Raw genomic sequence first — 123,371 nt, 5'->3', positions numbered from 1 at the left:
TATTAGTTGTAGTAGAATATATAATGTGTGTTTTATAGAAACAAACAACTCTTTTTAAATAGAATAGGAACCCCAGGGAGATTCCGATTCAGAGGTTATCTAGACTTGATTCATTGAGAGCTTTTGCATTGCAGAATTAACTGGACAGTATGGCAAATAATCCGGTTCAGGAACTGTGAGACATAGTAGGCAGAGAGTAGTAGTAGTAGTAGTAGTAGTAGTAGTAGTAGTAGTAGTAGTAGTAGCAGCCGCCGCAGTACTAGCAGTATAAGGAGGGGGTGGAGGCCAATGTTAGTTGCCAATGTTTCCATATAAGCAGTGACATAAGCTGTCAGGAGTTACCTCCCTGTAATTTATGGATGTTTTTTTATATGTCCTTGCGACTGGTGTTGTGATAAGTGTCTCCAGTTGCTGACACGCCATCTGCCACATCCCGAGGCTGCTAAACTAGAACGCTGATTATCTAACATTTACATTCCTACATTCCTCTTTAACGCTATCCAACTCACGAAAACGACACGACAGTGCTGAAGAATCGTCTCAACTCTTTCGGGTCAGGATTCAGAGGTCAGTTTCTTGGGTTTTGAGCTAATGGGATTCTTTTAAAACAATTTTTTTATCAGCGTTCTCAGGGTACACGGCTGTCGGATGCTGGTAGTCATTGTCGGCTTTGTACCCCGTACGACAATGAGTTACATAAACCCAGATAATGCTGTATTTAATGTTTAGACAAAGAGGGGCGATTAAACATGATTATCCTACCTCATGCAAGAATGTCCATTTCTGGTTGGTTCACGTCACCTTGAACAAATTACCATATATGCCCGGTGCACGGCCGTACACCGCCCAAGCGTGGTATAAATCTTTGCGAGGAATGATAAATCATTTATACCCCGCCCCATGGAAAAAAACATGCATCCACAGCAGTCAGTGAACTGTGAACCATTGGTTCGGATCAACTAGTCAGTACCATGTTAGTAAAATGTTGTAAACCGGAAATATTCTGCGCCTAGAAAATTTTGCGTCAGCGTACCCCCACCCAGTTCTGCGACGTATTATTTTTGCGAGAGTAGTAGGCTTTGCAAAAACATTTTTTCCAGGGGCTGAGAAAACAACATCGTAACGCTTCGTGTGAACAAACAAATATGATTGAATTTCAGTTTATTTTGATGTTATATTTACATAATGAGAGATTTAAACATTCGGTAAAATAAATTCGTTGTAGCATTATGATTCAGGGTATACGGGCTTTTATGCGTCCCTCCTCAGATTCTTTAAAACCTAACACGGGACGCAGAAAACCCTGCATACCCCTCATCACAATGCTTCAACTTAAATTGTGACACGATTGGTATAAAAGGGAGGTAATTTTGGCATTCGTTACTTTGTCCAATGACTCCATCGAGACAACATGGATACATGTAATGTAGTGAGTGAGTGAGTTTAGTTTTACGCCGCACTCAGGAATATTCCAGCTATATGGCGGCGGTTTGTAAATAATCGAGTCTGGACCAGACAATCCAGTGATCAGCAGCATGATCATCGATCTGCGCAATTGGGAACCGATGACATATTTCAACCAAGTCAGCGAGCCTGACCACCCGATCCCGTTAGTCGCCTCTTACGACAAGCATGGGTTACTGAAAGCACATTCTAATCCGGACTTTCACAGATACAAGAAATGTAGATGAAGATGACTTATTTACTTCATGCCTATATCCAGGCACTTAAAAGGGAGCAACAGCAGACACAGGGAAGAAAGAGAAAACGTATATGAGGTTGAAAGTGGTGGGTGAGACCATGGATGACTGGACAATATCAAACAACTTGTTAACAGCGAGCTTAGACCTGAAGACCCAGCCTAATTCACCAACAATCTCAGACTACCTACATATCTATTTGATGAGATACTGGAGAGGATAACTCCCAACATAGAGAGGCAACACACCAGGACTGAACACCAGGACTGAAACTTGCCATTACCCTGAGAAATCTGGCCACTGGTGATTAATACCCCTCATTGTCAATTACAGATGTAGTAAATCCTCTGTCTGCCTTCTTATCCCAGAAGTATGCAGAGCCATTGTCCAGGCCTGCAAAGATGAGGCTTTCAATATTCCTGTAACACCGGCGGCATGGAAAGCAAAGGACAGATGGAACGTCCCACATGCAATTGGGGAAACAGGCAGTCTGTAACATAATTACAGGGTTATTTGAACTTATTTCTCCATTCCAATGTTGGTCCTGGTTTATGCGAAATACCAGTTCATCTGGATAGAATTGGGGGGTATAGGTCACAAGTCTAATGCACAAATATTCAACGCCTCTGAGTTATTTGAATGTTTAGAGGATGGAAGCGTAGACGTCCCACCACCAGAACCTTTGGTAAATGATGAACAAGAGGAACACCAAGGTAAAGACATACCTTACTTCATTCTGGGTGATGATGCTTTCCCGCCCAAGAAATATTTCATGAAGCCATATTCATGGAGAGGGTTAAACAGAGAAGAATACACAATATCTAGAGGGAGATGAATGGTTGAAAACGCCTTCGGTATCATGGCTATGAGATTCAGATATCTGCTTGACATTACAGCAGAACTGATTAGAGAGTGGAGAGAGAGAGGAGACTGAGAGAGAGAGAGAGAGAGAGAGAGAGAGAGAGAGAGAGAGAGAGAGAGAGAGAGAGAGAGCCACAACAACAAGAGAGAGAGAGAGACCTGACCAATACAGAGAGCCACATCAGAGAGACTTGAACACGACTCCCATTTACTAACATTAAGCCCGGTGAACCAATCTTCTGTTTGCTTTGCTAAGAATAATGGCCATTGATCCTTGACCTGACCAATACAGAATTGTCACATCATTCCAGACTTGAGTACGACTCCAATTTATTGACACTGTATTGACGCATTTCTCGTGTGACCATTTATTTGCCTTCTCACATGTCAGCTTCCCCAATGTTTGACACATAAACTGCATAATATTCAGGCTTCGTTTACAAATGGCTGTCCGTGTCAGAATAGAATTTGACTCTGCACATTGATATTTGTTTTATGTTTCGTCAGTTCGTTCGTCCGTTTTACACCGCAATCAGCACGTTTCCAGAGACAATGACGGCTGCCTGTAAATAATTTGGACCAGACAGTCCAGTGATTGACATATATGAGCATAATCTACGCAAATGGGATACAATGACATGTGTCAGCCAAGTAAGCGAGTCTGACCACCCGATCCCGTTACGCCTCTTACGACAAGCATGGGTTACTGGTCTTCACGGGTATTTGATTTATCCGTGCGCAACATGGGGTCATGAACTGAGGTTACGACTGCCACTTGGTGTTCATGACGCTGTTGCAGTGTAGTGGACATGAGTCTGATGACCCTCTCCTCATCTCGATGAGTTTGAGAACAATTCATTTTCTTCCAAGCTGTTTGTTTCTTTTTGTCACTATCAAACAATCAATTCATATTCACTATTAACACAATATCTTTGACGCTTGTTTATTTCCGATTATTTGATTAATATTTGACGTCAAAAAATACTGTCATAACGGGTAAGATTCGACATTCAAAATTCAAACACCCTACTCGTTATTTCCACCAGTACCAACAAGCTAACTATTTTAAGGCCAATTTCTGAACTTCTGAACAATTAATTCCATAAAACCAAACGGGCGATCCAATGCGACTTTTGTAGAAGCATAAAGTGTGTAATTGTATACCATTATCTATTCAATATGGGCGTAGGCGACCGACTTTGTGTCAAGGAACATCTGTATTGTCTGTCTAAACACTAACTTCACTCCTAAATACAGGTTTGAACAATGACCTCGCCAACTTCCTTGAAGTTCATCAACAAAGTCCGAGTGCTGGACCCGGCGAGCAACTTGCTGGACGAGCTATATACAAGGGCAGATAACCCCGACACGCCCCCAGACATGAGGGCAACGGTTGGCAAAGCGCTGGAATTGGCGGAGACCCGGGAAGAATACAGGCGAAAGATGACGTATCCCGATACGCCAGGTGCCCGGATGATCTGCGAGAAGACCTACGCCACGCCGTGGAAACAGCTCTACCAAGACGGCAAGATCGGGACACAGTACAGTGCACGTTGGATGAGCGGTATTGGAGAAGGTAGCTCAATATATACTCAAATATTGAAAATTGGGGGAATCCATGACTTTTTTAGTTAAGTATTTAATAGTTCATGTTAAGACCCATATAATACTTAGATACGGAATATTGGGGAAGAATAAATGTTTTATTGAACCCGTAGCAATGTACAGGTACATCATTATCGATTTGTAATTGATAGGGTTGTTAGGCGATGACCACTATTCAAATATGGGGGAGAAGGGGTTAACCCAGCGGATAATGCGTTCGTTCGTCACCCTAAGAAAAACATACTGGCGCATCGTAGTTCATATACGGTCCATATAATACTTAAATATTGAATATTGGGGTTGTCCTTAACGTTTTGGTTGAGTATATATGGAAGAATGAATGCTGCACTGAGCAATGTATACTCTCCCAAAAAAAAGAAACGCATCATGAAAATAGCAATTTCATGTAGCAATGAATTAAAACGTGATTCATTTTCAAAAGGTTTTGCTCTGTTTATGAGTCCTATGGTGTTTATGTTCTGAAACATCACAACAAAGCGCACCATCCGTAAAATACCCGTCTTTAACAGCATGATTGTCAATTTCGGCGTGTAGTGTCACAGAATACACAATTCACATGCAATGCACGTGAAAGTTGGGGATCAGATAGTCTCAATGATGGGTATAAAAGGTTGATCGCTGTCTGTCGATTATTCACTGTATTTGAAATATTGTTGACGAACGCAAAATGCCACGTCTAAGTGAAGCCAACCGTCGCCATTGGTTTGCTTGAAGCTGGCCAGTCTCAACGTGCAGTAGCCCGACGCATGAATGTTCACCAAAGCACCATTTCACGGCTCTTGGAGAGATAACGCCGGCAGAATGCGGTAGCAGATGCCCCTCGTAGTGGGCGACCTCGAGCGACCACTGCGGCGCAGGAACGCTACATTCGGGTACATCACCTGCGTCATCGAACAGCTACGGCGACCAGTACCGCTCGACAAATACCCGTATTGGGGAGGCTTTCTGCACAGACCGTCAGAAACAGGTTGAGAGAGGCTGGTTTACGTGCCAGAAGACCTTATTTTGGCCCTGTGCTTCGACAACAACATCGTCGACATCGAGTTCAATGGTGCACCAACGTTCAGGCCTGGAACCTACCGAATTGGCGTAGAATCTTGTTCAGTGATGAATCACGATTTCTATTGGAACGACGCGATGGAAGAATATGGGTGTACAGACGTCGACGTGAACGTTTCGCCGACGATTGCGTTCCCCAGGTGGGCAGATTCGGCCGGGAAAGTGTTATGGTGTGGGGAGCACTCACCTGCCGTAGGAGAAGTGATCTGGTGATGATCCAGGGCAACATGACAGCTCAACGGTACTGTGACGAAATCCTACGCCAACACCTCCTTCCAATCATTGATCGCCAGAGGGAGTTGTTTCAACAGGACAATGCCAGGCATGTGACAATGTGACAGCACGTCACACTAGAGACTTCCTCCAGAACCACAACATCAATGTGCTCCCCTAGCCTTCAAGATCACCGGACTTAAACCCGATCGAACATCTGTGGGATGCCCTGGACAGACGGGTGCGACGCCGTAACCCTCAGCCCCAGACACTTCAGCAACTCGCACAGGCACTACAGGTAGAGTGGGCTGCGATTGGGCAACACGAGATTCTGACACTTGTTCGTTCGATGCCGAGGCGATGCCGTGCAGTTCTGGATGCCCACGGTGGTCACACGAGGCATTGACTTCAGCGCCACCACACGTCTCCATGTGACACTCAAACTGACTTTCCTCGAGTTGGTGCCAAAAACGGATAAGTCTGCATTCCCAGTGTACAATTTCGCTATATTTCATTGACTCGTAAAGCCTACAAGATGTTTAAAAATAAACATAAAAATACAGTTGAAATACCTATATGCGTTTCTTTTTTGGTAGAGTATATATCATATCGATGTGTAATTGATATGGATGTTAGACCAGACTACTTTTCAGATATGAGGGGGAAAGGGTTGCCTAATGGTTAATGCGTTCGTTCGTCACATGTGAATCGAATATCTCGTGTCCCCCGCTGTGAAATGACTGGAACATAGATGACAATCACTCAGCTACTGTGGTTATTGTATAGGGTTATCACTGTTTGAGTCAATCTGAATGAAGTTTGTTAAGATAAATCACTTGTGTTAAACTGGCGTAATTCCGGACGAGAGTGAGTGAGTTTAGTTTCACGCCGCTTTTAGCAATATTCCAGCAATATCGAGGAGGGGGACACCAGGAAAGGGCTTCACACATTGTACCCATGTGGGGAATCGAACCCGGATCGTCGGCGTGACGACAATAACGTGTACGCCCACCATGATCATTGATGCATTGTTTGGCACCTGCGCCTCCACAGAGCCAATCAAACGTCGGAAGAAGTCTTGTGGAATGGCATTCCATATCTATGGAAGCACCGGGCGGGGTTCCTGTGGCCAACGTCTCAATCTCCTCTCCATTTCGTCCCAGACGTATTTGATAAGGGACAGATCGGCCATCAGCGCGGTGCAAGAGGGTCTGCTCACGTGATCTCCACCGCAGATATAGTCTGCATCATTGCAGCCGTAGACTTTGGTGATATAACGTCCAAATCTGTCGTCTGGCTGGACGTCTAGCAGCCAGACGCCGGCGAATGGTCCTTGGCGATATCCTGTTGATACCAGAACTGTTGGGGCTCTCAGTGTGGCTGGTTGGAATCTTTGGCGCAGATGGGTGGGTTGAATCTAACGATCGTTGCTTGGCGTGGTTAAATGTCGACGGCCACTTCGGGACGGCTTGCAAAGACGGTGTTTTGTTGATAACGTCTCCACAGGTGGCATATGGTGTTCTTGTGCACGTTAATCTGCTGTCATACGTTGCGCTGGGGTGTTCCGGTTTCAAGCATTCCAATGGATCGCCATCTTTCATTTTCAGTGAAATGCAAGAAGATTCTTCCAAATTGTGTTTTTCGGACCCGTCGACGTCTAAACAATGATTTGGGAAATAATGATTCGAGGTTTAGAGCCACACTTTTTAAAGGGCACGTTTTATGCCTTTTTTCCACGGACGTCTTGAAAGCACGAAAAATGCATGCAAAACAAAAACTACAGGCGTGGCCCTGTTTGGGTAATAGATTAAGTGCATTACAAAGAATATTAAAATGCGGTATATTTTTTTTCTCATTTATATAAACAAATGTGTTGATCACACTGACTTTTGCCTTTGAGTATAGTAATAGGGAAAGCGACCTTAAACCCCAGTTTACCGCTCGTCAGCTCTAACAAATTTTGGTTTCCTTTAAAGGGCAGATACTTCAGTTCCTGATCCGGATGCAAAAAGCTAAACAAGTTCTGGAGATCGGGATGTTTACAGGATATGTTGCTATGTCGATGGCGGAAGCACTTCCGGAAGATGGCGCCGTTGTCACGTGCGAGTGCGAACCGTATCTCGTTGAAACTGCCAGAAAGTGGTTCGACGAGACGCCATTCGGGAAGAGGATTGACATCCGTCAAGGTTAGATGGAAGTCACGGTGGTCTTCGCTTGCACATTTGTAAAGGGGTCGTATGTGTTTTCACCAGTTTTAATTTGTATTCAAATGCCGCAAACGGAGTAATTAGAAATAGTGTCTGTGATGTCACATTCACTGTGATAAGTGCGTCCAAGGGATTGAAAACGTACTTGCATGATTGTGTGTATCGTGGCCTAAGGTTAAAGTGAGGGAGTGAAAATGGTTTTACGCCGCTTTTAGCAATGTACCAACAATATCACGGCGGGGGACTCCAGAAATGAGCTTCACACATTATACCCATGTTGGGAATCGAATCTGGGTCTTCGGCGTGACGAGCGAACGCTTTAACCATCAGGCTACCCCGCCGCCCCAATGAGGTTAAAGAGTGGTTTGGCATCGTTTTTTAACTGTAGTCATGATGAAATTTCAGATTTAATTGGAAAGACATTTAGATTTGGAACTTTTTTGTTTAAACTCTACTCAGTATTCACAAAAGAAAAGACAAAAAGTAGTTCTTTAAAGTCGAATAACGCGCCTATCAGTGCTATATTCTCATCTTTGCGTTTCAGTCAGTGTGGTAAGCGAGACATTTGCCCATTTATACAGAGCGATGTTAGCGCTGAGATGACCATTACTTCAATACTCTAATATGGACTTAACCCAAGGCGACTAACGGGATCGGATGGTCAGGCTCGCTGACTTGGTTGACACTTGTCATCGTATCCCAACTGCGAAGATCGATGGTGATGGTGTTGATCACTGAGTTGTCTGGTCCAGACTCGATTATTTACAGACCGCCGCCATATAGCTGGAATACAGCTGAGTGCGGCGTTAAACAACAAAAAAAGCAAAAATTATCATTGTTAATATACTTAATATAGTCGTAGCGCTAACAAGTTCAAGTGGGCCCTGGGTCCAGTTTCCCGAATCGATCGTAGCGCTAAGGTGTTCGTTACTCTCATTCTTAAACATAGACTTACGATCAACGTAGCGCTAAGATCGTTTTGTGGAACTGCGCCTTGCGTTTGGGCAGAATTCCCTACCCATATACACGGTTTTCGGTGACAGATATATTGTCAAACCACGTACTCACATGTGACAACACAGTCACAACCCCGTCCCTGTCTTTGGTTCCTAAACACATCATCATCCACTCCGTAGGTCCGGCGCTGGACTCCCTGGACCAGCTTGCCGCGGAGGGTCAGACATTCGACGTTGTGTATCTTGACGCCGACGAGCCGAACTACACGGCGTACTTCAAGGTAAGATCTCATACCTCGATGTCTCGGGATTGGGTGGTCAGGCTCGCTGACTTTGTTGACACAAGTCATTGTATCCCAATTGCGTAGATCGATGCTTGTGCTGATGATCGCTGGATTGTCTGGTCCAGCCTCGATTATTTACAGACCGCCGCCATATTGCTGAGTGCGGCGTTAAACAACAAACCACAACCTCGATGTCATCCCGGAATGAATTCCCAGTTACATTTGGCGCTCAACAATGCTGGGTGTGGGAAGTGGCTAAATGGCTCGGGGGTAAGGGTCGGTGACTTGGTTCCTCACACTATTGATCACTTGCTGTCATCGTGCCAAACGATGTGGATCGCTGCTTACAATATTGATCACTTGCTGTCATCGTGCCAAACGATGTGGATCGCTGCTTACACTATTGATCACTGGCTGTCATCGTACCAAACAATGTGGATCGCTGCTTACAATATTGATCACTGGCTGTCATCGGCCAAACGATGTGGATCGCTGCTTACACTATTGATCACTGGCTGTCATCGTGTCAAACGATGTGGATCGCTGCTAAAGCTATTGATCAGTGGCTGACATCGTGTCAAACGATGTTGATCGCTGCTTACTCTATTGATCACTTGCTGTCATCGTGTCAAACGATGTGGATCGCTGCTTACAATATTGATCACTGGCTGTCATCGTGCCAAATGATGTGGATCGCTGCTTACACTATTGATCACTGGCTGTCATCGTGCCAAACGATGTGGATCGCTGCTTACAATATTGATCACTGGCTGTCATCGTGCCAAACGATGTGGATCGCTGCTTACACTATTGATCACTGGCTGTCATCGTGTCAAACGATGTGGATCGCTGCTTACAATATTGATCACTGGCTGTCATCGTGTCAAACGATGTGGATCTCTGCTTACAATATTGATCACTGGCTGTCATCGTGTCAAACGATGTGGATCTCTGCTTACAATATTGATCACTGGCTGCATCGTCAAACGTGATCGCTGCTACAATTGATCACTGGCTGTCATCGTGCCAAACGATGTGGATCGCTGCTTACACTATTGATCACTTGCTGTCATCGTGTGTCTCTGCAAACGATGTGGATCTCTGCTTACACTATTGATCACTGGCTGTCATCGTGCCAAACGATGTGGATCTCTGCTTACAATATTGATCACTGGCTGTCATCGTGCCAAACGATGTGGATCGCTGCTTACAATATTGATCACTTGCTGTCATCGTGCCAAACGATGTGGATCGCTGCTTACAATATTGATCACTTGCTGTCATCGTGCCAAACGAGGTGGATCGCTGCTTACAATATTGATCACTGCATTTACAAGCCACAGTTATATGTGTGCCATATTTCTGAGTGTGCGTCCATAGTATGGTGATGTACCTTCAGTTGTTGGCAATATATAGCCTGTCTTTATATTGTATTGTCTTCTGTAAACAAAATGTTTTAGGGCTACATACTAGTTTTATATTCATATCTGTGATATTCTAGTTGATTTTACTGTCCTTCACTGACAGTTTTTCCCCCCCCCAAAAAGTACCTATATTCATTCGGAAATTATTTACTTGTTTTTAGTTACGATAATCTTAACTCACTCACTCACTCACTCACTCACTGTCCTTTGTTGACAGCTTTTTTACAATCTAATTGCGTTTGTGGTTAATTTATAACTTTTAAGTCACAATATAGCTGGAATGCTGCCGATGTGACTATAAATCTTAATTCACCCACACTCTGAGTGTGCAAACAACTAACAGAAACTATAGACTTCTACCTTCAGGTGAGATCTCATAAATTGATCTCAGATGTTTAGAGCACGATGGAGCATTATTTCAGGTGTGTGGCGACCTTCGACAGTGGCATAAAACAACATACACTCACTATTCTATTTCGTCGCCTTTTAGAAACTGCTTGACCTTGGCCTTCTGGCTGAGGGTGGGACGTTGATGGTGGACAACAGCTTGTTTCACGGCTTTCCGTACACTCAGCCCGGCTCGACGGTGGATCTGTTCAACAAGGCGGTGATGGACGACGACCGGGTGGAACAGGTAGGAGGAAACGTTTTGTTTTTGTTTCTTCTTTTGTTTATAAGGATGGGCTGGGAAAACTGGCACTGAGGGTTGTAATGGGTTTTGCTGGGTATTCATGCTTAACTGCGGCATGCTATCTCAGAGAGCTAGCACTATAAAACCACCTTAAGGCAACTGTGAATTGGGTGGGGTTTGCAATAGGTTTTGCTAGGAGCTTTAGGGTTATAGTAGGCTAGGTAGTATGTCTCACAGTCCCTGAACCGCATTATTTTCCCATCTGCTTATAGTGAAACGGCTAAAATCAGGTATCCATTGAAAACGTGCATTTAATGTTAAAAGCGCAAAAGTTGGTCGTTATTTTCAGAAATATTTCTGAAATAATTTCAGATATGGAGGCACATATTTCTATGTTCGTGTGCGCTTGTGCAGTAAACAAAAATGTCGCACTGTTTTCGCGCAGCTGCTTGTGCCGCTGTCACTTGATCCAGAACAATATCTTCTCGATTACCAAATAACAGCTCTATTTTCACAGCAGAATCTAACGCCATATTAACAACTCTTAAATATATAAATAAACACCATAAATATAAACAATACATAATCTTTATAGACTCCCTTTCTTGCCTTCAGGCTAATAAAAATCTCTCTAGTAAACATCCACTCTCAATTGAAATTGTTGAATTATATAACCATGCTGCTACTGGCCAATACCACATCGTCTTCTGTTGGTTACACAGCCGCATTGGTATTTCTGGTAACACAATGGCCGATCTTGCTGCTAAGGCAGCACTCAACAAATCTGTGACACCACTTCGTATTCCATACTCTCATTATAAAGCTATCATCAGATCTTTCATCCGGGATCTGATGCAGAAGAAGTGGGACACCCAAGTAGGTATCAATAAATTACATCAAATTAAACCAACTATCGGTTACGCCTACTTGGATTGTCAGTCCAGATTTGAAGAGGTCATTATGCGACGATGTCGCATTGGCCATACAAGATATACTCATGAATACTTATTAAGAGGTGAGGATCCTCCGTTTTGTATCCCTTGTGATGAAAGAATCACGGCCAAGCATATCCTGCTTGACTGTTGATTTTTCCATCACAAGGGATAAGTATTTCAATGAAAAACTTAAGGATCTGTTTACTACTGTTAATTTTCAATTAATTATTGGTGTATTAAGAAATATTGACTTAATTGATAAATTCTGATTAATATGTTTAGTAGATAGATGTATTTTAATGATTCGTAGTTTATATGAGTAACTTATATTGTTAGTGGCTGTATCCTCAAAGGGTTAAAGTATTGTATATTTATTGCCCTCCGGAGAACGTACGTAAGTCCCGAAACATTCAAAGAAAATTTAAGTCTACTAGATGTTTAAATGATGTTATTTTGTCATTTTAATTTTGGCTAAATTTGAATACAATCACCAGCTGCTGAAGAGTCGATATCAATCCAGCTAGGGTCCATGCAGATAGCAAAAGTACTGTAAGTCACCTAGACTTCAGTTGCTGGTGATCTATACCCGGTGTTTACATTGTACTGTTGTCTATAATGACTTGTTTTTTTTATGATAGCATGCTAGTTTTATATTAAGAGCTGTGACAATCTAGTATTTTTACTGTCCTTCGCTGACAGGTTTTAACGTCCTAAATTTATTGATCTGAATATTGATATAAACTGTCCTCGTCACGCTATGGCTTCAGTACTGCCGATGTGACGCTGAATATTAGTCACTCGTATGTTTTCAATGTTTCCTCTCAAATAGATAGCTAGGGTTACAAAACAATAATTTCTGGTGTTTACAGCAGGAAAAGTAAAATGGTTAAGTTACATTAATCATCCCAGAATATAAATGCTCCTTCCATCCAAAATGGCAGATAGCAGACAGCTTTTAAACATGGAGCTCCATGACAAAGATAAGTATGGTATTTTTCATCTGCTCAGTACTGACTGAAAATTCACACTATTTGGCAAATGAACAGGACAATTTTAATAAGTTCAAGTCTTTGGATATTTTTAACAATAAAATTTTAAAATTAGACTGAATTACATTATTTGTCTCTCGCAAGGACAGTCATTATTTTATTCCACTGAACATGCTCTAAACCGCAATTATTTGTTTAATATTTTTAAATTTACATTATTGCAGTTCAGTGCCAAAAATTCGATTTTTCAACTAAAATATTTTTCGTTTTTCCTTTAGAAATTACCATTGATTAAGTTGTGAGGTATTGGTTTTCAAGATGGTTGATGATAATACACTAAGTTTATGTTAAAAAAATATTTTATGAGAAATTGAAAACTCATGGCGACACATTAATCGTCTTCGCTTACAGGCCCCGTGGCAGTTAGACTACAAATGACAAGTTACGATATTGAATTGCACTTGATGTTCAAGGCCATAATGAAATGTATCCATGAGCGTCAATAGTGCAATAACCCACTTTTTAAGATGCATGTCAAAACACCTATTACTTGCCCTGTTTCCTTTCGTTTGGGCGACTCCATTTCAGGGTGTAGGGGTGGCAGGTCGACATTATTTTGAGTTGGTATTTCACGGCGCTTCGGCAATGTTAAAGCCATCAGCAGCGAACATTGAATCATTCCTTTAAAGATAAAACAAAAATGAGAACATTTTCCCAATAAACTTTTATTTCACAAAGAAGAAACACTATCATAAATACAGCATTTCAACACAAGATTTGCAGCTATTGTACCTTTTATAATGACATGTTGCATGTTCTACACTCAAAACATATCTGTCATTACTATACAGTTGAATTAAACTAGAAATGATGTATTTTTTGTTATAAAAAGTACCAATATCCGAATATACACCCGTCTAGTCTATATCATGTAAACTAAGACCCACATGACGTCTTGCACTTGGACCAATTGATAAATCAATCACCATATTTCTATGTAGCTTGGAGAGGATTTCACCCACGTTTTACAGAATAAAATGAATTACATTTTAAATGCACGAAATTTAATATAATAAATCTAAAATTCTCTTAGTTCAAACTACACCAGAAATAGTGACATATTACTAATTCTAACCACACAAATATCTGCATCAAATCCTTCAGTGAAATAGCTTCTACAGGCAAACGCTCCCCCCCAAAAAAAATATATAATCTATATTGAAACTAAAACCTTACCGAAACCTGTCGGCATTCATCTCAAAACAATGAGAGTACATGACTGGTCATGTATTAAGTCACGTCACTGAACTGAAAGTGATATTTTTCATAAGTTTATGTATCTGCACATCTGTGTACAAGCTTGTCACTCTAGATATAACCATATTACATCCGCTTCAAAACCCATATTTGACAAATGAAATGACCATAAAACAGAAACAGCTGATGATAGTTATCCGAATGTAGTCACAATTGCTGACCACTATCCATTGATAACCAAAGGAAACAGTCACTACTGCTTACATGAGCGTTGGTTGTGTCCAACAAGTTGGCACTTGCCACATTTCTTATCACACACCCTTCTTTTTGACCTTGTCAGGTATTCAAGTCTGTTTTGTTTAAGCATTATCTGTTTAAAAGCTTCTCTACCCCTGTGTGAGGTAGAACGAAAGTACCACTTGGTAGCATAGTCATTCAGTTTGTGTCAAAACCTTGCTGAGAGAAAGTAATAAGATTACCATGGAGTTTGATCATTTCAGGAACATGAAAAGCTAAGATATGCATGTACGGAGTAACATCCTTACTTTGATACACATACGAAAACGTTCTGACACAGTTCCTGCATTTGTCACCTAATACTTGATATTCACTTGCGTGAAATGATTCTTTTGAGAGAAGCTGAGATATTTGTGACAACTCGGACCACAAAAACGTAATATCATATATCTTAGGGTGATCCTGTATGAATTCTGACACCTTCAGACTTTCAGAAATCTTTCTATGCTCTGGTCCAGTAAAGTCCCTGAAAGTAAACCTTCTAGTTTCTTTATCATTTCTGAAACGAAATTCAATCCCTAAAGTTTGTACAAAATTCTCGAACTTAAAGACATTTCCACACTTTGACCTGTCATATTTTCCATTGCACCTTTGAATGTTGTCCCTCGTTCTAAGCTCAGTGATGAGATGTTTCACCAGCTGGTCAGATACTCGAAGATATAAATGTAGCAAATCTGGTACTACTCTGGTTAAGGCAATAAAACTGAATAGAGGTGGATGAAGACAGTTGAAATTCTTATTTTTTTTGTTAGACATTGTTGAAATTTCCTCTACTGTCCTGGCGCCTTTCTGAACATCAACAAGTGACCACTCTCTACTCATATCATGTCTGTCAAAGTTAGGACATTTGCACCAAACACAGCTGTAAGTGCAGGAACATGAAGCAAGACCACACACCATGTTTAGAAACTTTAAGTCTCCACCTAGGAAATATGTAACATGAACCAGGGTACCTCCAATGTTCAAAGTGTTTAATGCCTTTGCTTCTGTGACTATATCTTCTAGGGCTTTTCTGATATTATCATAAGTTTCATTACCTGTAAACATGGCTAACAAATAGTTTCCTCTGACTGAAGTACATAGGTCTTCATCCAATATAGTAAAACCAAAATGTATTACCTTTTTTCTCCTGCCTAGTTCAGTGCCATCACCCGTGAGTTTAACATTGACAGATTGCTTCGAAAGTATAGCCTGACCCTTCCCCGATGCAACAATGTTAGATACACAGTTAGTAAGTCGATCTCGCAGAGATTGCTGAACACCAACAGTATCATTTGGTGTGTCCCTGATCTTTACATCAACATTGATTTCCTTAGCTCTTTTGACAACTGAATGTAACCGTGGCATGTCTGGTACAACCATTGATAATTCATGATAAGCTTTGTTCGATATGTTTTCAGAATCCTTAACATACAATAGTGCATCTAAATCCGTGACAGAGCCATTCTCTTCTTTAACGTCTGAAACTGAATTCTTATCCAGAGATAAACGTAACTGTTTGCCATCTTCCTGTCTAACGTCTACAGAGACTGCTTCCATGTTGTACCTCCCAACAAATGCCAAAGACTTCCTACAGTCACCCAATAACATCTTTTTTCTTTCATGTATCTGAGATCTAGACAAACATGTATTAGGTTCTAAAACCCTCAAAGGTCTGACTGATTTACTGTTTTGATTTTGCAATAACATGCAATATAATTTTGAATCTTTTTACGCAACACATTTTTTGAGTCTGGAGTTTCTTTGCCTGGTGAACAACTGAACGGTATCTTTTGAACATAATCGTCCTCAATTTTCTTTCCTGTAACAACTGCTTCTGCATAGCCGGACGATATGCCTCAGAGACATCAACTGTCAAAATATACTTTTCAACTTTCCAGTCTTCAAATAATTGCCTATACTGTATGCCCCCCTTTCTTTTGGTTTTATCATGCTTTGAAATGAGTTTTTTCAAATAACTTATAAATTTGGGTAAACATTTGTCTAAAATGACATGCTGAAAGTCAATGTTGTTATTTTGACATACAGTCGACAAGACTGCCTGGCATATATTTGGCTTAAATGTGTTAACTTTGGTTTGTTTTCTAAACTCTTCATACAATCTTGATTTTGTGATGCTGACAGATATTTCAAAATCACCAGACATACCTAGATGAAAAGGGGATAACAGAATAAGTATCGAAGTGAGCAGAAGGTTAAACAATATCATCATAATTGAAACAAAAGCAAAAGCTGAAAGTCAGCTGTCAGAACAGAGGACATCACATCTTAGTGCCTTAGGGTAACCCTGAGAAGGTTGAGATCGAACCTGTTTCCCTTTTCTCGAACAAATTTGATTTTGAACATGAAACCTCTATGACTAAGTCTCTTTCTCATGTCTAGAGTATATTCCTCTCGTGGCTTTCTTTCGTAGTACCTGAAAATGATGGTCTCGCGGTTAATGTATACAAAGTCTCCAGTCTGGTTTATTATCCTGACCCACCATTCATCACCGAACAAAATATCCGGACTGTGTACATCAAGGAACTTAAACTCTGCTCCTGGGGTGGACCCATTCCATGACCTAACCTCTCTTGACAGATCTAGAATGTCCCTAGCTATCTCAGGCGAAGATATTGGGATCTTTATAGTAACCAGAGAGTCTACCCCTCTCCAACAATGCAGCTGATCTCTTAAAGATGATAACAGCTGAAATTTGAAGATGTCATTTGGACAAGAACTAGACAGACATGACCTTGTCACGATACTACTATCACTGACCCATTGGTCATATTCCTTGGCCCACCCTACATAATGTACCAGGCTTTGCTGTACCCCATCTACCACCCTAGTTTCCAACACTTCCACGTCAAACAACTGCTGGTCATTCCAACTGGGCGATCTAGTCCGTAGCTGTGCGCTGAACGTTTGTCCAGGAGGTCTGTAATCTGGCCTATGTCCACTGCTACTGCAGCTGCTGCGTAAAGTAGGTGGCATCCTGTCTAAACATAAGAAACTCTATGAATAAAAGAGCACTATCAATAACACTATCAATTATATTATCTATTTATATGAAGAGACAACTCATCTAAACTTGAGTTTCTTAACTATAGCTTTATTGTTAGCTGATCAGGGTGAGGGTTGTTGGGAGTGGGGGACGTAGGTGGTTGTTTGGTTGGGGTTGGATAAGAAATAAGACTTTGCTTTTTTCAGTCATGCAGATGTTTATGTCACTTATGGATTTGGGGTTGCATTTTCTATGATATGCGTTTTGAGCAATTGTGCGGTAGAATACTAAAACTGTGTCAACATACCTTGACCAATATGGTTTGTAAATTGTAAAATTGATAATGGTCCAACCCGTAATATACACCCCAAGGGCAATGCATTAAACCCCCTATATATGGCCATGTTGATAAAATCTTGCAGAAATATTACAATTTATTAAAGCTGAAGACAGTTGGATCATAATAAACAATCCTATCAGAAGGTAATCAACATATAATTTATTTAGTGCTTTTATACACAGTACACCTTTGACTGAGCTTCCTCTCAGTGTTCTAACTTATCCAATCCAAAGGTAATTTTCAATTCTAGCATTAAAAGTGTTCAAGCTCTCGAGTGAAAATCGTACATATATTTGAAAGAATTTTATCAAATTAATACAAACCCACCAATATGAAAAGCCTAATGTGAAGGGTGGTTCAAATAAAGTTCAGCTATCAATGGTAGTGCTACTGAAATGATGAACGAAATATGATTATTGCATTATTACAAGAATAAATAATAACAAGTTGACATTATAATCAAATAGAACTGACCATCTTTAGATCACAGTGGAGAACCCTGTCATGAAAGGTATGTAAATTATATCTTAAAATATAGATAGACTGATTTAATTCAAAACTATCAAAATCAGAGGTTAATTAAACATTAATCAAAAACACATAGCAATCTGTAGGGCGGAAAGTTTTAATTTCAGGCGCCCAGAAGCAAAACACTAGCCCGAGTTTAAACTAAACTTTAGACTACAATGTACAAGCAAGTTGAAAGTCTGTTAAAAGACAGGTTATCCTAATAATTATTCAGAAATTCACATTGCTGTTGGTCAAAAATAGAAAACTCTACTAATGTTTGGTTATAGTCAGGAATTCCTTACAGGCCCCCAGGGCTAGCAGTCTCCGAATTTCATTAGCCCTAGATAATTTTGACTACCCTCAGGGCTACGGTCTAGCATATTAATTTCTAGCCCTGAAACTATTCAATGAACACACTTTAGAGTTTTCTGTATAAGTTCAACTTTTTCAATCACAAATAACTTTCAAATTTAATTTTTGGCATTAATTCTATTCAAAATTTCAAAGGGATAATTATGTATATTTCAAGTAAATATATTCAATAAGAATATACCAATTTGAAGAGTCGTTTTTTCAATACAATAAAGTACAAAAGTATTTTGATACTATTTATTATTATGATAATAGAATCTTCTGAAAACAAAAATAAAATATAATATCATGAATGTATCTTGATGGAAATTATTATGTTTTGATTACTTTAGTAAATTTGCTATTGATGAAAACATACCACTTGTAGCAAAAACTGTACAGTACGACGCTGCACTAGTCAGACTTCAACAAGACAGCAAGCTGAAACAAACAGTATAACTCAATCTGTCTTCTGCAGAGTATACAAGCCTAACAGTTTATAAATCATAATTTGGAAGGGCCCATTCAAGAATGTCATTTGAATTCGAAAATAATATTTTAGGTATATTGTTGAGCTTTTTGAAGAATGTAAATAAAATCATTTAGAGTAATCTCCCTTTGCATCACCCCTTCTAGTAAAATAGACGAGTCCCACGTTTTGAGAGATAATTACTTGCTTATATTTGTGATTCATATTATTGTAAACATGTTTAAAAGTTCATATTTGTATTCTAGACCTTTTATTTAACAACAATTCAATAACTTTATACTCTTAACGTACCTTTTAGTGTCGTTCTTGTCGACAGAACGTCGAGTCGCTGTTGACGTGTGGCGTGCTTGGGATAACGTCATAGAAAGGGGCTTGAGAAAGCTTCAATGTGATTAGCAAAATTCGTATTACGACGCCAATAATTGACCAATCAAACAGTGTCTTATATATTACGGTCGGAAACGATGTCTGAAACGTGAATCAAGTGTAACCAGACAACCACGACATACTGTGGTATTTTAAGAGCGCTTCGAAGTGAGCAGTCGAGGCGTCGTAGCCTATCACACATCACAATTGCACCAAAGCTATTTACGACACCAATGTTAGTTTGTTTTATCCAGTGTAACTAAATAACACACCAAAACGTTATTTTAAATCAGTTTTCAGTGTAACCAGTAACCAAATATATTTTGCAAGTTTTAAATAGAGAGGATAATATGAGATTCGTGAAAGTAGGTCACGCTTCCAATATGGCCAATGAAACATGTGATTTGGTTTGGAAGTACCCATTCACAGCTGGGTGAACTGGGACACATAGTCACAGTACTTCGTCCAAGTTTACTGCACATTGCTGTACCCGCTACTAGGTGTTTGCACGTATTCATGTGACCACCTACTGGTCATATACCGACGGATTCGTGGGTTCCTTTAAGTGCACAGGGTTGCATAGGCGGATCCGGGGTGGGGGTGGGGTGGGTGGGTGTATATGCAGGGGGTGCGCAAACTTTTGTGCTGAAAGTTTGTTAAATGACCATAGAAACTCGGGTGAAAATGAAGTGTGCACCTCTCCTTTTCTCAATAGTGTCCACACCCAAACCCCCAACCCCCACCATCCCCTTTGTCAAAAAGCTGTATCCGCCCCTGGGTTGTGTACTCTACACTAGGGGTTGTGATAACACTGAAAGAGTCTGCACGCCAAGTTGACTCCAAGGTTTTTACACCCGGTCACAGGCGGGCTCGATCCCGGCACCTCAAGCTCGCTGGGTCACTAGCCTGGCGCCTTAGCCAACTCGCAAAATATATTGTTATGCAAAACCGTGTGTTTGCTTAAGATAAATAAACAAATTATTAAAAAACGTTAACTACAAATCACTGAGCGTCGCTCCTAGACTAACGCTTAGTCTCTGATTATATATACTTTGATAGTAACAAACAAACCCATTTAATTTGAAAAGGAGCCCCAGTGAGACGAGAGACTTGCAGAGAGGGCGAGGCAGTAAGGGAAATAATTAGGCTACGTCACTCCATGTGGCCTGCCAAACAGTTTCTTGGTTTTGTAGCATAAGACTCGTGCCTGTGGGCTTCGCTAAGTGATAAACGATTGTGTCTTGCATCACTTCTGGCTTTTATGTTGATGAGTGAGTGAGTGAGTTTAGTTTTACGCAGCACTCGGCTATATTCCAGCTATATGGCGGCTGATTGTAAATAATCGACTCTGGACCAGACGATCCAGTGATAAACAGCATGAACCTCGATCTACTCAATTGGGATACGATGACATGTGTCACCGAGCCTGACCACCCGATCCCCGTTAATCGCCGTACTATCTCATTTTCAGATTCTGTTGCCTATCTTCGACGGCGTATCATTAATCAGGAGGAAGGGGGAATAATTCATGTACGAAGAAAACTCATTCGTCACCACTCGCCCCTTTCCGTAACCTCCACTGTCCCAGAATAGCACGAGTTGGCCACGAATTAGGGACACGAGTCGCTATTCGGCTTGTCCCGGAATAACACGAGTTGGTCACGAATGAAGAATACTGTGCCTGCCTGTTCGTGAAGTACCCCGCCTTATATGTTATGTTTAGTCTCTGTGTTGTAAAGCTAATTTGGTAAATAAATGACTATAAACCGCATTCACTGTTTGATGTATTATGGCGAGTTGCCTCCCTTAGGCGTTCCAGAAACCGGTGATACTCGGTCACTGTGACGTGGCGACATGGATCACTTCGGACTGACACCCCGTGTAGTAGATGACGTCGTGTACAGGGGAGGTGCAATAGTAGTAGTAGTAGCAGTAGTAGTAGTAGTAGTAGTAGTAGTAGTAGTAGTAGTAGTAGTAGGGTAGAGAAGAAGTAGTGGAAAACTGCAGGACTTGTATATTATCATATTATCATTATCATATCAGTTGAAACTGGTAGATACATTAATGTAATGTAAATGAAAGGCATTGCCTTTTTTGTAAATTAAACGGTATCTTCGTTATTGAAGATGAATGGCATGTGTTTTATATCTGTGATGCATATTCCCATATCAGAAATAAGTACATATCAAAATATTTTAGTAAATGTCCATCAATTATTAATTCTATATCTATATTACAGAGTAAAAATGTTAATATCATCAAGGATGTATGTCTATTTTTATACTTTGTTGACAAGAAACAAATCTAAATGAAATACATATGTGCTCTAATTAACCATCAATTTATGTATATGTATTTTGGGCCGGAGGCCTGTTACTGAAATAAAATTTTATTCTGTTCTGTTCTATATTATCATACTTGCATTTGCATAAGTAGTAAAGTCACAGATGGCGTTATTATGTATCAAGAGACGAGGTTGACATCGTAACCTGTTGTTATAACGTATTGAACTACTGAACAACAATTGTTCGCTGAACAATGGCGTGTATTTATTTTCTATCATCTCCAGTTGTATTTCATTATGATTAGTTGAAATGCGCTGTTATTGTCAGTAAATAGAGTATGTCATGTAGAAACCAATTATTTTCTTCTGGGGAAGATTATCCTAGATGATGTGCCATTCTGTCCACAGTCTCTGAATACGTACAGGTAGGTTCCGAGTCTGTGTATACAGAAAATCAGGTAAATCATAATTCTCTGTAAACATACAGATAGGACGAGTATCTGTACACGAACAGGTACGTCCCGAGTCTATGCATATTTGTTTGTTTCTTTGTTAACTCCGCGCGTTATTATTTAGGTAGGAGGTAGGATTACAACCACAGTGAATACATGTTTCATATTTCATTATGCTAGCTCTAGGGTCATTGATGAGGGGCGGTGGTGTAGCCTAGTGGTTACAGCATTAGCGTGTCACGCCGAAAACCGGGTTCGATTCCCCACATGGGTATGATGTGTGAAGCCCGTTTCTGGTGTCCCCCGCCGTGATGTTGCTGGAATATTGCTAAAAGCGGCGTAAAACCAAACTGAGTCAGTCAGTCAGTCAGTCAGTCAGTCATATGACGGTGGTCATTAAATAATCGAGTCTGGACCAGACAATCCAGTGATCAATCATGAGCATCAATCTACTCAATGTGGATACGATGTACGATGGATATGTACAGGGTAAAGACAGAGAGAATGTTGGCCTCAATGCAATAACGTTTACAAAAAATAGGCCAAGGCTGAGTATCCGGGGCAAGAATGATCACCACACAATTTGCTGGTCTTCTTATTACTTGAGTAACAATGTGAGATGAGCGGTAAGAGTAAGCTCCCTTTATATACGTAAAGCAAGAGTGAGTGAGTGAGTGAGGTTTTACGCCGCTTTAGCAATATTCGAGCAATAACACGACGGGGGACACCAGAAATTGTACCCATTAGGGCTAGACGGGTCCAAATTTTCTACCCGAGTACCCAACCCCTTAATACCCTACCCTACCCGTTATGTTAATTCCTGACATCAAATTTGTACGAAATGGTAATATGTTCAGATCGGAGGCTTAATATTTTTTCAATATCTTAACCATGTATTATATTCAAAAGAAGTGACGTGTACATTATGTCTAAATCTTCCAAGATAATACAACCTTTTAATCATGAAAGAATACCATATTAAATTGCTTAATCTATTAGTCACATGATCATAACGGGTCCGGGTATTGAGACGGGTATCCGGGTTCAAAGCATTACCCACCCGTCCCGGACATCCGGGGTTACCCGTCCCAGGCCTAGTACCCATGTGGGGGATCGAACACAGGTCCTCGGCGTGACGAGCAATGCTTTAACCACTAGGCTACCCCACCGCCCCCATGAGGAAGAGAATCGAGAATATTTTCCAACTCCATGGGTCAGAATGGAGTGGAAAGGACTCTGCCTAAAATTATATAGCACACCCCTAACCCTACCGTACAATGGTATACACTCTTGCATTATTACATGACAATGCCACAAAGACATTACGTACTGGTAGACCCTGAGTGTCTGTATAGTACAGATACATCCTGAGTGTCTGTATACGTACAGATACGTCCTGAGTGTCTGTGTACGTACAGATAAGACCTGAGTGTCTGTATACGTACATTTACGTCCTGAGTGTCTGTATACGTACATATACGTCCCGAGTGTCTGTATACGTACATATACGTTCTGAGTCCCTGTGTACGTATAGATACGTTCCGAGTGTCTGTATACGTACAAATACGTCCTGAGTGTCTGTATACGTACAGTTACGTCCCGAGTGTCTGTATACGTACATATACGTCCTGAGTCTCTGTGTACGTATAGATACGTTCCGAGTGTCTGTATACGTACAGATACGTCCTGAGTGTCTGTATACGTACAGATATGTCCTGAGTTTCTGTATACGTACAGATACGCTCTGAGTGTATGTATACGTACAGATACGTCCTGAATGTCTGTATACGTACAGATGCGTTCTGAGTCACTGTATACGTACATATGTGTCCTGAGCGTCTGTATACGTACATATACGTCTTGAGTCACTGTATACGTACAGATAGGTTCTGAGTGCCCGTATACATACAAATAAGTCGTGAAACCTTGGTACACTTGACCCTGAGTCTCTGTGTACATGCAGGTAAGTGCCGAGTAAAGTTTAGTTTTACGCCGCTTTTACCACGTCTTTGGCGTGACGAGCGAACGTTCTATCCATTAGGCTCCCCACCGCCCCAAGTGCCGCTTAGAGTATTGTGTCTCTGTACACTCACAGGAACGTTACGAATCTTTGTGTCCTTGCAGATAAGTATAATTATGCCTCTCATGTGTTTATTAATGATGTAAGAACAATTGTAACAAGTGCAATCCTACTTTGTGGACTTTGTGTCAGAATATTAAAAAATCTCTTGTTTAAGCTGACACGCTAAAGTATGTCGACCGATGAAATATCAGAAGTGCGGAACAAGGCGATGTTCATGGACCCGGCGGTCGAGATTCTGCGTGAGCTCCGCACACGGTCAGAGCAGGTTGACACGCCACCGGAAGTGAAGGAAGCTATTGATAAAGTGTTGACAACAATGATTATGCGTGTCAGCTACTGTCGGAAGATGACGATGCTTGACTCTGCAAGTACCCGGATGATCAGCGAGAAGACCTTCGCCATGCCCTGGTCGCAACTTTTCAAAGAGGGGAAAGTCTTCACAGAGTTTACTCCCTTTTATCAAAGCGGATCCGGTCAAGGTAAATAACCTATACCAAAGACCGTACATAGTCTCTGCCAATACATATATTAAATTGTGTTAAGCCCATTTCTGGTGTCCCCCGCCGTGATATTGCTGGAATATTGCTAAAATCGGCGTAAAACTAAACTCACTCACTCACATATATTAAATGGTAGATAAAAATAGGTTTCCGCAACCTAGGATCACTCCTGACGTGAGTTGAACAAGATTTGTTTTGCTTGGTGGGTTGTAACAAAACTAGTTGTAATGACTGTTTGTTGTAGAGTAGGCTGTAAGAGAAAGTTTCGTAACAAACTTGTTTTACCATGGTTGCAAGGTGGGTGTTGGGTTGACACTAGAATAGTTGTAACAATGTTGATTGGAACTAGAATGGATGGAAGAAAGTGGATAGAAACTAAAATGGTTGGAACAAAGCGGGTTGAAACTAAATGGTTGGAACAAAGTATGTTAAAATGAAAAAGGTTGGAACAAAGTGGGTTGAAACTCGAACGGTTGGAACAAAGTGGGTTGAAACTAAAATGGTTGGAACAAAGTATGTTAAAATGAAAAAGGTTGGAACAAAGTGGGTTGAAACTCGAACGGTTGGAACAAAGTGGGTTGAAACTCGAACGGTTGGAACAAAGTGGGTTGAAACTCGAATGGTTGGAACAAAGTGGGTTGAAACTAAATGGTTGGAACAAAGTGGGTTGAAACTAAATGGTTGGAACAAAGTGGGTTGAAAGGAAAAAGGTTGGAACAAAGTTGGTTGAAACTCGAACGGTTGGAACAAATTGGGTTGAAACTACAAATTGGGTTGAAACTAAAATGGATGGAACAAAGTGGGTTTGAATGAAAATGGTGGGAACAAAGTGGGTTGAACTAAACTGGTTGGAACAAAGTTGGTTGAAACGAAAATGATGGGAGCTAAGTGGGTGAAACTAGAATGGCTGAAATAAGATAAGCAGAATCAAGAAGAGTTTTAACAAGGTGTGTTTCTGCAAGATATGATGTAAAGAGGCTTGTTTGGCTATGGGTTGATCATAATAAGTCAGAACAATAAGGGTTGTAACAAGGTGGGTTAAATCCGCATTGCACAATGTTGAAAATATATCAACTCATGCGAGAGGAATGCCCAAAGTGATACAGATAACGAACTTTCGAAGTTTGGCGAAACACGCGAACACGGGCTAAACGGGGCGAAAGTGGCTTCGAACCAATGATCATGTTTCATGTGTGCCCAAGGGAGGCAACTGTGCACAGCGCTCTATTTGCAGCGGTTTATACGACTGGGCCATATGTGCCCGTGTGCTCTACAATGATATATTGATAAGTGTAGATATAGAGGATGCTAAACGAGCTTCCATGTAATACCATTTTATTAAAAACGAGTTAATGATTTCGCTTTCGCTCTTTGATACTAAATCTTTCACGAGTTTAATAAAACGGTATTTTACGGAAGCGAATTTGGTATTGTGTTTATTACTCTCCAACATAAATTGAGAGACACTGCCTACTTAGGAGATAATCCTATTGTGTTTACATTTTGGAAGTGACTATGTTTCATTTAGCAGTGTTCAACCAACTATAATCACTTCCAAAATGTAAACACAATAGGGTTATCTCCATTCTACCATGACATGCACCATGAATAAAACGCGTTTTAAATATGCACTCATTACCCTTGCGTAGTGTTTTGACACTACGCGCAGTGAATTGGCTCTCAGAAGGGGTTATTGAATTTTTTTTAGTAACAGCCAATCAAAAACGAACATACTTAAATGTAATGGTAGAATGTGTGATCACTCTCAGCTTTCCGCGAACCAAGAAGGGTCTAATACCATTGTGACAGAGGTATTAACATTGTAAACTCTGTCATAACTGTAAAACATTATGACGTCATACGTCTAACGGTATTACACAAGTGTAATATTGGCGTAACAATATTACACTGCAATATCTTCCACTAGCGAGTAATAAAGTGAAGTTATTAGATTGATGTGGCTTTGGCCGTGATGTCGTCATCTTTCATAATTAGGTTTGACGTAGAGACTGTCAACGTTTGTTTAGATGTGTAATTGGCATGAAATATACAACCTCTCACGGTCACTTCAAACTAAATATTACAAAGATTGATTTGTAAGGGAATATTTGAACTGACTCCAATGAAGTGTATTGTGTTATAGGGCAATTTCTTCAGTTTTTGATCCGCATGCAGAAAGCTACAAGAGTTCTGGAGATCGGGATGTTTACAGGCTACGTTACTATGGCAATGGCGGAAGCACTTCCGGAAGATGGTGTTGTTGTAACATGTGAATTCGAGCCTTATTTGGTAGCGATGGCGAAGGAAACATTTAGAACATTGCCATCTGGAGAGAAAATTGACATTAGACAAGGTACGATATTTTCACAACTTTGCCCTGTATCTTATAATCTCGAGCTCCTTACTACATTGATTTTGCCAATTTCGAAATAATGCCAGTGAAATAATGTCAATTTCTCCATGCTGTTAAAGGGCGTGGGTAGCCTAGTGCATAAAGCATTCGCTCGTCACGCTGAAGCCCCGGGTTTAATTCCCCATATGGGTACATTGTGTGAAACCCATTTCTGGTGTCCCTCGCCGTGATATTGCTGGAATATTGCGGAAAGCGGTGTTAAACTAAACACACTCACTCGTGCTGTTACAGCGTTTCTATGAACAGACTTTCCCACATCCACCAATGAACAATATGTACGAAAGAATTTAAACACACCAAACATCTGTCAGTGACTTATGAAACATAAGCTGGAATGAAACTGCTGACAAAATGAGCCTGCAAACACTATTCTTTTAACTTTTTTAAGGTCATCATAAAAATGAATGATCAGATCCTTGCGATAAATCACTTTTTGTCATATTCATTGTCACTGCAATTCACATTAATGGTGAAGTGATTCATTATAGGGTTGCTTAACAAATTCCGGGTCTATAGGCTGTGATCGATGTCACTCTGCAGTGCCTTGAGGAATGTATCTTCTCAGCTCTCCCCTTCTGTTTCAATGTCAGACTCACTCACTCACTGTCTACCCGTGAAAATCCGGTTTAGAAATGATCTTGAGCAACCAATGCAGTGACTACTGGGAATGGGAGGTCTGACTCACTGACTTGGTTGACACTTGTCATCGTTTCCCAGTTGCGTAGATCGATGCTCATGTTGTCAATCACTTGATTGTCTGGACCATACTCGATTATTGACCGACGGCCATCATGCAGCTGGAATATAGCCGAGTGTGGTGTTAAACAACAATTATAGCTAAAACACATGGAATTATCATGAAAAGGCCCTCCCATTATCAGAAATTTGCGGGCCGCTGCAAATGATATTGGACCGCTCAACCTTAACGACGGGCCACTATCAGTTCTGTTGTCAAGTGACGTCATAGTGGGTGCGTCGGTTCATTCGACATTGGCTTTAGACTGGCGGATATTCTGGGGCAAACATGTCAAAGCAACCCGAATTCCCGCTTTAAATAGCGGTAATATTGGCTTTCTTTCTGGTGCTGGACCAAAACCGAACACTGACAACTGACGTGTTGACATAGTTTGACATGTTTGTCAAAGGCCAAGGTCGAATATCGTCACGTTCTGTTGTGACGTCACTTGAATTGTTCGATGACGTTATTGCATTCGGTCAGTCAACCCCGTCAGAAGTTGGTTTTGAGTAAACTTACAGTCAAATTCCTTCATTGTTTCCTTTTTCTTTTCAACACAAATTCCATGTATTTTAGCAATAATAACGGTAATGCTATTTTTGAGGGCATGATCATTTGCAGAAGCCCTAGGTCTTTTTCAACTGCCCTCCTTCGTCGGGCAGTTAACAGAAGACCTCGGGCTTCTGCAAATGATAATGCCCTCAAAAATAGCATTACCCTTATAGCAAACAAAGACAGACCGACACTCACTGACCCTAGCTCACACATTCTGTTTCATCAGCTGACAGGTTCAATCATTCACTGACAATTTTCCAACACTTTATGACTGACGGACACATCATTCTCTGTCCAGGTCCAGCTCTGGACACCCTGGACACCCTGGCTGAGGAAGGACAGCAGTTCCACCTTGTCTACCTGGATGCTGATAAAGGAGGCTACCTTGGCTACTTCAAGGTCAGTGATGGTGTGAGTGAGTGAGTGAGTGAGTGAGTATTTGTTTATGCCGCTTTTAGCAATATTCCAACAATATCACGGCAGGAGACACCAGAAATGGGAGTCACACATTTCTCCCTTGTGGGGTATCGAACCGGGGTTTTCGGCGTGGCGAGTAGACTCTTTTACCATTATCCTACCCCACTACCCCAGGTGGTGGTGTGCTGGAGGCAATACATGCCCTATGTTCACTTACACTTTAAGTAAACATCAGTGAACAAGACTACAAGTACAGTATAGATATACACAGTTCACATGTATCAAGTTAATCCGAGTACCATTAAAAAGAGACAACAGAAGTGTGAGATCTGACTGATACCTTCTATTGACAGCGTCACAAACATGCATGTATTGATTTATGGGTCGGGTACAAGTATGATACCAGGTATGTTGTTGACGTAATAAAAACGATTGGAGAGTGAGTGAGTGAGTTTATTATGTTTACGCCCCACTCAGCAATATTTCAGCTATATGGTGGCAGTCTGTAAATAATCGAGTCTGGGCCAGACAATCCAGTGATCAACAGCATGAGCATCGATCTGCGCAATTGGGAACCGGTGACATGTGTCAACCAAGTCAGCGAGCCTGACCACCCGATCCCGTTAGTCGCCTCTTACGACAAGCATGGGTTCGTGAAGATCAATTCTAACCCGGACCTTCACGGGTGCCATAGGAAGGTGTTCAGGCTCGCTGACTTGGTTGACACATGTCACCGGTTCCCAATTGCGCAGATCGATGCTCATGCTCATGCTATATTTCTTTGGCAGAAGCTTCTGGACAGTGAACTACTCGCTCCCGACGCGACGCTGGTTGTGGACAACTCCTTAGCGCACGGAGCTGCATACACCAACCCTGACACGGTGATGGACCAGTTTAATCAAGCCGTCAAGGAGGATGAGAGGGTGGAGCAGGTGAGACAAGCTTAGCGACACTTTACCATAACACGATTCGAATCAAAATACGATATTAAGATTCAGTGTGAAAGAAAACCCAGTCAGAAACAGGTTTTGAGTAAACTTACAGTCAAATTCCTTCATTGTTGGTTTTCTTTTAATTGAAATTCCATGTATTTTAGCAGTGACCAAACGACCAATGTAATTTGAGGGCATTATCTCATAATGCATAAACCCTCGGTCTTATTAGTCAGTGAAATCTTTACAATGGAACGTATGTTGTCCATACGGCGTACATGTTCACTTGTGTCTTCGGGGCTTTGGGACTCCAGGAAGCCTAGTGGTTATAGCGTCATGGCTTTAAAGTCACGCCGAATCATGTTATACATATCTGCAATAACAACCTGGATAGGAAAATCTGGAAAATGAAGCTAACCATTTCTGGTCGATGATTGCTGTTGGTAATTGAAGGAATATTCAATTGCGGAGTTTCAACCAATTCCCAACACTAGTGTCCATACGGCGTATATGTGTTCATTTTCGGTAGGAACATGAAATGTGAGATACGAGTTTATTAAGGCATTATTTGGTCATCTTGTACTGTTACACTACATACTCAGTGGGCGAGTGAATGATTTTAATACGTATTTACGAATATTCCAGGAATATCAAACTAGGAGACACCACAAATGGGTTCCATACATATATTCATTACGGAGGGATTGCGCAGATATTAACAGATTGAACTTCCATTTGTAACATCAGAGAGTGCAGCTCACATGTTTCAATAATGAATCATTTTGTACCTCCATTAACCGTTACTTGTCATGTGCTGCACGTACATCATCTTCAATCTTTCATTTTTTGCTGTTTCTGAAGGTAGTCCATTTTAGAAGTTTAATAAAAGCATTGAATCCGTCAGGCATATAACATGTTCTTCACATTGTCCACACACTGCAAATCTGTGTGTGTCTCTGTGTGTAGCCTATATATACTTTCCTTGTATTAGTCCGACTCCAGTTTTCCATTTCTTTCCAGATCATGTTGCCTCTGTTGGATGGCGTTTCGCTGATCAGAAGGAAAGGGGAATAAATGTTCATTTTGTAACTAGAACCAGGGAGACTATATAACGTTGTAGATTATCCCTGCTAGAACTGAGTTAGAGTGAATACGACTAAATACGCCTGCTTTAGCATTCATTATTCAAGAGCGAGGGAAGGGGCGTGGTCATGGGGCGTCAGCAGAAACGCATTATTCAAGAGTAAATATTTTGTGTCTCAGACAAGAAGTCGAGCATGAGCAGGGGCCTTCCTAGTGATATATATTACGACATGGTGACCCGTCTAATTAGGAGGAAGGGCAGTTACTCTATGGGTTTCTCAGGTTAGAAAGCAAGGGGGTAACTCCATGGGTTTCTCAGATCAGAAGGCAGGGGGAGTAACACTATGGGTTTCTCACATAAAAAGGCAAGGGCAGTAACTCAGACCAGTAGGCAAGGACAGTAACTCTATAGGTGCTCAGATCAGAAGGCAAGGGGAGTAACTCTATGGGTTTCTCATATCATAAGACAAGGGCAGTAACTCTAGTAGTATGGGTTTCTCAGATCAGATGGCAAGGGAAGTAACTCTATGGGTTTCTCAGAACAGAAGACAAGGGGAGTAACTCGATGGATGTCATTGTTTTGACATATTTTTGTCTGTTTACAAGTCTAATGCAGTCATAAACTAGAGGTTACGTTTGTGCGTCCAGTCAATAACTGTACACTGGTGACTGTATTTTGTCCGGCAGGTTACGAAATTGATGGAATAAATATTTACCCTAATGACTAGAGTTTTCATTTTACTGTTTGTTGGTGAAGGGTAGAAAGACACATGATTTGCTACACCAAATAATGAGCCACAATATGACAACTATGATCCTGCGAACATCCTGGTAGGCCAAAGGACCAGATTTGTCGTTTGAGGCAACTTCTACAACGGAATCAGTTGATCAGACTCGCAGACTTCACTGATGCATGTTGTCATATCCCAAATGCAATGCCCACGATGTCAGTCACTGAATTGTCTGGTCCATATTTGATTATTTGTAGATGGCCGTCATATAGCTACAATATTGTTGAATATTAAACAAGTAATCAAACAAACAGACAGGTCTACAAACATGTGCATTTATCGATGACAGTTTGTGAATGTCTCAAAATATTTTCATGAAACCGACAAAACATTTCCATAATCATAAGAAAATCCCTACTAATTTGAGAGCTTGTTTGCTGGCCTCCAAAGAAGAAATGAGTGAGTGAGTATGGTTCTACACCGCTATTTATCAATATTCCAGCAATATCACGAAGAAGACACCAGAAATGGGCTTCACATATTGTTGGACATGGATCTTTCTCATGAAGAGGGAACGCTTTAACCACTAAGCTACCCCACTGCCCCAGCGAAAAAGAACAGAAACACAAAAATCAGCTTTATCTTCAAAGCTTTCCATTTTATTGTACACATATAATTACACTGAACACAGTTAGTATAAAGAGGTTTCACTAAACAGACAGTTCAACAAGTTAAAATAATTTTCAGAATAATGGTATTTAAACAAATTTGGCCTTCGATGCTGTTTCTTCCAAGAAGCCCAAGCCATCATGAAATTGATGTTCAAAACATCTGCTTAAACATATTTTGGTCACTGTTTAATCACTTTTTTTGCTTATATCACAGACTTGATTAGATTTTAATGAGGTTATGCACAGCAAAGGGCATTGCTAAAGCAAGAAAACATAATTCTGATAGTTCTACTTCTTTAAACTGAGACCAAATAATCAGTAACATTTGTGCAGGATTGTCTCACCAGTAAATGGTTAATGCAAATATTAGTGCTTTGGATAAATACAGTAAATATTTATTAAATAAACATGGCAATCAGTAATCAATAAATTATTGATAATAAATGTAACGTCCCTCCAAAATAATAATACAACAGATTTTGAATAAAATAATTAATACAATGAATGCTCATACATAAGATTACACGCCCCTCAATCCTATAGCAGGTCCAAGGCTTCTTTCACAAAGTCATCTTAATATCACTAGAATGATCGTAACCAATGTTAAAGTATGGGAATTACAATCACCTTAGCATTAACACTGGATTGCCTCAGTCACATTTAACTATGTATATAACAAACTCAGCGATAACAAACTGACAGATATAACAAATTGTTTTAATGGTCCTGTATACGTTAGTCAAAATGTGTCTATATGGTATAACCATGGTATACTGTAATTATATTTTATTATGTAATTGTATATACAAAAATATAAGACATGATTAATATGGAATGATTTAGGAGACAGTGTGTGGAAAAAAATGTTTTTCACAATAAATGTGTGTTCTTTTTCGCAGTGCATATGATGATTGTGCATGTTTTCAGATGTGTTAAATGCTGAGTGCAAGGTGTTGCAGAACATGCATAGTAATTAGATGTAGCAGATGTAGAATTTGATTAGGCCTTTCGGGGGTTTATCATGGTTGCTTAATTTATTCCACAATCACAGGGCCATTTGTTAAAACAAGAACATTATAAAACATGATTTTTCACAAAGTCATCCCCAAGAAGTATGTCTTTCAGAATTTTTTTTTAAAGAAGATAAAAACTGAAATAAACTTTTAAATGTACCTCCCTTTCTGTTAGTGTTTGAATCTTTGAATTTGTTTCATCCTGAAAATATATTGATTTAACAGGACAAATCAAACTTTTTAAAAAATATTTCCATTAAATAATATTTTAAAAGTTTCGCAAAATGGGACCCATTATAGTAGGCCATTCACAAATGCCTTTTCACATTTTGATTGGTTGTGCAGAGAACCTTTGGTATAACAGACAGGAACTGACCAGTTTAAACTTCATATATGGATACTGAATAGAGATGTAATGATATGGTGAGATTGAGATGTGTATCCCGATACCATGTGGGAGATGATTTGTATGCTGATACAGCATTAAGTATATATATTAAAAGCTGATAGGCTTTTTCAACAGGTAAATAACAACCCTGATTTATTTTTGTTTTGAAACTGATGATTGGATATTGTTTGGAATAATATTTTTAGGTCTTTGAATGGCATTTAGAAGTGATACACATAAGGAAGAGAGTTTTGCGGATGTCAACATCTTTATTGTGTTGTTTTCCTCATGATAAAGAAGTTGACATCCATGAAACTCTCTTCCTTGAGGAAGGAGTATGTATATACTTTGAAATGTTGTGTTTCTCACAGTAAAGAAGTTGACATCCATAAAATCTCTTCCTTGGAAATACTTTTGGCTGTAGAGCACTGTGAATGCTGTGATAGCCAGCCTGGAAATACAAGAGAATCTGCTCTATTGAAATATTTGTTGTTATTATTCACTATTTATTATGCCACTATTAGTTTGTAACTTCTTTGAGGGGCATTTTAGAAGTTGGGAAGTACAATATAGAACAAACTTTATGGATAACAACTTCTTTTTATTCGAGGAAGCATGTATGATATAGATTCTTGTACCGTTGTCAAGCATGTTGCTTGATTATGCTTGACAACAGTAAAGAATCTGACTATCAATATTTTGTTTAGAAGTTGTTGTCCATAAAGTTTGTTCCATATTATTAGTTTGTAATTTAACATATCATGGGTATCACAATACAGAAATCTTAAATCATTGTACTTTAACAAGGGATTTGTATCGGTATACAAATCTGTATCACTGTATCGCTACACCCCTAATATTCAGGTACACACATAAACAAACATGACAACATCCTGTACAAACTTGATTGAATCTGACTAAATACACAAGCCTGGTATATATCTATACCTATATATACAGTACACATAAAACTGCACAGAAGTATCACAATTGCTCTATAGGGATTATACAACAGGAAGAAGAGACAGAACAAAAGCATCCCAATTTGTCACAGCCAATGAAATGAGCATATAGGACAACAGCCAGTCAAAAGCCACTGGTTAATACTGGAAGGCAAAGTATGGTATATATATATATACAGTAGAAGAATATACAGTCTGGGAAATGATGGTTACTGACTTGATACTTCACAGACTTCATGTCTATATGTTGACAATGATGCAGCGACAGAATGCATTTCATGTACATAATGTCAAACATTGTAAGCTGACCACTTTTTTCATATTACTAAGTCAATCTGTCACATGAAAAAAGCCCTAGGTGTTTGACTTATGAGTAGAATGTGAGAACTCCTTGAAAATGGTGTTTTTTATTTGAGCTATTAATGAACTGCACTGGAGTTGAGTTAAATTTATTTAACATTTGAATCCCTAGATATTGGTGTTTTCATTTACATATAAGGTATTTCAAGTACATCAGTAAATTTATGATGGTTGTGTTTTTTATCACTGTATCAAATGCTGAAGCAGTTGTATATGTAATATCCTTTCCATTGAAATGGCCCCAGTTTCGACATATCTATAGTCCGTTAAAATGAATTCACAATCCCAATTTCGATTGTTTGCATTTATGTTCTAAAATTAAAAAGTTGTTTAACAAACTATCATTAAAATTTTGAACAGTTCACTATTTGTTAACGAGGGAGGAGTGCAGAAAAGGGACACAGGGCTGTCTGAAAATATTGATTCATTAACAATGGACCTTTCTCGCAGGTGTCCCTTTCTCTGCAAACAAATGTATTGAAAATCCAACATAGTTTGTTAAACAACTTCATAAATTCTGCAAAACCTCACAGAGTAGGTATATCTGAATGATGCATTTCATTGAGTATTATATTCATTAGTTTCCGAAAGTTAGATTGCAATTCATCGGTCCGCTTTTGAACCAAACGGACTATAGGTAATATGTCATGAACCAAGCTAAAGAAAACACAGGTCTGTCTGAAAATATAACAATGGCCAGGTGTAATGTATTCAAATCCAACATATCCTTCATGAAAGTAGATATATCTGAAAATGTATTATTGAAATTCAGTGCTTAAACTGACCCATTTCCGTCTGTCCTTACAACATGGGCAAGAAACGCTAAAGATATCAGTCCTAGATTCTTGTAAATTGTTATAGGCAAGTAGTACCATATATTACCGTCTTTAAGCCGAATTTTGAGGACCAAAAAATATGTCTGTAGAAGGGGGTCGTCTTATCTATGAGATACAATTTCACGGAAATATTTTTTAGCTCGCCCGTGCCCTGCCAGGACGATGTTACAGGTTACCGGTACATCTGCCAGGATGTTTGCCACGATTACAGCGTTTATGTTGTGAATGATGAATAAAATACATATTAACCTGTACGTTTTCATTATTTCAACATGTTATTACATATTAGTCATTATGACATTTATCGTACAATCAGCTGTGCACACGTTTCCGGCGATCAAGTTCAAACATGCACAATAATATAGCGGGATGAATTCTGGCGCAGTCATCAGTAAAATATAATACAGAATATTATTATTTAACCCACAGAAATATGTCCTACCATTGTGTAATTTTAATTACAGTTTTTGCTCTATAAATTATAAAGATTACAGTGTGTATTTGAGCCGGAAATAGCAATTAGCTGTGCACACGTTTCCCGCCGATCAAGTTCAAACATGCACAGCAACATAGTGGGATGAATTCTGGCGCAGTCATCAGTAAAATATAATACAGAATACTATTATTTAACCCACAGAAATATATCCTAGCATTGTGTAATTTTAATTACAGTTTTTGCTCTATAAATTATAAAGATTACCGTGTGTATTTGAGCCGGAAATAGCAATCAGCTTGTGCACACGTTTCCCGGCGATCAAGTTCAAACATGCACAATAATATAGCAGGATGAATTCTGGCGCAGTCATCAGTAAAATATAATACAGAATACTATTAATTAACCCAAAGAAATATATCCTAGCATTGTGTAATTTTAATTACAGTTTTTGCATATCTAATGAAGAATTGTTCTGTTTTCAGAGACTTAGAAATGTCCTACTTTCCTAATACAGCAGTATTTGCAATGTGTATAGAATTGTAGAATGTTCTAAGACATTGTTACCTTTAACACCAAACATTACTTCAAAAATGGAAGTAATCGTTCTCTTCGTTAAAGATTCTGAAAGATACGTGTTGCACGCTTTTACCAAAAAGTAGTTTGGGAAATATGTTTTTGCAACCACATAAACCTACAGGCACTGGTGTAATCCCAAAACTAAATGTCCTTCCAAAATCAAGCAAGTCTTCTCTTTTAGAGAAATCTTACAAAGTTGAAAGGACATGCAACAGAAATACTATTTTCCTCTCTTCCCTCAAAATTTGACAACATTACCAGCAATATCCAGGAAACTGCATTAAACTGTTACCATATCAACCATATAAACCATAAAAGGAATGTAAACTTATCTGATCTCCAAACCCTTGAAGCCTTCTCTTTGTCAAGAGAAGACTGACAAGAGCCATCTGAGGTACTGCTATAAACAGGAGAAACCTCTCCAGGAAACTAGTTTCCACACGAAAGCAAACCTACTGAACTGAATATTTGATCTCCAAACCCTTGTAGCCTTCTCTTTGTCAAGAGAAGACTGACAAGAGCCATCTGAGGTAGTGCCATGCACAGGAGAAACCTCTCCAGGAAACTAGTTTCCACATGAAAGCAAACCTACTGAACTGAATATTTGATCTCTAAATCCTTGTAGCCTTCTCTTTGTCAAGAGAAGACTGACAAGAGCCATCTGAGGTAGTGCTATACACAGGAGATGCCTCTCCAGGAAACTAGTTTCTACATGGAACTCAAATCTACTGAAAGAAATTGTTCTCCAGATGCTTTGCCTTCTCTTTGTCAAGAGAAGACTGACAAGAGCCATCTGAGGTAGTGCCATACATAGGAGATACCTCTCCAGGAAACTAGTTTCTACAAAGTAACCATGAACACAGATCCTGTAGGTTTAATCAGGTTGCTATTATATACCATGTTGTAAAGGCTATCTGTTGGTTAGAATTAAACAAGTCTGCTGGTTTATCATGGGAAATACTGAAAACAAAAGCAGAATTGTGACAGCCATAATATGTTGTAAACACAACATACAACAATGGTGGTTTCTTTCACTGACAAAAACATATTTCCTAACTACAATTCTGTATCATATTGTTTGCCTATGGAATCAGACCTAAGAAACACTGACCTCTTTAGCTCGAAAGACCCTTCATGCTGTGTACACAACTTCCTACACTATAAACAAACCCTCCTGAAGTTGTAGGGAAAGCATTATTATATACAGTCTCCATCAATTTCAAACATAAACATCAGAGAAAAACTGGTGGAAATACATGAAATAGTTTTAATTTTACTCCATAGTTGTTTGATAAATATTACTATTCAGTCATACCAACATTTGCTTTCCATTACACATTTTGTTATATTTTCAGATAGAGTGAATAAATTGCGCCTTGAACACTATTCTCTAAGGTTTGCAACTTGCAAAATGTTAGAGAAAAGTTCAAGCGATGCAGGTTTTGACAGTTTCCACTTTAGTGAAACCCTAAGCATGATTAGGTTGCTGCAGACCGAGGATCATAATCAATGTGGACCATTGATCAGCAGATCCTGTCTCCCAGGGGTCATAATTCTGCACAGAGAGTTGAACCACCTGCGATAACACTCCCTGACAGAAAGCACTCAATGATTAATGAGAGAGTGTTATTTTCAGCTCAGACAGCTTCTTTCCACCACAGCTATCAATAAAAGACAGAATGGTTGATCAATGTACAGGAGACAAGCGCTAATGTCTGTGAGACAGACGTTCCAGTGCTGCAGGAGACAGTCTAAGACGGAAAGAGTGTCTTGCCAATGGATAAACAAATATGTAAAATATTTGTAAGATGTTTTTTTCAGGTCCCCATTTAACAAAGCCGTCACAGCACTGCGATTGTTGTAAGCCTGTGTCAAACTATGTGAGTTACTAAAAGTCATAGCATTACCACTGTCATAGGTCTGCGTTAAACTATAGGATTTACGACAGTCATAGTGTACACATTACCACATGGAGTTGCGACAGTCGTAGCCTTACCACTGTCGTAAGTGTTTAACTATTGGAGTTACAACAGTCGTACATTGCCATTGTCGTAAGACTGTGTTAAACTATTGGAGTTACGACAGTCGTACATTGCCATTGTCGTAAGACTGTGTTAAACTATTGGAGTTACAACAGTCGTACTTTGCCTTTGTCGTAAGACTGTGTTAAACTATTGGAGTTACGACAGTCGTAGCCTTACCACTGTCGTAAGTGTTTAACTATTGGAGTTACGACAGTCGTACCATTGCCATTATCGTAAGACTGAGTTAAACTATGGGAGTTACGACAGTCGTAGCCTTACCACTGTCATAAGTGTTTAACTATTGGAGTTACGACAGTCGTACCATTGCCATTATCGTAAGACTGAGTTAAACTATGGGAGTTACGACAGTCGTAGCCTTACCACTGTCATAAGTGTTTAACTATTGGAGTTACGACAGTCGTACCATTGCCATTGTCGTAAGACTGTGTTAAACAATGGGAGTTTCAACAGGCGCAGTTATACACTTTGTAAAATGGGGCCCAGGTCCTTATTCTGTGAATATTTTTACTTTTTACACTTTTTAAAAAAATACTCTTATTACGATTAATGCTCCACAGAACATTACAAAAACTAATGCCAATGATAAACATTAGTTGGTGGTGGCTAAGGTCAGTGATGGGCAGAGGTCGACGACCTCAACATCTGATGGTCAAGCAATGATGATGGCTTTACAAGATGATGTCAGACAGAGTCTCTACTCCACGGCTTGGGAGAATCGTACAGTTTTAACATGCGTTCCAAAGCTGTCTTGTCCATGCGAGCAGACATCCATGCTTCGTGTTGTGTCGCCGTACGTATTTCCAAATGCATATCTTCTCTCTGCAAAGGAAATATTAATACCATGATATTCTAATAAGTTATATAAGTGTTTAGTTCAAATTATTTGCAGTATCTGCAAGTTTTAGGACCTTTCTATAGATATACACATGAGCTATAATTACAAACATCCTGATTCAGAATCCAGTTCCGAAAATGATTATCAACGGGACCCAAACTTGTCAGCTTGTATGAATGTACTGTATGAGCATTAGGGCTGGGACGGGTACTCGGGTACTCGAATCCGGGTCGGGTACAGCCGGAATCGAGTACCCGGAAAGAGAGAGAACTCTGTAATGACAAGGGCAGATAATAACTTGTCTTTTTCATCATAACGTAACACATTTACATGGAGGTTATTATTAACGACTGTAATTTATCTGCGCATGTGCAGTGAGTAGTCAAGTTACAGTAACAGTAGGAACGAAAAGTTTATTTTAACGAGCAATGTAAGTAATGGTGTTACTCTTTATATTGGTTAAACAGACGTAAATTATACAGCTTGAGATCATTTTAATGTCTTATTGACACCCTTATAAGTTTTCTATAATTGAATATTCAGAAAGTTGACAGAAGCGCTGTATTCCTTACATTTCCGGGTACTCGATTCCGATTCGGGTAAGTACATGCGGGTACTCGATTCCATTGTTTCCTACCGTCCCAGCCCTAATGAGCATCATGCATTAATTGAACGATTTAACCCAGGCACTCTGCTGCAATGTCAGAGGAAAAGCATTGCACCAGGAAAAGCAGGGCACCCAAATGTTGAAAATCAGAAGTCTGATCATCCTTGCTAATATCATCCATGAAAAGGTTGGATACTCCAGATAACGGACCCCGGGAACACAAGCATTTCATACTTTATGGGAGAGTTGTGATTTAGTTGTTTTTAAAACATTTCTGTCCTGAAATGAAAACTTTATTAAAACAAAACAATTTCGGTTCCTCCTTCATAGATAAACATTATATGTCTTAAGGCAGTGACCAAAACAATAGCATGTCTCAAAATTCAACACCATGTCTCTTCAAGAATAATCAGTGTTTTGACAATAAGACGATGACAGACTGTTTCTGTGATGAGGTAACTACTCACGAGGGACATAGCCGGTGTACTTGGGGATCATGCCGTCCTGGAGATATAGGCGCCGACTGAAGTTAGATGGGGCACTCTGTGATGCCCGCGGACCTGCTGGGGGTCTGTGATGACAAACATAGCATATTATGAAATCACTCAACACATACCTCATATATATAGTACATATCACACTGGACATAACACATATATATCACATAGTACTAGGGCTGCACAATATAACCGGTTTACCAGTATTTACCGGTTCAGACATGAAAACGATACGTATTGCGATACACTGATCGAAAACCGGTATTTTGACATGCATTCGGAAAACTTTGTAACGTTCGGAAACCTTCGTCTATTTCGTTTTTCACTCTGAAGTCATGTTGTAAAATGATAATGGTGATGGTGATGATTGATGATGATTTTGGTGATGGTGTGGCGATGATGAACTGATGAAGATGTTGATGATTGTGGCAAATGTGGAAATGCTGGTGGGATTGATCGTGGTGAAAATTATATTTAACTGGATTGTTAAGTTCGGTTTGAAGTTGTGTTCTGAATTTTAAGCGTTTCTCAATGTTTTGCATCTGAATGTTTCAATATTTACTTATTAATGACCAGTGATCTCTGATATAGCCTGACCAGGTCAAGCTGCTGTCTAAAATCTCAGGGCGTTTTTTTTGAGAGTGGAGAAACAAGTTACCACTAGTAACCACTGTGTTGATGTTAAATTGTTCTTTTCCTTGTTTCATTTGTGCCAAATACATGTATTATTTACATTTTCATTTTCTCATGATCAAAAGTTTTGATTAAGGCTTAATCAAGCATAGTGATTTTGTCGTGTTTTTGCTTTATACATCAGTCATTAACTCAATTATAAGTAGTCTTTTGTTAAAAAAACTTCTTGCAATATATTGCAATACATATCGCAATATATGCTTTGGTATCGCAATATATCTGCAATATGAAATTTCTCTGCAATACCCACCCCTACATAGTACATACCATATTCATTGTAATGAGAGCTCTGAGCACTTTGGGAAATTGACAGAAATTGACAAATAATAAATTATTATCAAATTATCCAAACACTGATTGATTGATTATTTGTTTGTTTAATACTGCACTCATTATAATTCCAGCAATATGGCGACTATAAATAAATGAGTCTGGACCAGACAATCCAGTGATCATATTCAAACCACACATAGTCAATGTTTTCAGAACCTGGATGGCAGTAAACATACTCGGTTCAAATATCAAAGAATATAAACTTTGTCAACAGTAGCTACACGGGTGTTAAAGACCTCAGCTCACTCACTCACTCAGCACTATATTGAGGTCAGTAGGTCAAGGTCAACGACCTACCTGTTCACGGTTATCTTGTAGTTGGGATCTGACTGGAGTTCTTTATGACGCTGGGTTTCTTGTACAAATGCATTGAATCCAATCTTGGAGCTCTCATGGTACCGACATCCAAGTCCAAGCTCTGTGGGTCTGATTCGTGGCACGTAACCCTGGTAACCTGGCATCGGTGCCTCGGTCAGACTCCGCTTGTCCTCTGTAAGGTGAACAGGATTTAGTCAGAAGTCCATAAATATCTAAGACAGGAATATCTGCTACAACTAGTTCTACACCTACCTCCGCAACTACCACTACGACTGAACTACTGCAGCGACTTAGATGCTGATAAGTTTAGGTACCATGTATCAGGAACCCCTGACTGCACATGTGGGTATCAATTTGAGAATACAACTAATTTTTTCTTTACCGGCCACAAATACGACAATATCCGAAAGACTATGTACTTTAACATACATGGGTACGACCTGAAGTCAATACTTCATGGCCATAGTTCAGTCAGCAGTTCCACAAACATTGACATCATTCAATCAGTTCATGACTTTATTGTCAAAAGCAAAAGATTTTGAGCATTTTTAAACTTATGTAGAAAGGATAACTGCATACATGTACTTATGTCTTTCCTCAAACAACACTGACTTCAAAATACTCACTGTATATATTCCATTTGTACAATTGTACATTATGTGTAGCACTATATACTACTACTACTACTACTACTACTACTACTACTACTACTACTACTACTACTACTACTACTACTACTACTACTACTTCTAGTCTCTGATATAAACATATTTAACCAAAAACAAGACCAAAAAACCAACAATTCTTAATTATTTTAAAACATTATATTCAAAGGAGCCAATCGACTTTATCAATTTTGCAGAAATCCTGCCACATATTAGATATTTGCATGGGCAGTATTGGATGAAATTGTTTCTATACTACTACTACTACTACTACTACTACTACTACTACTACTACTACTACTACTACTACTACTCTAGTCTCTGAAATAAACATATTTGACCAAAACCAAGACCAAAAACCAACAATTCTTAATTATTTTAAAACATTATATTTAAAGGAGCCAATCGACTTTATAAATTTTGCAGAAATCCTGCCACATATTAGATACTTGCATGGGCAGCATTAATTTGATATAATTGTTTCTACTACTACTACTACTACTGCTACTATTACTACATCCAAATGGCTGTACCTAGTAACATCGGCTGTGTTGGGTGTGTATCCCTGTATAGGTTGAGCTTGTCACGGACTGTGGGGTCATGGGAGATGGCAGTTAGACGAGGGTAGCTCCGTATTTGTCTCTGGAGGTCTCTCATTTTAAAGTCGTGATTCTTCGTGTTGCTCATAAAGGTGTCGATACACACATCACAGTCATCCTTGTAGGTGCCACCAAACTTGAAGGGCATTCTTGGTATGTAGCCTAGAATAGGAACACCATTGCTATAGCAGTTAATATATTATTATTATTATTATTATAGGATATTTATATAGCACATATCCACGCACTAATGCATGCTCAAGGCGCTGGTATTTTTTCCCTCGATCATTGGATGTCAAATCAACTGCACATCAGATTAGTAATCTCAACTCCCTGGGGAGTATACAACTCTTGCTGCCACTAGGCGCACCGAGTTATTGTGACTTTCTCATCCTAACGAGGTATATATACACCATTGATACACATAGGGCTGTAATGATGCATCGAACTATCGATGGATTGCAATTGTTGAGTCTCCGATAGCAATTAATCGATGGCACAAATGAAAACTATCAATAGTGTGTGTAACTATCGATAGTTTAGTAATTGACTTCCATTGATAAATGTGCAAAGCAAAAAACAGGAAGTACTAGATTTGTTCACTTTGATTTAGAGGTATCCGTCCCTGTTACCTCTTAAACAGTATATATACTTCAAAGAACACACTGGCTTCAAAAGCTGACTGACATGGGCTACAGCCTGAAGCTGACGTTAAACTCCAAATCATCTCACTACAATAGCAGACCTGCACATAATGTATATGTGTATAGGAAGTATAGCTCCCCTGAAATGCACATAATGAGTCTACCTCACCTGTATATGTGTATAGGGAGTATAGCTCCCCTGATATGCACATAATGAGTCTACCTCACCTGTATATGTGTATAGGGAGTATAGCTCCCCTGATATGCACATGAGTCTACCTCACCTGTATATGTGTATAGGGAGTATAGCTCCCCTGAAATGCACATGAGTCTACCTCACCTGTATATGTGTATAGGGAGTATAGCTCCCCTGAAATGCACATAATGAGTCTACCTCACCTGTATATGTGTATAGGGAGTATAGCTCCCCTGAAATGCACATGAGTCTACCCTCACCTGTATATATATATAGGAGTATAGCTCCCTGAAATGCACATAATGAGTCTACCTCACCTGTATATGTATAGGGAGTATAGCTCCCCTGAAATGCACATAATGAGTCTACCTCACCTGTATATGTGTATAGGGAGTATAGCTCCCCTGAAATGCACATAATGAGTCTACCTCACCTGTATATGTATAGGGAGTATAGCTCCCTGAAATGCACATGTATATGAGTCTACCTCACCTGTATATGTGTATATAGGGAGTATAGCTCCCTGAAATGCACATAATGAGTCTACCTCACCTGTATATATGTATAGGGAGTATGGCTCCCTGAAATGCACATAATGAGTCTACCTCACCTGTATGTGTATAGGAAGTATAGCTCCCTGAAATGCACATAATGAGTCTACCTCACCTGTATATGTATATAGGAGTATAGCTCCTGAAATGCACACATGAGTCCTGAAATGCACATAATGAGTCTACCTCACCTGTATGTGTATAGGAATTATAGCTCCCCTGATATGCACATAATGAGTCTACCTCACCTGTATATGTGTATAGGGAGTATAGCTCCCCTGAAATGCACATAATGAGTCTACCTCACCTGTATATATGTATAGGGAGTATAGCTCCCCTGAAATGCACATAATGAGTCTACCTCACCTGTATATGTGTATAGGGAGTATAGCTCCTCTGATATGTATACACAGAGTATATCCCAATTGTATAACAAGTATAGAGCCCCTCTCCAATAGCTCACCTGGATTTGTGTTGCAAGTATAACTCACCTGTAAAGTGAATGTAGTTCTCCTGTATATAGCTCACTTACATAGCAAGTATCACTCTCTCATCAACTGAGTATATATCACCAGTATGGAAGAATGTCACTTGTACATAGTGTGTATGGCTCATCTGTGCAGCTCACCTGTCAAGTTTGTATAGCTCACCTGTATAGCCAGGAACCATGTTCTTGGTGTACTTGTTGTCCCCTGTGGCGTCGGGCAGCTCATTCTTCAAGGTCTCCTGGGGGAAAGGGCCCATGATTGTGGCGGAGCGTCGGAACTCATGGTCCTGTGAAACAACACACACTCTCTTTTAATCATGCAACACAACACTGTTATATATGTTCTGTAGTTTTTCGGTAAAATATCCATGAAATGCTGTCATTATCAAGTGGCTTCAGTCATTTAATTACCATAATTAGAACAGGTGAGTTTTCCCCCTATGACATGCATGATTGAAAAAGATGAAACTCTATATCTGTCAAGTTTATTTGTGGCAGAACCCTATGATACCAAAGTTGTTTCACAACAACTCCATGACACAAGAAATACTGTAGGAACAAAATGAGGGTTTGGAAAATCATTTCTTCTGTCTGCTTCTAAACAGTGAGTGTACAATGTGTGAAGCCCATTTCTGGTGTCCCCCCACTGTGATATTGCTGGAATATTGCTAAAAGCGGCGTAAATCACTCACTCACTCAACAGTGAAGGCTGAATAACACTAATTCAATATGTGAGTATCTGAGTTATGGTATAATTTTGCCTTAGAAAATTCTCAGCAATATAGTGATCAAAAGAAATCAATATGTCCTTTATACAAACTTCGCAAACCCTTCCCTTTGAATCCTGAAGTAATACCTAGATGTTATAGTTTGTTGAACATATTAGCCTTCTTCCATTGCCTTTGACTCCTCAACATACACACCCTGACACCCTTTGGCCCACAATACAACAAGCTCCACCCCTGGACTGTAACACCCCTACCCCAAATTGCATACACACCTCACCCCCAAAGACTGAAAAATAAATTCACACACCCTCCCCTTTGACACTGAATAGGACTGTATACACCCCCACCCCTACACTGAATAAACACTACAGACCCACACTGAATGTACACACCACCCCTCAGGTTCTGAATTTTCAATCTCACTGGGGCTCCTTTTCAAGTAAAATGTGTTTATTAAATCATATATAATCAGAGACTAAGCGTTCGTCTAAGGGCACCCCCTGTAACAGAGCACACACCTCACAGACTCTTGTACACACAGAAACCGTGGAACCTGCCTGACTGGTTACACCAGCTAATGGTCGGTTAATGTGGATAAATACAGTAAAGAGCTGTAGCTGCACTGTGAAAACAGCCTGACTGACACATCAATATGTCATACCAATATTTGATCATGTGACAATCAGTAGCTATGTGACAAGGGACTGAGAAGTGTTCGAGAGTGACAGCCCCAACGACTTCGGTAAATAATGTGAAAACATACCCTAAGCATGTGAACTCTTGTACTGAATATGTTTTTATGCCACTTTAAATCAATAACCTAACCAGGGGCGGTGGGGTAGCCTAGTGGTTAAAGCGTTCACTCGTCATGCCGAAGACCCGGGTTCGATTCCCCACATGGGTACAATGTGTGAAGCCCATTTCTGGTGTCCCCCGCCATGATATTATTGGAATATTGCTAAAAGTGGCGTAAAACCAAACTCACTCACTCACTCAATAACCTAACCTGCCACAGTGCGAGACTGTGCCTCACACAGTGACCTATTTCAGATTTAAAGATCATATTTATTGAGTATTTAAAAAACTTCAAGCATACTTATCCAGCCTCATGTAAGAATGTCGAGTTTTGATTGGTTCACGTGACTCTGATAAAATACCATGTACACCCGTCACGATCCGCGAGCAGGGAGTACAAAAGTCATATTATCCCGCCACGCCTCGGTGACCACGCGGAGTGAGAAAAGCGTGCATCGCCAAGCCTTTAGTAACGTGCGCTGCATTGAGGTCAATCGATCAGCTGTTGTCAACATGGCAGCAAGGAAACGTTTTGCCACAACAACTGAGAATGAAATTGATGCGAATTGTTTTCTTTTGATTTAGTAAAAACATTCGGCTAGATAAATGCGTTATCACATCGTGTCTCGGGAAATATAGGGTTTTATCAGTCCCTCGTAAGGTTGTATTCCCGCGCCTCCGGCTCAGGGAATACAACCTTATGAGGGACTGATAAAACCCCGTGTATTTCCCTCGACACGATGTGATAACTTATATTGTACACACTGGACTTAATAGGAATTGAGTTTTCACATAAATATTTGCGTAATTTATGCGAATACGCAGCTTATCTGTACCTCTGATGTTTGAAAGAATAATACAAATATGACTTACTAATGTCTTAGAGCACACCTTCATTTCCTTTGGTAAAAGATACAAAACATATTTGGGGTTTATTTGAGATTTGGATCCAAAATTTGAAATAGAAAAGCTACCAAAAGAAAATAATTCATACAAGATAACATAAATAAAAACATAAAGCGGCATTGGTCTGGTCTGATCAATATATAAAAAATTGCTCGATATGAAAAAGTAAGGCAAGAATTGTTTCACAATACCAACTGTTTCACCCCCATCCCCGCCTTCCTTGCTACAACTTGACTGTTCCCCTATCACCTCCACAGATAACTAGTGTTGGGAATTGAATAAAATCTCATAATTGATGATTGGTTTATTACAACCGATCAATCATCAAAAATAATTGATTAGTAAAAGTAATAGTCCGCTTATATGGCGCACATATCCAGGCACGTTACCTGCTCATGGCGCTACGTTCATTACTATTACACCTGACCCAAGCTATCCAACCCCACTCCCCATGGCTAACCCTCAACTGTCCTCCCCTCCTCCCTTTACCCAACTATTTCAGTGCATTCTAAGGAGGATCAAATAGCCCACCCTAGCTATCCATCCCCTCTCCCCTTGGCTACCCCTGAACTGTCCCCCAACCTCCCCTCCCCAGCTACTTCAGTACAGTCTATGGAGAATCAATACCCCCACCATAGCTATCCACCCCTCTCCCCCCTCAACTTTCCTCTCCACCCTAGCTATTTCCGTACAGTCTATGGAAGATCAATACCCCCACCCTAGCTATCCACCCTCTCACTACCCCTTATGGTGTCCCCAACCTCCCCACCCAGCTATTTCAGTACAGTCTATGGAGGATTAATACCCCACCCTAGCTATCCACCCCCTCTCCCCCTCACTTCCCTCAACTGTCCTCCCCCACCTCCCAGCTATTTCCAGAACAGTCCATGGAGGATCAATACCCCCACCCTAGCTATCCACCCCCTCCCCCTCACTTCCCCTCAACTGTCCTCCCCACCTCCCCAGCTATTTCAGAACAGTCTATGGAGGATCAATACCCCTACCCTAGCAATCCACCCCTCTCCTCCCTCCGTTCCCCTCAACTGTCCTCCCCACCTCTCCAGCTATTTCAGAACAGTCCATGGAGGATCAATACCCCCACCTCTAGCTATCCACCCCCACTCCTCCCTCACTTCTCAGCCTCAACTGTCCTCCCCACCTCCCAGCTATTTCCCAGAACAGTCTATGGAGGATCAATACCCTACCCTAGCAATCCAACCCCTCTCCTCCCTTACTTCCCTCAACTGTCCTCCCCACCTCCCAGCTATTTCCAGAACAGTCCATGGAGGATCAATACCCCCACCCTAGCTATCCACCCCCTCTCTCCTCCCTCACTTCCCTCAACTGTCCTCCCCACCTCCCCAGCTATTTCAGAACAGTCTATGGAGGATCAACACCCCCACCCTAGCTATCCACCCTCTCTCCTCACTTCCCTCAACTGTCCTCCCCACCTCTCCAGCTATTTCAGAACAGTCCATGGAGGATCAATACCCCCACCCTAGCTATCCAACCCTCTCCTCCCTCACTTCCCTCAACTGTCCTCCCCACCTCCCCAGCTATTTCAGAACAGTCCATGGAGGGATCAATACCCCCACCCTAGCTATCCACCCCTCTCCTCCCTTACTTCCCTCAACTGTCCTCCCCACCTCCCCAGCTATTTCAGTACAGTCTATGGAGGATCAATACCCCCACCCTAGCTATCCACCCCTCTCTTCCCTCAACTGTCCTCCCCACCTCCCCAGCTATTTCAGTACAGTCCATGGAGGATCAATACCCCTACCCTAGCAATCCAACCCCTCTCCTCCCTCACTTCCCCTCAACTGTCCTCCCCACCTCCCCAGCTATTTCAGAACAGTCCAAGGAGGATCAATACCCCTCACCCTAGCTATCCACCCCTCTCCTCCCTCACTTCCCTCAACTGTCCTCCCCACCTCCCCAGCTATTTCAGAACAGTCTATGGAGGATCAATACCCCTACCCTAGCAATCCAACCCCTCTCCTCCCTCACTTCCCCTCAACTGTCCTCCCCACCTCCCCAGCTATTTCAGAACAGTCCATGGAGGATCAATACCCCTACTCTAGCTATCCACCCCTCTCCTCCCTCACTTCCCTCAACTGTCCTCCCCTCACCCCCCAGCTCTTTCAGAACAGTCCATGGAGGATCAATACCCCCACCCTAGCTATCCACCCTCTCCTCCCTCACTTCCCCTCAACTGTCCTCCCCACCTCCCCAGCTATTTCAGAACAGTCCATGGAGGATCAATACCCCCACCCCAGCTATCCACCCACCCTCTCCCCTCAACTGTCCTCCCCACCGCAGCTACGTCAGTACAGTCTATTGCGGATCAATATCAGACCCTCTGAAAGCCTACTGACTGCTTGAGGAGATTTCAAGGTGATAATGGCCACTGACTATTCTCTAAGCCAGTTAGATGATACTTCCAACACACAGTGGAGTCATGGTTCCTTTGTAATTCTTTCTTGTAATACAGAGCAAAGATATCCCATTTCAGAATGGTAATTTCACAGTTCGTAGTTTTACCCGATCGACAAACTGTTAAGAAACTTTGATGTCTGAATACCAAGGAATGATTTGGTTACTGGGTATATTCTGAAAGTCTATTTGTGAGTTTAGTTTTACGATCTTAGGGAAGCCAAAGGGATGCAAAAGGGAAGCTAATGGCAACGTTTAAAATTCCCGCCTGCCCGACCATCCGGAAGGGTCTATTTTCATCTCGGACGGTCAAATTTCAAAAGTAGCCTGGTAGATGTTTTTACCCCTAACAGTAAATATTTCATAATATGAGACAGGTTCTCTTGTCGTCAGTTTGGGGTGTTTAAGGTATTATGATAAAATTATGTTAAACTATTTACGATTGGACAGTTCATTTTACAATAACCAATCACAACACATGTACTTTCAGTTTACCTAAACTCGGTGCATAATTAGTGCTATGTTGTTCATTGCGATGCCTACAAACAGTAAAGTATTCAGAAACCTGATTTTGTTTGTTTGTTTTTCATTGTTGAAAACTGGACAGGCATGTTTGTATCAGGATTGGTAAGTTTTTAAAGTTACCAGTCCGGCTATCTGGCTTGGAATTTTAGGAGTTTTAAACACTGCTAATGGGATGCCAAAGGATGCCAAAAGAAAGCTAAAGAGAAGCTAAAGGGATGCAAAAGCAATGCCAAAGGGAAGACAAACGGAAACTAAAGGGATGACAAAGGAATGTCAAAGGGATGCCAAAGGGAAGCTAAAGGGATGCCAAAGGAATGCCAAAGGGAAGCCAAAGGGAAGCTAAAGGGATGCCAAAGGGAAGCTACAGGAAAGCTAAAGGGATGCCAAAGGGAAGCTAAAGGAAAGCTAAAGGATGCCAAAGGGAAGCTAAAGGAAAGCTAAAGGGATGCCAAAGGGAAGCTAAAGGAAAGCTAAAGGATGCCAAAGGGAAGCTAAAGGAATGCTAAAGGGATGCCAAAGGAATGCCAAAGGGAAGCTAAAGGGATGCCAAAGGGAAGCTAAAGGAAAGCTAAAGGATGCCAAAGGGAAGCTAAAGGAAAGCTAAAGGGATGCCAAAGGGAAGCTAAAGGGATGCCAAAGGGAAGCTAAAGGGATGCCAAAGGAAGCTAAAGGGAAGCCAAAGGGATGCCAAAGGGATGCCAAAGGGAAGCTAAAGGAAAGCTAAAGGGATGCCAAAGGAAAGCTAAAGGGATGCCAAAGGGAAGCTAAAGGGATGCCAAAGGGAAGCTAAAGGGATGCCAAAGGAATGCCAAAGGGATGCCAAAGGGAAGCTAAAGGAAAGCTAAAGGGATGCCAAAGGGAAGCTAAAGGAAAGCTAAAGGGATGCCAAAGGGAAGCTAAAGGAAAGCTAAAGGATGCCAAAGGGAAGCTAAAGGAAAGCTAAAGGGATGCCAAAGGGAAGCTAAAGGGATGCCAAAGGGAAGCTAAAGCAATGCTAAAGGGACAAATTTTCACACAAAGAACTGCAGTACTTTATATGACTGGGCCACCCCCATGAAAAGAATTGAAAGTATAAGTTTAATCCAATAGACTCTAGTATAGTACAACTTAAAGTGTATGTAATGAAATACAAAGAAGTTATGACTGTATACTGTTAAAAAGCTATGAGACCAGGTTACGGATATGATCATTACTGACACCAGATCTTGCCCTCCAGTACAACGGTGACACAGTAATTCAGTCTCCAGTGTTGCCACAAACACCAACAGTTAAAGCCGACAACATATATTGACTACGCCGTGCCGACAACCCACACTACCGACAATACCCCAATCATTGACAACTCTCAATAGCAAGAGAGACCATTCTACCCCATACAAAACCCACTGCTATCAAATTCAGAGTCACACGCCCTCTTTATGATTAAGTGTACCTTTTCAACAGAGGAATTGGGTATTGAATTATGATTGACTGATAGAGGCATATTGAGTCGGTCTTTGGGCCTTGATCGTGAGAGTGGACGTTAATAGGTGTATGTTGCTTGTGATTGTACGTAGCTGATTTACTGTTATTGATTGGCATACAGATGTCCGGTCCTGGTTAACAAGTGTACCCCTTGTATTGACAAAGTATGTCCCAAGTATATAACAGTAAAACCTCTAGGGGCCCTGGGGGTACTTATTTTCCAATAGAACATATATTTTCAAGTAGTTGAAACAAAATATCCCACCCCATTGTAAATCTGTCAATGAAGCTTACATAAGTTTTAAGCCAACATTGATTGTTTACATTCTTGATTCCCTAAACCAAAGGCTGATCTTATGATAAGAACCTTATGTACAAAAGCAAAGACTAACTTGAAGATAGCCCACCCACAATACTGTGAAATAAAGTAATACCATCACTTGTTGTTCAAGCTCGTTACAGTGTATTGCTGTCTACAGTACGACCCCTATAAGGTGACCCCCACAAATCAATGCTAATTAATCTCAGCCTGTCTATAAACTGACTGAGTTTGGTTTAAAACCTGGAACTCCAATCCAGCAATATCAGTATGGGGGACACCAGAAATGGGCTTCACTCATGCCCATGTGGGTTCGATTCAAACCTGGGTCTTTGGTGTGGCGAATTTCCATTTAACCACTAGGTACATACAGAAATCTGGAATGAAGCCTATCACCAGCACAAAACCTGGATCCCCATCCACAAATCATTCGTAGCACTATGCCATTTGTAAACCCATGATGAGTTATGATAGGTCATAAAGTTTGAGGGGCATTGGGGTGGCCCAGTGGTTAAAGCATTCGCGCATCATACTGAAGACCCGAGTTCGATTCCCCACATTGGTACAAAGTGTGAAGCCCATTTCTGGTGTCCCCACCAAGATATTGCTGGAATATTGCAAAAAGCATAAAACCATACTCACTCATAATGTTACGAAAGCTTTGTGAATCGGGACACTGTTTGCTATCTGTTATTGTCTTCTACAATGTATTGTCATGACAATAACCCATGCACCCTGCCTGTCTTGGTGGCCTGTAGGACGGCTGCTATTCCTGTATATACTGCTATTGTAGTAGTACTACTCACAAGACTTGTCAAACTAAATCTCGTCTCTTAACCCACCACCCCTGAAACTGTCCCCTGATATTTTATTACACTTTCAAGCACTTGATAAATATCATAACAAATAATAATGATATTATTGTTTATCATAGGTTTCATGTCTTCATTTTCTTTGACAGATTGTTAAGAAAATGTTTTCAAAAGTGTTTTAGTATCAGTCATGTCATTCAAATGGCTTTATCTCTTCATACTTCGGGGTGGTGGGGTAGCCTAATGGTAAAGACCCAGGTTCGATTCCCCACATGAGAACAATGTGTGAATCCCATTTCTGGTGTCCCCCATCGTGATATTGCTGGAATATTGCTAAAAGCAGCATAAGACCTACTCACTCACTCACTCAGCCAAAGGGGGGGCCAAACAGACTATGCTGGACAATAAAATCAAATTTACTTTCATAGATTTTGACCTGTCTCAGTGGATTTACAAATGAGTACTGAGAAACTAGAATTTTTATTGACAGTCCTGAAGATATAGATACGACATTCTTACTGAAGAATAAATATACAATCAGCATGACAGTTGTGTTTTTATTTATTGACTGACGTTGGCGAAATGAATAGACTTGACAGGTAATTTGATATCAGTTTTTTCAATACTTATACTATAGAGACTGTGATAATGACTCACAAATCAATACTTCATGTTTGACAGTGGTGTTATTCAGCACTTGAATTGGCCACTTGTCAGTGTACATGCTAGGAACAAAATAGGACGTAATAACACATGCCGCAATACTTTGTAAATGATATGATGTGTGTTTTCCAATTCAGTGTTTGTTTAAAATACCAGTAACAAAGGACACAGAGGTTGTTTTTTCTTACTCACTAATAATATGTCCTTAATGTTTCCTACTTTTGTGAAATACACAAGAACAGAAATATAATTTTGAAAAACCACAGAAATATAATGAAAAAAATTAGATTTGAGCTCACAATTGCATAGATAAGGAATGCAACTGCACTCCCTCGCTCAGTCACTCACTCACACATTTATTCACTCACTCCAGACATTATACCACCTCATACAGAGTATAGGTTTCTCCAAAGCTGATCAGAATATAGACAGCAGAGTTTTGTAATCATCAGCGGGACAATGTCTCATGACAAGTTTGCTCACTGATACATATATAAGCAAACATAAACATTTTACAGAACATTCAACACAGATGAAGAAGTCAATCTAAAAGTAATTATAGCAATGTACCGAACTTGTGGCTTTCAACAGCCATCATGACTTACATCACTTTGGATATCTTCACACATGTCAAATACAGCTGACACTCACTCACTAACTCTCACTCCCTAACTCTCACTATCATACTTACCGATTTGAGCAGATCATGGGTGTCATTACCATAGGTCTGACCCACTCGGTACTTGATCTGAGGTACGTAACCACGGTAACTGCAAAGGAAATATATTTTTAATTACATTTAATCATAATATTTCACTACAAATTATACGTTTTTCATAAAAATAATATTTTCCTGAAATACTTTAATCAACATTTTTTTCTGAAACATTTTGTAAAAGGCACCCGTACATCAGTTTCCAATGGAGGTGTTTCACATTAAGCATGAATATCTATAGGTACATTTTGACATTTATTATAAAACCTAAGTAGTGAGTGAGTTTAGTTTTATGCCGCTTTTGGCAATATTCCAGCAACATCACGGCAGGCCCGACACCAGAAATGGGCTTCACACAATGTACCCATTAGAGGTCCGCCGAATGGCGCAAGGTCTTTAACCACTAGGACGTTAAAATATGGTCACTGCCCCCTGGCGCTCCATTAAGTACAACAAGGACAAGTCGGCTCCAGTGGTATAATGTGACTTGAATTCATGCTTCACTAGGAATGGTATCTCATGGTAGCACTATAAAACCAGCTTCAGTCTGGGCTAGCACCTCTTACAGTATGCAAAAACACAGGCAAAAATAGAAGAAAATAATTGCAAAATGTACCCAATCGAATGCTCTCATACTCTATGTTCACGATTTTTTTCATTATTTTAACAACAGTTAATCTTCATATTCATTCATTTATCATCTTACCTACATTGATTTTGTACATTGATTTGTACATGATATGGTGGGGGGGCACTTACTTTGCACGTAAATTTTAGGGGGTGGGGGTGGGTTGTGTCATTCACATGATATGTTGAAACATGATATGTTGTGATTCCATGTTTTCTACATGTTTTATGATACAACCAAAATTTCCCTTGGGATAATAAAGTATTATTTACCTTATCTTATCCTACCAGAGAATATTGCTACATTACGTGCAACAAAACAGAATCACTGTACTGTTATTTCAACTAACTCAGCAACTGTTGAAGCAGAAACAATGTCAGAGTTAAGCACTGTCTTGCAGTAAGTTAACCGTTGCTAGGTGTCCCAAGTCAATCCAGTGTTGTGAACCCCACGGCATTAAGTGCCGACCCAGGTGGTCCTATTGTAACCCCTGGCTTACACTGGACTTAATCTGGCTTACCTCACAGTGCATACATCACATCATGTTCACTAAATGGAGGGATTATTTCTTATTGTAAAGCTGCATAAGAGCAAATGTGCACAAAATAACAAACCAGTTTCTCTATGCCATTTTAAATGAATACATTCATATTTAGTGGAAGTTGGATATTTATTGAGTTTAAGCATAAGAAATATTGAAAATAGAATGGTAAGGTGTTTGCTTTTACTGTACAAGAAAAAACATGGACAGGCTATGCAAAGAAAATAATCAGTAATTTTCCAATCATATCAGAGAAGATTTGTTTAAGGTATCATGGTTATTAGTAAAATCTTCTCATGAATAATGCATACATATTATTTCCAGTTTTAAAATATTGTAAAATATATTAGATGATTATTAATTAATGGTTCCCCAAATACATGTTTTTTTTCCATCACTCCCTCCAGTCCCTTCACCCCCAGCTAAATCTCTATAATAATGACCAGCAGCTGTAATATTCAACTTCATAACTTTTTTATTTAACCAAAGTAGAACTGTATTATTTATTCAATTCAGTCACAGATATTTCTAGACCAGATTATGTTTAAACCTAATATAATTCTTATTTCGATCGACTTTAACACACGATTCACTTTAATTTTTTCTCGAAATATAATTGAATGCCCAAAGAATTCCGTTGGTATAAACATCTAGCGCCAATCACACACAGATGAAAGGCATTTAAACCCCAATTGTCACGTCCATACAACGGTATTCATTTCTATAACACCTTGCACAAAACAGTTCTCACGTTCATTGGCCACTTACCCAGGCACTTGAGTCCCTTCCTTCAACTGGGCGAACGCTCGCCTCTGTTCAACAGTGGGGCCCCCACCAAAAGCTACAGTTGTCATCTTGAAACAGAAAGGTTTCCTCGGTCTTACTCCAAAATGATGTTCGCTTGACACGTAACGGAGCGTTTTAGTGAGCTTCAGTTGCTCTTAGCACATTTACCGTTGCCCGTAACGCGATTTACCGTTGCTATGGGTTAAAATACTCAGCCAATCAGCGAGTGGATACAGCGGGCACCTGTCAGTCGAAACCGGAAGTCAGTTACGAATCTTGTTATAGTTTGTTTCTGAAATGTGATATTGAACGAAATTACTTAAATTATCATCAACTAAAGAAAAGAAACATAACAAAGGTCGTTGAGGAAATGTGCGTCCTAAATAAATATTTTATGCTTTAATTATATAAATATTGATTCTATACAAGCAGGTAAACCCTAAGACGACAAAATGTACATCCTATTTGTAGTGATGTCCAGCTAAATACTGAACTAACTATACCAGTCACACTTTGCTACGGATCACCAAATTTCGCGACTTTACTTAAACGTAGATTTATAATTTGAAATTGTATCCATTTAAACCTGGATAAATAATGATATGGTAACACATCATTAGGAAAACAGCCACTTTAAGCTAACCATTTGCACTTGATACATGCATGTGTAACCATAAAAATGGTTTTCATGCCACCAATCAACCATTTTGCAAATCATGGCACGGGTCATTGACAAGTACACAACACCTGTCAATAGCAGGTATGGGATCCACAAGATGCAGTGACATACTGAAAACTTGGAGGCATGCTTACAATAGGCTTAGATATTTAAATCAAATTTGACCCCACATAATAGTTTTCTGTTAATCAATGATTTGATCCTAAGCAAAGTGTGAATAGTATATATACTGCGATAGAATTCGAACTCAGTGCAATATGAGTGAGTGAGTGAGTGAGTGAGTGAGAAATCTACACTTGTACTGAATGGAAAAATCGGATCCAGTTTGTGAGGAAATTATCATCATTCCGCCTTTTCGTGCATTTTCAAATTTTGATATGGTTCCCTTTCGGTTTATCTCTTTCCATTGTTATAATTATTCAATTAGTTGAGCTATTTCTACCGATATTACCTTTGTTCAAGTAGAACTATATATTTTTTTTATTGATGTGTTATTCAGGAATGATCTCTTCGGAGATGGCATCGATTATATAGTCTGTTGTTAACGCCGCACATGGCAGTATTCCTGTTGCATGGAGGCGTTCTGTTATTAATTGTGTCTTGCTCAGACAATCCTGTTATTAATAACATGAACATCAATCTCCGCTACTGGGATACGGTGACATGCATCAACCGAGCCAAACGAACCTTTCCCGATAGTCTCATCAAAAGCTTGGGTTACTGAATATCAATTTTATCACTGATGTTCACAAGTCTTTATCAATCATTAAATAAAGAAGCCTATTGAAACGAATAAGGTACCTTACTGCATTATCTTAGATGAAATTTAAACAGGTTCTATTCAAACGAAACGTATATAGCCATAGAGGGTGTTATCACTTACATGACTCATAATGAAATGATAATATTATGTATATTTCTCGCACTTCCTTTTCCAATTGTTATGCTTTGTGCTTTGCAAAATAATTAAAATATAAAGTTGTGAACCATATTAGTTAATTTTGCATGCCGCAATATATGAGTTTATACTTTTTTAATTCTGAAATTAACGTAAATGGTATAATTATGATAATTTATCATTTTAGAAACAGACTATACCTGCTACTAAGGGGACCGGCGGCCATTTTCGACGCCGTCGGCAAGATGAAAGGCACATTGCAATTTCTCCATCGGTCCCTAACCTCAGTTTCTTTACACAAATTCAAGCGACTGATTTCACGTTTTTGATCTACGACAATATCAGAAAATGGGTAATTCATCCGTCGTTGCGACAGGTGTCAAGAATCAAGCGGACAATGACTCAAAACAGCTCTATCAGCTGGTCAACGTGAAAGGGGGCGGGGAACTAGTGGAGCTCATGAAACGGGCAAGGTGGACGAAAAATTATAAGGAAATTGACGAAAAACTTAAAAACGAGGTGAAGGGCTTTTTATATAACGATGGCAGAGGGAAGAAAGTGCCTATCGTGGATCTTATCATGGCTAGAAATAAAGACAGGCAGAAAAGCAAGATCAAGGTTGGCAAGGAAAAGCGTGAAAAAGCGAAAGAGCTGGCGATGATTGACATGATTTTACAAGATGGAGAAAGTACAGGGACGTACATGCAGCATAAGCCTCAAGGTGAGGTTCAATGGAAACAAAATAATTGTTCTATTTCCTCATAATTATGATGTCATAATTAATTAGCCAAGCACTTCTAAAACGAAATCTGATTTAATTCGAGAAAAAATAACAACATGCATTTGAAAGATGCAAATACAATATTTAAATATTATTTATAAAAAAAAAAAATATTAATATGTAAAAAGTAATAATCGCCATCTACAGATATTGTCTTTTCAGGGCACAAGAAAATAATAAATGATTCATTATCACAGGTTTGATGTCAATGATAAATGTTGATACTTTTATAAAATTTATTAAGTGAGTTTAAGAATGCAAACATGTCACTAAAATGACTTCTTGAAGTAACTGGAAGTTTATTCGTTTACAAGAATTAACTTGTGTTTGTGATATTCCTAATCTTTGTCTCCAAGCTTAACTGGTGTGAATTGTGGGTCATGCTTTCAACCACTGGTTTGAATCATTCTGACTTCATGACTTACAGCCACTTTGGTATATGTACCTGGAATATTGCTGACTGCTGTGTTGAAAAAAAGTACAGGTGTCCATGCATTCGTTAAAAAATTAATCAGTTGAAATTATGGTCGACAGTGTTCAGTAATAGTCAAATGTTATGAATTGAATGTTGCAAATAATGGTAAATGTACAAAACAATCAAATACTTCCATTTCCTCAGGAATCATACAATAGAAAATGTATTTTATTCTGACAATTTTGTGATCAGGCTCACTGACTGTGCTGACACATGTCATCCGATCCCAGTTGCAAAGATCGATGCTCATGATGTTGATCACTAGATTGTCTGGTCCAGGCTTGATTATTTACAGACCGCCACCATATAGCTGAAATTAACAACAAACAAACCAAATGTATGAGCATAAATGTACAAATATATTTGTAAATCATATACATGTCTACCCACACAGTCATGATCGGCATGTATTTGTTTCTCTCTCTAGATGGTGAAGGTCATTCTCTGTTGGAGAAGCCCCCTGCTGCTATAGGTGCACAAAGTTTGAATATTGTGCCAAACATTGTAAAATCAATTTCTTAGCCATAATATTAAACCACTGGTTTAAAATAACATTGTTTGGAGCATTTGCAGTTCAAGAAATGTATGTTAACTTTTAAGTTAACAAGTCTAATTATCAGCCTGTAATGATCAGTTATGGTGCTTTCAATGTATGATCTTTGAGCACATTTCTCATGCCCTCCACGTTGATATTACTGGAACAATGCTCAAAGTGACCAGCTCACTCCCTCCCCTCCCTCACTTCACAGGTGCTATGTGATGAGGTTTCTTTTAGCACTTCACTCTGACCCTGCACACAGCACGAACCTATTCAGTACTACATCCATTACTATGTGAATAACGGGTTATCATGCAACCAGTTCATATTCTTAATCGACCTGTGAAGATCCTGGTTAGAATTGATCTTCAGTAACCCACGCTTGTCGTAAGAGGCAACTAACGGGATTATGTGGTCAGGTATGCTAACCTGGTTGACACATGTCGGTTCCCAATTGCGTAGATCGATATGTTCATTCTGTTGATCACTGGACTGTCTGGTCCAGACTCAATTTTTCACAGACCGCCACCATATAGCTCGAATATTGCTGAGTGGGGCATAAAACGAAACTCACTCACTCATTTTCTATCACACAATGTGAACTATTGGCAAATTGTGTGTTCAACACTGTAGTTTCTCAAAATGAAGTAATATATTTTGAGCATGTTTACCTTTAGTAATGTACATCGCCATATGAGCGAAATATTCTCAAGCACGACGTTAAACCCAATTTCACCTCACCTGACCATATTATAAATCATACACCTTGTATAGAGAGTATTACACAGTGTAATTACTACTGGCAAATTGTGGGTTTAAAACTGTAGCATCTTTTCAAAATAAAATAATATTTTATGGTAATATTTTATGGTAATGTTTTATGAGCCTATTTACTGTTAGTAATTTAAAAAATGCATGAATAATAGAAAATTGTACGTATATTATTAAAGTCAAAGGGCTATGTGCCTTTTAATTCCTTTTCTTTTTAAGATTAGCACATGTGTCCTCCAATTTTGACAACGATGACCTGCTTCACTACATGCTTTCCTTCCATCCTCCACATGGGTACAATGTGTGAAGCCCATTTCTTGTGCCGTGATGTTGCTGGAATATTGCTAAAAGCGCGTTAAACCATACTCGTTTACTCACTCACTTGTCCCATACTTCCCACTGCAAGCTGCCATACTGTGATGTAACTCGAACACAGTTTAAAGCAGTTAAATCCCCGCTCACTATATTCTGCATAATGTTTGTGAAACTGGGCTCTGTCTTTTGTAAACAGGTGCAGTGGGGTAGCCTAGTGGTTAAAGCATTCACATGTTACTCCAAAAACCAGGGTTCGATTCCCCATTTGGGTACAATATGTGAAGCCCATTTCTGGTGTACCCTGCTGTAATAATCATCATATAATTCTGAATTAATTTAATTTATTTCGGAAAGATTTCAGTTGTGGAGCTGGGACTGGCGATTGTTGAGTTTTTAATCAAAGGATTTTGAAACTCTGTAGAAGAATGAATACTAATGTATGTATGTATATGGTTTAACTGAAAAAGTTTCTTGTTTATTTTTCCAAGATTTTCTAGGCCGATATGCTAACACTGCCTTACCAGCAAGCATCCCATGTCACATCGTTGTATTCTCCCAAACTGCTGACAAAAAACAACTGGCTGAATGCTTCTTCCTTCACTTGAATATATATATAGATTATCAACATAGTCCTTAAAACAATAAATGGTTAATGTGAATCACTTAAATGTACACAGATGCCTTGTTTGTTTAGTGCCATTTACTTCTTATAAAATAGAATTCTTCATCATGCTGAGATTTCTTATAAATAATTGGATTAAAATCTAATAATAAATTTGTTTGGGCCTATGATGTACAAGGCAAGATGAATACAAGATTGAATACATGACACAATTTATGGATAACAATTTCTTTTTATTCTTTAAATGACACTCCTTGTTCCTTTATCATATGTCGTGTATTCATGTTCATCCAACTACTAAATGCCTTTCAAAAATTTCAATACAAAATTAATGACAAATAAAATAATTAATTATTTTAATAACTTAAAAGGCTTTATAGGTGTTTGTTTTCTGTATTGCCAAGATTTTTGTTGTCCAATATATAATCATTAAAAGTTCATCTTGTGTGAACCATTCAAATTAATCATATTTATGTTTAAAGAATGCTGTGTTTTACTAAAAGAGACATCATACCAGTCGCCTGGGGCTTCCCCATTGGGAAGATTCGCAGCTGTCATAAAGTGTGACGTAATGTTTCAGAACGCAAGTATCGCGAGGTGTGCTGGAATCTTGAATCACGAGGTCAGGTTGGGGGAGACAATCTTGCACCTGTGTCTGCTGAACTCGTCCGCCATCCATGCTGATCTGGCCAAGCGTCTTCTTCGTCTCTACCCTCAGCTTATCAATGACATCTACAATGGAGAGGAGTACTATGGTGAGTGTGTGTGTGTTGTGTGTGTGTGTGTGTGGACCAAAGTGGTTCTCGTTACATTCATTGTCTGTTTGAAATGTCTGATATGTTTCCACAAATTTTAGCTATATCCATTTATTCACTTCACTGCAATATGCATATTTATGTCATGGTGGAGATCAATTGTCATTCCAAGAATTGTCAGCTAAGCATAATGTAGAATGTTAAAGAATGTTTATTTTCAGTTCACTGTTCCATTTTGCATAACTAAAGGTAGATTTGTTCCAAAAAAGAACATAGCCTTATCTGCTATAAGGTTATAATACTAGTATAAATATCAGAAAAAAATTCAAAGCTTTGAAATTGTTTTGTAATATTTGTGCTTACAAACAAATGTGGCAAAATCTGTTTGTAAGTGCTACATATTTTATGTAAGTAGTATGGGATATGTTTTTGTTGCTGAGATCACTGCCTGATGATTCATTCCCCTCAAAGCGACATGTCTGAGTACTGTGCACCTGTGGACCTGGGCCTAGATTTTTGAAGCTCTCTTAGCGCTAAGATAGCCGTGAGGGTTAATGTTAATGTATGGCACTTACGACTATCTTGGCTTAAGAAAGCTTAAAAAATCTAGGCCCAGGTGTGTCTGTCTACCTGCCTCAGGTGTATCAGTGTTCCTGTCTACCTGTCGTGTCATGGCTGTATTCCAGTGTGATCCTCGAACAGTCTGTTTCCCCAGTCTGACATTCATTAGCCCCAAGCAATTCTATTCTTGTGTTTTATGTATGAACTGACATTAAATTTTACTCATATTTTTAGTGTGCATGTTTTACCTCCACTTTGCCATATTAAATGCTGTGCTTCAATATGAGCCCCTGACAAGCATCTAGACCAGTCTGTAAGTAATCATTTACAGCGCCCCTTATCAATTTACAAGACAGTGTTTTTTTGTGTAATACAGAATTTTTACAGAAAGCAACACCCAGGGAAAAGATATTTTATTGTCAAAAACCTGTTTTCGTGTGGTTCAAAGAAAAACAAATTTATTTCTTGAGTATGGTTTTGAAAGGTGTCATAAATATGATTTTTAAAAAATTAGTCAATTTTCAGTAATACAGTATTAAGATCATATTAAGGAATACAGTCACTTCAGTTATGTTTAGGAATACAGTTCAATCATGATGCGTAGGAATACAGTTCAATCATGATGCGTAGGAATACAGTATATCCATTATGTTTAGGTATACAGTTCAATCGTGGTGTTTAGGAATACACTACAACCATGATTTTTGGGTATACAGTTCAATCATGATGTTTAGGAATACACTACAACCATGATTTTTCATCGTGGTGTTTAGGAATACACTACAACCATGATTTTTGGGTGTACAGTTCAATCGTGGTGTTTAGGAATACACTACAACCATGATTTTTGGGTGTACAGTTCAATCGTGGTGTTTAGGAATACACTACAACCATGATTTTTGGGTGTACAGTTCAATCGTGATGTTTAGGAATACACTACAACCATGATTTTTGGGTATACAGTTCAATCATGATGTTTAGGAATACACTACAACCATGATTTTTCATTGTGGTGTTTAGGAATACACTACAACCATGATTTTTGGGTGTACAGTTCAATCGTGGTGTTTAGGAATACACTACAACCATGATTTTTGGGTGTACAGTTCAATTGTGGTGTTTAGGAATACACTACAACCATGATTTTTGGGTGTACAGTTCAATCGTGGTGTTTAGGAATACACTACAACCATGATTTTTGGGTGTACAGTTCAATCGTGATGTTTAGGAATACACTACAACCATGATTTTTGGGTGTACAGTTCAATCGTGGTGTTTAGGAATACACTACAACCATGATTTTTGGGTGTACAGTTCAATCGTGGTGTTTAGGAATACACTACAACCATGATTTTTGGGTGTACAGTCTAATCGCGGTGTTTAGGAATACACTACAACCATGATTTTGGGTGTACAGTTCAATCGTGATGTTTAGAATACGCTACAACCATGATTTTGGGTGTACAGTTCAATCGTGGGTGTTTAGGAATACACTACAACCATGATTTTTGGGTATACAGTTCAATCGTGGTGTTTAGGAATACACTACAACCATGATTTTCGGGTATACAGTTCAATCGTGATGTTTAGGAATACACTACAACCATGATTTTTGGGTATACAGTTCAATCGTGGTGTTTAGGAATACACTACAACCATGATTTTTGGGTATATAGTTGAATCGTGGTGTTTAGGAATACACTACAACCATGATTTTTGGGTGTACAGTTCAATCGTGATGTTTAGGAATACACTACAACCATGATTTTTGGGTATACAGTTCAATCGTGATGTTTAGGAATACACTACAACCATGATTTTTGGGAATAAAGTTGAATCGTGATGTTTAGGAATACACTACAACCATGATTTTTGGGTATACAGTTCAATCATGGTGTTTAGGAATACAGTATAACCATGATGTTTAGGAATACAGTTCAATCATGATGTTTAGGAATACAGTATATTAAGCTGCTAATATGATGAACATTTATATCAGGCCATAATCTTGCATGATTTAAAAGTGTACTATATCGTAAGAGTGATATTTTAACAAAATGAACCCATGAAAATTCGCAAGCCAGCCAGGCCAGTGACTGTTGAGATTTACTGGCCCGACTGGAGTTTTACACTGGGAATACAGTACAATCATGATGTTTAGGAATACAGTATTATTGTATATACCACGATGTTTTAAGGAATAAAGTATAACCATTTAAATCCTGATTTTGTCTTCCCCCTCCACCAGTGATTACAAAACTCTGCTGTCTATATTCTGATCAGCTTTGGAGAAACGTTATTCTGTATGAGGTGGAAGGAAGACAAAAAGGATACATGCTCATCACAATGTCTTGTGCCACTGTTAATTATGAAACTAAAATAGCTTTTTTGACAAAAACTGTGGCCATATTCTTTGGAAAACCTGGTCCTCTGAGTTTAATTTGGTTATTTCTTAATAAATATCAATTTTTTTGTCTTGACTTAAAGATTGAAGATTTTTTTTTTTATTTACCGAAAGGCGATTTTTTAAAGATTTACAGTTGTCAAGACCATGAATTGGTTATATCATAGAAAACATTGATGCAGGTCTCTATTGTGTTGAAAAAGTTATAAATGTTTTAGTACCATAAACATGTTCAACGTTATTTGGAATGTAATGTCAAAAGAACTGTGTTCATGTTTGGATCTGATGAAAATGACACTCTTATTCACACATAGTTTAATGAAGATCCGGGTTAGAATTGGTCATTAACAATCAATGCTTGTTGTATGAGGAGGCTAACAGGATTGGGTGGTCAAGCTCACAGACTTAGTTGACACATGTCATCGTATCCCAATTGCATAGATTGCTGCTCATGTTGTTCAACACTGGATTGTCTGGTGCAGACTCGATTATTTACAGACCGCCGCCATATAGCTGGAATATTGCTGAGTGCAGCGTTAAACAACAACAATACAACCATAGTTTAATATCAATATATCTGTCTTATACACCATTTATAGGAGGTTTCTTAAACAAGTATGATCATGACACACATGCATTCATTTTAAACTTCGTTCCCCGACCGCGTCATACCAAAAGACGTTAAAATATGGTACTTGTTTGTCCCTGCCTGGCACTCGGCATTAATGGGTACAACAGGGACTGGTCGGCCCGGAGTCAGTATAATGTGTCTGAGTGGGGTATTCATGCTTCACTGCGGCATGGTATCTCAGTGGGCTAGCACTATAAAACCAGCTTAAGTCTGGGCTAGTACAAGCAGCCGCACATACACATACACATATATGCATCGCCGTCATATAGCGTTAAATATTCTCAAGCCTGACGTGTAAAGAGCCCAATTTCACCTCACCTCACCCATTTATAAGAGGTTTCTTAAACAAACATGATCATGGCACACATGCATTCATTTAAACCGTAAGTCACCATCTCCTTAAGCTGATCTGGAATGATCAAAGTTAAGTCAGGAAGCCTGAGTAGAAAAACAAGATTTATTTCAACCCACGCAATTGTGTTTACTCTTTAAGTTTTCAAGTTGTGCATATTTAAACTCCAGACAGACCATGGTGTCTCACAGTCTATTCCTGGCATTCCAGGAATAGGTTCTGAAGACAGTTGTCCAAAACAAGGAGTGTTGTTGTTGAGAACTGAATGGGAATGTTGAAATCATGTGATGAAAATACTGAGAGAGGTTTATTTATCATTGATGGCCAGTCGAAGTCTCAGAATATCCAATGTGTTTACAGCATGTGGGTGGAGGATGTAATTAAGGGTAAGTTTGATGAACGCAAGACTCACTGAATCAATACCAGTTCATTACAATCAAATGTTTTTCTCGTATACTACACCCCTCTGCACAAGGACCACCTCCGTGGTGTAGTGGTTAGAGCATCCGCCCGGAGAGCGGAAGGTCGCGTGTTTGATCCCCGGCCACGTCATACCAAAAGACGTTAAAATGTGGTACTTGTTGGTCCCTACCTGGCGCTCGGCATTAATGGGTACATCAAGGACTGGTCGGCTCGGAGTCAGTGTAATGTGTCTGAGTGGGGTATTCATGCTTAACTGCGGCATGGTATCTCAGTGGGCTAGCACTATAAAACCAGCTTAAGTGTGGGCTAGTACAAGCAGCGCAGCACATACACATACCTGCATCGCGATGCGTCGTCATATGAGCAAAATATTCTCAAGCGACCCAATTTCACCTAAACCCAATTTCACCTCACCTCACCTCCATGTTAATGTAATGCTATTACCCTGTGTTGTGACATTTAGGGTTCACGGGTTGGTTGGTTAGTGTGTTGTTTAATGCCTCACTCAGCAATCTTCCAGCTATATCAGGGTGAGTCTGGACCAGACAATCCAGTGATCAACAGCATGAGCATCGATCTATGCATTGGATACGATGACATGTGTCAACTAAGTCAGCGAGCCTGACCACCCGATCCAGTGAGTCGCCTCTTACGACAAGCGTGGGTTTCTGAAGACCAATTCTAGTCTGGATCTTCACAGGTTATTAATAGAATGTTGGATCAACATGCATAGAAGAATAAAACAGAGTAATGGGCTGAACACGTTTTTCTTTTGATAAATGGGAACGTGTATATTGATAATTGATAAATGAGAACATTAATGATTTATTTTTTCTTCTCACTGCCTGTTGTGATGTGTATTATCCTTTGGATGATTACGATACTCTGCTGAGCAGTTTTGGAGAAGCCTCTGTATGTCTTGAGTGAGTGAGTGAGTGGGTGGGTGGGTGAGGCATTGTCCTACTGATGATTACAAAACTCTGCTGTCTATATTCTGCTCAGCTTTGGAGAAACCTACACTCTGTATGAGGTGGGATAATGTCTGGAATGAGTGAGTGAAAGAAAAAATAACTTTCAGTTACATTACTTATCCATGCAGTGTTCCTAAAATTGTTTGCTCAAACCTAAAATTGTTTGCTCAAACCTAAAATTGTTAAGCTCAAACCTAAGATAATGCCTATTGTTCGGTCAAACCACAAGATTGTTGGCAAAACCTAACAGTGTTTGGTCAAACCTAGATTGTTGGGTCAAACCTAAGATTGTTGGGTCAAACCTAGATTGTTGGGTCAAACCTAAGATTGTTGGGTCAAACCTAAGATTGTTGGTTCAAACCTAAGAGTGTTGGCTCAAACCTAAGATTCTTGGCTCAAACCTAAGAGTGTTGGCTCAAACCTAAGATTCTTGGTTCAAACCTAAGATTGTTGGCTCAAACTTAAGAGTGTTGGCTCTAACCTAAAATTGTTATTATATTTCTGTTCTTGTGGCTCTCACAAAATCAGGAAACAATAAAGGCCATTATTATATCAATCTTTCCTCTCAAATAGAAGTAGCCATGATAGAACTGAAATATCCTTTCAAATCACATGAACTACTGTATAACATCTCACTTATAAAGGGTGGTGGGGTAGCCTAGTGGTTAAAGCGTTCGTTCGTCACGCCGAAGACCCGGGTTTGATTCCCCACATGGGCACAATGTGTGAAGCCCATTTCTGGTGTCCCCCGCCGCAATATTGCTGGAATATTGCTAAAAGCGGCGTAAAACTAAACTCAATCACTTATAAAAGATATCTTTATCCTAAACACAAACCATCATTTAAGACTTTACAATGTCTGTGTAATGCAACACCTCATTATCAGGGATGGCAATTTTCCGCTGATCAGCGGATTTCCGCTGATTTTATTTCAAATTGTTCAATTGTGAATGGTCTAAATCCATTGAAAAACCCTCAACTCGATGACACAATATTATGTTTTCAGCTGAAAATAGATTTTCCTGTTGCCGTCCCTGCATTATGGTCCTAGTAAGGACTGCCATCCGAAAAAGTATAATGTCCGTAAATGTTTGATGCAATAATACTGTGTAAAACTCCCTCACTTACTCTGTGCTTGAAGGTGAGAACTGCCTCCATATGGTCATCACCAATGAGGATCCAGCTATGGTCAAGTTCCTCCTGGACCTCGGCGCAGACTACCATGGCCGCTGCTGCGGCAACTTCTTCTGCCCCGATGACCAGAAGGACTCCCGCACGGACAGCCTTGACCATGAGTGGGTGCAGGTGTGCGAGAGAAGACCAACTATGAAGGGTAAGGAAGGTCACTAACATGTCGATGCAGCAGACTGTTACAGTATGACATCAAACCACTCACTGGAGGCTGCCATGAGGGGGCGGTTTGGTAGCGTAGTGGTTAAAGCAATCGCTCGTCATGCCTAAGACACAGGTTTCATTCTCCACATGGGTACAATGTGTCAAGCCCATTTCTATTGTCACTCGTCGTGATATTGCTGGGATATTGCTAAAAGTGGTGTAAAACTATACTCACTCACTCACTGTATGGCCATAATGAGGTTTGTGTTACAGTGGTGCCACAATGGACATGTTTCTACACACATTCATTTTTATTAAATGGTGAAGGTCCCCCTTTCTACTTCCTTTGCAATGATTCCAATACTTATTAAGGGGCCGTTCATAATTTAGTCTTGTGGGGGGGTGATGATGATGATGTTTATGGATTAGCATGTACAGTGTGAATGACCCTCCCTACAATTAGTGAAAGTAAGTGAACCCCTACATGTCAGGTACAAAATCAATGACCCTCTTCCTATAATTTCTAAGCATATTTTAAAAAAAATGTACAAAAATTGCTGACCCCTAGAGCATGTGTGTACCTCCTCGGACAAAAAATGGCTGACAACCTCACCCCCAGCCTCCCCACACACACACAAACACCCCTCTTTAGAATCATCATCACCCACAAGCCATAAATTATGAACAGCACCCTTGATTGTGTTGATTTTGTTGATACCCCATACCAACATTTTTAGAATGATTCTAACCTCTTGATTTTGGCATGTTCAAAAACAATGGAGATTACATACGTTCAGACTGGCTGACAACCTATTTTTCTTTGAACAAGTATGTTTTATCAAAAGAGAGGAATAAATGTACTTCTTTAAAACCAGTTATATTCAGAAAATGCTATCTGGCCAATGATTAGTACAACTCTGCTGTCTATATTCTGACATGGCAAGATATGAAAGAGTGTTTTATTATGAGGCCATTTTATTTTACACACGATTGATTTTGGAGTATTATGTTTCCAGCAGATCATTAGTGTTATTTGTAATTATTTTTCTTGAAGAGATTTGTTTGCGTTTTAGCCATGTGTACTTGGGCGAATACCCACTGAGTTTCGCTGCCTGCCTCGGTCAGGAGGAGTGTCTGCGGCTGCTGCTTGCGAAGGGTGCGGACCCAAATCTTCAGGACAACAACGGCAACACCGTAATGCACATGTTGGTCATTCATGACAAGAAGGTGATTATCATATTATCATACATTGTTATTTGCAGACTCACTACAATCCATCTTTAGCATCACCGCAGTACATTGTTATTGATACATACATGATCGGAACAAACAACAACAGCAGGTTGTGGTTATTGATGACACAACCTGATGAATAAACATCAATAACATCACAGTAGTACATTATTAGTAAAGGAATAAACCTTATTGGCGTCATATATAAATAGTGATAGATACACGTGGTAGTGTGGTGGGTGTGCTATCTAAGGCGCCAGGCTAGTGATCCAGCGAGCTTGAGGTGCCTTGTTCGAGCCCACCTGTGACCGGGTGTAAAACCTTGGAGTCAATTTTGTGTGGAGACTCTTTCAGTGTGTCACAACCCCTAGTGTACAGTACACAACCCTGTGGACTTAAAAGAACCCGCGAATCCGTTGGTAAATGAGCAGATAGTGGCCACATGAATACATGCAAACACCTAGTTGCGGGTACAGCAACGTGCAGTGAACTTGGACAAAGTACTGTGACTATGTGTCCCAGTTCACCCAGCTGTGAATGGGTAATTCGAAAGGATGGGAAAGCCACATTAAGTTGGTGCGCCTGAGTGGCTGCATGAAAAATATGATGTGCGCTTTGAGCATGCATATAGATGGGATCAACTTTCAAGCTATATATACCTATATAATAAGAACAAGGGGAACGGACATATCTAGCATCACTGCTATTCGCTTTTATTGATAGATACACTATGAGAATATAGATACACTATGAGAATAGACATATCTAGCATCACAGCAACACATTGTTATTGAAAAATCAACAGCTATAGTTATACTGCAACATGTTGTTCCTGATAGACACACTACAGGAATAAACAACTGAAGTGTCAGGACATTACATTGTTATAAAGAGGTTCACTAAGGGAATATATATATAATAGGCAATAGCTACTACTGGAGAGTTTGGGAGATTTATTCATTCTTTCATAAAGGTCTCTGTTGTTTTTTTCTCTCGTTTCTCTCATGATAAGCACAGTGTTGTTTACTTCGTAATAATCTCTCTGATGAGCTTTATGTTGTTGTTTTTCATGATAGTCTCTTTGAGACTTATTTCATGATAATCTCTCCACTGACTAAAGAAATACTTTCTTTAGGACTAAGATGGCATTTGAGATGTAGAAATTCAATACAATAAAACCTCTTTAATTCACATCCTGTTAATCTGGAAATCTCAAAATTATGAACATTTTTGGTTGAGGCGTCTGCATCACACATTGTCATCTTATTGTCTTTTGAAGGCGCAAGATCAGGGTTTTGTTATTAACAAATACATATTTCCTGATTTATTATGTGGAGTTTCTATTTTGCAAAAGAATGATATATTATTACTCATCCTTGTGTAAAGATGGAAATTGCCAAACAAATGGAAATTTCCAGAACAGTAAATTGATTGAATCCAGATTCATGTGAAAAGAAGGTGCCTCTAGATATCATTAATGGTTTGCTGGAGAAAGAGATCTGTACACAAGTCTGTTTAAAAAGGGCTTTGATAAAATGTCTGAATGACTTAAACTGCATTTATGACTACTAGAAACTGTGACTATCTTGTGGAAAGTAGAGTTCACATTAACTGTGATGTCACACAATGTGTGTTCAGTGTTGAAATATTTTGAAGAAATTATATATAATATCATGACGTATCATCAGGAAATACATAAGAAATGTTTGTCCCAACGCAACTCTGATCTTGAACCTTCATGAATGTTAATTAAAAGTGAATTATCAGCATAGGGGGAATAATTCAGACAGAGTTATTCCCCCTACTTTGCACTCTGACCATTTTCTCTTTCATGTATCTTCAAAATATTCCTTTTTCTCACTACTAGGAAGATAAACATCAAGATATTAAGGTTTGTAACTGCCTGATTGTTAACTAGTTGTGAGAGTACGAATAATCACTGTGCCCTGCATGTGTAGACTCACCCTACCCTCCATTAATAACCCTCCCTTAGGTTTGTGAGAACGTGGGATGTAGTGGTGGTGTGATTAATTGAAATAATCGAAGATTGGTCGTAGTGACTAAACGACCAACCAATCGATCATAATTTCTCATAATCGAACAAAACCAATTTTGGAACACTTGTTTTCATTAACAATATTTTTCACATAGTGGGTTTCGGCTGTTACATTTTGTAAGCACTACAAGCTCGTTTCAAGTCATGATTGAATTTATATTAAAGGCTCCAAGAAATTTATGTTCCTAACATGCTAGTCATCCTTTAAAGATGTGAAATTTTGCCAAAAAGCCCCAAAAGAACTACATGTTCTTGTCCTTATTTTTATGTGCATTAACAAATTTCATAAATGACGCTAACCAATTATTTTCGATGATTGATCGGTTGTAATGAACCAATCATCAATTATGAGATTTTAACCAATTCCCAACACTAGTCTGATGTCGATCAGCCAAGCAATATATGGATCACGAATCAAAAGTCAATTGCTTTGAACCCATTTTGGCTAAAATCTAATAACAGTGTTTCGCAGCTGTTATGAAAATTGATATGAACACCACAATAATCTGCAGTGATTTTTATTTACTGTTCGATTGTCAGCTTTCAGTCATTCATCTGGGCTGGTTGCACAAACATGAAAAACAAGGCTTTGTTGTGACGACTCACATGTTTTAATGGCATGCTCCTTCCAGCAAGGTACAAAGGCATGCTGGGTAGCCGCTAGGCCTTATGGGCACTTGGATCATCCTGTGCTATAAATAGATAAGCTGATTGATGTATACCAACAGTTTTCAAACAAGAACTGGGTGGTGGGGTAGCCTAGTGGTTAAAGTGTTCGCTTGTCACGCCGAAGATGGTTCGATTCCCCACATGAGTACAATATGTGAAGCCCATTTCTGGTGTCCCCAGCCATGATATTGCTGTAATATTGCTAAAACCGGCGTAAAACTAAACTCACTCACTCACACAAGAACTAAAAGTTTACATTGCCTGTAATAAAATCTGTGTAGCCTGCTCATGTTTTCTTTGATACCAGAAATGTATTGTTTCAAAGTTTTACGATGAGCCATATATGGTGATCTGTTTCAATATTAGAGTACTAAATATCACGTGTTGTACTAACAAAACTTGGATTGGAGTCTCTAGTATGTTAGAATATTCTGTATTCTTGTTGGAAAATAACAAACACAAGCTGGCTTGTTCTCTCTGGTGGTGTGATGATTGAAAACTGATTCTAATCACCACTTGTCAAAACTATTCTATTGACCTTGGCTACAGTAGTCTTCTGCATATCATTCTTACCAGAATAGGGGACGGTGGGGTAGCCTAGTGGTTAAAGCGTTCGCTCGTCATGCTGAAGTCCTGGGTTTGATTTCCCACATGGGTACAATGTGTGAAGCCCATTTCTGGTGTCCCCGTTTATATTGCTTGAATATTGCTAAAAGCAGCGTAAGACCTACTCACTCTACACTCTTACCAGAATAATATTTTCGAATTTTGAAAAAATTCCACCCCTCATGCATCGGTACCACTTCTCTTTTATTAGTGATGCTTTCAATATCTTGATCTTAAACCTCGAAAGAGTGTTGTTAATTCAGTGTCGAACAACTTATATCATCTCCACCTCCCCACACCCCAATACTGACCTCCCTATTGTAGACAGGCATGCATGTGCTTTTAGTGTTGCTTACCCAAGTAACCCATGAAGGTCCAGGTTAGAATGAACCTTCAGTAAACCAAGCTTGTCATAATCTTCAGTAACCCATGACTAAGAGGCGGGATCGGGTGGTCAGGCTCGCTGGCTTGGTTGATACATGTCATCGGTTCCCAATACAACATGATGCTCTTGCTGTCGATCACTGGATTGTCTGGTCCAGACTCGATTATTTACAAACTGCCGCCATACAGCTGGAATATTGCTGAGTGCGGCGTTAAACTAAACTCACTCACTCACTCACTTTAGTGTTGCTAACATTGTCCGCCCAATGGTTAATGGATTATTGTCCCTCTGCATATATAAAGCTGTTCACAACTATAATCTTCTGGAGTAGCTAGATATGAGTTACAAGACCATTCATTGATTGCTTCAAACTGATCACACTGCTAACAGAGAATAATACAAGAAGAGCTTTACTATTTACAATACAGTACATCTTTAAGATTGCTGTGCTTTGTTGCCATGACAACTTTCTTAAACCCTTTAACCAAGATGTCCTCTATAGGTAAGACATGCATGTTGATCACTATGCCGTCTGACAACTGTCAACCCTTGGCCTCCTGTCAATCCTTATATACATATCAACCCTTTGCTACCTGTCAATCCTTTGATACCTGTCAATCAGTTGCTACCTGTCAACCTTTGCTACCTGTCAATCCTTTGCTACCTGTCAACCCTTTGCTACCTGTCAACCCTTTGCTACCTGTCAATCCTTTGCTACCTGTCAACCCTTTGCCTCCTGTCAATCCTTTGCTACCTGTCAACCTTTGCCTCCTGTCAATCCTTTGCTACCTGTCAATCCTTTGCTACCTGTCAACCCTTTGCTACCTGTCAACCCTTTGCTACCTGTCAATCCTTTGCTACCTGTCAACCCTTTTCCTCCTGCCAATCCTTTGCTACCTGTCAACCCTTTGCTACCTGTCAACCCTTTGCTACCTGTCAACCCTTTGCTACCTGTCAACCCTTTGTCACCTGTCAACCCTTTGATATCTGTCAGTCATTGTGGCACCTGTCAATCCTTTGCTACCTGTCAACCCTTTGCTACCTGTCAACCCTTTGCTACCTGTCAATCCTTTGCTACCTGTCAACCCTTTGCTACCTGTCAACCCTTTGCTACCTGTCAACCCTTTGTCACCTGTCAGTCATTGTGGCACCTGTCAACCCTTTGCTACCTGTCAACCCTTTGCTACCTGTCAACCCTTTGCTACCTGTCAACCCTTTGCTACCTGTCAACACTTTGGCACCTGTCAACCCTTTGATATCTGTCAGTCATTGTGGCACCTGTCAATCCTTTGCTACCTGTCAACCCTTTGCTACCTGTCAACCCTTTGCTACCTGTCAATCCTTTGCTACCTGTCAACCCTTTGCTACCTGTCAACCCTTTGCTACCTGTCAACCCTTTGTCACCTGTCAGTCACTGTGGCACCTGTCAACCCTTTGCTACCTGTCAACCCTTTGCTACCTGTCAACCCTTTGCTACCTGTCAACCCTTTGATATCTGTCAATCATTGTGTGACACCTGCTCCTGTCACTTTGCTACCTGTCAACCCTTTGCTGCCTGAATCCTATCCTGTCAGTCAACCCTTTGCTACCTGTCAACCCTTTGTCACCTGTCAGTCACTGTGGCACCTGTCAACCCTTTGCTACCTGTCAACCCTTTGCTAACTGTCAACCCTTTGCTACCTGTCAACACTTTGTCACCTGTCAACCCTTTGTCACCTGTCAGTCACTGTGGCACCTGCCAATCACCTAGGTAACCTATCCATTGCCTTTTTGCATCCAGTCTAACTGCATGGGTTAATTTTACTGTTGTGCATTTTTTATTTCAGATTAAGAATGTATTTAAGAATAAAGGGTTGAATTTTCACCCAAAGCAGACTTGACAAAATTTCTTTTGTATGATACACATTTTCTCATAGTACAGAAAACTGTGTAGTGTTTTAATGTAGAGTGAAAATTAATGGTGAGCAGGAGATGGGGAAAGCCAGAAAAGTTTGGACAGCTTTAACTATCATCATGAAAAAATCATTCTCTCTCTTCTTTTGAATAGCACAGAATATTTCATTTATTCTCTGAATATTATTTCAAATGGGGAAATTGTCTGTAAAACTTGTAATGATATCAATGTTGTTTGTACCAGTACTGGTGTGAGATCACAGCACCAGATTTCATGAAGTGTTTAACTTGTTTCTAAATGATGATAATTAAATGATGGACACACCCTCATCAAATCAGTGACCCACCAGACAAGTGAAGAACAGACAGAGTAGATAACTCTGGATCATCCCGTTTATTCCTTGGTTTACAACCTGTGAAGATCCAGGTTAGAATTGGTCTTCTGCATCCCATGCTTGTCTGCCCTGTGAAGATCTGGGTTGAATTGGTCTTCAGCAAGCCATGCTTGTCGTTACAGGCGACTAACGGGATCGGGTGGTCAGGCTCGCTGACTTAGTTGACACGTGTCATCGGTTCCCATATCAGATCGAGATGCTCATACTGTTGATCACTGTATTTTCATTCAAACTCAATTATTTACAGACAACCACCATATACCTGGAATATTGTTTTCCTTAATTAACAACTTAACCATTGTCAGTTGGGGTCAGCTGGGGGTGCCATCGACATAGATCATAGACATCAATAATCATAAACAGAATATCAATTGATTATTGATAAATTTAAAAGAGGTAACTTTGAGCAAAACTGCAAAAAAATCGAAGAAGAATAAACATATTTCCCATCACTGGTGTCTGGTCACAAATTTAACCTTAGATTACTAGCTAAACACTGTCCTCAACATAATTTGGAAGTTGCCCATGAATAAAGACCTATCTTCTGTGAGTAAATTAGAACACTATGTCATCGCAATTGTTTATATATGATATTGTCGATGGCACAATTTTCATGTCGATAATCATTAATAATGATTCCCATCCTAGATATTTCTGATTACTGATATTTTAGCCAGCCAAGAATCATCTGTATTGTCCATGTTGTCTATGTTTCTTTTCAGGAAATGTTTGATCTGCTTCACGGTCTTGGTGCGCGGCTGGACATTAAGAACCGACAGGGACTCACGCCACTCACTCTGGCATCCAAGCTGGCCAGGAAGGATGTAAGACATATAAATTTAATAGACACAATATGCATAAATTACAACCCTAACAGCACTCCAAACATAATTTTCAAGTGGTCCATGAAAAAAGGCTTAAAATTTTGTATTGGGTGAGAAACTGAACAGTTTATTTCATCACATAAATTTCTAAAAGATACCGGTATTATCATTGACACAATGTTAATGTCAATGATCAATAAGAATTCTTCACATCAGTGATATTTCTGATTATTGATCTCTTCAGCCAGCCCTAGTTGGGTACAATGTGTGCAGCACATTTCTGGTGTCCCCCGCCGTGATGTTGCTGGAATAATGCTAAAAGCTGCGTAAAACCAAACTCAGTCAGTCAGTCAGTCCAGCCCTAGTCTGTCTCACAGTCCATGGACAACATTATTTTCCCTTCCGCCTAGCCCTCCCTGCAAGGCTAGAGCCCTAAATGAAGCAAGTCTAGATTTCCTCTGGTTCTTAATCACCCATCTAACTTTGGCTTCTTTTCAATTTAAATGAGAATTATTTGTTTCTACCAAAACTATATATAGTCAGAGAACAGTCATTAGTCAAAGCCAGCCCTAGCCATTGTATAGCTGGAGTGTTTTATTTCAAGCAAACATTGATTGATTAGAGAGGCTGCTGTTACTGTTCCAGATGTATGAACACATACTGGAGATTGAACGTGAGGTCTTCTGGCTGTTTGGGAATGTCACCTGTGCTGGGTACCCCCTCGATGAAATTGACACCATCTCGTCATCAGGGGAGATCAACAAGGATTCTGCACTCAATCTCATTGTGTATGGGGTGAGAAGCTTTGGCTGTTAAGCTATTTCAAAATATTACCTAAAGTGCAGGTATCTCTAAGGGACCGTTAATTATTTAAGGCTAGGGGGTGTGATGATGATTTTTAGAGAGTCACCCATTTTGTTCTGGGGAGGTGGGGGTGGGGGTCATCAACTTTGTACACATGTATTAGGAGGGTCAGCAATTTTGTACCAAAATATGCTAAGAAATTATGGGAAGGGGAGAGGGGTCATTGATTTTGTGCATGACATGCAGGGGGTATCACTTACTTTTTATCCCCCTCAACGCGTTTTGCGGGGGGTATTAAAATGGACTCGCCGTCCGATGCGTGCGTCGTCCGTGCGTCGCGTCGTCTGTCGTCGTCGCGTCCGTCCGTGCGTGCGTCCGTCCGTGCACATTTGTCTTTTCCGGAGCAGAACTCTAAAACCGTTCAATATTTCTTCACCAAACTTGGCACATAGATAGATCTGGTGGAGTACTGGTGCCTTTTGGTAGTTTTGGAATTCTGAATAAAACATTTTTGGCGTTTCCATGGCAACAATTTCGACTTAAAATGAAATTAGTGGTAGTGCTCTCTTCCGGAGCAGAACTCTAAAACCGTTCAATATTTCTTCACCAAACTTGGTACATAGGTTGGTCTGGTGGTGTACTGGTGACTTTTGGTAGTTTTGGAATTCTGAATAAAATAGTTTTGGCATTTCCATGGCAACAAGTTCGACTTAGACTGAAATTAGTGGTAGTGCTCTTTTCCGGAGCAGAACTCTAAAACCGTTCAATGTTTCTTCACCAAACTTGGCACATACATAGATCTGGTGGTGTACTTGTGCCTTTTGGTAGTTTTGGATTTCTGAATAAAATATTTTTGGCATTTCCATGGCAACAAGTTGGACATTGACTGAAATTGGTGATAGTGCTCCTTTCTAGAGCAGAACTTTAAAAACCTTTCAATACTCTCCTTCCACTTTTCTATATACACACCTAAATATTTGACATAATCATAACTGGTAGACATAATCATGAAGAGTATTTTGCCATTGCGGGGGATATTGATGACTTTGTCTTCTTGTTACAAAAATTTTGGGGTGTGTGTGTGTGTGTGTTAATTCAAATTGTACATGCTTTTCCATAAATCAGTATTACACCCCCTAGCCATAAATTATGAATGGTCCCTAAGGTGATGTCTTACCAAGGTAGCACTTTCTTTTGGTATTGCTTTCTCCAAGTAACACTTTTTCCAGGTAAAGTTCATGTCAGGTAACTCTTTCTCCAGCCTAATATTGTTTTCCAGGTTACTCTGTGTCAAATTAACACATTTTCAAAGCAAGAAAGTTTCCATCAGTTTTCCAGTAACACTTTTCTTTAAGTTGCTATGACATACAGGGCTTTACAACAAAAAAAATCATTTCGGTTTGATCTTTGACCTTGACCTTTGCTGACCTTCAGGAGGAGGAGGGTCACTTGGATATGATGGATGGCCTGGTGGTCAACCTGCTGAAGGAGAAATGGAAGACATTTGCCAGATTCAGGTAGGCTGTTCTTCAGTATCCTGGACTGGACCCCCTCGACATGTTTGTCTCGCTGTAGTTAGTTTTGGTTTCAGTGGCTGGTGTACATAACACTAATACTTAAAAGGTGGCAGTACTGAAACATACAGCTCAACAAGTGGTACAAAATACATGTACATCTCTTGCATGGCCATTAAAAGACACTCAGCAGTGTACAGTCATGTTTGGTGTCATGAAAAAGAGACATCACACATCACACTTGGCGCTTAATTTACCTGCACAAAGTGAACTCAGCACTAGACTATCTCAAGTCTTTGTTAAGAGTACAAGGCGGCGGTGGGGTAGCCTAGAGCTTAAAGTGTTCGCTCGTCACGCCGAAGACCCAGGTTTGATTCCCCACATGGGCACAAAGCATGAAGCCCATTTCTGGTGTCCCCCGCCGTGATATTGCTGGAATGTTGCTTAAAGCATCGTATATCCCAACTCACTCACTCACTCACTCTCTCTCACTCACTCACTCACTCACTAACTCGAGTGTTAGAATTATGATCGTCATAGCACAAAAATCACACGCTGCAGGTTTTACAATGACAGTGGCTATCTAAAAGGACTAACACTTAGTATATATCTAACTTTGAGAAAAACAAATAATTCCTATTAAATTGAAAAGGAGCCCCAGTGAGATGGGAGATTCAGAACCTGAGGAAATCTAGACTTGCTTTATCCAGGGCTTTAACATTGCAGAAAGGGCTGGGCGGAAGGGAAAATAGCATGGTTCAGGGACTGTAAGATGTGGACTATAGTAGACATTTCAGTTGGTTGGTTTGTTGTATAACGCCGCAGTCAGCCATATTCCAGCTGTACGGTGTCTGTCTGTGAATGATCGAGTCTGGTGTGTACTATATTTCAATAGTCAGATGTATTTTTATAAGGTTTGAAAATACTATGCAACAACATGTTTTACTGTGACATTTTACAGATTCTATAGACGATTCCTCTGCTTTGGTCTTTATTTCCTGACCTTTGTTGTGGCCTTTGCCCTCCGACCTGGCAAGGATCTGTGTGCCTACGCCAACTCCACGACGACACTTCACGGTTGTAACCCGAGTAGCGAGAACAGGACCATGAACCCATGCTACCTTCTACAACCCTACAGGACCAATGACATAGTGAGTCAATAAACTATTGAGATGACAACTAATTACATGTACTGGATATTCCAGGGCAATTTATACTCTTGTAGTTACAACTAATGAGAGACCATTCCCTTTTGTATACAGGATTGTAATCTATTTGGAGAGTTTCAGAGTATTTGTAAACCAGTAGTATGGTACACAGAACACAAATAAAATCATGTATGTTGATAAGTTCAATACATTATAATGTTGTAATTTCCTTTATACCCAATGTATTTTTTCTGTAAAGCTTTAATTTGAACTCTTTTCTGAATGCTTTTATGATTTGTGTTCAGTAGCAATAAGGATTGTGTGAGTGGTAGGAGAAGTGATTCAGTGGTTTTGCGTCTCTTTTAGCAATATTCTAGCAATATCACTGCAGGAGATACCAGAAATGGGCTTCACACATTGTACTCATGTGGGGAATCAAACCTGAGTGAAGAGCAAACACTTTAACCACTAGGCTACCCTCTTAAAGATATGATGGCACTTGAGGAGTTGGCACCTTTACTAATGACAAAATAGTATAAATGATCAATTTTGGTTTGAATGTAGCAATCATTATACAATTACACATCCAGTACAAAGTGATAAGATTGGCATATACCTGCAGGTGTATGTTTCTCAATATTTATGTATGTCTTTGTTTTCATTGGTGTAAAACTGTTATCAATTCCTCATTGTATGGTTAAAGTCTTTGTTTCGAATCAACATGGGCACAATGTGTGTTTCTGTAATGATGCAATAAAATTCAGTCATCAATCAGTCCTCATATCCACGCATTAAATAATCGAGTATAGTGATCAATCATGAAAATCTACCAATGTGGATACGATAATGCGATGTAAAGACAGAGACAATGAATGTGAATGAATGTGAAGGAGGCCTTTGTCTTTATTTTTATCAGTGACATCAGACATCACACTTTGTCTATGTTTATGGTTGTGTGTCCCTCCGATGATTACAAAACTCTGTTGTCTATATTCTGACCAGCTTTGGAGAAACTTAATTCTGTATGAGGTGGGAAAAATCACCAACTGATGAATTTTCCTGTTGTGAGTTAGATGCATTACAGTTAAAGACTCACAAAATAAACACTAGTCATTCATGGAATAAAAACCCAGATAGACTCCCTGGTCAGGGGATAATGCTGAAACTGCTATTGGACAACAACTGAGCTGTTTGTCTGTGCAGGTGCGGCTTGTCTTGGAGTCCATGGTGTTGGTTGGCGCCATGGTCTACGTATTCTTGGCAATGAAGGAGATTTACCACCAGGGGTTCCGTATCTTCTTCACAACGCTGGTGAGTGAGTGAGTAAGTGGATGGAGGGGTGTTTGGATGAATGATTCAGTTGATGTTTGTGTCTTTAGATATTTGGATTTGTGATTGAATGAGTGAAGGAATTTATGGGAGGGCATTTGAGTGAGTGAGTGAGTGGATGGGAGGGCATTTGAGTGAGTGAGTGAGTGGATGGGAGGGCATTTGAGTGAATGAGTGGATGGGAGGGCATTTGAGTGAGTGAGTGGATGGGAGGGCATTTGAGTGAGTGAGTGAGTGGATGGGGGCATTTGAGTGAGTGAGTGAGTGATGGATGGGAGGGCATTTGAGTGAGTGAGTGGATGGGAGGGCATGGTGGGAGTGAGTGGATGGGAGGCATTTGAGTGAGTGAGTGGATGGGGGGCATTTGAGTGAATGTGAGTGGATGGGAGGGCATTTGGAGTGAGTGAGTGGATGGGAGGGCATTTGAGTGAGTGAGTGGATGGCTGGGCATTTGAGTGGAGTGGTGGAAGGATGGAGTGGGATTTGATGAGTGGAGTGATGGGGTGGATTTGGAGTGAGTGAGTGGATGGGAGGGCATTTGAGTGAGTGAGTGGATGGGAGGGCATTTGAGGAGTGAGTGGATGGGAGGGCATTTGAGTGAGTGAGTGGATGGGGGGCATTTGGTGAGTGAGTGAGTGGATGGGAGGGCATTTGAGTGAGTGAGTGGATGGGAGGGGGCATTTGAGTGAGTGAGTGGATGGGGGGGGCATTTGAGTGGTGAGTGAGTGGATGGGAGGGCATTTGAGTGAGTGAGTGGATGGGAGGGCATTTGAGTGAGTGAGAGGATGGGAGGGCATTTGAGTGAGTGAGAGGATGGTGGCATTTGAGTGAGTGAGTGGATGGGCGCATTTGAGTGAGTGAGTGGATGGGAGGGCATTTGAGTGAGTGAGTGGATGGCTGGGCATGTGAATGGATGTGTTGGTCTTTGGGTATTTGGATTATTATTTGCATGAGTTAGTGGGTGAAAGAGGAAAAACGTGATTAATCCGATGAATATCATGATAAGTCTCATTACATAGAGAAACTAAAACTTTAATTAGAAATATTTTTAACAATTACATATAATATAAGTTACAACAGAATGAACGAATATCCAAAGCAGTGATGATTCACCTTCCAGCGTGGTGCACCAGCCAAGGCGTTGTTCCTGTGCTCCTGCATCTTTGTGGTGATGATGTTGCCGGGCCGAGCGTTCTGTTCCCATGAGTATGAGGACATCATGGGCGTCCTCGCAATCCTCTGCACTGCACCGTACTCGCTGTTCTTCTGCAGGTACCTGGCGTGTTTGTCTCGGCTGGTTATGTCTGCTATACCATTTTCCTAGACTGAAGGATATGCTTTGAAGATACCATCGAGAATACAAATTCTTACGAAATGACTACCTGTATCATTTGTTATAAGTTACAGATTCCACTTTCTAGGCTGAGTGGTTCAAATTCGTCTGACTTTGTGTGTTGGTGATTCAGAGTGCCTGACTCTGAGGGGTGACTGGGTTTGAATCTGACTTAGAATCTGTACTTTACAAAAAGGGTGTAATCCCAAATATAACAGATGTTACATTTGACCACTTTCTATATGGCATTGTGTATTTCATATCTGTTTCATTGCCATTCATCATTACCATGTAAGTGTGTGAGTGAGTGAGTTGGGTTTTACGCCGCTTTTAGCAATATATTCCCATATAAGAATGTTCCTGTAACAGTGACATCACATCGCTCATTTCAGAGGGTAACTGTGATTGTGATGTAACAGTTGGGCTGTTAATCGATAATCGGAAATATCATCAATAAGAAAAATGATCAATGCTTATCGATATTAAAATTGTGTTATCAATAATATCGTACTTTAAATTTTCTGCTAAAATATAGCTTTAATTTTCTCATACAAAATACAAATTTAAGACTTCATTCATTGTCTGCTTCTAAATTATGTTGGCGGTGGGGTAGCCTAGTGGTTTAAACGTTTGCTCATCACGCCCAAGGCCCGGGTTCGATTCCCCACATGGGTACAATGTGTGAAGCATATTTCTGGTGTCCCCCACCATGATAGCTGGAATATTGCTAAAACAAGCGCATAAAAACATAATTACTCACTCACTCTGTTCAAGACGCTGTTTTGTTAATAATCCATGTCATGTCACCACTCACCAGTGATATGAAATATATTGATTTCTTTCAGACATTTCTGCTCAAAGTTACGGCTCTGATATTTATTGATAATCGATCGATATTTAGTTCATAATTGTCGATCTCTGTGATCTGTATCGATAGCCTTGTCTGGTCCAGACTTGATTATTTACAGACTTATAGCTGGAATATTGCTGAGTGTGGCGTTAAACAACAAACCAACCAACTAAATATATTGCCAGCCCAAGTAACAGTGTAACACCATGACCCCATGTAATGACATCTCGTTTCAACGTTTTAGAGGTTTCCGGATTGTTGGTCCGTTTGTGGTGATGATCTACAAGATGATCAAGGGGGACCTGCTCAGGTTTTTCATCATTTACGCTGTCTTTGTCATCGGCTTCTCTCAAGGTAGGCCACCTCATCCTCTCACAGCTGCTAACAGAAAACTAACTATAGGTCCTAGCTGTAGTTCTCTCAGAACATCTCAGATAACTGATCTACACTTCCACTGACGCTGGTCTGTAGTCCTCTCATAGCCCTCCGAATATCATATCACCTCGAAGGACAAAGATACGTATCACAACATGATCTCTCTGATTAGAAAGGCTTCATATCACCTCCTTGCCTTTGAGATACATATATCATCGCCACTTTCTATTGATGAATGTATCATATTACCACCTTACTGTTGAAATATCTGTCATATCACCACGTTACTCTTGAGATACATATCATATCATGGCTTTGTATTTGAAATACTTGTCATATCACCACTTTACTATTGAAATACGTGTCATATCGCAAACTTACTGTTGAGATACATATCATATCATATCATGGCTTTGTATTTGAGATACTTGTCATATCACCACTTTACTATTGAAATACGTGTCATATCGCCAACTTACTGTTGAGATACATATCATATCATATCATGGCTTTGTATTTGAGATACTTGTCATATCACCACTTTACTATTGAAATACGTGTCATATCGCCAACTTACAACAGAGATCCGTCATATCACCACCTTACAATTGAGACATCATCTCATGGTAAAGTGTATGGTTGTTGCCTCAACATCCACCATTGCACGGATCTTTACTTTCACATATATTTATACCATTCACAACACTTTTCTGAAGCGTCAGTAATCGTCAGACACAAACTATGCTATTTTCCCAAGCTTTCTTCAAACACATTTCCATATCAGTACTAGATCTGTATTAACCTATTATACCACCTTTTTTCCAGCAATGTTCATAGTGTTCCGCGGCGTGACTGCTACAGTGTTCGCTGATGCCGGGGGCGCTATAATGGGCATGTTTGTCATGTCCCTGGGCCAGTTTGGAGATATCTATGACTCCTTCGTAGAGACTCAGTACCCCATCATGGGCAAAGTAGGCACCCCTCCCTGCACTGCACTCTGTGTTGTGGCGAATTCTCCATCCCTGCCCCACGTTGGCACTGTTGCAGCATGTTTCCGATGGTCGCTTAAAAAAAGTCATCAGTTAAGATGGAGAAATTAACATATTAAACCCTTAACATGAATTTTACCTTACCATTTTGCACATTTACAGATTGTTTACAAAAGGGAACAGTTTACCAGTTAATCAGTATTTGAGAAGGTGGTGTCCTACCTGTGACAGTTTAACAGGTTGAGCTGGGAAATTAATCATTAAGATCTATATTTTTTATTTAACCTTCTTACTTCTTGCTCATTACTCAAATGGATTAAGCATAGAAAACATGTTGTCATCTGTAGAATTTGTGTCAGCCTTAAGTCTTTATGATTACAATTGTATAAGAACTACTCACCTGATTGAAAGACTTCTGGTAAAGTCATCCCTTGTGCATGGTGTGGCACAAGCATATCTTCTCAAAAGCCATCAGGAATCTAATAAAGCTGAAACTGAATGTTTCTTATGATTGTTCCCACTAATGATGACACCAAACTTGTCAAAGAGACTTGAACTGGATTTTCAAAATGGCCACCACAGTATTCTAAAATCTGTTTTTGCTATTTATAATGCAAACAGTTTGCTTTAAAATAGTGAGGCTTTAAAAATTTGTGAAAGAAAAAAGTTCACAAACTGATGTAAAATAACACAGGCATACTGTGGAAAGTTTAAGTATGGTAATTAATGATAAAAATATAATGTTTTCCTGACAACAACCATCTCTGGTAATTCAGGTTAATGATGAAGGACATGGAAGAAAATCACAAGCATTTTATGTATGCTTCTAATAATAGCAGGGGAGAGAACCCTTTTTAGTTCACACAGGAAAATAAATCTGCGAGGAACTTCATATCATATATATGGACATAATCATCTAAATGAAAACCATGCATTATTTTCAGGCTGCTCCTTCACTGCACTGCCTCCCCTGCACAGCTGATATCCAGTTCCACATTAGCTTTTCATTTTATCGCACATACCCATGCATTTTTACTGTTGGTGTAAATATGATATGCTACCCATGCTTTCTTGATGATCTTATTTTTGATTTAATAAAAATGAGGGAGACTTGTTTTGATTTATGGGTAGTTGTACTTTGTGTGTACACCTCTCCTTATATGGCAGTCATTCTTACACCAATAGTATTGAGTTCATACTGCTGTAATGTTGTGATGTTAAATCAGGATCTACCAACTCAGTTTGACACAATATTGAATTGTCTAATGGAAAAAGAACATTTCAAATCATTTCAAAATTCACACGTGAAATGACAATTTATCATTTTTCAATTAAAGTAAAATACTAGAAAAATAAATTTGAAAGGTGTCCTTAAGAACATGTTTTGTGTAATCTGTGTTTAACCTTATTATAAAGCAAAGTTGATGTCAAATTGCAAGAGGTATTTCAAACCCAATTAAAGCATTTTTTTGTATTACTATGTTTGCAGATCCACCATTTTAAAAAAACACCTAAATAACTTTTTCCTTCTCTCATTGTCAGCTATCAAATTGAAATGATCAATTAAAAACACGAAAGACAATTTTTGGGATAAGGGAAGTAACTCTTCAATAATCATGCACCATTACAATTCACCCATTCAACAATATTCTAAAAACTACATGAAAAATAAATTATTTTTATAATTTTTTAGTGGACTGTAGACTAAGTAATAGAACAGGTGCTTGTCCTAAGTCCACTAACCCATCTCATTTTCGTTTTGGTTTGGTTGGTGCAAGTTCTGACATCTTGTTCCAGCTATTTATGTCCCTTCCGCAACAAGTCCAGTGTGTTTGGCGGAGCCTTTAGGAGCTATCTTTGGTATGTTCGGCCATGTCGGGTCGTGACTTCAAGACTTGTATGAAGACTTTGAAGTTAAACTCCATACTCCATTTAAAGAAATGGCCAGTAAAGTCGGTGGTTGGGAAGTGCTGGGGATAGTGACTGGCAAAGAAAGGTTCTACCATTCATTACCTCTGTCGGTAGAAGTAATCAATAAGATGAAGATATCCATTGTTGTTTGTCAGTCACAGAGTGAGTGAGGGTTAACGCTAATTTGAACATTCTCCAAGTTATATCATTGCATGTTGGCTTAGGAGGAAAGACTAAACTACTTGCCAGTCACAGATTCCTGATTCCAAAGTACTGTTATTTATTGAGTTACGGAGAATCAAATACATCTGCATTATATTTTTTGAAACTTTAAAGTAGCATCATATTGCTTATATTTACTAATCAGCTTTGAGTGAGTGAGGGAGTGAGTGAGTTAAGATTTTAAGTCACATCGGCAATATTTCAGCCATATTGTGTCTAAATCAAGTTATAAATATATTAACAAACAGTAAAACAACTAGATTATCACAGATATAAATATAAAACTGGTACCTAAATCTAAAACATTTGAACTATACAAGACGATACAATATAAAAACAGGCTATAGATTGCCAACAACTGAAGGTAGATCACCATACTAGGGACCATGCCAATCAGCTTTGAAGTATGCTTAGTGAACAGAGACATGTGAAGTTTTATTTCCCTGTTTTTCAAACTCTTTGATTAATAAAAAAAAGTTCCAGGTGCCATACCAGCTTAGAAAGATAAACCCTAAACAGGCATTTCAGTTGCACCTCTTTACTTGGAAAGTGTAGACAAGTAGCCAGGGAAACACTATTTGATTATTTCCCCTGCTTTTTGCGCCCTACCATGGCATACCATGCACGCCTTACCCCTCAGAAATGAGGGTCCTAGCTATTCCTGACCCAGTGTTGTTCTTAGGTAGAACATTGTTACAAAGTATGTCATAGGTTGTATGAATAATGGTTTTAATTTGTCTATATGTTTCATTTATGATAGTAAATATCTGAAACAAATTGAGATGTCAGGCCAAAGTCAGTTGTATTGGGGAAAAAACATGTTGTACTACCTTCAGCAGGGTGTGCCATCATGTACTGTGTGTTGATCATGTGCACAATGGTGTGCCATGTGTTGATAATGTGCCACCATGGTGTGCCATGTGTTGATAATGTGCCACCCTGGTGTGCCATCATGTACTGTGTTGATCATGTGCCACCATGGTGTGCCATGTGTTGATCATGTGCCACGATGGTGTGCCATGTGCTGATAGTGTGCCAACATGGTGTGCCATGTGCTGATAGTGTGCCACCATAGTGTGTCATGTGTTGATAGTGTGCCACCATAGTGTGCCATGTGCTGATAGTGTGCCACCATAGTGTGCCATGTGCTGATAATGTGACATCCATGTGTGCCATATGTTGTACTGTGTTGATAATGTGCTACAATGATGTGCCATGTGTTGATAATGTGCCACCATGATGTACCATATGTTGATAATGTGCCACAATGGTGTATCATGTGTTGATAATGTGCCACAATGGTGTATCATGTGTTGATAATGTGCCACAATGGTGTGCCATGTGTTGATAATGTGCCAAACTAGTGTGCCATGTGTTGATAATGTGCCACAATGTTGTGCCATGTGCTGATAGTGTGCCGCCATGGTGTACCATGTGTTGATAGTACCAGCATGATGTGCCATGTGTTGATAATGTGCCACCATGATGCACCATATGTTGATTAATGTGCCACAATGTTGTACTGTGTTGATAATGTGCTACAATGGTGTGCCATGTGTTGATAATGTGCCACAATGTTGTACCATGTGTTGATAATGTGCCACAATGGTGTGCCATGTGTTGATAATGTGCCACAATGTTGTACCATGTGTTGATAATGTGCCACAATGTTGTACCATGTGTTGATAATGTGCCACAATGGTGTACCATGTGTTAATAATGTGCCACGATGGTGTGCCATGTGTTGATAATGCAAGGGTGTACAATGTGTTGATAATGCCACCACAGTGTGCCATGTGTTGATAATGCCAGGGTGGACCATGTATTGATAATGTGCCACATGCTGTTAATGTCATGGTGGTGTACCATGTGTCAGGTACTGAGAGAGTTCTATGTCCACAGATTCTGTTCATGGCCTACATGATCATGGTGACACTGCTGCTGGTGAACATGCTGATCGCCATGATGGGCAACACGTACCAGGTCATCAGTGAGACTCAGAAGGAGTGGTTCAGACAGGTAAAGATGGGACAAACATTGGGATGAGACTCTGAGATTGAGATGGGTTTGCGCAGTATTTCAGTTATTTCATGGCATGCCAGCTTGATGTGGGATGAAGATCCAAAATGATGAAGTCCACTGCTTTGGTGAACTTCAGAAGCATTATGGCTGCTGACAGACATAGAAATTTGCGAATCTGGAATTTGAAGCGCTAATCATTTGTTTCTGGTATGATTGAGAGGGACACAGGGTGATTGTTTACAGGTGTGTGATTATGATGGTGATTGTGTAAAGAGTGAGATATGATTGTGTGAATTTTGTGATTGTCTGAGTGTTATGATTATGATAGTAATTGAATAATAATGATTATGATAGTGATTGAGTGATGATGATTGTGTTCGTGATTGTGTGATGATGATTGTGCATGTGATTGAGTGATGGTGATTACTTGTGATTGAGTGACGATGATTGTGATTGAGTGATAATGTTTGTGCATTTGATTAAGTGATGATGATTGTGCTTGTGATTGAGTGATGATGATTGTGTTCATGATTGAGTGATTAAGATTGTGCATGTGATTGTGTGATGATTGTGTTTGTGATTGATGATTGTGCATATGATTGTGTAATGGTGATTGCTTGTGATTGAGTGAGTGATGATGATTGTGTTTGAGATTGAGTGATGATGATTGTGTTTGAGATTGAGTGATGGTGATTGTGTTTGACATTGAGTGATGGTGATTGTGTTTGAGATTGAGTGATGGTGATTGTGTTTGAGATTGAGTGATGATGATTGTGATTGAGATTGAGTGATGATGATTGTGTTTGAGATTGAGTGATGGTGATTGTGTTTGAGATTGAGTTGAGTGATGATGATTGTGTTTGAGATTGAGTGATGGTGATTGTGTTTGAGATTGAGTGATGATGATTGTGATTGAGATTGAGTGATAATGATTGTGTTTGAGATTGAGTGATGATGATTGTGTTTGAGATTGAGTGATGGTGATTATGTTTGAGATTGAGTGATGATGATTGTGATTGAGATTGAGTGATGGTGATTATGTTTGAGATTGAGTGATGATGATTGTGATTGAGATTGAGTGACGATGATTGTGTTTGAGATTGAGTGATGATGATTGTGTTTGAGATTGAGTGATGGTGATTGTGTTTGAGATTGAGTGATGATGATTGTGTTTGAGATTGAGTGATGGTGATTGTGTTTGAGATTGAGTGATGGTGATTATGTTTGAGATTGAGTGATGATGATTGTGATTGAGATTGAGTGACGATGATTGTGTTTGAGATTGAGTGATGATGATTGTGTTTGAGATTGAGTGATGGTGATTGTGTTTGAGATTGAGTGATGGTGATTGTGTTTGATATTGAGTGATGATGATTCTGTTTGAGATTGAGTGATGATGATTGTGATTGAGTGATAATGATTGTGCTTTTGACTGAGTTGTGATGATGATTGTGCTTGTTTGAATGATGATGACTGAGAGACATATAAAGATATTGAGAGAACACTCTACATCTGCTGCAGTGGGCCAAGATTGTCCTGGTGGTGGAGCAGAGCGTGACAACAGACGAGAGACGACAACAGCAGATCAAGTACTCCCAGCCAATGGCTGATGGGCGCAGGGCTCTGGTCATCAGGTGGCACCAGACGGTAAGGATGAACTACTAATCAGCACCAAGACCCAACTTGAATGAAATATAATGTATTGAAATCATGCTCTATGCCCAGAAGCTTCATTATTTATTTTATATTACTCTTCACACTCCGGCACAGCTGATGACCTTAACATAACATCACTGCCACAGGCTAATTTGCATATCACGTGACCAGACTTTTCTCTTGTTTGTAATCAAACGCATATTCAGAATAAGAAGAGACTGGACTCAATGCTTTTTTTCAGCTCTCTTCATAATGTTTTACATTGTTACATATATATTCTTCCACAACTGCGACAGTTAGGTCTATGACAGTACATATTTAGATATCAAACTGGCTGCATCGTTTGCTCTCCATCGGCTTTGATGACAGCAACGTGGAGCCGCACAACCTATGTAAACAAAGGATCGCTACATAAATCGAAATAGCGTTACATGTTTTGGATATTTTCTCAGTGAAACTAAACCATTCTATTAAAGATGTTTAGTTAGATGTGTAGACTCGTCAAAATTAAAAGAGTGAAAGAAATCTGTACATTATATTGAATGGACATTGCAAGATGTGACGAATCGTCACATTTTTCTGGCCTGTGGCAGAGATACTATGCTGGCTTGCCACATGGAACTCTGGGTAGGAGAGTGATTGCTCTTGTCATTGTGATGTTAGATCACTGTATCGTATGACGGGTTGTATGAATCTATGACCTTCGTAATATGTTGGACTCCCAGCAGGGTATGAAACTCCCAAAAATTTCAACCAGACCATAGGGCAGGTTAGATGTAAAACTTGTCAGCCCTGACCAAAACTTACCTGCCCACAAAATATCTTCATATACATTTCTAAATTTTAATGCGACTGTCGGGCAGGTGAATCTGAGAATCCTGCAGTCTGTGTTGAAAATAACCCATCCTGTCCCGGGTGGTTGGGCAGGCGGGTATTTAGAAGTCTGAACCCAGGTTTAACTGATCCAGCTGATCTACTCCCTCACTATTGATGTTGTTGATGTTGCAGGAGAAGGAGAAGGAGGAGCTGAAGGGACTGCGGGAACTGCACAAGCAGCAGCAGGAGAAGCTCCGCCAACAGAAGCTGCGGCAGAACATCAAGAAGCGGACCACACCCACTACACTGAGATACCAGGAAGTCAATGAGGGCACTTGCAACTTGTAATCTGACCAATCAGATGAATGCTGAAGTTTCAGCTGACCAAACAGATTACAGCTAATGTTTGAACTATTCTCTCAGATTGTGAAAATTGTTTGAACTGGCCAGTCATACTACTGCTGAAGATTCTACTGGCCAATCAGATTACAGCTAATGTGTCAGATTGTCACCAATGTTTGAACTGTCCAGTCATATTACTGCTGAAGATTCTACTGGCCAATCAGATTACAGCTAATGTTTAAACTGTTGTGTCAGATTGTGACCAATGTTCAAACTGTCCAGTCATACTACTGCTGAAGAATCTACTGACCAATCAGATTACAGCCAATGTTTGAACTGTTGTGTCAGTTTGTGGACTATGTTTTATATGTGTAGTCATAGTACTGCTTAAGTTTGGACTGACCAATCAGATTACAGCGTATGTTTGAACTATTCACTCAGATTGTGGCGAGTTATTTTACTGTCAAGTCAAACTACTGCTGAAGTTTCTACTGACCAATCAGATTTTAGATAACATTTGGGCACTGATTAATCAGATGAAGTCCAAAGCCAACAATCAAGTTTCAGTTGTAGTGAAATCTGCCCAGTGGATGTAGAAAATGATTGATGTGGTTACACGTCCCATCGGTCTGATACAGAATTCTTGCCAGTTCTGCTCAAGTGGGGAATTTAACTCATCAGATATGAAAAGTCAGCCAATGAACAAAATTAATTCTTCCCAATCAATTTGCTGATGAGAGCTTTACTTCTATTAATAGTTCAAATCCAAACATTTCTTTCAATAATTATCAATGAGTGCAATAACACCTGTACAAGTACAAACTGTTCTAATTATGTCAAAGCCATTGTTTTATTAGACTTAGGGCCATTTACAAAATGAACATGATGATTGTTTGATGTTTTGACAAATATATATGTTGAAAACTTACAATTGATATTCCTCTGAGATGGTAATTTTAAAAGTTCCCAAGATAGATGGTCTGGTTGTTTTAATTTGGCCATATTTTATCAGAATCTGGCAAAATTATTTTCAACAGCATTTCCGTAGAACACATATTGTGATATGGGTAACAGTGAGGGTGTAATGAGACTGTCTGCAAGGTGATATGTTGTCTCACAAATAGTATTCATTGCTGCCATAAGTGTTGGCAACTTCATTTTCAGTCGATTCTAGTCAATGCATGTTATATGTATGCCATCTTCCTGAGTTACTGTAAGTTGGTGTTGCTTGGATACAAGCCCCAAACTCAGTCATTTAGGAGCCACAAGAATTAATCATATATTCATCGTTAGTGAAAATATATTCCAATTTTAGTTGTGAGTTTGCACATTAGCAGTGGTCACGCTAGTTAGCAGTTTTAATTGATGCCAGATATTGGACCTGATCATGATAATTCAAGTGTTCTTGTATATTTTTATATAAATATAATAATTTTTGTTGTGAAATGATGTTTAAATTATTTTAGTTGTTATATTTAATAATTTTACTGCTGATTACACATTCCATCCATTTGATAACACTTTGTATGTACCACTTATTGTTATATGTATATTTATGCGATTAAAATAAACAATTTTGACAGACTAGTCCTGTATAGCAACTCCATCTGGATGAGTCAGTGATTTATGTTGGTGTACAATGAATACTTAAAGTCGCCTCAAAAGTCTAATGACAATTGTTTATGTAATGTGACCCACAGTTTTAAGAATATTATCAAATCATGGACATATGGACAGTATTTATGTCATGTTTGATCATAGTTGGGTTTTATCTTGGTGGGGACCAGGGAATGGGAGTGGAGTCTTGTGCAAGACAGGTCTTCATTACAATTGTTAATTCGAGCGTGGTGTACAAACTGTTCAGCTCATGGCCGTTGTGGGAAAATAGCATAAAGCGAGTGAACTCCACTGTCTTGAATGCATTCAAACATGCTCATTTGCACCTAATTCGTCAGTTGCCTGATGACGTCACGTGGGATGTGTCACTATTCATCATAAAACATTTGAATGAGTTTTTGTCTGGATGCTGTGGCCAAATACATCTGGTGAGCAGGCCAGCCACCGTAACATATGAATGTTGTTGGTTGGGAGAAAGTACACTACCACATTGACAGTGTTGGTTCTGGTCATGTTGGAGTGAGTGAGTGAGTTAATATTTAACGTCACATCGGCAATATCTCAGCCATATCGTAAAAAAATACAATTTATACAATATAAAGAGAAAACGTTTTGAAGATTAAAACCTGTCGACGATGGACAGTAAAAATACTAGAGAATCACAGATATGAATAAAACTAGGAAGCAAAGCTAAAACATTTCAATTAAAGAGGACAGTACAGTATAAAACACGGCTATAGATCGCCAGCAACTGAAGGTAGATCACCATACTAGGAACCATGGGGACTTACATTACTTTTGCTACCTGCATGGACCCTAGCTGGATTTACACCATCCCTTCAGCCGCTGGCGATTGTAGGAATATTTAGCCGGCAGTTAAAAGACTACGTTTAAAGTATGTTAAATTTACATTTTACTTTGAAAGTTTTGGGACTTACGTACCCTCTCAGGAGGACAATAAGTTTACAGTACTTTAACCCCCTTTGAGGGTACAGCCACTAACAATCTAAGTTACTAATCTAAATTACCAATCTTTAAAATATGTCTATTTACAAAACACATTAATCAGAATTCATCAAACAAATCAATTTCTTTAAAAAAAACAATAATTAAATGATAATTAACATTTGTAAAAAGATCCTTCATTGTTTTTACATTGAAATATTTATCCCTTATGATGGAGAATTCAGCAGGTCATGTTGGAACACTGTGGTTGTTGGGAAATATATGGAAGCATGATAACACATAGGATTATATACCTGTAGTGTTTTGCATTGAGATTACTGTTAATATAAACCAGTGGCGTTCACTGTACACCGCAAATCCCACCCCACATAGCAATGACAGAAACTTTCATTTTTACAGAAATTTATTGGTACAGTTATATTGTAAAATAGTCTTATTTTGGTTTGCAATGTAACATTTAAAAAAAGATATTCTGTTTTTGGTGAAATTGTGATTCAATATATTATTTTGAAAATGTATTTTTGTACATTAAGACCGTTGTGACTTTGAGGACATACGGTAGCTGAAAATGAATACCTATGTAATATAATATGTGAACGAAACGACAAATAAACCTGCTTCAACTATATTGAAATGTTCTGTCTTTGATGTAGGGGGTGTCATCAGTGAAAGGGTAGTACCTACACAGACAAATAGGTAGCCCTGATTGTGAGGTGTCTAACAATGACAACCCGTGAAGAATTTGATCTTGTAAAACTTGTAATGATATCAATGTTGTTTATGCCAGCACTGGTGTGAGATCACAGCACCAGTTTTCATGAAGTATTTAACTTGTTTCAACATGATGATAATTAAATGATGGACACACACTTGTCAAATCAGTGACCCACCAGACAAGTGAATAACAGACAGAGTAGATAATTCTGGATCATCCCGTTGATTTCGTAGTTTACAACCTGTGAAGATCCAGGTTAGAATTGGTCTCTAGCATCCCATGCTTGTCTCCCCTGTGAAGATCCGGGTTGAATTGGTCTTCAGCAACCCATGCTTGTCGTAAGAGGCAACTAACGGGATCGGGTGGTCAGGCTCGCAGACTTGGTTGACACATGTCATCGGTTCCCAATTGTGCAGATCGATGCTCATGCTGTTGATCTCTGAATTGTCTGGTCCAGACTCGATTATTTGCAAACCACCACCGTCATATAGCTGGAATTTTGCTGAGTGAGGTGTTAAGCAACAAACCAACCAATGAACCATTACACTCCAACCGTCCAGGCTTTATACCCATTGGTGTTATTATTGGGTGCCAGTCACACCAAACACCAAAGGCTGGAGCTGTACTGACTGTTGTCCAAAATATGTCAAATTTGTTGAAGAATATGGTGAAGTCATATCAAAAGTTGCAGAAACACACATGGAAATGTCCCGAAGCTTGTACCTCCTGCAACCACTGTGCAAGTAATTATGAAGCTCAGTTTCCGAATAATCATCACCAAATCTTGAACAATTTGTCCAAAATGAATATTTTGCGAAATTCTACCTTTACTCGGTCATCAAATATTGGCAACCTTCTGCAAATCCGACTGATGATTTCTCAGAAGGATTACTTTAAATTTTGGTTAAATATATAACATGATTCATCCCAGTTTCATTAAAAAACCAGCTGAATATTATGTAGTTTATTATGTTCATTGTATGACACACACGTAGCGTTTGTTTATACATCTCTGGAAGTTAATTACATTTATGATACGTAAGTCCCAAAACTTTCAAAGCTAAATTTAAACTTAACCGATTATTAAACGTAGTATTTTTGTTTTTTTAAAGTTTGGCTAAATTTTCCTACAATTGCCAGCGGCTGAAGGAATGGTGCAAAGGTACTGTAAGTCACCGTGGTCCCTAGTATGGTGATCTACCTTCAGTTGTTGGCGATCTATAGCCTGTTTTTATGTTGTATCGTCCTCTATAGTTAAGGTTTTTTAGTTTCAAATATATAACTGTGATAGTCTAGTTGGTTTTACTGTCCTTTGTCGACAGATATTTTAAATTGCTTACCTTGTTTTCATCGCTTTATGGCTGTAATATTGCCTGTGAGATGTAAAATTTTAACTCACAAACAAATAACGTTTATGAGTTTTGATACTGGGAATCAGTTTCAGCATTATTTTTAGATGGATATATTATTTCACAAGAAAGGTGTCTCAAAGCAAGAGCAAACAAACTAAATTAATAACAATTAATAACATTAATAACGTGTTATACCACGATATACTTAGTGTTTGTTTGCCTAGTTATGCATTTAAATCATACTTATCTATCAATCATCAATTAAATAATTGATGGAAATATTTATCAGTAACTTGATTAGATTATAAATTATTTTATCACCTTTCCACGTTTACTTAAGGTCACCTGCTCTTAAAAACTCTTGCTATGATCATTTCCAGTAAATTAACTAAAATGACAATTTTTTAACAATTGAGATATTTCACTAAAACGTATACCGGGCCATGATGCCCATTCAAGTGAATATCGTATGTTGTGACAAAAATTCCAAACAAAAATGTCCTCATAGTTAATTATGACTGATCGTGAGGCCACCGCACATCTAAGTCCGCCTAAGATCTTTTGTCCCGACCGTACGGGTTTTGTTATGGTACACAACAAATCCTAACAATAAGTACTGGATATCGCGAGTGATAATGGTATAATTCGTACGCACATCACTTCTGAGGCATCGTTTGAAAACGGAAGTAAGCTTGACAAATCCACAAAGCGCAAACAGCTTTCTGATTAGTTCAATGGACGTATGCGCAGACTGGATCGGTCTATACTTGAAATGTAATGTGAGGTGAGAGTTACCTCTCCTTATAAGAGACTCCAGAAGATTCTCCAACTCCCTGAGTCAGTAAGTAGTGGGCCTTAGAGCTGTAGTACCCTGTAGTACCTTCCATAACACTGTGCAAATATAGAACACCCACTGAAAGTCAACAGAAACATTGTCATACACTTGGCACATCGTCAAAATAGAAGCGACAAAACCCTTTCCATATTCATAAGAAATCTCTGCCAAAAGCAGAGTCGATTGTACAGTTGTGACTATATCATGATCATGAGCATATTTTGTTTCACAGTATTACAGCTGTATGATGTTTGTAAACAAATAGGATCTGAACCAGAAAATCTAGTGATTGTCACCATGCGATATGATGACAGAGCATGTGTTTATGAACCACTTTGAAATAGTCATGATACCAGGTGTTCGAGTAAAGGTTAGCGTATCCTGCCTCACCGGTGGCACCCGTCTAGTCATATGGTATAAGGGTATCCCCCATTTGTCAGACATCCCAATAGTCAGACAGGTTAAAACAACAAACCATCTGGTTGAGTGCACCGCTAGTCCCCTACCTGTTACCTCTTAATGAAATAGAAATGGCCCATCAAATAAATAACAACGTGAGTGAGTGAGTTATAATTTAACGTCACATCGGCAATATTGCAGCAATATCGTGACGAGAACAGTTGATATCAATATTCAAATCAATAAATGTATAACGTAAAAACCTGTCATCGAAGGACAGTAAAAATGCTAGAGTATCACAGCTCCTAATTTAAAACTAGCATGTGAAACTAAAACATTTAAATCAAAGAAGACAATACAATATAAAACTCGGCCTATAGATCGCCAACAACTGAAGGTAGATCACCATACTAGGAACCATGGGGACTTACAGGACATTTGCTTCCTGCATGGGCCCTAGCTGGATATACACCATAATTTAAAATAACAAATATTCTACGTTTAAAAAGCACGGTTGAGCTGAATTGACTTTGAAATTAGGGACCATGGGGACTTACAGTGCCTTTGCTACCTGCATGGATCCCAGTTGGATTTACACCATCCCCTCAGCCGCTGGCAATTGTAGGAAACTTAAGCCGAATTTTAAAAGAACAATAATACTACGTTTTAAAATTTGGTAAGCTTAAATTTAACTTTGAAAGTTTTGGGACTTACGTACCCTCTCAGGAGGACAATAATTTTACGATACTTCAACCCCCTTTGAGGGTACAGCCACTAACAATCTCAGTTACTAATCTAAACTACTACTAATAAAATATGTATCTATTTACAAACCATGTATCAAAATTTATCTAGTAATTCTATTTTCTTTTAAAAATTCAATGATTAACATTAAAATGATCCTTCACTGATTTGACATTGAAATATTTATCCCTTGTGATGGAAAAAAAAATAACAGACAGACAGACAGACAGACAGACAGATCATATATTTGAGTCTCACCTCAACATCATGCATATGTGCATATAATATAGTACAAAATAATAAAACGTTGAGCCAATCTTTAGAGACTTATGAGAGACTATATAGCATATATATAGGTTAGGATGAGAAAGCCACAATAACTCGGTGCGCCTAGTGGCTGCAAGAGTTGTATACTCCCCAGTTGTATACTCCAATGATCGAGGGAGAAAATACCAGCACCTTGAGCATGCATTAGTTGCATGGATATGTGCGCTATATAAATATCCTATATTAAAAAATGTACAAAACTAAGCGAATATAGGATATATAATACATATTTACAGTACCGAGTTAAGAGTAAAAAAGGGCATGGCACCGCCTAAGACACGACCCCACGCATCCCAAGGAGGGATAGGTCTGCCGACATGCCAACCGGCGAAGGCGACCTCCAAAGCATCTAACTCAACAACAACAACCGTAAGACTAGAAAGCAAGTTTTGGCTGTATTAAAAGACACTTGTGTATTGGACAGTTAAAATCTACAGAACAGAACTTTATTACTCTCAGGCCGATATCATCGCCATATGAGGTACAAATGACAATAAATGTTGTGGCGGAATAGTAGTTAGCCGGACGATTTTACAATTTGCATGATATATTTACAGGATTTATTGACATGATTTTTCATAACACATATCTTTTTCCATGTAAAGGGTGATGTAAATTTTAACATATTTGGCCTTATTATAAAGAAAGCTGGTATATACATGTACATTGATCTTTTTTTTCTAAAATATTTGCATTTAAGAATATAATGAAACTCAGCATACAACATAATTTACATTTTCTTTCATTTATTGGTATGGTGTTCCATCTTCCTTCTTCAACTGGTAAATGGGGGGAATAAGTACGAAAATGGAGTAAGGGGATAACTTTGTTAAACGGTAGGGACGTTAGATAATTTTCAAATTCAAATTCAGATTTCAAAAGAGAATGGAATTTTCCACATATGAGCCTCTGAATATGAAGATTACATACAAACATACAACTCAATAAATGATTCAAGATAACTTAGATGAATTGTTTGTAAACAATTTAGACCAAAAAGTTAAGAAAGTGTGACTCTACCTAATTCACCATATACAGTTGGGTACATTTCTTAAATAAATTTTTCATAAAACGTGCATTTTCATTTTGTTATAATTAACATATCCACGACCATACATCAAGATTGGGTTCACCATTGTATTGATAAGTTTAACATTCGACTTCTGTGTAAAACAAGTACATGGCTTTAGTAGCTTATTGACAGAGATTTGATTAAGATAATTTGAAAGAACATTTTCTATCAAAAATAACTCCAAGATATTTGTAAACAATAACAGTTTTCCTTAGGTTCAACTAACTTGTTGAAATATCCAATTGGGACATTCCCATTTATATATGGGTGTTGCCCTAATTAATCCCTAGTCCAGTGTCTGACTAATGGGATCGGACGTCTAACTAATGGGAGTGAACCTGTATAAGGTGTGGTATAAGTCAAAATAGGGAATTGCATCAGACATACTTTTTGTCACTGATGTATTTTGGAATTCGGAAATTTGGAAAGTTCCTTCACACGTCTACCATAAAACGTTTTGAAAGCTTTACTGAGGCCTTGAAAGTTGTAACCTTGATCAGACAACTTCTGAGCAAGAGTGACATGACGCTCTTTGAAATCTTGATTAAAAGAGCACGCTCGTTTGTAACTCAAACGTTGTGAAATGTAAACACCAAAGGCTGGAGCTGTTGGAATATTGCTTAACATGAAAGGGAAGTTGACTAGTGGAAAGTTGAAATCACCTCTTTTGTCATACAGCCTAGTGGAGAGAGTCCTTTCTTTTGTCACTCTTAATCTTTATGCATAAGATCTAAATGTGAAACAGTTGAGGTGGTCTCACTTGTCGCCTTAATTGCGAGCTCAGGTGGGTAAATCAGTGGAAGGCAATTGGTGATTTGATGGTTATTGAACGATATTAAATCATCGATGTATCGGAAGCTTAAGTTAACTTCGTGGCTAAATTACCTTCTTTTGATTTTGTCAATCCAAGCAGAAATTCTGAAGCATATGCATAAAGAAACAGATCCGCAAGGAGAGGAGCCAAATTGGTGCCCATGGAGATGCCTACTTCTTGGCGAAATGAGTGAGTGAGTTAAAATTTAAAGTCACATCGGCATTATTTCAGCCATGTCATGACTATGAGAGTTGTATGTATCAAAAATAAGATAAGACAAAATAGATATCTATCGACAAAGGGCAGTAAGATAACTAGACTGTCACAGATTAAGACCTAAAACTAGCAATTTATCATAAAACAATAATTATACATGCAACAATACAATATAAAAATGGGCTATAGATCGCCAACAACTGAAGGTAAATCACCATACTAGGGACCATGGGGACTTACAGTACCATTTGCTACCTGCATGGACCCTAGTTATATGCATACCATCCGTTCAGATGTTAGCGATTTTTTGCAAATAAGCCATGGATTAAACGAACACATATTCTACGATCTAATAACATAGTACGAATAAATAGACTATGAATGACGTGGCTTGGCGAAATGTTTTACCCCCAAAATACCAGGGGAAAAATAAACTCCAAATGACAATGAATAATACCTCCACATAACACCTTGCTTATATCACAGATCATCCTCATACATATTGACCTCTTACAAGATGTGTCCGCACGATATAGGCCACCAACAAATGTTGGAATAAATGATCGTGTCAATAAAGATAAGTCAATTAACATTTCTAAAGATTAAAAAGGTCTCATGGCCCAAGTCGACACACAGCTCAACCAGTGGATGTTTCCTGTGCAATATATACATAACAAACACAGGTCGACAAATTATCCAGCTGAACATTGTTAATAATGGCAGGACATTATTGAACCATTGTGTTTTCACATTCCTAAACGGATTTACCAAAGACTCCAGCTCTGTTCAGTATAAAAGGCTTCCTTGGTAACATCTGATTATGATCTTGATATGAATATCAGTACAGACTAACACAAGCTGTGGATGGAATAAATCGAAAAGATGATGTCTTTTGCAAATAATCGTCACTTAGTTGATCAAAAGGGGTATTGATCCTTACCATATCCGGGCAAGGATTTGAGACCGTTCATAATTTATGGCTAGGGGTGGGTGAGTGATGTTTTTTATGGGAAGCATCAACAAAATAACAAAGTAAGTAAAACCACCCTCCAGCATGTCATGTGCAAAATCAGTGACAAAACACACACACACACACACACGCGCACGCACGCACGCACACACACACACACCCCATGTTTGTCGTAAGAGGCGACTAACGGGATCCGGTGGTCAGGGTCGCTGACTTTGTTCACACATGTCATCGGTTCCCAGTGGCGTATATTGATGCTCATGCTGTTGATCACTGGGTTGTCTGGACCAGACTCGATCATATACAGACCGCCGCAATATAGCTGGAATATTGCTGAGTGCGGCGTAAAATTAAACTCACTTAATGTGACACACTAGTACTTTCCAATAGTTAAGTTAAAGCGTAGGTTAAACTGAGAATGTGACAGTTCATTTCATTAAAAATCGTTTCATACTTGGGGTACGTAATTTATTGATTTTTTGATTGATTGTCGCCCCGGCTTTGTTGACATGTACGCCATTGATCGAACGTGGTAGATTAGATGTATGTAAATGCAGCTACAGGCTGCCTTCAAAGTGTGCATAGTGTATCAGGTGTGTCTAAAGGCACCAGCAGTTAAAACAAATAGTGACAGTTGACGCTCATGATGGGTTTACTCGTTGACAATACTTCATCAGTTCACCCTCGTCGGCGTCAGTATCAACACAACGTCATGTTGGTGGAACTTCTGCTATCGCTTACCTGGAAGTCTGTTCTTGTGTTGCATGACCATGCCCATGGCATTGGTAAGTTCGACTTTTACTGTTTTCATTTCTTGGTTTTAATTTTACAACCTGATTCAATACGAAATACATTTAGAGAGTTGTAAAATGTTACAAATGCTGTATGTTGTTGGTAAAATAACTGCTATAGACGTTTAGGTTGCTTTCCATTTGGGATTCGAACCCTTACTCTCAGCTGGTTGGTTGAGTGTTTAACACCGAGCTCGTGAGCATCGATCTGCCCAATTGGCACACACTAGCTGTGTGATGCACCCGTTTGCTGATATGTGAGCGGGAGATTAGGTACCTGATCCTGAGAGTGGGTTCGAATCCCGGAAGGGGATCAACCCAAAACTACTACAATTTGTACTTAACTAAGAGGTTATCCCAACGCTGTTAACCTTGAGGGAGTAGGTAAATGAATAGATATTCTCTCCCTCGTGCATTATCTAATGTGCTAGAAAAAGAGCAAAATATATCATATGTCTGAGCTAGGTTTACCATACCATAAATTGAAAATATCTGACATAAGAGATAATGTATAAAAACAAAGGCAGATTATGATTCCATTATAGGTACTCACGGGTACTTCATACTTTAGCATAGTTATATTTTTAGAACATAGTTTGATTTAAGACTTATAATAATTATATTTTTTATAAAACCCCTAAAAATACACAACATATAACCTTTGAAAATCAATAACTTTTTCCTTTTTTGCACGTTTAAAACGTTAAAATGGGAGTTATGCTGTCGCAAATTTGTTACTTACTTATATGGTAAGACAAAAATAATCAATTACAAAATATTTTGTGCAAACTGTTGCAGGAATAACTGACAGTTACATGGACATAATCACATATAAGTATATATTTCTCAATTTTCGATTGCTTAAGTTCACTTGTACTTATGTAAAATACAACATACATATACTTATACATATATCAAAGCTGTATGACGACAGTTTGTAAAGATTCGAGATTAGACCAGACAATCCAGTGATTTTTAGATACGATGACAGACGTAGAAGGAATCAGTGAAATAATCTCTCATATGAAGCGTAAAACTACTAAACTTGTAATAAAAACGATGCATTGAATAGCAACACAAAATAGAGACACACTTTTGTAATGTATTGAGTAAGTAGTATCCTGTAAGAAAATACATTTCAAAAAGATTGTTTCTCCTTTAATCGGATTCACTTCCCTCACCTCATTTAAATATTATTAATGTAGCCTTTTTTACGAGAATTGTTTGGACTTTGCGTAAAGTTTTTATTTTTATTTACGATAATCATTGCTTTAGGAGCTTAGTGAAAATAGTTGTGAAAGGGCGGAGATACGAACACCTTTGACAGTTGGGTTCAGTGCTAGCGGGCCCTGAACTTAAGTTTAAGTTGTCCGAATTACCTTGTTTTAATTTTTCGTTTTTATTCATATTCATAAAGAATCCACGATGAAAAGAGCATAGTTGGTGCCCACAGTTGTCTAGTTTTACAACGTCTAAAGACATATTCACTTTTCCAATATTCAACCGGTTTAAACACAATGCCATTCATTCAGCAGTCTTTAATGACTCGACACAGCAACTTACAATTACAACCAGTGTTGACGTTGTCCATTACGGCAGGAGAAGCAACTTGTGTAAACTGTGTGTAGCATTCATAGACATATAAAGAGTCTTCTATGACTATATACTTTTTATCATATTGTGAATGCCATACCTTACTAAGTTTGCATTCTCTATTGGTTTGCCATGACCGTGGGAGACGTGTTAATTTGCACTTGTGAGGTGGGAACACAAAGTCTGGGCTGAATGGGTTAGATCGATCAGGTTCCTGTCTCACCCACATTTAACATTAAATTTTAACAGTTTTTTTGTCATTACCAGTGTCTGTGCTTAAGCATGCGCTTCCGGTAGTCAAATATTTGTACGTTTTCTCCTACTTCCACCTTAATCCACAACAAAGCGTTCGTAGAGCTACGACATTCGCATGTCTATGAAAAACTGTTGCGTTACGCCATGTCGTAATGTTACGTCCTCTTATTGGATAGGAACCCAGGTTCTTTTCTTTGCTTTAAGATAGTGATTAACACAGTGGAGTGTGGTAACCACCAAACTTGTAGCTTATTCATTTTATTCCCTTTGAGTATTTCAGTAATTTTAGTGTTTGAAATTGAACTGGGATTCTCTAGTCTTATTCTTTCTATTTTGTTTAATTTTGTTTATATTCAGTTTGTTGAGGATAATTCCCCTGGCAGTCAGAAGGGTGGTAACACTGGTAATATTACAGGGTAAATCCAGTAATAGGTTCAGTATCATTTCAACACTTTCTGATGGCAATGCCAGTGTGTGCTAATGCTTTATGGATACTGCGACACAATCAGCACCTTGTAAAGTGTAGTTACATCCACTGTTAGAATGCCAAGAAATAGTTTTCCCCGCCCGAATCTCATGAAATTTGGCAACCAGGATATTATAACTTAAGTGTTTAGTATATATGTTTAGATGTTATTGTAAAACAATGTTTTAGATTCCGACATAGGCCGTCCATTGGAGGCATCAGGTATTTCCTATGTGGACTATGAGATCAGCTCCTCCACAGAGGAACACCTGATGACAATCCTGAGAGATATGGAGAAGGTGATCCAGCCCCATCTCAACGTGCTGCTCCTCTGTGACGTGACTACTACTGTTTTAGTTTTAGGTCAAATGGTACGTCAAACCACATATGAAAGAACATGAATGCAAACACAATTTTAAAGTTTTCCATTGTTTTAATTCGTTTAATGCGCTATGTGAAAACATTGGGACAGACCAACTTCTCATAAAAGGATTTCCGTTATCAGTCCAAAGTCTGTGGAACAAGATCCAACTCCTCGGTCGACTGGTGTCACGTTTCCCGGGTGCTGGTTGTCGGGACATCGGACGACTTACCTGTACTACTGGACAGCAACGTCAAGGTGGAGAATGTGGCGGTGCTGGAACTGCCTTCAAGTCGGGTGAGCTATTGTTTCATCAACAGACTTTGTTTGTCCATAACCTCAAGATGATATGAAGTTTTAGAAAGGATAGAAAGGCCAGTGGGAGACTAAGAACAACAAATGAGACTGGTAACGAAGCCAATAAACAAGGGGGATGGCCTCCCATAATTATGTACCAGCTGTTATTCAATTACATGTTGTTGTTAATGTTAATCTGCTGTTGTCAAAACATACTGTGTATATATACTCCTCTACATCTGGTTGTATTCACTTTTAGCTTGATACCGAGGTAAGAATCTACATCGAAACGTTGCTCTATGTAATAAATAAGAAGTGGACATCCATAAAGTTGTATGTTTCATTTATGAGCGAGAGTGATGGAAACAGTATCCATAGAAAGTAAGTCACCTACTACTTCATATCATGCCCAAAATGAACCATGACCCGTCTTCTGATACAGAAGTAATCATCTCATGCATGAATACAGTCAGAGTGAGTGAGTGAGTTGAAATTTATCGTCACATCGGCAATATTTCAGCCATATCATGACGAGAACAATGAATGTTATACATAGTAAGTAATGGTAAATTGTAAAAACCTGTCAACGAAGGCCAGTAAAATAACTAGATTATCACAGATTCGATTTTAAAACTAGTAATTAGATCTAAAACAGTTTAACTATAGATGACAATACAAGGTAAAAACAGGCTATATATTGCCAACAACTGAAGGGATATCACCATACTTGGGACCCTAGGGACTTACAGTGTATTTGCTTCCTGCATGGACCTAGCTGGATTTACACCATCACTTCAGCTATTAGCCGTGTTAGATAATCTAGCCTCAAACTAAACGAACATATATTCTACGATCAAAATGGTAGTAGGTTTAAATTGACTTTGAATGTTTTTGGGACTTACGTACCCCCTCTGGAGGACGGATACATTCAGAGTGACAAAACACTCTCCACATGGCTGTGTGACTTTCTAGTAGTCAACTACCCTTTCATGTCGAGCAATAATGCAACAGCTCCAGCCTTTGGTGTTTACATTTCACAAGTTGTTTGCTCGAGGTTACAACTTTCAAGGGCTCAGTAAAGCTTTCAAGACGTTTTATGGTAGATATGTGGAGGACATTTCCAAATTTGATGCACCCGTGACAAAAATGATGTCCGATGCAATTAATTCCCTATTATACTTTATGGCATATGACTAGACTTAGCATATGCTTATGACGGGTGCCACCGGTGAGGCAGGATACGCTCACCTTTTCACGAGCACCTAGTATCATCACTTTTTCAGAGTGATTCATAAACTCATCCTGTCATCGTATCGCATGGTGCTAATCACTGGATTTTCTGGTTCAAACCCGATTTGTTTACAAATAACTTCTTACAGGTTTAATGCAGCTGAAACAAATATCTGCTCGTCATATAGTCACAATTGTATAATCAACTCTGCTTTTGGCAGAACTTTCTTATGAACGTGGGAATTGTGGCTTTTATCGGGTAAACTTGTGCCGATAATCCCAAACAACTGTTCTCCCTTATAAAGTGAATATTAAAGTTTGTCATGTCTGTTTGATACCAGGGAACTTCTACAAAAGCAAGGATGTGGACACTAATGTTCCACCCTGGTGGACGCGCTTTCACGGACGTTGCTCTCTGCAAAGGAGCAGTAAAAAATCCTACGGACGTGTTCCCCAACGTGAAGTTTGGTTACAATGGACGCCAACTTACTGCCGTCATGAAAGTAAACATTTTATACGCTCTTCGCGAATTCGTGGTGGAAACTAGGGACTTCGTCATGTTTTGTGATTCATGCAGCCTTCTAGGTAAAAAGGCAATGGTGTTGGCATGTGGTTAGCGTCTTGATGAATTGAAACTTTCCACACATCAGTTAGTGTTTGTGTAATTTTGTTGAAAATATGTCATTTAGTCATATGTTTTCAGTTATCTGATATCATACGAGAAATTGAAAAGTACACAGGCTCTGCATCCATTTTGTTTGTTGATTTAAGCAGACTCCGTGACGACGATCTGTAATTGATCAAATCTGGAATAGAAAATCCAGTGGTTCACATCATGGTCATCGATGTCCGTAACTGGGACATGGTGACATGCATCAACTGGGACATGGTGACATGCATTAACCAAGTCAGTGAACATAACCACCCGATCACGTTGTTTGTCTCATACGACAAGGACGTTGCTGAAGATCAATTCTTACTATGATCTTGTAAAGGGTATTGGGTATTGCGGTGGCTTATCACTTGAATATATCACTGATTTCTATTAATCCAGGAATGTCAATTGTAAGGAGTACTGCTGTACAACGGTGTCAGGTAACAAAGTAAGATTTTTATGTAATCATTTGTGGAGTGGTGTCGCGTGTGTTACCGGTAGAGCAGGTTTCGCTTACCGTTTTCGAGAACACACGGGGTTATCGCCGAGTTTAAGCGGCCAGTTCATATATTGCTCTGTTGTTTGGGTTCAGTTTTAAATGGTTACTTTCCATCTTTGCCGTTATATATTTACAATGTGTCCACCATGTGTCTTTCCAGGAAAACCACTTTGGATATGGCTATGTGACACTGAACAAGCGGAGGGTGTTTGGGTTTTCTTTGGGTGTACTGAACCTGTTAGCAGACGATATGAACTTCAGGTAAATTTGTGTGTTTGTTTGTTGTTTAATGCCACGAGTAGCAATATTCTAGTTTTTGACGGCGGTCTGTAAATAATGGAATCTGGACCAGATAACTGGGATATGACATGCATCAACCAAGTCAGCGAGTCTGATCAGCCATTCCCGTTAATCGCCTCTGAAGACCAAACATTCTAACACGGCTCTTCATGAGTCTCTGGTTAATTATAATTCATACTCAAAACACAAGTGTAGAATCTGTCCCATGAAAAATGCAACATTATCTTAGTTCTCAATTCTCCACTCTCGAAAGTGTCCTATTTAAAGGGAACGCTTGGTTGACAAACCCTGTACTTGTTATTTCTAAACGACTTTCGGAGTGAAAAAAGTGCGTCAAGCAATCTCAACTAATATTATAGCGGATTTTAAGTGAACATATCATTAAATATTAATGTTTCTTATGAAAAGTTACAGGGTTATACCACCAAGAGAAGATGATTGGGGACAAAACATAAATGGATCTTGGACAGGAATCTTTGGCACGTTGCAGAGAAGGGTAAGATGTAACAGATATGTATCAGAATCTCCCGGGACTGAAACGGTTCCTGGATTCCCCAAGAATGTAAAGTTAAGAAATTAGGATCATGATTAGTTTTACACAAGCTGTTGAAATAATTATTGTTTGGTGAATAACGTTTGTAAATACTGTCAATGTCCTCACAACAAGTAGTTCCTGGGTGGTGCTGAATGTTTATGTTTATCTCCGAACTTCATAATGTACGCATTCCTGGTGTCCCCCGCCGTGATGTTGCTGGAATATTGCTAAAAGCGGCGTAAAACCAAACTCAGTCAGTCACATTCTCTGAAATAACACATCATGCTATTACACAGTATTGTATCATATTGCGACTTTTAACACTTATACTGAGCAACAAAAGAAGGTGCATATTTGGTGCTTTGTGATTATTGACAAAAACAAAACCCAAATGTTTTGAAAACAGTTTTGATTGTCACGAACATTGTGTACATTTCAAGAAAACTCCACAGATATCCTTTGCAGTGTTGTACGTGCTAACAGTCAAAGCAATCTTCACTTTTTTTTCAAAAATAGTGAGTGAGTGAGTTAAGATTTTAAGTCACATCGGCAATATTTCAGCCATATCGTGACTAAAGCAAGTTATAAATATATCAACAATTTAAGTGAAATGATAAAATTCTGCCGACGAAGGACAGTAAAATAACTAGATTATCACAGATAAAGATATAAAACTAGCGAAAAAAGCTAAAATATTCCAATTAAAGAAGACAATACAATGTAAAAATGGGCTATAGATCGCCAACAACTGAAGGTAGATCACCATACTAAGGCCCATGGGGGCTTACATTACTTTTGCTACCTGCATGGACCCTAGCTGGATTTACACCATCCCTTCAGCCATTGGCGTTTATACTGAGATTTAGCCATACATAAAAATGACAAAAATACTACGATTAAAAACCTGGTAGGCTGAAATTTACTTGAAATGTTTTGGGACTTACGTACCCTCTCAGGAGGACAATAATTTTACGCTACGTCAACCCCCTTTGAGGGCACAACCACTAACAATCTAAGTTAACAATCTAAACTACCAATCATTAAAATACATCTACTTACAGAGCATATTAATCAAAAATCAGTGATCAAATCAATTTCTTTTAAAACCAAGAATTAAATGAACATGAACAGTGTTAAAAGATCCTTAACAGTTTTAACATTAAAATATTTATCCCTTATGATGGAGAATTCGACACAGTCAAGCAGGAGATGCTTGACTGTGACTTTCTCATCACAAGGGATACAAAACGGAGGATCTTCACCTTTCAACAAGTAGTTGTGAGTATACCTTGTATGGCCAATGCGACATCGTCGCATAATGACCTCTTCAAATCTGGACTGACAACCCAAGTGAGTGTAACCAATATAAGGTTTTATTTCATGTAGTTTATTAATACCTACTTGAGTGTCCCACTTCTTCTGCATCAGATCACGGATGTAAGATCTAATGCAAGCTTTGTAATCAGAGTATGGGAGAAGAAGTGGTGTCACAGATTTGTTGAGTGCTGCCTTAGCAGCAATATCAGCCATCGTGTTCCCAGAAATGCCAACATGGCTGGGTAACCAACAAAAGACGATGTCGCATTGGCCAGTAGCAAGCTCATTATACAATTCAATAATTTCTAATAAAAGTGGATGTTTGCAAGAAAGATTTTTTATAGCCTGAATACACGAAAGCGAATCTGAAAAGATGATATATTGTTTATATTTACGGTGTTTATTAATATATTTAAGAGCTGTTAGTATTGCGTTTGCTTCTGCTGTGAAAATTGAACTGTCATTGGGTAGTCTGGAAGATATTGTTTTGGACCCAATGACAGTGGCACAAGCAACCGCGCCACCATCCTTGGATCCATCTGTATATAAGGATTTATAGGTATTATATTTATTTCTTAATTGACTAAATTCCTGTTTATACTGTAAATCATTAGTTTCTGATTTTTTAAATGTGGTTAATGTTAAGTCAACGTCTGGCCTCACCAATTGCCAAGGAGGAGAAGAAAGAAGACGAGAAGGAGATATATTCTCCAGCTCAATGCCGGCAGCAGAAAGGAATGGTTGAATTCTGTGCCCAAGAGGCGGAACAAGAGAAGGTTTTTTGTTGTATAAATCCTCATAGAGGGGATTAAAGACACAGTTAAATGCAGGATTAGACTCGTTAGAATAGAGTTTTGTTATATACTGCAAAGATAGTTTGATACGACGTTGGGTAAGGGATGGCTCATCAGCCTCAACATAGAGACTATCAATAGGAGAGGTTCTAAAAGACCCAAGACAAAGTCTAAGGCCTTGATGGTGGACAGAATCAAGTAGTTTAAGGTTGCTTTTGCAGGCTCCACCATAAACGATGGAAGCATAATCAAGTTTGGAACGTACCAGTGATCGATATAGATGTAGGAGGGTAGCTTGATCCCCTCCCCACTTAGAATTGGAAACGACTTTCAACAAGTCAAGTGCCTTCAGGCATTTAGTTTTAAGTGCTTTAATATGTGGTAGAAACGTTAAGTGTGAGTCAAAAATAATACCCAAGAACTTGGCTTCTTTCATAACTTTGATGGGTGTGCCATTTAGAAATAGTTCCGGGTCCTTATGCGGTTTGTATTTACGGCAGAAATGTATACAATTAGTTTTGGATTTAGAAAATTTAAAGCCATTTTCGAGACACCATTTATCTATCTTGTTTAAACACAACTGCAGTTGCCGTTCAATAGTATGCATATTTTACCGCGACAAGAAATATTAAAATCATCCACAAAAGTGATCCATCAATGGAATCATTTAAAACCTTGGATAAACTGTTTATCTTAATGCTAAACAGTGTGACAGACAAAATACTGCCTTGAGGGACACCCTGATCCTGATTATAATGGTCAGACAGGGTTTGAGCCCACTCGGACTTGAAATTGTCTATCATTTAAAAACTTGGATATAAATTGAGGCAAACGGCCCCGTAATCCAAAATCATGTAAATCTCTCAAAATACCATATTTCCATGTAGTATCGTATGCTTTTTCTAGATCGAAAAAGATCGACACTGCATGTTGTTTATTAATTATGGCATTTTTAACAAAAGATTCCAAACGCACTAAATGATCAATTGTACTTCTGTTTTTACGGAAACCACATTGTATATCAGTTAATAGGTTATTGGTTTCCAAGTACCAAACTAATCGATTATTGATCATGCGTTCCATGGTTTTGCAAACGCAGCTAGTGAGTGAAATTGGTCGATAATTTGACGGATCAGTATGATCACGTCCAGGTTTTGGAATTGGAACTATTATTGCATCACGCCATGAAGAAGGAAATTCACCGGACGTCCAAATATTATCAAAGATATGTAAAAGTGTCTCTAAACAGGATTCTGGTAAGTGCTTCAGGAGTTGATAATGTATGTTATCAGCTCCTGCAGCTGTATCGTGAGCTTGGTCAAGAGCTTTATGAAGCTCATGAATAGAAAATAACTCATTATAGTCTTCCCCATTATCCGTGTTGAAATTAATAGGTTTCTTTTCTTGTTGCTGTTGATAGTTTTGAAATTTGGGTACATAGTTAGAGGAGGAAGAGTGCTTAGCCAAAGTTTCACCTAGTTTATTTGCAATATCTGAAGTATCTGTTAATAATTGATTTCCATTTTTTAAGATGGCGGATGCCAGTTTTAGAGCCTTTACCTTTGATTTTTTGTACCATATTCCATACCTTGGACATGGGCGTACGTGAATTGATGTTTGATACATAATTTCTCCAGGATTGACGTTTACTTTGTTTAAAAGTACGCCTAGCTTTGGCATTTAAGATCTTAAATTTATTGAGATTATGGACCATAGGATGGCGACGGAAATAGTGTTCAGCTTTTTTTCCGTGCCTTCCTTGCTTGTTTGCAGTTGTCATCAAACCATGGTTTTCGTATGTGAGCAGCAGCAGAGGACTTGGGAATACATTCATCAGCAATTATATTTAGTTCATCGGAGAAACATTTTATAGGATCAGGGGTGTCCATGAAAAGCTCCGGTTTCAATTTGTTAGTGCAAAGAGTGTCATATAAATGCCAGTCAGCTTTTTAAAATTCCATCGTGATGACGGAGGAACATCAGATGGGGACACAGGTTTCAAAATAGTTGGAAAGTGGTCACTTCCACACATGTCATCGTGGACTGACCATGTGAATTCACTCAACAAAGTTGAATCTGCAAGTGACAGATCTAGTGATGAATATGCACCTGTACCAGGATGTAAGTACGTTTTTGAGTCATCATTAAAGATGCAAAGGTCGTTATCAGATATGAAATCTTCGACCACTTTTCCTTTTTGATTAATATTTGAACTTCCCCATAACGGATTATGTCCATTTAGGTCACCCATGATGATAAAGGGTTTAGGGAGCTGGTCGCACAATTTTTGGAGTTCAAGCTTCTGAATATTTGAAGAAGGTGGAAGGTATAAGGAACAAAGTGTGAACGTAATTTGCAGTGTAAGACGAACTGCTACAGCTTGGAGGTTTGTGGTCAGGGGAACAGGACTGTGAATAACACCCTGTCGCACCAGAACAGAAGCACCCCCGGTAGCCTTAGCACCCGGTGGAGAAAAAGAATGAAAAGAATTAAAGCGTCTTACATCACAATTATCGGTATGTTTAAGGTACGTTTCCTGTAAACAAATAGCTGATGGGTTTATATCTGTTGTTAATAACTGCAGTTCATGGAAATTATGTCTAAGTCCTCTGCAGTTCCATTGAAGAAGACTGGAATGGCTCATGGTGGGTCTATAGGTGATCGCTCACGTGAACGTGAAGAGTAGTGATTACTACTCATACGTTCTGAAGATGGAGTAAAATCCATCTCGAGAGGGTCAAAAAAGTTGTGTAGATCCACTGACGTTTCAGTAGGAGTGGCAATCTTAGTTTTAATTTTCTTATTTTGTTTTTCTTTGATGTTTTGACACTTCGCTTGATACTTGTATTGGAGTTGTTGTTGCAGTAGCTGGTGTAGACTGAGACGTTGGAGAAGTGGCACATTGTTGACTGTCTGAATGATTCGTCTGACTGTTAGAGGCTTTGGTAATAGGCTCAGGGTGTTCCGTTTTCGCCCATGTCAAGTCAGTTTGACATTCAATTGATCTAGTAGAGGAAGTGCGGGAAACAGCAGCAGCATAGGTTTGTGTTGAGGGTGGTAACCGGCTAGCGACAACCTTTTAGCATCTTGAAAGAAATATTGTTTTGACATTTTACAGTCAAAACATCCTTTCATATATCCAGGAAGGACAAGATTTGGAAGATGCGTCGTGTTGACCCTTACAATTAACACAGTTCAGTTCTGCTTTGCAACCAGAGCTTTCATGGTTCCCTCCACAACGATGGCATAGAGATGGACGATTGCAGAATTTGGAACCATGTCCAAATTTCTGACAATTGTAACACCGGAGCGGATTGGGGACATACACCTCCACTCCGATGTTAAAATAGCCTGCCTTAATGGATTTGGGGATAGCAGTCAGCGAAAAAGTGAACAAATAAGTATTTGTTGGGATAAGTACATCTCCATCTTTTCTCATGAAACGTTTCACTGAGGTCACATGTTGCCCAGAAAGTTCTTTCAGTATTTCTTCCTCAGTCATTTCCGCGAGACAACGGGCTCTGTCGCGGATGATCCCTCGACTGGAATTTAGAGTTCGGTGTACTGAGACAGTGACTTCAGTATTGACAAAAGTGGTACATTTCAAAAGATTAACAGCCTGTGGTCGTCGGGCACATTCTACCAAAAGAGAGCCGCCTCGAGACGTGAAACATTTGTTACTTCGCCACAAATGCCTTCAATTGCTTTGCTAATAGCAAAGGGTTGATTTTCAAAGGAGTCCATCTTTGAGTCAACGACAATAAATCGTGGCCAGGAATTTGAATTTTGAGGAAGAGAAATATCATCATCAGAGGACAATATCTCAGCTTCCAAACGTCTCTTCTTTTCACTGCGACTAGAACCAGAATGATTGTGAGCCATGGTGATATAAAATTGATTCGACAGCCCTGGTCCCCACCCACCATGGAGTGTCAACGAGGACGGTGCCTAACTGCATCGGGTCTCCAGCATGCAAACACCAGGGATACAGGGATGTTATACTCAAGCAAATATGACTTGAATAGCTATATTTGTCTACTAAGTTAATTGGTAGGGTGGTTCTGCCCATAACAATAACTTAGAGACATACATTATTCAGTGGTCAACATCGCCAGATTGGCCCATGAGCCACCGCCTTCTGGCATAGGACTCTAGGCAAGTAAATATATCAATAATTTTGTACACTAGACGTCAAAATGACCAATACCCAATAATTCAAAAGTGCAAAAATACTTTCTACGCACAGGGCATGGCGTGACCAGCCGATTGATAGAATCGGGCCGATTCTACCACCCGTCTAGGTGAAGTAAGGGCCGAAGTGGTGTGTTGGGCAATAGGAACACGGTTCCAGGCTCCTACTGCCCTCAACCACCAGACTCCCGTCCTCCACCGACACAGGGGCGCAACCCACGGCAAACGGGTTGGTGGACCAAATATCCCCCCGGGTCCACAACGGGGGGTTGAAGGGCGCTTAGCGTGACCCAGCACCCACCACGAGGAGGTGGCCCTTCATGGGTGCCTTTTCAGAAAATACATTTCACATTGTTGTAAAACAATGGCTTAAAATTGTCTATCATATTTCTCTGTGTACAGTCTTGTGAGGCGATCACGGTCTGATGACTGTTTTATACATTGAATAGTGCTTGCCTTGTGTTTATTGTGTATTGTTACAATAAGGTTTATTCACACATCAGTGAATTTTCCCCTTTTCACAGGAAAAGTTCTTACTGGGCTTGTTCCGATAAACGCATTTCTGAATATAAGGATCATAAGCAGAAAATTGTGTCATTTAAGAACAAATTGGACGTTCCAAGAATTCTGGAATCCTCACTAACTAACCCATTGCATGTGAAATATAAAGTATTATTTATGTTGCATATTGGAAACAGGATCAACTATAAGATCATCCAAAGACTCGGAGCGGATCCTTGTCGCGGCATGGTGGATGTTCACAACTATTATCTCTGCTGTCTACTGCGGGACCATCATGTCCATATTTGCCGTAAGATTGGAAAAGCCACCATTTTCTAACCTGGCTGAGTTGGCAGCAAGAAAAGACTACACATTGGGTTACGATGCATCAAGCATCACTGGAAATCTGTTTGAGGTAAATATCACTTTATGAAAATTGGCAGTAAATAGTAAACAATGATAACATCTTCGTTCATGACACTTTCATCTCTGTAGAAGATGCTATACTTCTACAGAGATGATTAGATTTTGAATTAAATGTACAAGAAACAGATCTGCAAAAGGGGAAGAAAATGTCCACATCCTGTGTAACCTGTCTTACCGACAATTTTACAAAGAGGTAACACAATTTTTCGACGAGGTAGTCCAGCATTTGGCATATATTTCCAGTAAACTTATGATAATATTTGTTTTCACTTTGGAAACAAACGTCCTAAACCACTAAAGAATCCATGGATTAAAGAATGAAGTTTCGAAAAGAGTCAAGAAAACTACAATAGGTATCAAATCAACGTCTACCCTTGATTATAATTCTCTGCCTGAAAGCAGCAGGGATGACATCCCCAGCAGAGGCATCAAACTCCACCTGTTGGAAGCATGATGGCCACCTAGGAATCTGAGGATCTGGAAGAATATCGTTTTGAGATTAACCCTGATGTCATCCTTAGTATCCTTGGATGGTATCACTGGATCCTTTGATGTAAGATCTTATTTTTAGGGGACTTTGAATCCGTTAGAGCACATGTGGAATCCTTGGACGCAGCATACATGACATTTCAGCCTCCATCAACTCAAGGTTGTTGCAGCTCATTTTGCCAGCATTTACATATTAGTCATTGAAGGTTGTCAGGTGTATGTAACATCCAAATAATATTCTTTACTATCAATTTCAGAATTCAAAGCTGTCACATGTAATGGTAATAGAACAAAGAGTTCGAGACTCATCTGCCAGAGATCCTGATGTGTTGAGTAGCAATGTCACCAAGCACATGCACAAAGTCAAGGGGGGAAAATATGCTTATATAGGAGGCCCATCTCTTATTCAAGTCAGCTATGCCGACTGCAAACTAAATATGATTGACACCGAATTCAGAAGGACTTTTGAATCTGTCTATCTTCCAAAGCAGTCCCCCTTCAAACACGACTTCGAAAAAAGGTACGATCTGCATACACGTACTTCTATTTTGAAAAAAAAAAAAAACAACTTTTGGAAATGACCCAGCCTTCTATGTGTGGGTCACTGTTCATTATTCCACATTGGCACATTATTCTACACTGGCACAGTATTGTACACTGGCGCATAATCTTACGCTGGAACACCATTCTACTCTGGCACATTATTCGACACTGGCAAATCATTTTAAACAGGCACATTATTCTGTATACATTGGTACATCATTCCACCATTACTCTACATTGGTACATTATTCTACCTTCTGGAGCGGTGTGGGGTAGTCTAGTGGATAAAGCGTTCACTCGTCACGTCGAAGACCCTGGTTCGATTCCCCACATGGACACAATGTGTGAATCCCATTTCTGATGTCCCCCGTCTTGATATTGCTGGAATATTGCTAAAAGCGGCGTAAAGCTACACACACTCACTATCCTACATTCTACATTGGTACATTATTCTACGTATCTCAGTGGGCTAGCACTATAAAACCAGCTTCATCCTGGGCTAGCACAAGCAGCCGCACATACACATACACACGCATGCACGTCGTCATATGAGCGAAATATTCTCAAGTACGACGTTAAACCCAATTTCACCTCACCTCACATTATTCTACATTCTACATTGGCACATTATCCAACCTTGATTTTACATTGGTACATTATTTATATCATTATTCTACATTGGTACATCATGTGCATGTGCTTTAGTAGCATTACGAGCTGTAAGTTTGGCTATGGGGTAGCCCAGTGGTTCAAGCGTTCGCTCGTCAAGCCATTAATTCATAATGCACCATGTACCTTCACAGTGCAGTGCATACACAAACTGAATGTTTGAAACATTTAAATGTAATATCTGGGTATCCAATAACCAAACCACTCACAAATAATCTGAAAATAAACTTTATTCAATCATGAGAAATATCAGCCTGATGCAGAACCATTGATCCTTTCTTGTATTAATAATGATATTTAATCTTGTCCTCACCAGCATGTCTTATCTAAGCGCCAGTGGCATCCTTCAGCGCACCTATCAGGAATGGTTCCCGTCCACTGAAGATGATGGTTGTCCTAAAGAAGACTTCCCTAAAGCTGTGTCACTGGTGAAGATCCACAGTATCTTTATCGGGATGGGAGTGGGGCTGATCTGTAGTTCTATCATTCTTGCTGGGGAGATTGTGTGGTATAAGGTGAAACAGGCACTCTGTCGAAGATAAATAGTATTGCCTTCCTTAACCTCCTTGAACGTACAACATGAGTACAATGTTGGCCTTTCATTTGTGCTTAACAATTGAAAGTAAATATAAAGTCACGTCTAGTGGAAACTCAACCCAACAACGCCATCGGCCTACTGCAGGCTTGCGAATTTTCATGTATAACCAAGTACCATTAGAAAAACTATGAAACATTTTAACAGTAAAACGTTACACATATGAAATTCTTCCTTCGTCCTTCCAATTATGCAACATTCAATTCTCATTTTTCATGAATGCCCGACCTCACTGGGCAAGAATGACAACGACCTTTTCGAGGAACCACAACATCTGAGTACTGCCATGTCCCTCAAGGTCTCCACATCTAACCCTCATCGAACATTTATGGATGTTTCTGATCAACGTTTGAGATCGCGTCAACAGCACAGCACATCCAACAGTTGTCACAGGCACTGAAGGAAGAGTAGATGAACATTAGCCAGACCATCAATTCTTAATCTGATTGTTCCATGGCAGCTGCTGACCCTCCATCACTTTGACATTCGATTGTTTCATGTGTGTCGTGCTGAACCTCGTTCATTGACACTCTCATACATTTTGTTTAATTTCACAAACTGTTAGGACAATAACCTGCTACATGTTTAAACCTAACCACATTTTTTGGGTTATTTTGGTATTAGAAAATACGAGTTTTGTGCAGGAAGTATTTTGTAGCCGTTACACTAACACACAAGCGTAACTCCCAGATGTTCATGTCACCCACGACCTTCTCCTATGTGGACCCCACCCTCAGGATGACATTCTCGAGTTGAACAACCAATCATTTTTACCTTACGATCTTGGTGATATCCCCTCAACATCACTGACCCAGGTGTCAAAGAAAAAAACAATGACTATAGAGGACCTGTCGCAAGCATGATCCCTTAACCATGAGAACATGTGGTACAATACAAAATGTAGAAATACATTGGACGTCAGTTGGGTCAGTGATACTTCCAATTTTGAAATGTTCTCCAAATGTCGACTATAGAACCCTTAGGCCTTAGATGTTGTAACCCTCATCAAACATGTTTTGAGCATAACTAATATATTTTGATAAGATGAAAGTCGTAGTCTTCGAAATATTCGAGGAAACGACACGTTTGATTGTGATATGTTGACACCAAATGCAGACAAAAGCTTAACTAATACAGGTACCTATGAGGAACACCAACCCTCTCATACTTTGCCTAAGGGTCACTGCTCCCTCTTCTAAATATCTCAACAGAACGTTCTCCCTTGCATAACTTTCTGGTTCTGTAACATTGTCAATGATTATTTTCAGTTATATTCCAGTTTATATCTCAATTCTACACTCAGGAACTGAAAATAGAAACTAGTGACTTCATTCGCGGATCTTTGGAACATTAATGTTTTGGGGGTCAGGGATGTGTTTTGTAAGAACCTAATTCACAGACGTTGTTTGCCTCAGAACCGGGTTCGATTACCCACGTTGATACATTTCTGGTGTCCTCACGCCGTGAGGTGAGGTGAGGTGAAATTGGGTTTAACGTCGTGCTTGAGAATATTTCGCTCATATGACGACGTGCATGCGTGTGTATGTGTATGTGCGGCTGCTTGTACTAGCCCAGACTGAAGCTGGTGTTAAAGTACTAGCCCACTGAGATACCATGCCGCAGTGAACATGATTACCCCACTCAGACATATTATACTGAGCCGACCTTGATGTACCCATTAATGCGAAGCGCCAAGCAGGGACCAACAAGTACCATATTTTAACGTCTTTTGGTATGACGCGGCCGGGGATCGAACCCGCGACCTTCCGCTCTCTGGGCGGACGCTCTAACCACTACACCACGGAGGCAGTCCCTCACGCCGTGGTATTGCTGGAATATTGCCAAAGGCGGCGTGAAACAAAACTCACTAGCTCATACTATCATTATTGTTTTTATATTACTGCTTATAGTCTATAGTAATATGCACACTTTGTAATTGTCAGCTTAAGGACTTATATTCCTGTGCCTAGATTTTCGAAGCTCTCTTAGCGCTAAAATAGTCGTAAGTGCCATACATTAACATTAACTTACGACTATCTTCTCGCTAAGAGAGCTTCGAAAAGCTAGGCCTTGGAACCAAACTTAACCTCCTTCACATGTGTCCGCCTGGACAATAGTTCAGATAACAAAAAACAATCGCTGAAAAGGATTTTGAAGAGTAATATTTAATAGACATGCAACATAAACACTGTAGTTGCATTTTGTACAAGCATTCGCAAACGTATAATACAAATTAATTCAAAAGAATTTTTTTAAAGAATCTTACAGCAAGAGTTATATTTATTCAATACTGCATGATGATATAAATTTCAAACGCAGAAGATACAACGCGGGCAACATATAGGCTGTCTTTGACTGAATGTAAGCAGAAGTTTTCCTTTAATGTATGCTGCACCAGAAATAAAAAACCCATTTAATCTTCACTTTGTTGATGTCACCACCATGTCCTTGGTGGTAACAAAAATAGATTAGCTGTATCTCGCCAAGTAAGGAACTGGCTCAAGTCTCAGCCACATTTCTAACTAACTGAAAGGTTTTGATGTGAGCCAATTCTGAAACAAGGCTATGACAGGAGGCAAACCCATTTATCTTTGAGAGGGTTTCTGTTTCGCTTTGTACCAAACAATCTCTGTCAACAGCATCAGCTAACTACAGATCAGTCCAGCTCCAGCAGTAAAGAAGATACTCTGGATCAGTCACAGGGGTTTAGGGTAGTCCAACACTGGACATCCGTCATCTTTAGTGGATGCAAACCATTCTTGATAGGTACGTTGCAGGATGCCACTGTCGCTCAGAAGGTACATGCTTATGAGGACAACATATAATCGTTATTAGTTTAGAATGTGACAAAAATCGTACAATGGATTGACGCTGAACAAATAATCGTTACTAGCATACAATATGACCAGGGTGTCGAACATATTCGAATCTGTTCTAATCATATTCAAATACTTTCCCAAGTGGCGTGATAACTAAACTCAAAGTAGCTAACTATTTAAGAAATACAGTTCCCTCTACCACCATGTATAGTGTAATAAAACACACTTTCGCCCTGAACTATTATAGTTAAAGTGCGAGGACTCTTGCGTCCGAGTGCTTTAACGTTATAATAGTTCAGGGCGAAAGTGTGCTTTATTACACTATACATGGTGGTACAGCGAACTGTATTTTTTTTCTAAGATGCCAAATTTAATACTTTCTAAGGATAATTACGATTACTTTAAGGCAGAAAACAAACAACGGTGTCGGTGACCTAAATTAAGAATCCTCGCACAGGGCTAACTGGCGCACTGTTCTATTGATGTGTCTGCCCCCCTACGTTAAGACGAACGTTACCAGAAAAAAACAAATGATAACAGTTTGATGACGGTTTACGTTCGGATTAAATATCTTCTCTGAATTATTTTAATTACATCTGTCATTAACGTAAACATATGGGGCAATATGAACGTCGCATTTCTACTACCAGCGTAAGTTTAGATCAGTACATCCAGATGAAGCTGAGTAGTCAAGCGACATTCCACGATTGCATTGTGGGAATGTAAACATTGCGAACGTTACCGTGTCGCTGAAAACTTGAGTCGAATTGACACATTTTAACCGTCGGAAAACATAAACGTAATGTTTCCACCAGTGATGTTAGCTGCGTGAAGCAACTGCAAACCAAGAAACGGGATGCAGCGGAGTAGTTTACTGTAGGAGGCCGTACGAGGCGATGACAACTGACATGCATCGTGACGTTGCTTACATTGTGACGTAATGTAAAATGGTTCGATTACGAGGGGGCACACTAGAATGGCGCAGTGACGGGATAACGTCATTCAATTGTTACATTATCAAAATACTATACCTTTATTGTCTGATGATGTTGTTCTTTTTCGATTGTTCTAAACGTTAGGCATCTTAGAAACTTGTATTTACATAACATATCTCAACTGGTTCCAGCAAGAGTTATCACTTGGGTAATAGGAAATAATGATCACTGGAACTTCATCGCAATGCTTTACAGACCAATGTCACATGGTCAGTTATTATGACGTCTCTATAAAATGATACCTCTAACCTCTCTGTCGCTGATGCTGGTTAAGTATTCTTTATAAACACAGGATACCTGTAATTGCTGTTTGAAAAGTGATTGTAAAAATTATTTTACAAAAGAAATTAGAATCCGCTCAATTAAATTTGGAATTCTCTGTATAATGGCATCTCTAACCCCCCTGTCGCTGAACCTGGTTTGGTATTCTTCCTAAACACTGGTA

The 123,371-nt window shown here is 39.4% G+C and overlaps 4 protein-coding genes across 4 annotated transcripts; 3 read left to right on the top strand and 1 right to left on the bottom strand.

The window, feature by feature from the left end:
• Positions 1 to 7,521: 7,521 nt before the first annotated feature.
• LOC124275849 (caffeoyl-CoA O-methyltransferase-like) lies at positions 7,522 to 21,007 on the top strand. Its single transcript, XM_046711530.1, has 4 exons — positions 7,522 to 7,645; positions 8,803 to 8,903; positions 10,821 to 10,964; positions 20,954 to 21,007. Exons 1-4 carry the CDS (start codon positions 7,522 to 7,524, stop codon positions 21,005 to 21,007), a joined length of 423 nt encoding a protein of 140 aa, XP_046567486.1.
• Positions 21,008 to 24,470: 3,463 nt separating this feature from the next.
• LOC124275848 (O-methyltransferase MdmC-like) lies at positions 24,471 to 32,511 on the top strand. Its single transcript, XM_046711529.1, has 6 exons — positions 24,471 to 24,780; positions 26,945 to 27,154; positions 28,804 to 28,904; positions 29,711 to 29,854; positions 30,875 to 31,219; positions 31,257 to 32,511. Exons 1-5 carry the CDS (start codon positions 24,471 to 24,473, stop codon positions 30,926 to 30,928), a joined length of 819 nt encoding a protein of 272 aa, XP_046567485.1. The 3' UTR covers positions 30,929 to 31,219; positions 31,257 to 32,511.
• A 5,132-nt stretch (positions 32,512 to 37,643) lies between these two features.
• On the bottom strand, positions 37,644 to 56,888 carry LOC124275807 (uncharacterized protein C10orf82-like). Its single transcript, XM_046711482.1, has 7 exons — positions 56,678 to 56,888; positions 54,717 to 54,795; positions 45,544 to 45,667; positions 43,437 to 43,664; positions 42,218 to 42,410; positions 40,865 to 40,968; positions 37,644 to 39,774 (listed from the first exon to the last, which is right to left on the bottom strand). The coding sequence occupies exons 1-7, from the start codon at positions 56,761 to 56,763 to the stop codon at positions 39,650 to 39,652; spliced, it is 939 nt and encodes a 312-aa protein (XP_046567438.1). The 5' UTR covers positions 56,764 to 56,888; the 3' UTR covers positions 37,644 to 39,649.
• A 1,602-nt stretch (positions 56,889 to 58,490) lies between these two features.
• LOC124275806 (transient receptor potential cation channel subfamily V member 5-like) lies at positions 58,491 to 94,158 on the top strand. The gene is given in 17 exon segments (XM_046711481.1): positions 58,491 to 58,993; positions 62,355 to 62,404; positions 62,406 to 62,529; positions 69,013 to 69,176; positions 69,179 to 69,204; positions 70,280 to 70,433; positions 77,166 to 77,267; positions 77,913 to 78,062; positions 79,506 to 79,588; positions 80,547 to 80,736; positions 81,937 to 82,044; positions 83,183 to 83,334; positions 84,490 to 84,599; positions 85,446 to 85,591; positions 89,645 to 89,761; positions 91,286 to 91,411; positions 92,429 to 94,158. Coding segments are annotated over 17 exon segments (2,331 nt in total). The 5' UTR covers positions 58,491 to 58,620; the 3' UTR covers positions 92,585 to 94,158.
• The last annotated feature ends 29,213 nt before the right edge of the window (positions 94,159 to 123,371 follow it).

Source organism: Haliotis rubra, unplaced genomic scaffold (assembly GCF_003918875.1).
Source record: "Haliotis rubra isolate DU_JTF1 unplaced genomic scaffold, ASM391887v1 Scf203, whole genome shotgun sequence".
Lineage (NCBI taxonomy): Eukaryota > Metazoa > Mollusca > Gastropoda > Lepetellida > Haliotidae > Haliotis > Haliotis rubra.
This window is presented reverse-complemented; position numbering and strand designations above follow the sequence as displayed.

Excerpts from the sequence above, each read along its gene's own strand:
- LOC124275848 (XM_046711529.1), top strand. The coding sequence starts at position 24,471 with ATGTCGACCGATGAAATATCAGAAGTGCGGAACAAGGCGATGTTCATG. Across the intron at positions 28,905-29,710 it reads GCTACCTTGGCTACTTCAAG|AAGCTTCTGGACAGTGAACT; the intron begins GTCAGTGATGGT and ends TTTCTTTGGCAG. Across the intron at positions 29,855-30,874 it reads AGGATGAGAGGGTGGAGCAG|ATCATGTTGCCTCTGTTGGA; the intron begins GTGAGACAAGCT and ends ATTTCTTTCCAG.
- LOC124275807 (XM_046711482.1), bottom strand. The coding sequence starts at position 56,763 with ATGACAACTGTAGCTTTTGGTGGGGGCCCCACTGTTGAACAGAGGCGA. Across the intron at positions 54,796-56,677 it reads GAAGGGACTCAAGTGCCTGG|TTACCGTGGTTACGTACCTC; the intron begins GTAAGTGGCCAA and ends TTTCCTTTGCAG. Across the intron at positions 42,411-43,436 it reads AACACAGCCGATGTTACTAG|AGGACAAGCGGAGTCTGACC; the intron begins GTACAGCCATTT and ends TTCACCTTACAG.
- LOC124275849 (XM_046711530.1), top strand. The coding sequence starts at position 7,522 with ATGGCGGAAGCACTTCCGGAAGATGGCGCCGTTGTCACGTGCGAGTGC. Across the intron at positions 7,646-8,802 it reads GAGGATTGACATCCGTCAAG|GTCCGGCGCTGGACTCCCTG; the intron begins GTTAGATGGAAG and ends TCCACTCCGTAG. Across the intron at positions 8,904-10,820 it reads ACTACACGGCGTACTTCAAG|AAACTGCTTGACCTTGGCCT; the intron begins GTAAGATCTCAT and ends GTCGCCTTTTAG.